General features: G+C 33.6%; 4 protein-coding genes and 2 long non-coding RNA genes across 8 annotated transcripts; 3 read left to right on the forward strand and 3 right to left on the reverse strand.

Annotated features, from left to right (window-relative positions):
* Positions 1-19,222: 19,222 nt before the first annotated feature.
* LOC145330143 (uncharacterized) lies at positions 19,223-29,774 on the forward strand. 2 transcript variants are annotated; one of them, XM_080174728.1, is made up of 5 exons: positions 19,223-19,507; positions 20,925-21,027; positions 28,290-28,348; positions 28,945-29,065; positions 29,413-29,774. In XM_080174728.1, the coding sequence occupies exons 1-5, from the start codon at positions 19,437-19,439 to the stop codon at positions 29,527-29,529; spliced, it is 471 nt and encodes a 156-aa protein (XP_080030854.1). In that variant the 5' UTR covers positions 19,223-19,436; the 3' UTR covers positions 29,530-29,774. The 2 variants fall into 2 exon arrangements, with proteins under 2 accessions (XP_080030854.1, XP_080030853.1); XM_080174727.1 differs by lacking the exon at positions 19,223-19,507 and adding an exon at positions 20,380-20,614 and having other exon boundaries at positions 20,930-21,027.
* On the reverse strand, positions 22,242-23,972 carry LOC145329266 (uncharacterized). The gene is made up of 2 exons (XM_080173323.1): positions 23,642-23,972; positions 22,242-23,562 (listed from the first exon to the last, which is right to left on the reverse strand). Exon 2 carries the CDS (start codon positions 23,409-23,411, stop codon positions 22,839-22,841), a length of 573 nt encoding a protein of 190 aa, XP_080029449.1. The 5' UTR covers positions 23,412-23,562; positions 23,642-23,972; the 3' UTR covers positions 22,242-22,838.
* Positions 29,775-42,229: 12,455 nt separating the features above from the next.
* On the reverse strand, positions 42,230-47,244 carry LOC145329267 (uncharacterized). The gene is made up of 4 exons (XR_013882832.1): positions 47,192-47,244; positions 46,607-46,642; positions 45,220-45,315; positions 42,230-43,330 (listed from the first exon to the last, which is right to left on the reverse strand). It is a non-coding gene; the product is annotated as an uncharacterized LOC145329267 (long non-coding RNA).
* Positions 47,245-48,021: 777 nt separating this feature from the next.
* Positions 48,022-113,142, reverse strand: LOC145330834 (chymotrypsin A-like). The gene is made up of 10 exons (XM_080175497.1): positions 112,922-113,142; positions 99,466-99,542; positions 53,837-53,929; positions 53,303-53,342; positions 52,505-52,571; positions 50,677-50,736; positions 49,507-49,592; positions 48,890-48,983; positions 48,312-48,375; positions 48,022-48,117 (listed from the first exon to the last, which is right to left on the reverse strand). The coding sequence occupies exons 1-10, from the start codon at positions 112,977-112,979 to the stop codon at positions 48,022-48,024; spliced, it is 735 nt and encodes a 244-aa protein (XP_080031623.1). The 5' UTR covers positions 112,980-113,142.
* Positions 65,358-97,755, forward strand: LOC145330141 (uncharacterized). 2 transcript variants are annotated; one of them, XM_080174725.1, is made up of 25 exons: positions 65,358-65,494; positions 69,224-69,282; positions 69,695-69,755; positions 70,634-70,687; positions 72,246-72,383; positions 72,735-72,796; positions 73,403-73,445; positions 74,034-74,094; positions 74,651-74,710; positions 75,239-75,320; positions 75,800-75,866; positions 76,299-76,404; positions 77,046-77,139; positions 78,195-78,312; positions 80,874-80,951; positions 81,731-81,807; positions 88,019-88,078; positions 90,691-90,754; positions 90,994-91,098; positions 92,016-92,108; positions 92,657-92,740; positions 93,170-93,257; positions 93,645-93,723; positions 94,615-94,678; positions 96,478-97,755. In XM_080174725.1, exons 1-25 carry the CDS (start codon positions 65,462-65,464, stop codon positions 96,574-96,576), a joined length of 1,929 nt encoding a protein of 642 aa, XP_080030851.1. In that variant the 5' UTR covers positions 65,358-65,461; the 3' UTR covers positions 96,577-97,755. The 2 variants fall into 2 exon arrangements, with proteins under 2 accessions (XP_080030851.1, XP_080030852.1); XM_080174726.1 differs by having other exon boundaries at positions 74,654-74,710.
* On the forward strand, positions 97,861-98,830 carry LOC145330142 (uncharacterized). The gene is made up of 2 exons (XR_013883273.1): positions 97,861-98,124; positions 98,696-98,830. It is a non-coding gene; the product is annotated as an uncharacterized LOC145330142 (long non-coding RNA).
* Positions 113,143-123,875: the final 10,733 nt, after the last annotated feature.

Below are 123,875 nucleotides of genomic sequence, written 5' to 3' on the forward strand. Positions count from 1 at the left end.
ATATAATTGGTTGTTGGACCTTTCGATATAGTATTACTTGAATTTTGAACCTGATTTGCATTCCCTATGATAAAGTGATGCTTTAAGCTGGTTTAAATAACGATACCCCAATCACCACCTTTACTTAACCACTCTGCGTAAATGATCAAACATCATGTAAAGATAGGGTTGCCATAGAGTAATGGGAAAGAGGAGAAAAACTCATAAAATTTATAAACATTTAAGTTATTAACGAGCCTATAATAAAAATTGTAGTTGAACAAAGTGTTTAAAAAAATCATCCTTGTGACGTCATAAAAATGAGAGATTATCCATCTTTAGTGGTTTTCTTTCCCACTTCTCCTCTCATCTCCCTCATTTTTATGACGTCACAGGGCAATTTTCTTAAACACTTTTTCCAGCTACATTCGGACAAGTTTGAAATTAATAGAACAATTCTAACATGCTTAAATTAACGACAATAGTTTACTTTCCCTATCTTTTCTCTTTTTCTGCGCATAAAAGACAAAGAAATTAAAATAGTATCCCCAATTACCTTCATGTGTGGTGTCTCCATAATAATGCCGATATTGTTAAAACAAATTAGCGCAACATTTATAATCACATTTCCAAAGTTTTCTACCCATGTCCTCTTATGTTATTAAAAGCTATTGGATCATGGAAAGAAAACAAAGTAGCTGGTTTCGTTGTATAGCTTTTGATAGGCTAATTTAAGTAAATGTTAATGATTGCCCCCAAAAGGTTAAATAAAGGTTAAAGCCCCTTACAGGAACTAGAAATAGAAGAATAGCTGCTGTGAAAATACGACGAAACTCACTACTTCATTTTCTTTCCATGAACCAAACTATTTGCTTTTAACATTCCCCTTAAATGTCAAATATCCTCACATTAAAGTAACAAGATGTCTAACTATCTATCTGTCTGTGTACCGAAGGATTTTGCTAACCGCTAAAGCGTTTTGGATCTTCTTTACAATGTAGCTTCTCATAGGTCCAGGGAAGATTTGAAATTTTTTTTGGAGAGGGTACCATCACAAGATAAATCGTCACTGAAAAATGCTAAAATTTGGGGGTGGGGATTGTGGTTAATCAGAAGTGCCATGAAGACCCGATTATCCGCTAGTTTTTAATACAGCTTAATTCTATTTCTAGTTCAATTATGATTATTTTACTTTTAGAAATTTGCTGTGTTGTGGGACCTCCCACTTTTATTTTCCAGTGCGCCATCCGTCCGTTCTCTACGGACCAATATCAATAAAACATTTCTTTCTAAAAGTTTTAGAAAAGGGTTGCTTTAACTTAATTGGAACTTTGTTGATAAAACAATGTGTATTGTGTATATAATGTTTAATACACTATTCCCCAAAGTTGTATAATACCGTGTTCTTATTCGTTGGCTCTTTGGAGACATTTGTTGAGTATTGATTAAACCCGTTTTAACAACTAATTTTAACATACAGATATGATAATTGGGGATTTACATCAATTGATCTGCCCTTGTCTTACCCCTTTAGATTCCTAAATAAAGATCCTGTTTTATAAAATATGGTTTTATGCTATTCTACTAAATAAAATTATTTGGATCGTTCTAAACCACTACCTCAAAGGCCTCTAGGGGCAATTTTAATATATATTTTTTTTGTGGGGAAGTGTGGTCATTATTTACACGGGATATACTCTGAAATTACCCTGAAATAGTTGTAAACCTTCCTGGGACCTATTGAAAGGTGCATTGTAAAGGAAAACCACATCGGTTCAGCGGTTAGCGAGATCCTTCACAGATCCTACTTTCATATAAGGATACAATCAAAATAAATTAGAATTAAATGTTCATTATTAATATGAATATCCACAAAATTTGATTGACTTACAAAGGGAGTTACTAAAAGGGTAGTTGCACGAAATGCATTTAAACTTAAATTTAGTGAACTCCATAGTTTTTCCTGATAAATGGTTGAAACTACATTTGAAAGAATTTTATTTTTCATTTGAAAGAATTTCATTTTTCTACCACTTAGTTTTTAAAAAATCAAGACTGGAAAATCGTAATCTTGTGCAGATATTTGCAATTTATATATCTGGCTTATTTTTCCAAAAACAGCATTTAATGATTTCTAATTGTTTGTTATTTATTGTAATACAAAATTATGTATATTTGATGGTATAATTGTAACTTTTGCTTGAAATCATTTTTTTCTAAAATGCACCTTTTGCTTCTAAAGAGATATAATTGTCCAATTATTTTTTTCTACAAAATGTTAAATCCTGTTTCCAAAAAAGATATATTTATAATAATAATACGTAAAATAAAATGATAAAAAAACATTCAGAAGTTCAAGATAAAATTTATATAAGGCTTCTTTTTTTTCTAATTATGCTAATAAACGTGATTTTTTAGAGGAAAAAAAGTAAAAATTAGAATAAAAATCTTGTTTTTTTATAAATAAGATTTACAATAATAAGTTTTCGTTAAAAGCTTATCATTCTATTAGTTAATATTGATGTAGTTTATTAAGTACTAGCGGCTTCGTCCCTAGCCTCTAGGGGCTTTCCCCCAAGAGGTTCGATCAAACCAATTTTTCGTGTTTTAGATTTAAAAGAATTTTTTTTTTAATTTTTTTTAAAACAAGAATACGCATTTTAGCGGCTTCGTTTTTTCATAGCGTGGCTTAGCGAGGGAGGCAGAGGAATTGGATTGTTTATTACACTAGTCCCCAATGTTTCATATCAGCGTTTTCTTTTTCATTGGCTAAACAACTTTGAGGAATTTTATTGAATTTTGATTGGTTGGTTGGTTAAGTTGAATGTTAAAACATTTCAAACACTAATTGTAATCTACAAAACGGGTAATTTTATGTATCATCATTTGGGATGTACGTTAATTTATCGGCCATTGTCTTATCTCTATAGATCCCAGGGCTTATATATATATAAGATATATTTGAAATTAAATTTTTCTGAAAATTATACCACTTTTTGTTTATCCGTTTAGGTGATATTAAGAAACAAAGAACACACACAAAATAGAACCGGTTCTCAGCCACACTGAAAAATCATATGTAGTATCAAATTACAGACAATTTTCGACGAATATTAATATAAAAATTAAAAAAATAATACCGATTTGCTAGCCAGAGCTGATCCCCTCGGGGCTTGCAATACTGGTTTTAATCATATACTTTTTATATTTTTCATTTTAATATCCACGGAAAGCTGTTTATAATACGATGCGAAAAATAACTATAATGGAATACTTTTATGATGAAACATAAAATTGAAACAAAGAAATGACGCCGCAAAATTTTGTTGAAGCTAAATCCTATATAAAGTTTGCTCAAAAAAGGGGGTGAGCTGTGACAATATCCTCTTTAAGACAAGTTGAGCATACCCCCAGAGATAAGACAATGGATGATAAATTGATGCACATCCCCAATGATGATACACAAAATTACATCTATTATAATTAGTGGATGAAACGTTTGGACAATCAACTTATTGAACCAACCAATCAAAATTTAATTAAAGTAACCCAGTTATTCAGTCAACTAATATGATAAGTTAATTATTCTATCTAGATTAATGAAAACAGATTTATAATGTAGTTGTATATACAATAACTACCTCCCTCCCTTTTCCAATGATCTGTTTTCTGCTACTTTTGTGTTTATATTCCCGAAACCATTGGTTGATTTTCAAAGACCCAGTTGAAAGACAAGCACAAGGTCATTGGTATAGGGAAATCCAGTTATTTAACCCCTTCCTCCTCCAGTATTTTACTCTTATTTTACGAATAAGGGAAGGTGTTTATAAAACTGACATAAAAAATAAAAGAAGTACGTACAGCAAAAAAAAGCTAACAAAGCTTTTTACTATAAATTGGTAAAATTTGACAATAAGATACTGCATATGTCATATTTTCTTTTAAAATCCGCCAAGAAATAAAGGTTGAAACTTAATGAATTACGACAAATGAACAAATTCAACAACAAAAATTATAATTATATGGGTCCAAATGAAAAATACTGGAAAATGTTTGTAGAGTTCCGTCTTTGTGCTTTGTGATAGAAATTGGTATTACATTAGTTGAAAAAGTAAAAAGAGTCAGGGAGAGAGGATTCTTTGGACTGGACATTGAAATGGTATCCAAAGTTTTATGAATACACTCTCTAATTCGTTAGCACAAAAACCTTGGGTACTCTTATTGAACTGAAAGTAGTTGGTTCCAAACTAGAAGAGTCTAAAGTATAGAAACAATAATTTAAATCTACATAAGGGAAATAGTATTTTCCATCATGGGGGGTTGTACATATATTTATCGTTCATTGTCTTATCCCTTAATATCCCTGAAAAAGAGGGGTAGCTTTTTATAGGAGGGGTTGATAAAGAATGCCATTGAAGGGCATAAAGAACATTTAAACTGTTGAATTTTCGGGTATAGTCCCTTTCCTGGCAACGCCTCTTTAGGGGCGATTCTTCGTATTTTCATAGTAGCTTTTGAGAGATTATTTTAGGTTAGGGTAGGTTAATTTGGGTTAGGTGATTGCCCTGTAGGGTTAGCGCCCCCGCAGAGGCTAGAAATATGAAAAAGGCTACTGTTAAAATACGACGAAACGCTCCTTAAGAGGCGTTGCCACGAAAGGGACTATACCTGAATTTTCTATTTAGGTTAAGTTTGAGAAAGGAATAGACATAGAATACGTGGATATTGTGTGAGATTCTTGCAAACACTGATAATGTTTCTCCCAGCTGACAATAAATAACAATGCTTTACACCCCCCCCCCCTCCTTGTTAATTTACCTTATGGAGAAACATTTGACCAATATCTAAGGACTATGTTTTTAACCTAAATTGACAACAAAAATTCCCCTGTTACAATATCCACGTATTCTATATCTATTCGGGAAGGACAGTACAATGGTAGACAAATTAAAGAAGTCCTGATTAATAAAAACATCTAATGCATGCACAGTGTGGCCAAATATTGTTTTTTTTAAAAATTTCCTTGCTAATTTTAAGGTTTAAATTTTAGATTTAGAATACAGGCTATCAGGTTATTTCTATTATAGTTTGTTTAAAAAGCTTTTCTAAAATTAGAGTCTGTACGTCCGTTCGTCAAGGTTAGCTCTATTTGTTGATAAAGGCATATTATAATTATCCTATCGTTTTCGAACTTTGCAAGATAATTCCTATAACGGTAAGGTATGATTTAGGAAGTGAAGCAACTCTATAATAGAAATGAGCCATCTGAATTTTATACTTATTTTTATTCAATTTGACCAATTATTCTGATCTATTATCTAACACCCAACCCAACAAACTTTTTAAAAATTTAGTATAACATGAAAATATTTATGAATTTAAAAAAATACATATTTAATATTAATTTCTTTGTAATATTACGTTGGGAGTCAAGGTTTAATATTTTTAAACACTTATCAAATTAAATCCGACCTAGTATCAGGGAGGTAGGGGACACTAGTCCCCAAAGTTTGATAATGACGTTATCTTATTCGTTGGCTTAACAACTTTGGAGACTTTAGCGAATTTTAATTGGTTGATTCATTAAGTTGAGTTTTCAAACGTTTCAACCATTACAGAAGGAGTAATTTTGTTTATTATCATTGGGGATGTACATCAATATATGCGCATTGTCTTATCTCTTTAGATTTCTGCGTAGTATACAGTTAGGAGGTTGAAACCATTTTTATGAAAGCAGAAATATGATCTATGATTTCTGTTTTGTCCCTCTTAAAAAGTTAATGTAGAATTCCATTTTTCCCTCTCTACATAATGATATCATCTTGGCCAATATGGTTTTTGTAATCCCCATTACCTTTTTACGAGGGACAAAACTACAATCATAGATTAAATCTCTGCTTTTTAAAAAGTGGTTTCAACTGATATATATTTAAGCGAAGAAAGCCAAAAAAAAATATTTTCAATAAATTTTTTTTTTTTAATTTTAAAAGCCTTAGACATTAGACAACAATATACGGCCAAACGTCCCCTATAGACAACCAACTCTTTAACTGGACAACCTTTGTCTGTTAGTCCTAACCCGGAGCATGGTAATTTGTTGCGCCTGTTTTTGTCCATGGTATTTACCCTACTCTAACTATTTATGTTGTAGAGGATCTGACATAGCTCATATTCACGTTTTTGGCCGAGATTCGAACCTACCACCTACCAGACAGCAAGCAGATGAGCTACGTTTTTTTTTGCGATAGTCGCAGATCTTTCAGGAAACTAAACTTTTTAGAATAAGATGTGCGTTTTAAAAGTATGAATTTGATAGTTAACCAAAAATTATAGCATTGATAAGTTATTAATATTGCAATATCTGATAAAAAAAAAGTTGTACTTTTAAAGTACAAACAATCAAATATAGTTATTTTGGATTATGTAGATATTTTAGGACAAAAGCCATTTTTAAACTGAGATGGAAACACATAATTTTTAGATATTGTATTCTTGGCCGTATATGAAAATATCTTAATGCTCAATATACATAAATGTAAAGGGATAAGACAATGGCCCATAAAATAATGTCCATCCCTAATGAAGATGCACAAATTATACCCTCTATAGATTGCATTTATTGTTTGAAACGGTTGGAGACTAAACTTAATAATTCAATTAATCAAAATTCGATAAAAAGTCCCAAAAAATGTTGAGCCATCCAAGAAGAAAACTTTATTATAAAACTTTGGGGACTAGTGTTATAAAGAGTTTAATTTTATCTCCCTTACTGTCAATATAGCAAACAAAGGCAAAGCTGAAGAGATAAGACATAACTTTATGTACATCCCCAATATTGATGAACAAAATCATCCCTCCTCAAGATTACATTTAGGTTTATTGTAGGATTTGTGATCTTTCTAGATTTTCCAAACCCAAAGAAGATTGGAGAACCATTGTGCGTGGCCTATTCTCTGGAAATAAGTGAAAACCGGCTGCTATGATAGGATTTGTCATATGCTTCACATTATACGAGGAAAGAAATTTTTACATGATATAATTTATCCTAAAAAAATGCCCATTTTACTAAAATCTGTACATATTATAACCAATAGCATTGTAGATTGTTCTTCCATTGTTATACTATTGGCTGATTTAGAGTGTGTATCTCTAGATTATCTCTATTGCTGCACTAAAATACATAAAAACTTTAAAATTTGTTTAATGTATCCCAAAAACAAAGTGTATAAAACCTAGTATGAGTAAGAGGTAGTAAAACTCAGATATATAAAGGGATAAGACAATGGCCGATAAATTGATGCACATTCTCAATGATGCCACACGAAATTACTCTTTCTGTAGACTACAATTACTGCTTGAAATGTTTGGAAACGCGTCAAAATTTAATAAAGTTGTTAATCCAACAAATAAGAAATCGTTGTTGTAAAACTTTGGGGGCTAGTTTATTAAACAGCCCAATGTCCCCTTCCTGACTGAGTAAAACCTCGTCTTGTATGTATAAACTATGCAATTTATAACGTTCTGGATATTTCTCTCATTTTTCTATAGGGGAGTATTTACAACCCCCCACCCCATTTTACTTTTCTTAATACTTAAAAAATTTAATTGTTAGTAGGTGGATGCCCCCACTCCCCCCAGGGTTCTAGGGGGGGGGGGTTCAAGAAGGGATGGTACATTTGGCTATAGATTATACTAGTACCCAAAGTTTACAAAAAAACTTTTCCAGTTTCCAGGCTTCGAAACCGATCTGGTGGATTAGTTCTCAGCCATACTGAAAAATCATGTGTACCATTGTAGTTTATCATTTTCCAAGAATATTAAAAATACGAAAATCATGAAATTAATACCAATTTTGTTATCCCAGGCCTTCTGCCCCTCATTTAATTTTGATATCCACGGAAAGCTATCTGTAATACGATGCGATGAATATATATTCTTGATCAGTGGCTAAAATACTTTTGGCACTTTCAGTAAATCTTGATTGGTCAGTACAAACTCCAAGTTATAAATAGTTGTAGTACTAAGGATGTCTGCTTGTGTGTTACAAAAGAGCTTGCAAACCGCTGCAGGACCGATCTGAGTCTCCTTAACAGTGAAGCTTTCTTTTTTTTTCTCAAAAGTGTATAACTTCTTTAGGGAGGTTAACTCTAAGCTACAGAGAGACAACCCCCCACAAAAAAAGTAAAAGTGTTAATTCTTATTTTCAATATTTCTACATTAAAAGGGGGGGGGGGGTTCGCTCCCGCCCCGCTCTACAGTACTTTTAGAGGCCTCTAATGTTGATTATATAGGTTACGTTTTAAAATACACGCAGAGTTGATTCAAATGATCCATTTTCAAAATAAAGGAAACAGCCCAGATGCTTTACAGCACCTTTTATGCAGATTATTCATCAACTTTACATCAAAAAAACTTTATGATACAGTTAAAAAATACAATAAAGAAAAGAAAATACTCGGCAGCCGCGCCCCATCAGCCTGTAAGCCTCAGGGAAATCATCTTCCTGCAATTTTAAAAATCAGTTCAGTAAGTCTTGATATGGCATATCATCCAAATGGCAATAAATTTGAGGCTTCGGTGCGGCTGACGCGCAGCTGTCGAGCCCTGAGGAAATATGTATATAAAAGTAAAGTTTATTATTATGGTGTATAATGTTCGAGTTATTTTAAAAGCGAAACTTCATTAAATTTAGGGTATTTACGCATGCAACGAATATCTAGCTTTGTTAGTTAATTTAGGCAGATTATAATCGTCCTATCAACCTAAAACCCATAATGAAAATAATAACAGTACGCATGCGGGTCCATTTCATTTATACTAATTTTCGTTATGGTTATTTTTTCATTAAATTTTATTTAGATTAAATTAATCACGCATTCCTATGGCGATTAGACACAACTTTTTATATACACGACTTGAAAAATAATTTTATTGAAATCAATCTTAGATTTTTATGTTCAAAATGCTAATAATTATTGTTTCACTCTATATTTGTACATGTAAATGATTGTTTATATAATCATTAATAAAAACTTATTTTCCATGGACATTGTCATCCTTGTTTAATGTAAATTTTAAAATACTGTTTATGGTTTTTAAATACCTTATTGCATGATTTTCACGGAAATTCTTTTTAACAGTATTCAGGGAAAGCAGTAAGGTATCTTAAGGGATAAGACAATGGCTGATAAATTGATCTATATACTGCCCAATGTCCCCTCCCTCCATGAAAAGAACTGCAAATTAAAGTTGTTAGAGATAAATTGTAGTATTTGTTGTTGATTATTAAGATAAGCTTTTCTATAATTATGGTCTGTGCGTCAGTCTGTTCGCACTTAACGGTTAGCTCTTTCCGTTGACTCAGACATGTTAGAATTGTCCTATAGATATCAAACTTTGGATGCTTATTAATGTTGTATATAGGTACGATTTAAAAAGCATAACAACTCTATAATCTTCCATTTTAAACATTTTTTAACAACATCTTTACGTATTATAAAATCATCTTATGCATCTGACTTTTGCGACATTGATTCCTAGAACAACAAGGTTCAATATTTTAAGCAAAGCATCTCTATAATCCAGTTCTAAAAATGTAAGTATGTCAATAAACAGAATCCCGTATTAAAAGTCTGCTTTCAGTTTCTAGACTTTAAGTGTTCATGTGCATTTGTTTTACTGTTTGATTTCAGGAGCTTCGCTTTAAAAAATGTTGTCAACCTTGGTTATTAATGAAGACTTCAAGAGAAATATAACTTAATATATTATTTTCATGGAAACTCTAAAATATATTCATTTTTAAAAACATCTACGCAAGAAAAAAAAACCATGAATATTAAAAGAAAGAATGACAAAGTCCATATAAACGAAGCAAGCTTAACAAATCAGATGGAGAGACAAACGAACATTAACAAAAATGGAATTACAAGGCATTTAATATTCAAAGTTTAATTATAAGTATAAACTAAAAACGCGTATGACATTGTCATAGATTATGTTAAAGGGCAAATATTCAGTTGTCATAAACAGCGACTGTATAGATAATATAAAATCACGAAACCTTTATGTACAGATATACATATATATTTATCTATTGTAGCATGGCCAACAAAACAACGGGCCAAGTATATTTATTTATTGTTATATAGAAAATTCACAAAAATTTAAGCCTTGTATCTTGAACAGCAGCCAAGGACGTCAAAACTTTTTCTTTAGGTGGAATGGGGGTTTCAATGGTTATAGGGGGGTAAAATTGTGGGTTTCAAAGTTTTAAGGGAGAAACACCCTTTTAACCCCCTCTCTTCAATCTTGGACCAGTTGATACCAGTCGTTCAAGTTTTTCTCTTACCGTTTCTGACAGACAGACGGACGGACATTTATTGAATTATAAAGAAGCTTCGCTTCTCTAAAGTACAATAATTACATAATTTTCCATTACAAACGACCAGACCATTAAAACAATTTAGTTAAGCCTGTCTAAAATTACTTGAATCAGTTTGAAAAATGTTGCGGTTTTTCGCCGCGGTTTTTGCCTAGTGACCGCAAACACAGATCATGTTGTGCGAATAAGATACATAGAAAAACATGGATAACAACATCCATATGTAGCGAAGTACCAAAAATCATGTAGTGTACGGTATTGACATAAATCAAGAATCTAGTTATAGAAAAAATAACGAAACCTTTTGCATATGCAAATTTTTTGTTTTTATTATTCTTATCTGTAATACAAAGTAGAACGATGTATGTCCGTCTGTCTGAAGCTTAAGATCTTGGTAACCGTTGAACCGATTGGATTCTACTCTTTAGAGTGTATACATACTGCTCCTGTTGTGGTTTTAAGCTATCTACAATATAAAGCATAACAATGTATATCCATCCGTGTGTTCGTCTGTCTGTCTGAAGCTTAAGAACTTGGTAACCGCTCTACTAGAAATTGAATTAGAGAAAATCACATAGTGTTAAGAACTGTCAGACGGACAGACAGTCAAAGGGAATTATAGAATACTCTCTCAGTCTAAACTGCATTCAACCACTAAAATCATCAATTTAAATAATTTCATTAGGTCTCGAGTTAAAAAGTATCCATATATAGTAGCTTTATAAGTTTTTTTCAATTCCCTTTGTCTGAATGTTCGTTCATCTGTCTTTATGTAAATTTAGGGGGGGGGGGGGATATGATTTTCTCGGCTGCTATACAAGAAACACGACTGAAATTATTTTTGTTAAGAAATATGACTTATACATAATCAGTCGTCGGTCAGTCATATACAATAAATATAAATATACAAAAATAAATGTTAAAGGTTTTGTGATTTTTTTTCAATAAAATTATTCTTTACTAGCGGCTACGCCCCTAGAGGCCTCTAGGGGCACTTGAGGAGAGTCGAATTTTATAACCCAATTTTATTATTTTAGATTTTAAAAGGAAAATTTTTTGGGGGGGAATTTTTTTTTTTTTTTGGAGGGGGGGGTGTCCCCCCCGCCATTTTTTATTTTTGTTATAAAAAAATTGGGGGGGGGGGGAATTTTTTCTAGGGGCGATTTCTCTTGGGAGGGTGGTGGTACCCTCCCCCAAAATAGTTATAACCTTCCCGGGACCTATGAGAAGCTACCCTGTTAAGGAGAACCCGATCGGTTAAGTGGTTAGCGAGATCCTTCGGTACAAACACACAGACAAACACACAAACACACAGACAAACACACAGACATCCTGTTACTTTAGTATAAGGATTTAGATTTGCTGATTTAATTCTAACTTTTAAAACCGAATTTGTTACAGTAACATGATGTATGTGTTTCTTTACCGTGTGTGTGTGTGTATGTGTCACTAGCCGCTGAACCGAAATGGTTCTCCATTACAAAGTAGCCCATCTTTGGATTTGAGAATGTTTACATATAACTATTGCTGGCGTTATCCTCTAATGCCGCCAATGAATGTAAAGTATAAAACAATTATAATTTTTTTTTCATATTTATAAGAAGCTAAAATTTATCGTGAAATGTTTGTTGAATAAAATTACATAAATCGGGGAGGTAGTGACTCTATATTACAATTGTTCAAAAAGTTTTATAATAACGTTTTCTTATTCGTTGGCTTAACAATTTTGGGCACTTTTATCGAATTTTGACTGGTTGTTTCTTTAGGCTGAGTATCAAAACTCATCTAAGGAAGGAGAAATTGTGTGTATCATCATTGGTGATGTAATCTATTTATTGGCCTTGTCTTATCACTTTAGTTCCATGAGATTGCCACTACGAGTGTGTGAGTATGTACGTCTGACTTTCTTTAATTTCGGGGAATCCCCTTATTAGTCGGAAAGCTACTCTATAATTTGTCCGTATGTCTGTATGACTGTAAGAAACGTTTTGGGGGAAAAGTGATTTTCTCAGCTCCTATAAAAGATAGACAGCTAAAATTTTTAGTGAAGATTCCCATTATATATGCCCATCTAATATATACATTGTTTTGTCATTCTCTTTGTTATTTGGGGTGCTAGATCGATTCCTAGATTTTTACGTTTTCATGATTTTCTCAACTCCTTTTCAAGTTAGAGGGCTTAAATTTTTAGGAATTAATCAATTTTACATTTTACATGTTTTCACCAAGTTTCATTAAGATTTGTCTATAAGTTGGACTGCTAAATCGATTCCTAGATTTTTTATATTTTCGTGATTTTTGCATTTTTAATCGATACAAATACAGTCTCGATGTTGTTTTCGCCTTAGATGCGCTCAACTTTTTAAAAATGTATAATTAGTATCCAAATGGACTTAAAGGATATAAGACAATGACAGATAAATTTATTTACATCCCCCGTTGATGATCCACAAAGATTACCCCTTTTGTAGATTACAATTATTGGTTTGGAACGTTTAGACACTTTACTTAATTAACCAACTTATAAAAACTTAACAAAAATTTCCAAAGTTGTGTGGCCAGTGAATAAGAAAACGTCTTTGGGGTCTAAAGTAATAAACACCTCAATGTCCCCTCCCTCCCTGCACTAATAGAGTGACTTACACATAGAATATTTTAGATAAGCATCGCTATTCAAAACAAGTTTGGTATCCAACTTTTTGATTTTGTAAATTACAAAATATATACAGGGTGCGTCACATAAATCGGGACATTTTTTAAACAGCCATAGTCCGAAAACTACTTGACCAATCAGGACGTTTGACCCCACTATAGAAAGCTTAGGTAATGACCTTTTAGAACAAAAATTTTTTTTGACGAAGATGGACGTGTACACCGAGCAGGCCGCGCATATGTTCAACAAGGCAGATTCCAAATGCGCCGGTGTTTTAATCTGGATTCTCGACTAGGGCCCACTAAATCTTACCTCAGCCCATCTGTAGGTGAGGTAGAGTTATGAAACTTGCTGGGGATACTGTTAGATACATAAGTAAGACACTAAAAAAGACTAGAGCTTTCTATCTGAAATGGCTTGGCCGTAGTACTCCAGCAAAGTGGAACATGGCAGATTTTGAGATGTCAAAAACGTCAAAAATCGTAAACATTCATGAAAATTTCTCAGTTCTCGATTTCAGGGACCCATATGGAACTTTAAAACTCATTTGACTATGGGTTGCGTTGACAACCCTAGCTAAAACTTCATGCCATTTCCAAAAAGGTAAATAACGTCGTTCTAGCTCAACTGTAGTCCTAAAGAGAGCCTCCGTGTCTAAGGGCAGCTTGAAAGTTAGGTGAAATTGGATTCTGCGATTACTCATGATTTTAAGGAAATGTGGCCTTCAAGCAGCCCGATCTTAATTCAATGGACTTTTGGGCCTGGGGCTACTTTGAAGCATGCACCAATAGACGTGCCCATACCACAAAGACCTCCCTCATTGACACTATCAAGGAGAACTACGCCAGCTTGGACAGGTACTTTTTGACCTGGACCTGCCGGCGGTTGAGGAGGCGGGTAGAGGCAGTGATTGAGGCTGGCAGTGATTTTATTGAATAATCTACTAGTCATACACCTATTTTGCTTCCCAGTTTTTAAAATTCAATAAAATCTTTAAAATTGACGATTTTATGTTCATTTCTTTAAAAATTACAAAATGTCCTGATTTATGTGACGTACCCTGTAGACTAGCGGATGAAAGCCCCAAGCATCTGATGTTAAGGGATTAACAAGGTCACAAAAATAGCCTAAAACCATCCTAGGGCCTATTTGAAGCTTTCTAAAATGAAGAACTCAATTATTAAACTTCAGACAAAAAACTTGATACTTTATATTATACTAGCGGCTACGCCAATAAAGGCCTGTAGAGGGCCAAGGGCGGGATCGGGGGTAAGTTGACCCCCCCCCCCCACATTCATGTGTAGTTTTTAAAAAAAATACCCCCAAAATAGTTATAAACACTGTAAAGGAGAAGCATATCAGTTTAGCGGTTAGCTAGACCCTTCGGTACAGACAAACAGACATACAGACATAAAAGATCCTGTTGCTTTGTTATTTACACACAGAGATAATTGATAATAAATCAATCTTCCCCCACTTGTAATAATATTCCCCTTTAGTAACTAGCATTAGTCATTAAGATAAGAGGGATAAAGGGTTGTAGACTAAATATTGTTATTGTTTTTGCTCTTTTTACATCTATAATACAAAGTAGAATGATGTGTGTCCGCCGTCTGTCTGTCCCTTAAGATCTCGGAAACCACTGAACCGATCGGATTCTACTTTTCAGGGAATATACCTACGGTTCCTGTGGTCGTTTAATGCTATTTTCTTGGGGCCTGGGACACCCTCACCCCCCCCCCCCTCCCAATAAAAAAATCCCCCAACTCATTTTTTTCAGGCAGTACCAGGGGTACTTAATCTTTTTTTAAATTCTAATCTAAGCGAAGCCGCTAGTGTTTTTTATGATGGATATAGAATACGGGGATATATTGACAATTTATTATATGTTGCTAATTTCTAATATGGACTTCATTTATTGGTCATTGTTCATCAGTAGGAGGGGGGTATCATTATTTAAGACGGCTACTACGAGCATAACTTCATCAGAGAAAATTAAAATATGGTGCAACATCCAAGTGCTAATATATCCATTAATTTTATATAAAAAATTGTAATTTACCAAAAGAAATATTTGTACATAGATTAGTAAGATTTCAAGATCTTTTTAAAGAACGTTGTTTTTAATGAAATGAGTGTATATTATAGTTAAAGAAAAACTATTTTGTTCTTGATTATTTGATTTATTGTTATCAGCAAAGAAAATTTAAATTTAAAATATATTTTAGGTTTGTTTCATATTCGGTGATAAAATTTGCTAAGTATGATTGTAGAAATAAATATGATAATAGTTATTTATCGCATCGTACTAGCTATAGTCGGTTTTCCACGGATAGTAAAAGAAAAATTAACCTTAATTCTAGTTTTTTTGGCGGTTGGTCTTCGTGAACAAAATTAATATTATGATTTTATTTAATTTCTCGTGAAAAATTGTCTACAAGACAAAACGACACATAATTTTTCAGTATGGCTCAGAACCAGTTCCAATCCAGCTTAGCGGTTTCGTTGTATTTTTACAGTAGCGTTTCTCCTATTTCTAGCCCCCGCGTGGGAGGGGGCTTTACCCTCCGGAGAATTCATTAACATTTACCTAACCCAACCTAGCCAATCAAAAGCTACTCTTAAAATACGACGAAACCCGCTACTTCGTTTTCTTTCCATGATCCAACATTTTTGTTGACAGAAAAAGCTAAAATAAAATTTATTTAATTCAGGTAAAAATTCCTCTACTGGATATATACTAGAAAATGAATGAATTTGTATATTGTGTGACCGGACTTGCCTTGGGATGGATTCTGTTTATCTGTTCACCGTTCCTAATGCAAGTTTTACCTCCAAGTCTTATAATTGCAGGCAGGGCTCGATACCAGCATTTTCATTACGGTGGCGGTTTCCTTTCAAGTGCCTAGAAGAGCACAAAACCTCCTCCCCCCCCCCTTATATCCTGAAATAAATTGAAAAGAAGGGTGGGGACTATTTTTTTATTATTCATAGGCCGAGTTAAGTTAGGTTAAATTGGCCTAGAGTGCTTCCCCGCAGGGTTATAGGGCATATTAAAAAATAAGTGCCTTTTAGTACCAAAATATGTGCACGTTTTAACTAATATTATGCCCGGATTGTTCCTAAAATGTATTATTTCTATTAATTACGATTTTTATACCATGCAATGGATAATAAAGGATGGAAAACTAGTTTTTATAGGTCCAATTTACCAAAGAAATCGATATGTAATTACTTGGATGATGCATCATTCTTTTTGACTACTTTAATTAAATGGTCTTTCTCGTATTCATTCGAATCCGGTGGATAAGAACCGGTTCTCATCCATACGAAAAAACTATGTCTAGCATCGTATTATATCCAGCTTTCTACGAATATAAAAATGTGCAATCATAAGATTAAAACTGGTTTTAATCTTATAATTGTACATTCTATATCCGCGGAAAGCCGTTTATAATACGAGGCGAGAAATAACTATTCCAGCTGTTTAATATAACGATATACCCAATTACCCTTTTACATGAAGGAAAGTACTGACCAATAAATGGGAACTAAAGTAGTAAGTAATCTAAAATGACGACAATATTTCCCCTGTCTAATCATCCCCGTATGTATATAAAATCCATTACCAAAGATGTTGTTACCGAGCTCTGACTTCTTTAGGTTTTGTACTCTACTTTTTCTTGTTTTTCCTGATTGGAATACTAGCTTTTGATAAGCAAGGTAACAGCAAGGTAATTTTTTTTGGCAACCAGGATGACAATATCCAAAAGTAGCAAAGCATAACAAAAAAGGATTGACACAAAATTCTAAACCAAAATTTAGTGAGAAATTAGAGTAGAACACTAAAGTGAGAAGGGGTAAAATAACTGTCTCAATTGGGTCTTTGAAGATCAACTAATTTTGTCGGGAATATTAACACAGCCAAGCTTCAGAAAATAATTTGCTAGCAGACGAAAGGGTCATTGGAAAGGGGGGGGAGGTAGTTATCTGTATATACATTTAAACCACAGATCTGTTAGTGAAAAAAAAGAAAAAAAGAGAAAAAGGCTATAAGAATAAAGTTATAGGAATAAAAAAATCACGACTCATTCGAATAAGATAATAATTATACGGTATCTGTATATAGTGCCCAAGGAAAATAGGTATAGGTGTCACCGCTTTTTGCCTACCTATTCTATTGACGTCATATTTGAGGGAAAGAGAAAGGGAATGGGGAAAGAAATCCAATAGAAAAGACATCTATCCCCATTTTTCTAGGGCACTATAGACAACTACATTATATGTCTTTTGTTACATAAAAAGTTTCGTCCTGTGATTTATAAGATATTTATAAACTGAACACCTTCTATGTAATTAACTTTGTCCGTTTGTTCTTCCATGATTTTTTGTTTTTTGCTACTTATGAATGTTTACAATGGATGTAGAATATACGTGGAAATTAGGACAAGGGAAAAATTGTCTTCAATTTAGGTTGCTATCATGGACATCATTTATTGGTCAGTTTGTTCATCCTGTAGGAGGAGAGGTGATGGGGTAGAGCTAATAGCTTTTAACAACAACAGCAAAGTATTTTTTTGTTTTTTTTTGTGTTTTTTTAGCAGCTAGGTTGTCATCATCCATAAATACGAAGCTCTGAAAGGTTAGGACAATCTAACATTAACACTTGTAGAATGTCATAGCGGAATAGGCAAAATATAAATATATAAGACTAAACAAAATTGTATCTAAATTTGTTGCAAAACTGCATAAATACAGTATACTGTTTATGGGCATACTTACATTTTAGAGATGCTTCGTTTATAACTTTGTTGACCTAGGAATCAGTATTCCAAAAATTTGATGAATTGGATAAATATATCACAGAAAAAAAATGTTGTCAAAAAAATAAAAACCAACAAATTTCAAATGGAGATATGGTCATTAAGGTAACAATTACAGAGTTGCTACGCTTATTAAATCATATCTAAGGCAAACATGCGGTTGGGCCGACCCTAATTTATAGAAAAGCTTCACTTTTATAAATATATCAAAAGAAAAATAATTTTTTTTGTCTTGTTTGTCTTTTTTTTAGTAGCGAAGCTACTCTATAATTAACTTTTTAGTAGCAAAGATATTAAATAATTCACGGTTTTGTCCGTTCGTCCGTCCATCAGTCCATCCGTAGCGGTGTGAGAAAACTATTTGGCTGCTATTGAAGATACCCGGCTAAAAATTTTAGTGAAGAATCTCTGTAAAAATACATTCACAGGATATTTATAATACAAAGTATAACGATGTCTGTTTAAGTTTGAAGTTTAAAATGTAACGTTTTCTTTTTCGTTGGCTTAACTACTGTTGGGGCTTTAGTTAATTTTAGTTGGTTTCGACCTCTAATTTAATCTACAGAAAGAGTAATTTTGTGAATCATCATTTGGGATATACATTAATTTATCGGCCATTGTCTTATCCCTTTAGATCCTTGATATTTGCCACCATGGCATAAACCATGTGTGTATGTGTATATGTACGTTTGACTTTCTTTAATTTCGGGGATTCCCCTTTTTATATTTTTAAAACAGGTTTTGATATTTTGCACTTACCATTTTCTTTTTCTCATGGATCTAAAGGGATAAGACAATGGCCGATAAATTGATGTACGTATCCAATAATAAAACACCCCTACTATAGATTACAATTAGTGGTTGAAACGTTTAGACATTCAACTTAATAAACCAACCAATTAAAATTCAATAAAAGTCAACACAGTTGTTAAGCCAACGTAAAAGCAATTGATATTATAAAACTTTGGGTACTAGTGTAATAGTATAGCCTAATGTCCCCCTCCCTCCCTGATAAAACCTGTTCTGAATACACCAGTAAATATGACTTTAAGCGCAACCACTCTCTGAGATCCAAGTATGTCCGACTTTATGTGTAAAGTATTCTAAAGATTAGAGATGTAGCTTTCTTTTATTACCAGGCCTTAAAACACAAAATATAAGAGCTTATAATTGGATGGATTAAATTTTGTTTGATTATACGCAAGTTTTAAAAGAAAAAAAATTACTAAAATACTGCTTTTAAAGATTATTGTTTTGTTTTAAGAATCTTTTTTTAATCCTTTTTTCGACCACCCATCCCATCGAAATAGTATTTAATAGGTTTCTTTCTATTTAGACAATTGCTTTTTTTGTTATAATTTATTCCGCTAAGAAAGAAACAGCATCTATTTTTATACTACGTCTGCTTAGGTTTTTTTTATGTGGTTTGCTTTGCTTCTTATGTATAATTTCATCCTTGTGCGTTTCTCTTTTGCACCCATTCCGCGCGGTTATTAGAAATTTTGTAAATCCCCTCAAAAATTATATAGAAATTGGCCGTGCATGTCACTATGTGGAAGGATCAGTTCACTTTAGATCCTGAAAGAAGTGCTGTATAATAATGCGTGATATATTTAGCTGTGCCACGGGATTTGCCCTTGTCTGCTTTTTTGAAGCTTTTATCGCTCTTTCTATAGGAATGCCAATTGCATCTGCTTTATATGCTACGCCGCAAGAGGCCTATAAGAGTGCTTGCAGTTTGGGGAGGGGGGGTGGTAGGAGGAGGTTGACCTCTGCCCATTTAAAATTTTAGTTTTAAAGAAAATAAAAAAAAAATTGGTGGGGGCTTATTTTTTTCTAGAGGCGATTATTCTTTAGAGGTTGTTTATTAGGGTCTTTTATGTTTTATTTCATGTTTATGTGGTTTCATATGTTTATTGTCATTATTGCTGAAGCATAAAAAATGACGTCATATAATATTGACCTATGACAGGCCAGTATAGTTTTTACAATTGGTTAATTAAAATACATACTGGCCTATCATTGGTCATTTATTTTGTATGGCGTCATTTTTATTAGGCACTATAAGCTGCTGTATCATTGTGTCCCCTATCACTTTAAAACTTTTTGTAACTCCCCATTGAGAATTCAGTTAACTTGAGAGTCTGTAAGAAATGCTGAAACTAGCGGCTATTCCCTTAGGCCTCCAGAGGCACTTAAGGTCTGGGGGGAGGGCGGGTTAAGAGTTAGACTTCTGTCTATTTTTTTATTTTAGTTTTAAAAAAGAAAATTATTTGGTTTCTTATGTATTTTGTCATTTTTTTTGTACAAGTAGCCTTACAGCAACCACTTACGCTCATTTGAAAATTTTGTAATTCCCCTAAATGAGAATGTAAACTTCCTTAAAATATTGAGAATTCGGTTAACTTTGGATCTTATGAGAGAAATGCTTCATATAAATGTAAATTTTCATCCTTGTGCGTTTCCTATTTAGCAGTTTAACCCCTTTGGGCATCAAAATTTTTGTTGAAAAAATGAAAAAATTGAGAATTTTAAGCTGCATGTCACTATGTGAGATCAGTTAACTCAGTATTTTGCAGCGCAACCCGTTTCGATCATTAGAATTTTTTGTAATTCCCGGGATGAAAAAAATTTACAACTGTAAACATTCTAATTGAGAATTCAGTTAACTATATACCTTGTGAGAGGAATGCTTTATAATGTGTGATATTTTGTACTGTGCCTCGGGATTAGCCGTAGTCTGCGTTTTTGCATGTTTAATCTCTCTTACTGAATTAGGCATGCCAATTTTATCTGATTTATTTGTAGTTTGCTATGTAAAGTTATAGTTTCTTTCAAAATAACGAGGATGACAAAACATATCCTACTATTATTAAGCTTTTATTGTCTGTATTGTATTGTTTTATCTTGCTAACCGCTGAACCGCCAGTAAATAAATAAAGAAACAAATTTAGATTTTACCCAATAGATTTTCAGATTCATGATATCAAAAAGTTTTAACCATTTAACCTCCCCCCCCCCCCCCAACATAACAGTTAAATTCAGGAGTGCTGTCGTAAATAAAGCAGATATAATTGGGCAACCGTGATATAGGAGCTTACACAGGAGTCATTATTATCATATCAGTGTCATATCTAGCCTTCTATATCATGATGTGGATAGCTTTTTGCATCTATGGAAAATTTTGTAAGGTACAATGTTTTTTTTTACAATTTAGATGTTATTTTTCAAGCAAAAAAGCTTTGAAATATAAAAAAAATCAACTATGTGACGTCATAAAAATAAGGGGATAAGAGGAGTGGGAAAGAATTCCCCTAAAAAGAGATGAATAACCCTTAATTTTTATGACGTCACATGGCTGATTTTTGAGACATTTGTCCAGTTACCATAAAAGCGATATTCAGCATAAAAAAAGTTTGACAAATGAACACAAACACTAGGTAAATCTCCTTTTAATTTTTTTTTTCTTACAATATTGTGCCTAATTGTGCTAGGAATCTTCGGCATCATGATTTTAAATGGCAGTACAGACTTTCTTGCAGTTAATACTAAATGTCTAAATTGTACTTTAGTCCATTTTTTACCTTGTTTTAATAACTAGTGTCATTTGTAATTAGGGTCGGTCCGTACGTCCGTCCGTAACGGATAGCTCTTTTCATTAATTCAGGCATGTTAGAATTGACCTATCGATTTCAAACTTTGCATGATTGATTCCTAAAATTCTATAGGTACGAGTTAGAAAGCGAATCAACTCTATTATCGTTACCAGAAAGTCCGTACGTCTATTTTAAACATGTTGCTTATTAACTTTTTTAACAACAAATTTTTAGGTGATAAAATTATACTGATTTCTAGGACAACAAATATATATTGTTATAAGCGAAGCATCTCTATAATCAAGTCCTACAAATGATTCAACAGATTTACTTACAATTTTGTTTTGTTCGACTTTTATGATGCTGTACGTATTGGTGCAAAAAATGGGGACAATTTTTAAATTGATTTGACGGGGCTGTTTATTTACGTCACAAGTGAGGGGAAAGAAAAGGGAAGGAGGAAAGAAACCCCCTAGAAAAGAGATGGAGGTATGACGTCACACGCCAAAACAATTTGAAATTTGTCCCCATTTTTTGCACCAATACGTACAGCATCGACTTTTATACATTTATATTCTGATTACTCTACAAGTGTTAATGCTCGTTTGTCCTACCGTTTCAGAGCTCTGCTTTTACGGATGCTATCATCCTTGTCGTAAAACAAATCCACCTGTTTATTGTTTGAAAAGGAATTGTCAATAAATCATTGAAAAATGTCAAAATATTTTTTTTAAACAACTGTTTTATTTTCTATTGAATGGCGTAATTTAAGTACATATAATTATACTCTATTTATCAAAAGCGACTGTGTGGTATCCGCCTAGGATAAATGGCAGACACCAGAGTTCAAAATGACTACGGCAGTGTGAACAGACGTGGACACCTATACTATAGAGAAGCTACGCTTCTCTAGCAATCACTAAATAATAAACAGCATCTATTCAGTTGTTCCTTTATTGAAGGTCTAAGGATTACTAAAGTTATATACAACAAACAATAGCTACACAGATAGGAATAAATAATCATAAATAAAAGCAATATAATACATATACAATAGTCAGTTTGGGCAATAATGATCCCCAATCCCTGGGAAGGGTGGGGGGAATTAACAATACAGCTTAACCATAATAAGGCTGTCAGATTCAATCATTAATTTTAGGCATATGGAGGGGGTCGGCAGACCCCTTCCCCAGGACTCGGGGGAGGGCCTTTGGCCCTTCCCCGAACCCCGGTCAGGGGTGCCATAGGCATGGCTCACGGTTGCCGAATACCACAACTCTCCCCTCGGAAGGCTGGGAGGGGGTCTCCCTGCCAGACTTCCGACAGTGGTTGAGGCCTTCGGCCCGCTCCTTAGGGCTAAGATATATACAAATGATAATGATTCAATGGAATCCTAGTGGTGATGTTCAGGGCTGATGGGCTCCCAACGTGGGATAGAAAGTAGAGGCTGGCTTTGGTTGGACACGTAGCTCGGCGCCGGCAGGTGTCAGGTTGGCGTGGGGCACAGCTGCTGCGGGGCCAGTCAGCAGTGGGGCATTCTGGTTGTTGTTGGCAGCGGCTGGGGCACTGGCTGCCAAGTTGACCGTCTGAGCGGCAGCCTGGCCTCCCGAGGGGCCGCGGGGTCTTCCAGAGGGCGGTCCAGGCCTGCCTGGGCGGTCATGCCCGCTATCAGCTGATTGCATGGACACCATTTCCTCGGCGGCTTCCCGGCCGAAGGGGATGGCATCCCAGTCTACTGAAAAGTCCCGGGACTTGGCATGGGTGAGCCGGGCTCTGGCCAAGGCCTTCCTGTACAAGGTTGGATGGTACAGGAACACTTGTGACATCGCATTCATGGCGGCCCGGACACCTCCTTGTGCGGCTGCCAGGGAAATGATGGTCAGATCCCCCAGCAGTTTGAGGATCAACAACAGCAAACACAGTATTGCTTTCACGGACAACATATTTGTTGCGTTGGCAGGTAAGCTGGAGCAGGACATCTCCCCTCAGCACAGAGAACGTGCTCCCCTGGACACGCACCGGGTGGGCCGGGTCTAGTTGCTGGAGCTTCCAGCAATTGGCCGCTACTTCTTCTGCCGCTGTGCTTTTCATGCGTGTCTCCAGGGTAAATCCAATGTAGCCTGCATGTATCTGGGCCTGCAGGGGGACATCCACATCCCTGGCCGATACTCTGGGCAGCGCTGCCGCGGCCGGGTCAGCTGCCACGAACAATGCTGGGTGGTTGGTGGCATGGGCCTCAAAGTCGCAGTTCACTATTGAGGTGGGGGTGGTCATGTTGATGAAGAACTGGGCTTGATGGTCAACCAGGAACGCATCCATCACTAGGCTAGGCTGGAGGTTGCGGATCAGCCTCAAGGGGCAATCTCTCCCCAGGTGGTCCCACACGTAGGTTGCTTCCCCAGTGATGCAAGACAGCTCAGAATGGGGACATTCTAGGGTCAGGTGGTCAGATTGGGACTCCACCCGTCCATCCTCTACTACGTAGGTCTCTTCCTTGACCAGCAGCCGTCGTTCCTGGAGCACTAATTCATTGCGGTACAGCTGGCGCTTAAAGTGGACGTCCTCCCCTTCACAACCCACCCCCTCGGGGCTGTTGACCAAGGCGCCCACCATGTCGAGGGTGAAGAACAGGGGATGGTTCAGCTGGAACGTCAGTGGCTGGGTCTTGCCTGGCAGCGTGTAGACGCGGTTCCTGGCCAGGTCTCGGCACGTTTCTGGATCAATCTTGGTTGGCCTCATGAGGGTGGGGACCGAGGTCACCTTGAGGTGACCCCATACCCCACACCTGAATGTCCACTGGGACACAGTGAGCTGACAACTGTAACCTGTTGTTTCCCTAATCCTGACTTGCTGCAGGACATGTACTTCATGGCCCAGGGGCACCTCCTGGTGTAGCGGTTCCGTGCTACACATCTTCTCCTTATTGTAGGCTGTGATGTGGGTGGGGTTGGCGCAGTCCCACCCTACCAGGACGTAGCTAGTTGTAGGCCACACGGCTGCCAGCAGTAGTCCCCACAGAACCATCCACCAGTGTGAGAAGCTACCAGACAGCCATCTACCTCGCGCACGCGGCTGGGGATCTTCGGCTCGGGTCACGGCTGCTTCTTGGGGCTGGACACGGCTGGGCTGCTCCTGGCTAGATACAAATTTCCATTGAGCGTTATCTTTGTGTGTCCGGGGCACCCCGATACCCTCCCCAATGACAGACTGACAGGCTACTGGCCCCTGCCTGGGTGTCGGCTCCCCTAGCCCCAAGGGGTCCCTTCCCTTGTCCATGGCATGCCCAGTGGCATGGGGCTGAAGTGCGTGTGGCACAGGCTCGCCCTGACTCACGTCCCTCCCCTGCCCTAGGAACTCAGGTGCATGTGGCACAGGCAAGTCCTTATATCCCCAAATTTCAATCACGCTCGCACTTGGCAGGACGGTCACGGCGTGGCTGGGTGCGTCTCTCCTCTAGGCTGACTTCCATAGGCGTCGGACAGTCTCGGGCTCGGTGGCCTTTCCCTTGGCAGCGGTAACAGCGGCCTGAAGTCTTGTCATCTGGGGCGACCTTCCCCATCTGGTGGAGACCCGGAGCCAAGGCACCAATCTCCATTGGCTCCGACTCGTCGTAGTTGGGCAACTGGACGCTGGCTGATCCCGTGAGCCCGTCGGTGGCGTCCACTAGGCACACACCCTCCTTCAGCTGCTTGGTAATCATTGTGACGGTGAACATGGCTCGCCTCGTGTACTCAGGTACAGAGGCGATCTCATGACTCATCATTTCACGTTTCACATTAGCGTTACGAATGCCACGATTTAATTCATCGATTAATAACTCGAGATCCTCATGGCTGTAGGCCTCCCTATACAAGGCACACTTTGTGGATATGTATGCTTGTATAGGTTCTGTCGAGTGTTGCCTGTAATCCCTGAAGGCTTGCTTCAAAGTCTGGGATTCAAAGGCTGGACGAAATAACATTTCACACTCGGCCTTGACTTGTTCGTATGTCAAGGCTTGGCCTGCCTCGCCAAACAGATGAGAAGCCATTTCTGCCGCTTGCCCTACCAGTGACAGTAAAAGGGCGTTGCGGCGGTTGAGGGTGTCATGGGGCGGCATGTGGTAAGCCGCCCATGACATCTCGAGTCTGCGGATGTGGGAACTCCAGGATTGCTTGGGCGGTCCTCTAAACTCCGGCAGGTTACTCAGCATCAGCTTGCGGTACTCGGCTGGAGCCGGCTGGGGGTCATCGTGGAGCCATCCTTGGGCTTGGTCGCCTCCTGGCGCTTGCGGCTGCTCCATCGGGTCAACGGTTCAGCGGCGGGACACAAAGTTATAAGTCAATATTATAAATGGGTTACACTTGAGGCTTTCTAGCCTAGCAGCCAACACTGTTTATCACTAGGTTGGTAGTTTAACTACAAAGATATAACTTAGATGTACTTGTCACTAGTTTTTTTCTGAGTTTGTAGAGTAGGCTGGTAGGGGTAGATAGCTGTTGAGGGTCTGAACTGCTGTCAGGAACTGATTGGGTTTTCCTTTATCACACTATAGATAGGAGGGAGAAGCTTGTAATTCTTATTTTCTAAAAATATCTCTGTTAGATGCTATGGAGTAGCTCCGCTCCTGTGTGTGTGTGTGTGCGTGAAATATCCTTTCCTTGCAGCGCGCTTACGCACCGTCAAATCCGCGCACACAGGTAAAACGCGCACTTATCCCTCAACTCGCTCTCTCATTGGTCCGCTTTGTCCGTTGAATTTTGTGATATGTCCCGAACTCTGTTGCGCGACCCGTAAATGGCGCTCTGTTCTCCCGGTCGCTAGCTCCACACCATGGGCGGACTTAGTCAAGTGTGGGTAGGAGGGGGGAAGCGCGTGAGGGGACGGGGTAAAACCGTCCGTTCCCCCTGTGGGGAAGGGGGAGTGCTGTGGGTTTGAGGTAACTATGTGGTGAGGTAATGGTGCCCTTTCTCCTTAATCCTGGGCTTATTGTTATGTCACCTTGATTGTATTTTCTTCAATGGATGGTGGGCCCCTCCCTTTCCTCTGGAATAAGGGGTGTATTTGTTGTGCTGGAGGCTTGGGTGGTTAGATTGTTTATCAATGCATTGTTATATTACATCTAGATTCTATTTTTGGCCTTATCACAATACATAACAGATTTGCTTACCAAGCCTGTTCTATTTTTAGTTTTATCACAATACACAACAAATTGTTTACCAATCCTTGCTCATAAATCTATTGTTCAGCCATCACACTAGGGTGGTAATCCCTACAATGTGATATAATATCTGCTTTTCTAGATGGGTGGCTGCGCTGTAGCCTCTCAGGATACTTGGAGTTGACGTAGTTTCCTCTGCTTGGTACACTACACTCGTATGTTGGCTCGCAGCTCGCAGCTATTTGGCATGTTTCAGCGGCAGGGAATGTCCCGTCCTGCAGCGCCGTATATCCGAATCCGGCTGGTGGCGGCAGGGAATGTCCCGTCCTGCGGCGCCGCTGGTTCAAATCCTTGGCTTGTTTCAGTCTGTCGGCGGCAGGGAATGTCCCGTCCTGCAGCGCCGTGTATCCGAATCCGGCTGATGGCGGCAGGGAATGTTCCGTCCTGCAGCGCCGCTGGTTCGAATCCTGCTATCTCTTGCAGTAAATGTTGGCCTATTTTCAGCCGTTTGCACTTAGTTGGCCTGTTTCAGCCCGTCCGCAGGCCTGTTTCAGCCCTTGAGCGCTCAATTCTCCGTTAGATGTTGGTGCTTCTCGCGGTTCTCCGTCAAGTTTCGCTGTTTCGCTTCCACAACTGCCGGATGCAGAGTTAGACCTTGCTATCCAGGGTGGGTAATTCAGGTTGCTTGTGTCAGTTTTGCCAGTTTCACTGCTGGGAGTACCTTAGCCTCAGCTGCGCGTCTGCTCTACACTTGTGGTTTGCCGTAATCTCACACAGCTGTCACCAAAAGTTGTGGTATCCGCCTAGGATAAATGGCAGACACCAGAGTTCAAAATGACTACGGCAGTGTGAACAGACGTGGACACCTATACTATAGAGAAGCTACGCTTCTCTAGCAATCACTAAATAATAAACAGCATCTATTCAGTTGTTCCTTTATTGAAGGTCTAAGGATTACTAAAGTTATATACAACAAACAATAGCTACACAGATAGGAATAAATAATCATAAATAAAAGCAATATAATACATATACAATAGTCAGTTTGGGCAATAATGATCCCCCATCCCTGGGAAGGGTGGGGGGAATTAACAATACAGCTTAACCATAATAAGGCTGTCAGATTCAATCATTAATTTTAGGCATAGGGAGGGGGTCGGCAGACCCCTTCCCCAGGACTCGGGGGAGGGCCTTTGGCCCTTCCCCGAACCCCGGTCAGGGGTGCCATAGGCATGGCTCACGGTTGCCGAATACCACAACTGCACCCCGGCCCTGTTTAAAAATGAACATAAGAGACATATATCAATATGTAACTTTACAAAGTGTCTAAAAAATCAGCCATGTGACGTCATAAAAATGAGGGATTTTCCATTTCTTCATAAAAAAGTTATCATAAACACGATTTTAAAAATTCCAATTAAAAAAATTTCTAACATTTACGTATGTATGGATTTTGTGCTGTAAATTTCCATTTGCGTCAAAATTTAATTGTTTTATTCAGCGTAGCCAGGCAAAAAATAGGGTGTTTCTGCGCGTTTAACCGACGTTCCTTACTTATCGTTGAGTTCTATAGTGTAAAATATTGTTTAAACATACAAATAATGTGCTGCTTATTAAGTTCTGATATTCTCAAAGTATCAATGTTCGTTTGACCTACATTTAGAGCTTTACTTTTATGGATTGTTGTCATCCTTGTTAATTCTTTATTTTTTTTCAGGGCTCCTTTGATCTTCCGGTAGTTTTAACTGATAAAAAAAAGAAGAAGACAGAAAAACCCAGGAATCAAATTATAAAATAAAATTATGAGGATCTTATGAAGAAACGTTGGTACCCTCCCCCAAAACAGTTGTATACATTCCCTGAATATATAAGAAGCGTTATTGTAAAGGAGAACCATATTGGCCAAGCAGTTTGCGTCTTAACAACGGACATACAGACATTCTGTTACTTTTGTATAAGGTAAACAAGAACCGTCCAAAAGGGAGTGTTTTGGAAGTGTCTAAACCCTATTTGCAAAAAAATTAGTAGGCCTATCTTCATTTTTGTCTTATTGAGAAGTCTTCATTCCAGTGCAGTGGCTACAAATGCGATTGTTATTATACTTTTTAACCCGCTCGTCGTGGGGAAGATTATGTTCGAAACTCTGATCAACCACGCGTCATAACTTAAGACGTTAAAAACGGTTCCTTGGCCCAAAAAAAGCGCAACGTATTACCATGCACAGTTAGGACTTCAAAACAAGGGTCGTGCAATCAAAGAGTTAGTTGGTTGTTACCAAACCAAATATTTAAGGTATTTAGACAGAAAAGGAGCGATTGTCTCCCCTTAAACTTACATTGCAAACATGTAATAAATAATTTGATATAAATAATCAGATCTACTATGACGGATACCAATGAAAATAAACAAACTATTCCCACAATATCTTCTGAAATTTCAACAAAATCCGCAGTTGATGACTCACCTCCCACATATGATGATTTAGTTGTTCAGGCAGGCGTTGAGATAATTAGATTTAGGAGAAACAAACAAGTAGAACATCACCCATGAGTAGCGCAGCTTATAATTATATAAAAGTAACAGTAACAGATATGGATCTCCTTTACAGTGTAGCTTTTCATAGGTTCTGAGAAGGTTTATATCTAGTTTGGAGGAGGATACCAACACCCTTCTAAAAAAATATTTTTTACTTTTTCTTTTTTAAAGTAAAATTGAAAGTTTAAAAATGAAACTATGTATGTTTTAAGCATCCTTAAGCTATATTTACTTAATTTTAAGAGAAAAAAAAACATTTCTGGATATTGTCATGTTTCTTAATTATCTCAAAAGGCTGAATTTAGGGAACTTGTGCCAATGGGGCGGAGAGTGGTAAAAACTCTGCAGGGAATCTTCTTGTTTATCCACCATCTTACAAAGAAGCTGTCTTCTGGATACAACAAGAACATCGTTACCAGTAGCGGATTATTATTAAATGCAAGGCTCGGCAGCAGCGACTAAGCCCTAAATCTAATCCCGTTTGGATGTTTGAATTAGGATAATGTCCTAATTGGGTCAGGTTTTGACTTCCAGTTTGTTTTTAAAATTGCAAGAGATTGGTTTACAGGCGGCTGCCGAGCCCTGGTTAAATGTACGATAAATTTGTTTATTTTCTTGCAATGTAACAATACAATGTACATATTGTAAATATACATGAATAATCGTTTTTGATATTGTATTTCTTGTTTTTTTTAAATATGTCAGAAAAACAAACACTTTTTACTAAATATTTTATATAAAACTAGTGGATACATCCCATTTTTCTTTGGAGGAGTGGTGGGATGTCTTTTAAATTTAAAAATAATAATAAACCTTCCTGGGACTTATTAGACGCTACCCTGTGAAGAAGAGGTTCAGTGGGTAGCAAGCAAGGTCGATACAGACTGACAGACAGACAGATATCATTTTACTCTATAAGGATTTGCATGAATATAAAATAACTGTGTCTTTATCCTAATATTATCGTAAAATATATAAAAAAAAAATTCTCAAATTGTTTCAGCTATTGCAGAGATATAAATGTATAAGATGGTTGTAGCAGAAGTATATCTGACATGAAAAATATATCTTCTAACCGGTTTGTGGCCATTTCCCTCTCCCCCTTTATGGCCTGAAAATGGGGAACACTTTCGCTTTCATGAAAAATCTTAAAAATGGTTTCAATAAGTGGGCTCGTATTAACCCCTTAGCTGACGATAACGTGAACAGTCTGAAATAATTTATATTAAAAATGTTTTTTATTTTCATTTGGTTTATGGTTTTTAGTGTCGTTTTTTACGATTGTAATAAGTTTTTTTGTATTCATGTGATATTAATGAAATTTTATACTGAGACTACCAACTACTTTCACTAGCTATGTTTAAAATTTCATCGATCTACATTGAAAGGCTAACGAGTTAACGACACTCAAAGACATTCAACATTTTTTATTTAATAGTAAAAAAAAAGACTTTTTTAAACGTAGTACCTACGGACAAAGATTGCATAATTAAAGGGATTTAAACGTAAAAATCGATCATGAAGCATAAAAAAACTGCGATTCTCATTTGGCTAAAGAATCTACACAAAAAATTTCAGACTCCTATCTTTACTTTAAGTGGTTTTTTTTGCACGAAAAGTTAACGTTAATTTTGTGAAAGGAAAAAAATAATTGATCCGAAATTTAAACCTAGTAAATGAAAACTAGCATAAATCCTAACTAAATAACTATTCCAGTATGGCTTCAAACCAATTTATATCCGTGGATTAGAACTGGCTCTAAGCAATACTGAAAAATCATGTTTAGCTTCGTATTACAGTCAAATTTCCACGATTATTAAAATAAAAATCATAAAATTAATGTTATTTTTTTACCACGGGCCTTAGGCACATCAGGGTCCACAAAACTGGTTTTATTTGTATATTTTTTCATTATAAATAACTGTGGAAAGCTGTCTATAATACAATGCGATAAATATATATTCCAGTATGGCTTCAAACCGATTTATATCCGATGGATTAGAACTGGCTCTAAGCAATACTGAAAAATCATGTTTAGCTTCATTTTACAGTCAAATTTCCAAATTTAATAGAAATCAAATTAAAATAGAAATCATAAAATAATGTTTAATCTTTTAGCATGGGTCTTAGGCACCTCAGGGCCCACAAAACTGGTTTTATTTGTATATTTTTTTATTCTAAATAACTGCGGAAAGCTGTCTATAATACAATACAATAAAAATCTATTCCAGTATGGCTTCCAAACCGATTTATATCCGCTTGATTAGAACCAGCTCTATGCAATACTGAAAAATAATGTTTAGCTTGGTATTACAGTCAAATTTCCACAATTATTAAAATAAAAATCATAAAATTAATGTTAAATTTTAAGCATGGGCCTTAGGCACCTCAGGTCCCACAAAACTGATTTTATTTGTATATTTTTTCATTCTAAATAACCGCGGAAAGCTGGCTATAATACAATGCGATAAATACCTATTCCAGTATGGCTTCCAAACCGATTTATATCCGTTGGATTAGAACCGGCTCTATGCAATACTGAAAAAAAAAGTTTAGCTTGGTATAACAATCAAATTTCCACAATTAATAAAATAAAAATCATAAAATTAATGCTAAATTTTTTTAGCACGGGACTTAGGCACCTCAGGGCCCATAAAACTGGTTTTATTTTCATTCTAAATAACCGTGGAAAGCTGTCTAGGTTAAAAAGTTAATGAGTTAACAACAACCAACATTTGTTATTTAATAGTATAAATAAAGACTTTTTTATACATAGTACCTACGGACAAATATTGCATAATTAAAGGGTTTTAAACATAAAAATCGAGCACAAAGCATAAAAGAATGGCGATTCTCATTTGGCTAAGGAATCCACACAAGTTGTTTTTTTTGCACGAAAAGTTTAATGCACTATACAACAAGTTCTACCTTGTCAATATATCCATTACTAGCGGCTACGCCCCTAGAGGCCTCTAGGTGCACTTTAAATGTTTTTTTTTGTTAAAGTTAATTTTTTTATGTACGATACCACCTTATTTGACGCTGAAGTTTCCCAGATTTTAAGAAAATTTTCAATTTTTTTGTCATTTCTTTTGGGAGGGTGGTAGTACCCTCCCCCAAAATAGTTAAAACCTTCCCAGGACATATGAGAATCTACCCTGTTAAGGAGAACCCGATCGGTTTAGCGAGATCCTTCGGTACACACAGACAGACAAACATCCTGTTACTTTAGTATAAGGATATGAGGGATCTTTAAGTTTTTCCAGTATGGCTTGGCAACCGATAAATATCCACTAGATTATTATTGGTTTTCAGCCATACTGAAATGCAACATATTACAGACAATTTTCTCTCAATTAATAAACCTAAAATGAATAAGGCAAATGATATTAACGAGACTAATTGGTACCCAAACTTTTATAACCATTAGTAAACATTGGACTGCAAGTTATATTTGGTACCCAAAGTTTTATAACCATTTGTAAACATTGGACTGTAAATTACATTTGGTACCCAAAGTTTTATAAACTATATATGGCTATATCCGCTAGATTAGAGTCGGTCCTCAGCAATTCTGAAATGCATCATATTACAGACAATTTTGCACAAATATTGTTAGTGATTTAATGGCTATAGAATAGCGGTTTTTAAATCGTAATTTACGTTGTGTTTACGTTTAAAATCGTTCAATTTAATGATACTTCTCAACAAATATTTAGTAATTAATTTCATAAAAATTAGTAATTTAATGGCTTTAGAATAATGGTTATTTTAATCGTTTTTATGCCATTTTTACGTTGAAAACCGTCCAATTTAACAATATCTTTTAACAAATATTATTAGTAATTTAATGGCTATAGAAAAACGGTTTTTTAAACCTTTTTTATTTACGCCATTTTTACGTTAAAAGCAATCCAATTTCATGATACTTTTTTACAAATATTGTTAGCAATTTAATGGCTATAGAATATCAAGTATTTTAATGGTTTTTTACGTCGTTTTTACGTTACAAACCGTCCAATATAAAAATACTTTTAAACAAATATTGTTAGTAATTTAAAGCTATAGAATAACGTTTTTTACGCCGTTTTTAAGTTAAAAATGATGCTTTTTGACTTATTAAAAAACAGTTTTTAAAGCTGTTATTTTGATATCTTTTAACTTAATTAGAATCAGTTCTCAGCCATACTGAAATGCATCATATTGGATATAATTAAATATCTAGGTTTACATTTCGAATATAATGCTAATTTTATTATAATGGGGGATAAAATCTTTTTATCATTTTTTTTAGTCTTTTAAAATCGCTAGGATTTGTAGTTGCACCTAAAAAAGAGCGAATAATGAGATTTTCCTTTTATTATTGTTATTATCATAAACCGGTTAGAAAATATATTTTTCATGTCAGATATACTTCTGCTACAACCGTATAAGATAATTAAATTGATGTACATCCCAAATGATGATACACACAATTACCCCTTGTGTAGATTACAATAAGTAGTTGAAACATTTAAACACTCATCTTAATGAACAAACCAATCAAAATTTAATGTCTCTAAAGTCATGCAACATATAGACAAAGAAACACACAAACAGAAAGATTAAACAAAAAATTAAACAAACAAAAAGACCGACGATCAGAGGGATAAACAGACACAGAGACAGACAAATGGGCAGAAAATAAAAAAGTCAGACAGACAAATAAACAAACTAATTGGCTTTTTATCATCAAATGACTAGAAAATTGACAAAGAGACAGACAGACAAGTGAATTATCTAAAAAAAATATTTTTCTCTAAAATTTTCTGTGGACGAACACTTAAAATGTCGTCGTTTGTATAAAATAAATTTGAGATGGGTACACAAAAGGTACAAATCAATTTTCGGAGGATACAATTTTAATCTCCCAAATGTGAAACTCATCTTTAGTATGTAGTTATCTCTCAAAGGTGATTAGTTAATTTATTCTCATAATAGAAAAAAGATTAATATCCTCATATATAAAGTAGAAATGTTTTTTTGGGGGTAAAGCTTTAGAGAATAGCCACTGAACCGATTGGATTCTCTATTTTAGGTAATTTCACATAGGTCATGCAATGGTTCTAAGCTACTTCATTTTCAGATTTAAGTCTTGGGTTTGTCTGAAGCTTTTAATTCATACCAAGCGAAGTGTTTTTCTCTTTTGATTTTTAAGAGGGCTTTTTGGGGGAGAAATTTTGTTGACTAATGCACGTCTACTCTAAAAATTGTCTGTAGGTCTATCAGTAATGCTCTAAAATATACCTCTTAAGCTCTATTTTCCTTTAGTTATAAGGACTTTATTTTTACATTCAAGAGCTTCGCTACTTAAGGATCATGTCATCCTTGTTAAGAATACGGTTTTTTTTATATTTTATAGATATCCTATTTTCTTGATTTTTGGAATAATAATATAAGGCACACTAAAAATAAGCAAACCATCTCTATAATGAAGTTTTTGAAAGGTAACAATGTTCAATTCAAACCAAGCATAGTGTAGTAAAGTAATTTTAGTAAATATTTATACTTTTTTCTTTTTTTATTGTGGATTCGTAAGACGGGTGAACATACACATGTTATTTATAGAGTAGCTGTAATATTATAAAGTATTTTACGATTTTTTGTTAATTTAAGTGTGTTAGAATTGTCATATCAATTTTTTACTTGGAATCATGATTACTATGAAAATAAGACACAGTTATGGAGCATAGAAATTCTAGAATCATTACCAGGAAATCTGTTTGTCCATTTTATATAAAATGAATTTTTTGCTTTTTGCCAATTTTTTTACGTGACAGAGTTTTCCTATTCTTTTGATTCTTAAAATATTGATTTTTTAGACAATCGTGCGCTTTGTTATAAGCGAAGAATATCGATGTCTTAACTTGTAAGTATGTCCATATGAGGGATTCTGTAATTAAGTAATTTTTGGATAGATTTATACAATTTAGTTAACACTTCATAATTATATTAAACTATTGGCTTCGCTTCTAGGTCCCCCTTAAAACAGTTTGGATGAAATATTTTTAAAAGCAGAATGTTGCAATGATTTTTTTTTTTTGGGGGGGGGGGGCTAGGCATTTTTATAAGGGGGAATGGGGATGTACCATAAAATAGCTTGGGACCATCGCAGGACCAGTATATATATTCCCTGAATAGTAGAGCCCAATGGCTTCAGCGGTTAATGAGATCTTAAGCTTTAGACGAACACTAGGACAGACAGACATCGTTCTACTTTGTATTATAGAATTATTAAATGTGTTGATTCTCTACATTTGTTAATGTTCGTTTGGCTGACTGTCTAATTTGTTGAGCTTTGATTTTATGGATATTGTCATTCTTGTTCTTTTTACAAGGATGTAAGTTACAGGGATCTAAAGGGATAAGACAGTGATCGATAGAATTGATTTACAATCCCAATGATGCAACACAAATATACCCCTTCTGTAGGGTAAAAGTAGTGGTTGAAACGTTTGAACGAATTAACCAACAGATCTATAGTATAGATGTCTATACAGACAACTACCTCCCTTCCTTTTTCAAAGACCTCTTTCGTCTGCTTCTAAATTATTTTCTGCAACTTGGATGTGACATCATTGGTTGATTTTCAATGACCCAATAGAAAGGTGGCACAAGATGGTTGCGATGGGGAGATCCAGTTATTTCTCCCTCTAGTGTTTTACTCTAATAACTAACCAATAAAAATCAATAAAGTACCCAAAATTGTTAAGCCGACAAATAAAATAAAAATATAAAACTTTGGGGACAAGTATAATGAACAGCACATTGTCCCCTTTTACCCTGTGTATTTGTAAGTTGTCTAATTAAAAAAATATAATTAAAGTTAATCTAAAATCATTACTTCTAAAATCGATAGAAAATTTAAACTTTTATAACAATCGTAGGAATTAATTTGAATAAATTATTTTTGTGGATTAATTAAAAATTAACAAGTTCTATCGTATTTCAACAAGGACATCTACGTTATAAACAGCAAGAGATCTTAAGAAACAAAACAATGGACAGGGCTCGGCAGCCGCGCCTTAGCCTCAAATTTAAACCCGCTTGTGTGCAAAAAAAAGTCTGAAAAGATGGATTGTTTAAAGTTATGATATGACAATTTCACTGAGGCTTACAAGGGGCTGACGTACGGCTGCTGAGCTATTTATAATCTTTTGTATACGCTTTTATTTTTGTTTTTATCCTTGTTTTGCCTGGAGGAGTGCAACTTTATTGCACCTGCCCTTTATTAGTTTTTCCTTGTATTCCACTAGGTATATTTTCTTTAGGGGGGGGGGGGGAGGGGACATTCGGTTGTTTGTTACACTAGTGCCCAAAGTTTTATAATAACGTTTTCTTGTTTGTTGGATCAACAAATTTGGGGTCTTTTGTTGAATTTTGATTGGTTGGTTCATTAAGATGAGTGTTTAAACGTTTCAATCACCAATTGTAATCAACGGGTTCGGTTAAGTAAGTTTAGAAATGATTAGATAGTGATTTCCCTTAAAGTACAAAGCAAGCACAACCCCCCCCCCCCCTCCTCCTCTCCTATAAATTAAAAATACGGTTACAATTAGTTTTTTTATAAGAGGCTTTTAAGATTTTTAAACAATAAGAAAACTAACCAAATATAAATATTGTCATAAAGCTTTGCAGCATAAAGAATCCAAAACTCATTTAATATAACAATCTGTTTTCCTATTATAATAAAATTATAGAAATACCTTTCCAGTATGGCTTAGAAACCGATTAATATCCGCTGGATTAGAATCGGTTCTCAACCATACTGAAAAAAACATGTATAGCATCGTATAACCTACAATTTTCCATGAATATTAAAATGAAAAAAATAAAAATTAAAACCCGTTTTCTTACTTAGGTTATTCGGCCTCTCAGGGCTTTCAAAACCTGGTTATATCTTCTAGTTTTTTTTATTTAAGTATCCGTGAAAAGCTGTTTATAATACAATCCGATAATTAACTATTTTTTCAATTTAAAAATTCTCCATTTAAATTAGGTAATTAAAATGTTTCATTAAATTTTATTCCTTTTTTAAAAAGTTGCTCAAGTAGAAAATGTCAAAGTAATCAATATTGATTTTTATTACCAAATTTAAATAATATTCTATTGTTCTTTATTAAAATTTAACGATTAACTTTAAATTTAAAGAAAATTTATCTGAAAACGTAGCTATTCTAAAATTGTTAGTGTATATAAACAGCATAACGGAAAAGAAGACATCAATTAAAGGAAGGGAGGAGACGTTGGACTGTAAATTATTATGGAACCCTAAGTTTCATAATTACGCACTCTCATTTATTAGATTTGTATTTTATATTTTTTTAGAAGATCAAAGTCTTTTGGTCCGTTCGTTCGTCTCTTATTATCTTGTAAACCACTGAACCGCTTAGGTGCTTAGGTTGTCCATTTTATTTTAGTTCTTTTATCCTGTTATTTATTATTACCTTCGTGCAATAAAACGTTACAATTAAAAATAAACAAGTATATGTAAAATTTAACAAAAGAATTATAGTACTATGAAAATGGTTGTAGAATGATTGTAAATATGAAATATTTCACTTTACAGCAAAGTTATACACAAACTATAATGCAATTTGTTTTATGCATTTTATTATCAGCGAGTCTACTCTTCAATTAATAAATCCGTTTATATTTCCTTCAATCTGTCAAGAATTGTCCTTAACAAAACGCTCGAGTCTCTATTCAAAATCAGGGCTAAGAAACCGCGACTAAGCATAAAATTTAACCCACCTGATTTTTAAAACTGCAAAAGGTTGATATCACATTGGCGTACAAGCGGCTGCTGAGCTCGGATTTACATGAACGACATTGGACTGTAAACTATCCTGGTACCCAAAGTTTAAAATTCATGTAATGAACGACATTGGACTGTAAACTATCCTGGTACCCAAAGTTTTAAATTCACTTCATCTTTTGGTTTAGCTTAAAACTTTTATTTAATCTGCATTTAATGTTCAAACGTGCACTGTCCAAACTTTTCAACCAATAATTTTAATCTATTGAAGAGTTAGTGCTGTTTCTCATAATCGGGATAAATTTAAATTTGTTGTAAATTATCATTCCCATATAAACAACCCCTTAAATAGTGGATGTAAATATTCATTTATTTCCCTGGTATCTCATTTATATCCCTGGTATGATTTTAGAAGATTTTAAATTTTTTTTGGAAGATTTTATAATTTTTATTAATTACTAAAAGAAAGAAAAATGAAATAAAAGGAAATAAATGAAAATTAAAAACCAAAATTAAACCACATTTTAGCATAAAAAATGAGTTTTTTGTTTAAATGAGAATGATATTCCTGTCCAGTTTTTTGTTTAGGAATGAATATTTCTTACCCTCGTGAATAAATGATGACCTATCGGTCCATCATTTATTCCCTCGGGTAAGAAATATTCATTCCTAAACAAAAAAACTGGACAGGAATACCCCATTGTTTATTGTACATCCCTTAGGATCAACTTGTTATTTTGGTGTTAAATCATTTGTGTGTTTTGGACTGTGTCAAAATGTTTGACAGTAGTAATATACCCTTACCTAAACTGATCTCTAGTATAAAAGTAGAAGGTTGAGTGCTCAATAAGGTACTTTGTGTGAAATCGCTGAAAACTTTATTATCTACTTTATGATCAACTAGCAGCTGTGCTCTTAGAGGCTTTTAGGGGCACAGTGAATGTTTACCTTTCGGTGTATGTTAAGATCCGCTAGGCGGTGCTAGTTTTGGTGCTATTTTTGTTATTTATGATTTATTGTGATTTCTTTTGGGAGGGTGGTGGTACTCTCAACCAAAATAGCCATAAACCTTCTCAGAACCTACAAGCTACACTGTAAAGTGTAACACTAACCCTATAGGCTAATTAGTTTGTGATATCTTTCAATACAGACAGGCAGATACACAGAGATGCTTTTACTTTATTATAATGATTTTAAAATGGTATGTCAAAACTCATCAAAATTAAGATTACATACCCTTACTGCTTCGAAACCAATGAACAATATCATGCTTGGTTTTACAACATATAATGTTTACAACAATGTTTCCTTGTTCAATTTAAACTATTCTATATTTGGGGTGCGTCTGTCTGTATGTCTAAATATTAACATACTTTAATTTCAAGACGTGATTATAAAGATGCTTCGCTTATAATATTATAGATAATCATCCTAAGAATCATTTTTTTCTCAAAAAATTAAGGAATTGGATAATTATATCACACACAAAAAAAATTGGACTTACTTTCTGGCAATGATGCCGTGTTTTAACACAATAGGACAATTCTTATATGCTTAATAATATGAACTATCCGTTATTGACCTATATGTAGAAAAGAATTCTTTTCCTATAATGTTGATTTTTTAGATGATTAAGAAATTAAAAGCGTGACATCCTTATAATGTTTCCTAAAAGCCAAGTAAATCTGTTTTAAACATCCTATTTTAAACATTTACCAATTTGCTTAAATGATTGTTGCAGTGATCTAAAGGGCCGATATATTTATGTACATCCCCAATGATGATACATAAAATTACACCTTTTTAAAATTACAATACGTTTGGACACTCTACTTAAATCAAATTCAATAAAAATCCCAAAAGTTGGTAACGAATAAGAAAGAGGAATAATAAAACTTTGGGGACTATTGTAAAAAATGACCAATTCCTTCCTGAAATGTTGTCATCCTTGTTTTTATATTTTATACCCTTTCCTGTAAACAAATATACAAGCATTCAAATCCATTATACTTGCTTTATTCCTTTCTGTAATGTCAGGTATACTAGTTAGATACAGGAATTGTTTATTATGTGTTAACTCAGGTATACTAGTTAGATACATAAATATACAAGCATTCATATACATTATACATGCTTTATTCCTTTATATAATGTCATGTATACTAGTTAGATACATGAATTGTTTTTTTTTATTTACTAGTGGTTACGCCCCTAGAGGCCTCTAAGGGCAATTAAGAGGGGGGGGGGGTGTAAGTAAATTTTTTCCTTTTAAAATTTATCTTTTTTAATAATTAATTTGGTAGTTTATTTGAGATTTTTGTCTTTTAAGATCTCAGTTACCAAGCAAGGAAATCAATTTTTATAGAATCTTCTTTTGTTCCTTGACAGGTCTTAGACCATTTTACAGAGGAAATATTGGAATACCCAAAGCTATAAAAAGGGGGGGGGGGGGTAAACCCTTAAGTGGCCAGGAACAAAGCAACCAGATTCTAGGTAAAAGTTGTAAAATTCTCATTCTTTCAAATACCAGTTAAATTTTACAAAGATTGTAATATGTTGGCAACACAAATCTTACATTTTTCAATGCTCTATTGTAAATAATACTGGATATATTATTACTTGGATCTTACAACAGATTTTCATGTTTTCTATTAAAATGAACCACGCAACGGGCTAAATTAACGATTTCCCCCCATTAGCCAATTCCCTCCCCTTATACAGAATAAACGAACTGCCCAAAAATGACAGAGGAGCAGCAACATAAATTGACGAAAAAATTTCCCCTGTCAATATATCCACGAGTTCTATATATCCATTGTTATATGCTGTAGTTGAATATATGTTTTAGGTTAATTGTTTATGTAGTTTACTACAATTGTGAATAATTTCGTAGAAAATATTTATTTAAACTACTTAAACTTTTACAATTTGATTCTCTGTTACAAAAGCTAGACATATACAATTTTCTTTGATAAAAGACGACTTTTAGAGACGTTTTTCTTAAAACAAAGATCTTGCAATATAAATAGAAGAATAGAAGCATATTCTGAACCCCTTTTTCGTCAAATCTAAGGAGAAACATTTCTAGCAGACAAAAGTATTGTTTACTTTCGACTCAAGCTGAAGTGGATTCTTAAGAAATTATAGACTCGCTACTCGATAGTGAGGCAAAATTATTTTTGTGAAAAATCATCCAAAAGAACATTAAAAATCTACAAAAATTAAGCAAAATCATATGTTAATAACCCTTTTAAGATTTCATTTAATTTTTGTAAATTTTTTTATTCGATTTTGGAGGATTTTTCACAAAAATAATTTTGCCTCACCAGCGAGTAGCCAGCCTAACTTTTTTTTTAAGAATCCACCTCGTTACTAAGCTTTCAAATTTAAACGAAATTTTTGGGCAATAAATTCTGATTCCGCAAAGCTTTCTACTAAGAAAATATACTGTTTACAGCTGACTTTTAACTATGTATGAAATGAGAAAAAAAACATGCATTCGTAACAAGATGTGTACAAAATTTTAACCAATGAAATTAAATGTATGTACCGATGCGATTCTCCTATTGGCTCAATCAGACATTCCTTCTCTTTCTTAGTACCTTTATTGATCTTGCTTTAATTAAGAATTTAAGCAAAGAAATAGGTTTTTTAGCAAATGAGGTGATGTACTTTAGCCTATAGAAGTATCTAAAATAACCGAAAATCTTTGCAGAACTTTAAGAGAGCTTCCCAAAATAGAGAAATTAATCGATATAGAGGTTTGTGAGATCTTACTACAAAATCTTTACCCCTTTTTAAAAAGGATTGTTGTATTACTATTGTTTTACAGCCATTTAACAATATTTCTAACGCTTCTTTAGCCTATTTTTAAATTGTAAAAGAATGATGAGTCTTTCAGGTAGCTGCCGAGCCCTAATCTTTAGCTATATAGGATGAACTGAATATCAATTTCCGAATGTGTACACAGTTTCCTCGGTGTTTCCTCATCCTATCTCAATATTTACTACTAGCCTAAAATACTTCAAACGTAAAAAAATCTAAACTTAAAAAAATTAAAATTTTGAATGTATAATGTGTAAATCGTTTATGCATTCAAATTTAGATTTTATTTGGAAGTTTTAATTTTTTTAGCTTGTAGTAAATATTGAGATAGGATGAGGAAACACCGAGGAAACTGTGTACACATTCGGAAATTCAAATTCAGTTCATCCTATATAGGGATGTTGTTATATTGTTAACAATAGTATTAAAATTAGAAAAATACAATTTTTATGATAAATTTATTTTGAAATATAACAATATACATAGATAATAGATTATAAAAATGTTATTGGATTTGTACAGATAAAGCACCTTTAGGAAAATAAGTAATGCCCAAAATTTCTTTTTATTTTTCAATTATTTCAGTCGTTTTATTATGGCATATTATAAATTTATTAGAAAAAAATATATTAAAATTGTATTTAAAATAGATATTGAATAATGTTTATTGCTTTCTAAATCAATATCTGTTTTTTTTGGTTTTGTAGAATGTTAAAAATTAAATCTGAATAGGAATAGTTTATATTGTAATTCATTTTTTTTTATATACACATAATTAAATCTTTTGAATTTGATATTTTAAAAACAAAGCTTTTTTCGTTAATTTAGTCATGTTATAATTGTCCCACTGAAGTACTGATTTCAAATTTTGTATGTTGATTCCTGTAGTAGTTTAGTACGATTAAGAAAGCGAAGCAACTCTATAATCGTTACCAGAAAGTCCGTACGTACATTTTCAACAGGTTGATTTTAACTTTTTTAATAACAAATTTTTATGTGATACAATTATCCGACTGATCTGATTTTTGGAATACTGATTCCTAGGACATCCAAGTACAATGTTATAAGCGGAGCATCTCTAAAAGTCCTAAAAATGTAAGTTTGTCCTGAAAAATCCTGTATTTAAGCAGTGTTTCAACAAACTTACTTATAATTTTGTTTCGATGTTTATACATTCATATTCTGATTATTAAGTTTTGATACTCTACAAGTGTTAATGTTCGTTTTTTCTACCGTTTCAGAGCTGCGCTTTTATGGATGTTGTCATCCTTGTTGTATATATAAGAGTTACAATTGTATTAAATGAAAGACTATTAAACAATTTTCCAGTATGGCTTTGAAACCGATTAACGTCAACCATACCGAAAAATAATGTATAGCATCGTATTAGAGACAACTATCTACGAATATTAAAATGATAATCTTAAAATTTTTGCTCCTCGGTCTAACAAAACTGGTGTTAATCTTTTTTCTTTTTAATATCAGTAGAAAGCTGTTCATAATACGTTGCTATAAAAAAAACTATTCTAAAATGTATTGATTTCTATTTATTTTGGTAGATGATTTTTCTCTGATTTACTTATGATTTCATCGATCCAATCCTAAATTTAAAAATGTAAAAAAAAATGCTACTGCTCTATAATTAAACTAGCGGTTACGCCCCTAAAGGCCTCTAGGAAAACTTGAGGGAAGAGAGGGGGTGTAGTTTTAAAAGAAAAGTAAAATTGGAATTTTGGGGGGAGGAGAGATAATTTTTTTTTGCGCCATAAGAAGCTTCAGTGTAAGGGACAGATGAATCATTTGGGTCCAAAAGATTAGCGAGATCACACAAATAAAAAACATCCAGTTACTTTTATATAAAGGATATATTCTACATCCGACCCATTACTACGCTAGTGAGTGCAATTCTTCCAGATTTTCCAAAGAAGTTGTATCAACTTTTTTTTTTATAGCTAGCCGGTTCTTTTAGTAAGTAGTAGATGTAAAATTTTTCATAGAATTCAAATATGCAATCGGTTTTTTTGTAGACCTCTTATTTTTTAAGTAATTTAAGTTTTTAAAAAAAATAATTAAGTCGGTTTTAAGGTACTAAAACGCAACAAAATAAAAGAAGAAAATGGCCAGTAAGAACAAAAATAGTAAGATCTTTAATTTGACACCTTACTTTTAAAATTCTGTTGAGTAATTATTGAAAAAATCTATTTTTTTAACCTCGGTATAATAAAAACTTTAGACCTAAATATTTTCTCAAACAGACATAAAAAACATGGGTTCATATATACCATTAGAATCAGAAAAATATTACGAATCCATTGTAAGCAAAATTGAAAAAAATTAAAAAATTAAAAAATTACAGAAATGGCCAATTATTTTTTTTGTTCAGACAACACTATTGTCTTCCCTTTTTTACCCCCTCTTTACCCCCTTCCCATTTTTATACTCAATTGAAGAATTAAGACGTTGCCTGTACAACATAATATGATATTTTCATATAATTCCTTTTATTGTAGTTTATATACTATATTGTAAACTTTTTTTTTCAATTTTGCTTACAATGGATTCGTAATATTTTTCTGATTCTAATGGTATATATGAACCCATATTTTTTTATTTGTGAAATAATAAAATTAAGTTCAAAGTTTTTATTCTCGTGGGTTTAAAAAAATCGATTTTTTCAATAATTACCTGACAGAATTGAAAAAGTAAGGTGTCAAATTAAAGATCTTACTATTTTTGTTCATAATGACCATTTTCTTTCTTTTTTTTGTTGCATTTTAGTACCTTAAAATCGACTTAATTTTTTTTTTTTAAACTTAAATTACTTAAAAAATAAGAGGTCTACAAAAAAACCGATTGCATATCTGAATTCTATGAAAAATTTTACATCTACTACTTACTAAAAGAACCGGCTAGCTATAAAAAAAATAGTTGATACACCTTCTTTGTTAAAAATTATAAAATTAAATCAGTTATTTTTCAGTCTTTTTTTGCTCTTCTTGTATAATATAATTTGCATACATTATATAAAAACTTTATACTTTATACCAACAATAAACATAATAGCAGTAATAAAACTTGTAGAGTAGACGTGCTACTTAACTTCAAAAACCTTGGGATCTAGTGCAGTTCACGGTAAAATGTTCCTGGGAACGAGTATCTCCAAAATCTATGAACTTTAAAGGCTACTAGCTGCCAAACGACTGAACGTACATGTTATTCCCTAACATCGTTTTGAGCGGCATGAGAAGGCCGTTTGATGAAGCTCTTTATAGTATCAATAAAAACATAACGTCATAAAATACAAATGACCAATGACAGGCCAATACAAAGACTAAATTACCAATGATAGGCCAGTGTACATTTTAATTGACCAATGACGTCATTTTTATAAGCACTATAAAAAGTTTGTTTGGTTGCTAGGTAGCCTTTAAAGTTCATAGATAATAATGTTTTTGTAGAAAATCGTTCCCAGGCACATTTTACTACAAACCTTATAATGAGCAATGTTGATGAAAACATCAGGAAATCCAGGTTTAGCACAACCAGATCCAAAGCTGGTAAGTCCAACCATGTACCATAAGCCATCCTGCAATCAAAGATAGATCAACATAAAACAAGGATGGCAACACCCATATGTAGCAAAGCCAGAGAATAGTTATTTCTCGCATCGTATTATTAACGGCTTTCCGCAGATATAGAATGTACAATGTGACGAAGGCACCGGCTAAAAAAACTGGTTTTAATCTTTTGATTGTACATTTTTATATTCGTAGAAAGCTGGATATAATACGATGCTAGACATAGTTTTTTCGTATCCTATCCACCGGATTCGAATGAATACGAGAAAAAACATTAAACAATGAATTTATACACAATGATAATGATATATTACACTTTTCTCTAGTATAGAATTAATGGTTGTTTAGTTTGGACACTAATGGCTTGAAAACAACCAATAAAAATTAACTATAAGTACCCATTTAGTACCTTTGAGAACCAGTCTACTTTACAGTCAAATGTTCCTGTGTCCCTATGCAATGGCAAAAGATTTATAAAATTCTAGTACATTTATTTATACATTCATTGATAAAAGAAGTGTTAATTCCTCCAGAGCTTTACAGACAGACCAACGGAACACAAGTAGATTTATGGATGGTGAAAAATATCAGCTGTTTATCTCTAAAAACAGCCAGGAAAATTATGTTTTCCGCTTATAATTTTTCTTTTAGAGCATGATAGACAGACTAACAGACAAAGTAAGTTGTAAGCTGAATGAGCACAAGTAGGAAGAATCTAAACAGAAATAAATAGATATTTATTGGTTGTAATATTATGTTTAAATCAACCTGCACTTTACAAATAAAATAAATAAGAAATATTTTATAATTTGATAATTGTACGCATAAGACGACTTTTAAATCTACTGCAAATTATATTTTTGAAATGTTAGATTCTTAGTAGGAATGAAGGGTAATTATAATATTTTTATAGACTTTTTCTCTCATTGCAGGTTAGCTTTAAAACTATGCATGCTTTGCAAATCCTTTTTTTTTCATGTCTTAAAACTCTTATAGCATTAATAAGAGTCTAGAATTGGGTTAATTTGGAGTATTCTATTTCAAGTATATAGGGGGTGTCAAAAATAATTTTTCAAACTTTTGAGAAGGTGGTTGACCATTTGGGGGTGGATACACCCTCCTTACATTAAAATACACTTCTCTTGTATGTAATTTACCCCCTGAAGCTAACTCCACCCATGATTTTGGTTTAAGGGGGATGTAAAAAATCGTAAGGGGCATGTCAGACCTTTTTGGTTCGTTTCGTGCACCACCCTGGCAAAATCCTGTGCACGCCAATGATAATAACTTTGTGCTTACCTTAAAGTTACACTGAAGAGGGCCACCACTGTCACCCTAAATAATATTTATATTAAGATAATGAACATACATTGTTAAAAGCATAACTTTTCTATAATTAAGGTAGGTCCTTTAATCTGTAATGATTGGCTCTTGACGTTCAGAGGACATATTAGAATTGTCCTACCGATTTCAAATTTATCATGATGATACCTACAACAGTTGGATACGATTCTTAGGAAAACAAGGTACAATATTATAAGCGAGGCATCTCTATATTTAAATAATATAATAATTTCCGGCTAAACTTTTACGTAAATATATTTAATGGTTGTTCAAGTAGCAGAAAAGAGTTTGCTAGCACACGAAAAAGGTTATTGAAAAAGTGAGGGAGGTAAATATCTGTTTATACATCTAGTCTTTAGATCTATTCCCCACTCAACCCTTTAAAACACCTGTTATAACCCTCCTCAATAAAAGCTTGGACGTCCATGCTGTAAGACATACTACATGCTACAAAAAAAATATTGACAGCCGCGAAACTGCAGCTTTGGTAGCGGCTGAAAAACCATGTTAAACCAAAAAAACAAGTTAATATATTCCTACCACACAAGCGCCAGCGGCTTCGCCATACCTAGCGCTTCCAGCACACACGTGTCCCTCCTAGTCAACATATTTGTATCATATTCATATTTTATTTAACAAGGACAATTACGTCAGATATATGCATTGTTATTTTATAGGTCCTAGGACAAACGCAGGAGTGACAATCGTCGGACCTCACCTATTTTACCTCTTTTTGTAGGTTTTTAAAAATGCATAAAACCTACGTTTGTCCACTCCGACGTTTGTCATTCCTGTGTTTGTCCTGGAACACTTTTATACTTTTTTTTAATCAACTGATAGATTCGCCTCTAGCTTTTCTGTAATCCAAAGGGGATGTAGGGTGGCGATAAATTGCTTAAAGATTTTCAAGTTTTAAATTAGAATTTTTGTAGAGCTGCCCAAGAAGGGAGGGAATATTTCACTGTAAATTACACTGATACTGAAAGTTTAATTACAATGTTAGCTCATTTGTTGGCTCAAAAACTTTAGTTACTTTTTGAAAAAAAAATAATAGGTCGTTTCCCAACTAAGAGTGTTCAAACTTTATTAGAAGGGGTAATTTTGTTTATCATTATTGGGGATGTTTAACAATCTATTACTAATTGTCTAATAAGATATATCTTAAAGGACAGAAAAAAAATAACCTTATTACTTTATAGAGTAGTAAAGAGTAGTAAAGAAAATCAAAACGATATTTTAAATATCAAAAAAGCCAAGCAATATGCGACTAACAAAAATTTGATATTTTTTGCAAATAGCCTTTAAAGACTCATAACACACTTAAACTGAGACACAGACACATACACGCGTCTATAGATTCAAAAGTACTTTTAATTAGATATAAAAATATGTTCCTTGATATTTAATCCATATTTGATTTTGTAAAGTTCAGCACATTGAGAAGTAGGCAAAACTTGTAAAGTTGCCTGAAAAAATAATATTTTTAGAAGTAAAGATACGCTTTCATTCTGTCTGACGGTTTTTCTGTAATATTCGGTACATTTTATCTCTCTCTCTCTCTCTCTTTTTCTCTATCTTTCTGTTTATCTATCTATCACTATTTCTCCCTCACTCTCTTTCTGCTAGGCATGTCACCTCAGAGATGACGGGAACAGGTTACCTGGTGTAATTTTTGTTCCAGAGTACCATTTCTAACTGTCTGGCCCCAACCAGTTGCAACACATCTTAAAATATAGATATAAGAAACAAGGATAACAGCATCATTAGGAAAATTTATGGATGGGAATATTGACAATGAGATAATGCTCGATTAAATGAGCATTTGATAATTTGTTAAAATCAAGAATTGAAATATATTGGAGAAAATAATTATGAAACCTTTCTCACTTATTTCTATGTTCTCTAATATTTAAGTTTTGTAGCATGACTGACAGACCTACAATCAAAGCAAATTACATACTGTAATAAGGAATTTTCACACACAAAAAATAAGCTGTCTATCCTGAATAGTGGATGAGAATATCATAACTGACAGACATAAGGACAGACTATATAGAGAACTTCTAAAGTAAATTTCATTCTGTAATAAAGAATTTTTACACACAAAAAACAAGCTGTCTATCCTGAATAGTTGCTGAGAATATCATAAAGCCTCCTCAATTGGGTCAGTTAGGCCAAAGGTTGTAACAATTGTTTACATTTTTTGAAGACACTATAATCAGCTTGTAATAAACTTACTTGAGACCAATAACTTGTTCCGGACCAGGGAGACAGATTGGTGTGAGATGGTGAGGAGTTGTGACATCATTGTCCTCTGCCAGACGCAGCAAAGCTTAGGCAAAAAAAATTTTAGATTTTGTAATTTTATGCGGAGGGAAAGGATATATGGTACTGTGAGAAGTTGTGACGTCATCGTCGTCCGCCAGAGGCAGCAAAGCTTAGGCAAACAAAATATTAGATTTTCTATTTTTATCCAGGGAGAGAGGGTATATTGGACTGTGAAGAGTCATGACGTCATCCTCCTCCGCCATACGCAGCAAAGCTTAGGCAAACAAAAACAAAATTTTATATTTTGACATTTTATGGCAAAAGAGAGGGAACATTGGACACTTTAGCACACTACTCGTCCAAAGTTTTTTTAGTACCTTTTTCTAATTTATTGCTGAGGGGTTTTGTTTTGAGTTGAGTGCACAAACGTTTCAACCACTAATTGTGATCTACTTTCAACAATATGTTTATAATATGGTAACAGCGATTACAATAAAGTTATCTTGTTATTGTTGCGCTATTTGTTCTATATACACTCAAAAAAAAAGATTCAAGTGAATCCCAAGTTGAAAGTAAATGTTTATCACCAAGATCATTTTGATAATCTGTAAAGTTTGGATGGACCACCACTTCATCTATCACCAGCCTGACTTCATCTCCAGTTAATGTTGACCTAAACACAGCATTTGATTAAATTAAAAACTTTTTTTTTGTTTGATTATTTTTGATACAATTTTATTTTAATTATCAATTGCACCATAGCGTCTAGGGTAGAGAGAGGTCAGTATATATAATATTAGCCTAAACCACCCCAATACTTGAATGAAAAAATATAATGACCTAAAACCATTCTTGGACCTTTGTGAATCTTTCCTAAAGTTGATAACTCATTCGGTTCATTGGTTAGCAAGAATTTAACGGACAAACCAAAAAGAAAACTTTCTACTTTATATAAAGGGAACACATTTCTTATTTTTAATGGTGATTTAAGATTTTTGACATAAACAAAGCGTTTGATACTGTTTTGAATGACCTTTCCAATAATAGAACTGAGACACCTAGAATTAATGCAATTAAAATAACCAAACCTTACCTAAACTGACAAACTATTCCACCACAACCTTATTTTCAATATGTTTAAAAATAATGGATGGAGGTTTTGTATTCGACTAGACACTTTGGGGAAAATTGGTACGTATTTTGATAGTTATTAATCACATCATATTATAGACAGCTTTCCGTGGATATTATAATGAAAAAAATTAAGATTAAAACTTAAAGGCTCGATAATGCAATATCTAGTTTACTTGTCATAATTACCTAGAACAACATACCATATCATACCTGTCATAATCACCAAGAACAACATGCCATACCATGCCTGTCATATTCACCACGAACATTATATCATATCATACATGTCATAATCACCAAGAACAACATACCATATCATACCTGTCATAATCAACAAGAACAACATACCATAGCATACCTGTCATAATCACCAAGAACAACATACCATATCATACCTGTCATAATCAAAAAGAACAATATACAATATCATACCTGTCATAATCACAAAGAACAACATGCCATATCATACCTGTCATTATCACCAAGAACAACAACCATATCTAGTTTACCTGTCATAATCACAAAGAACAACAACCATATCTAGTTTATCTGTCATAATCACCAAAAACAATATACCATATCATACCTGTCATAATCACCAAGAACAACATACCATATCATACCTGTCATAATCACCAAGAACAACATGCCATATTGCACCTCCCAATAAATCTACCAACTTACTAAAACATAGAATATATATTAATGATTGAGTTAAAGAATAATGACACTGGCAGATAAATTGATGTACATCCTTTATTCGTCTAGGGGAACAAGAGGGGAGAGTAGAAATCGACCCCATCCCCAATTTCTAGAAAAAATAAGTTTATCCAAAGTCATGGTTAAATATCAGGGAGGAACGGACATTGGACTGATTATCACAAAAGTCACCAAAGTTTTATAATAACATTATTTCCAGGCAGGGAAGGACATTGGGTTGATTATCACAAAAGTCCCCAAAGTTTTATAATAACATTATTTCCTATTTATTGGCTTAATAACTTTGCGTACATTTATCGAATTTTGATTGGTTGGTTCATTAAGTAGAGTGTCAAAATGAATCAACAACTTACTGTTATCTACAGTAGGGGTAATTTTGTGTAACCGCATTGGAGATGTACACCAATTCATTGACCAATGGCTTATATCTTTAAATCTAAATCAATGCTGAATAAACGGACAAAGTGAATTTTTATGTCTTCTGTAGCATAACCAACAAACCAACCAGTAAGTAAATTACATACTGGATATTTATATTGGTATAGGGAATCTTCACAAAAAATGTCAATCGTTCTGTCTCAAATGTCTCAGACATACTAACGAACATTTCAAATTCTAGAGTGGATTCCCTTTTAAAAAGTGCTTTTGCAATGAATAGATTTCAGATTATATAATATGGTTTAAACTTGCATTTTAATCATTATCTGATAAATGTAGAATTGATTTACAATATTTTTAAAAATCCATAATTCGGCACCTTTTACAAAGCTAAAGACAGGAAAAAATAAAATAAGACTTTTACAGTATGTCTTCGAAACCGATAAATACACGCTGGATTAAAATCAGTTGTCGGTCATACTGAAAAATGTAATGCATCGTAATATAGACAATTTTTACTATATAATAAAATGGGCATCTTAAAAGTGCTAATAAAACTGGTGTTAATCTTATATTTTTAATTCTATTATCAGCGGAAATCTGTCTATAATACGATGCGATATATAACTTTCAAAAAACATTTGTAGACAAAATATATTATGGTATTCTTTCTGCCACCTCCCTTCCCCTTTCGATAAAAAACTCCTGGATGCTAGGAGCTCAGCTACTAATATGTTATCTTTTATTCTTTTATTTTTTTAATTTTCATATTATCGTTAGCTGCCAAATGCTAATCGACTAATTGGCAGATGAACAAACTACATACATATCTATATCAATCCTTATAATAAAGTAACAGGATGTGTGTTTGTCTGTCTGTCTGTGTGTCTGTACCAAAGGATCTCGATAACCGATCGGGTTCTCCTTAACAGGGTAGCTCCTAATAAGTCCCTGGTTTATAACTATTTTGGGGGAGCGTACCACCACCCTCCTAAGAGAAATCAAAAGAAATCGAGAAGAAAAAAATATTTGAGATACTTGCACGCAACATAAAGAGGTGACGTAGAAACTTGAACGCAACATGAAGAGGTATCGTAGAGACTTGAACAAAAAATACTTTTAAAGTGCCACTAGAGGCCTCTAGGGGCGTAGCCGCTAGTCAATATAAAAATGGTACTTCCAACTGGCTAATATAACGATACTTCCTACCCCATAATCCACCCCCTTCTCCCCATTCCCTCTTCTCCTACTTGAGGAACGAACTGACCATTAAATGAGTACTATTGTAACAAATCAAATTAAAGACAACATTTTCCTATTGGTTTTCGCTAATTGATAAATTACTAATCTTACTTTTTAACACAGTGCGCGGCAGTAATGACCCAGTTCTTGTGGATTAGAGTTCCCCCACACCAATGCCCTGAAAACAAGTATTAAAATCAGGGCTCGGCAGCTGCGCGTCAGCCGCATGTAAGCCTCAAGGAAATCGATATTTCATAATTTTAAAAATTAATGTGGAAGTCTAAAACATGACCCAAACATGGCATTTTTAAAAAAAAGTTTCAAAGCATCCAAACGGGCTTAGATTTGAGGATCAGTCGCGGCTGACGTGCGGATGCCGAATCTGATTAAATCAAGTATATCAAACAATTTAATTCAATTATAGATATGTTTGTCTGTTTGTCAGTCATGATAAAACTTAAGATATTTCTAAATAAAGCTGGATGAAAAGTGCTCTGCTTTTACAGAATACTAGCGGTAGCGCCCCTAGCATTTAGTGGTCCAATTTTTTTTTTGGAGGAGGGGGAAATCTTTATTTCATAGAGGCATTTTTTTTATTAGGGAGGGGGGGGGGGTAAAAAATTGAAAATCCAAAATTTTGGGGGTGCCGACAGCACGTCTAAGTTAGTGATACTGCCTTCTTAGGACAAAAAAATAGCATGAAGCTACCCTAAGGCTTAAACCTGAAAATAGAACAGCTTAAAACCATCCCGGGACTTTCATAAATGGAAAAGCAGTTTAACCCTACTCTGGTTACTCCATGGTTTTTGGCTATTTTCCTAGGACAACCCTATTCCCCCTTCACTTACCCCTGACGAAATAATGATACGAGTGATAAATTATTTGGTCCAGCATATCAAAGAACTTTACCTATAAAACCAAGTTTTGGATTTGTAAGCTGTAAGGAAACCTAAATTAACAGATCATTATTATCTTTAAAACTAGCGGTTACGCCCCCAGAGGCCTCTATGCGCCCTTTAGGGAAGGGGGGTTGACCCAACTTTTTATTTTAGATTTTAAAAGAAAAAGTAAACGTAAAGGAGATGCTTTTTACAAAAAGTTATTTTCAAAAAAGTTAAAAATCAGCATGTCTTAAATAAATGTACGGACTTTCTGGTAGCGATTATAGAGTTGCTACCCTTTCTAAATCGTACCTACCTGTTATAGGAATCATTATGCAAAGTTTGATATCGATTAGACAATTCTAACATGTCTACAAGACTGAATAGTTACTTATCGCATCTTATTATAAACAGCTTTCCACGGATATTAAGTGTATAATTATAGATTAAAACCAGTTTCTGTAGCCCCGAGATAAGAATTCTGGATACAATACGATGCTAGACATAGTTTTTTTCGTATGGACGAGAGCCGGTTCTTATCCACCCACCGGATATTACTCACCTGCCACTGCCAGCTGCCTGGAGAGGAGGGGATACCATTAATAATTCTGGCACTGTTGGAATCTGGCAGCCCAAAGTCTATGTTTAATGCCTCCTGAAATAAAATAGTTAATTATCGCATCGTATCATAGACAGCTTTCCGCAGATATCAAAATTGAATATTGTAAGGTTAAGATAAGTTTTTTTAAGCCCCGAGGAGGATGATTTTATTTATTTTAGTATTCGTAGACAACTGTCTGTAATTCTATGCTATACATGATGTTTCAGTATGACTGAGAACCGGTTTAATTCCAGCGGATACCAATCGGTTTCGAAGCCATATATGCATTATGAAGCGCAGCAATAATAGAATAAATTATTTTAAAGATAACAAGAAAGGATGATAACATCCATAAGTAGCGGAGAACAAAAGTCATTGGTGGGTATACCGTATACGGACAAGGAGACTTAAGGAGAATTTGTTAAAATCCATAAACATGAAAAATTTCTTGGTAAAAGAATTTTCATACAGAAATCAGCTGTCTATCTTGAATGACAACTGAGAAAATTACTTTTTCCAATTGGGGTATGGAGTGATGGATGAACGGACAGACAAAATTAAAATAGAGTAGCCTCGCTACTAAAAATAAAAGTACACTTAGTTTTAAACCTAGAGTAATTTCCGAAGCTTAAGGTAGATAACTAATCATTCAGTTTTTCATTTTAAGGAAGCTTCAAAGATAGTACAGAATGGTTCTAAACTTTTTAAAAGCGAAGCTTTTCTATAATTAGGTTCGGTCCGTCCGTCCGTACGTCCGTCCGTCCGTCCGTCCGTTACGGATAGCTTTTTTCGTTAATTTATGCATGTTAGAATTGTCAATATCAAATTTTGCATGGTGATTCCTTTAGTAGTTAGGTACGATTTAGAAAGCATAGCAACTCTATAATCATCACTAAAATGTCCGTACGTCCATTTTAAACATGTTGATATTTTACTTTTTAACAACAAATTTTTATGTGATCTAATCATTCGATTGATCTGATTTTTAGTATAGTGATTCCTGGGACAACAAAAAACAATATTGTAAGCGAAGCAACTCTATAATCAAGTCCTAAGAGTGTAAGTATGTCCATAAACATTATCCTGTATCAAGCAGTTTTTCAACAAATTTACTTACAATTTTGCTTCGACTATTATACTTTTATATTCTGATTATTCAGCTCAGACACTATACAAGTGTTAATATCCGTTTGTCCTACCGTTTCAGTGCTTCGCTTTTATGGATGTTGTCATCCTTGTTAAACTTTAGTTTTGAGTTGGTTTTAAACTGTTTCACTACCCTCCCTAAATGCAAGGGGCGTAGTCACTAGATAACATTAACAAAGATAAAAAAAATGAAACTATTACTCATTGGATACATTTTTATTATTAGCAAAACTATGAAATGGAAACAAAACTTTATCAGGAATGTAAAGGGATAGGCCAATGGCTGATAAATTGATGAGCATCTCCATTGATGATACACAAAATTAACGCAAAAGTAGTGTTTAAAACATTTAAACACTCAACTCAATGAACCAACCAATCAAAACTCAATAAAAGGTTGTTAAGCCAACGAATAAGATTATAAGAAACGTTATTATAAGACTTTGGGGACTTATATAATAAAGAGCCCAATGTCCCCTCCCTCTCTGAAGTTTTATTGATCAAAAACTCACAGGAAATCCCAATTTGTGAAAGTTTTTTTTCCACTAAACAAGTAAGAGCATTTACAGTATGGCTTTGAACCCGATTAATATCCGCTGGATTAGAACTGATTCTCAGCCATAATGAAAAATCATGCATAGCATCGTATCATAAACAATTTCCCACATATATTTAAATAAAAATGATAAAATCAATACCAGTTTTGTTTTTACTAGTTAATACCTGGACCCTCACTTTCATTTTTCATTTTAATATCCGCGGAAAGCTGTCTATAATACGATGAGATAATTAAATAACTGTTACAACCATACAAGTGTAACAAAGATTAAAGTTTTTTTCAGTCTGTCTTCATTTAAAAAAAAACAAAGGGATCTTAAGGGATAAGACAAAGGACGATAAATTGATGTAAATTACATCACCTATAAATGTAAAAGAAATTACCCACATTTTAAAACCCATTTAATGTGAAAACTTTAAGTACCAGATACTTTAACATCCAACATCCCTCCCTGGTATGCTTGACATTAGAAATAAAATAACTAGACACTAGACGTTCGACTAACCGTCATTGTAGAATTGTAGCTCTGCTTTGCTTCTAAAATTTCAGGGCTCGACAGCCGCCTTTAAATCTCAGGGAAATTAACTTACAAAATTTTTAAAATCTGCTGGAAGTCTAAACTTGTCCCAAATATGGCAATTCCCCTTTTTTACATGAAGTTCTAAGCATCCAAACGGGTTTTAAGTTGGGGCTTAATCGCGGCTGACGCGCGGGTGCCGAGCCCTGGTAAAATCAATGATGTGGTCTTGGTTCAGTGAGTAAAAAGAAACAAAGAGCTTTCATTCGGAACTAGAAATCTTAAGTGTCACCTTTTAAAGTAAACAAATTTTACATTTTGGTTGGTAAAAGCGAAGCATTCCTAAAATTTTTAAAAGTAAAGCTTTTCTAAAATTAGTGCATGTACGTCCTTGCTATTTTCGTTACTTTGGGCATGTTATAATTCTCCCATCAATTTCAATCTTAGGGAGAGTGTTCCTGTACTATTTTAGTTTTATTTAAAAAGCGTAGCCATCATCATAGTTTATTAGGAAATGTAAAAAAAATTGGGGGGGGGGGGGGGGGTATTTTTTGTTTTGTGTTGAATTCATAGCACAGCCATTAATTTATGTCTTGAGTTTGTTAGATGAGTATAATTTTTCTTATCATCTAAAACGCAGGGAGTTTAAGGGATAAGACATTTAATTAAAAGTTTATGTACACTCTCAAATATGATTAACAAAAGTATCCCTTTTGTAGATAAAAAATAATGGTAAAAAAATAAGGAACCGCGAGTTTATACCACTTAATCAAGATTTTAAAAATGTACCCAAAGTTTATAAGCAAATATACAAGAAAACGTATTTTGAAAAAATACTTTGGGTACAAGTATTATTTACATTCAAATGTCTCCTCCCTCCATGTTTCAAAGCTAAATGGTGCAGAACGTTAATAAACCCCATGTTTCATTTTAAATTTCTTTTTTGCAAAATTTTAAATTACTTGCAAACATTACCAGTTTATTAAAGCAAAGTTTCTTTTCATTTTTTCATATTTCGAGTGCTTTTGAGAAAATGTATAAAAATCTTTTTACTGTTATGATTATTTTAAAAGAAAATATGAAAAGAGAAATTTTAGATCCATTGCCCCGTCCCTATACCCCTGCTGTAAAGGAGAACCATATAAGTATAGCAATTAGCAAGATCTTTCAATACAATGCAGACCGAAGGACACAAGGACAGTAAGACATCCTGTTACTTTTATATAAAAAAAATCATTTGCTACAAACAAAATTAATGCGCACATTTATATAAGTTTTGCCTCAGTTTTGGATGTGCTGATCTTTAATTTCCAAATGTGTACGTGTAAAATAGCTTCAAGATTCCAAACTTTAAAAATTTTGAACGCATAAAACGATAATTTTTTTTTGGAAGTTTGAATCTTTTTCAGCTAGTAGTAAATATTGAGATAGGATGAGTTAACACCGCGGAAACTGGAAATTAATATTCAGCACATCCAGTTTTGTGATTTCTAATAGTTTTATCAGGGACTAGGAACCAGGATTCTAATTTCTTACGGACCATTTTAAGTTAAAAATTTCGCCACAACCAACTTCCTTCTCTCCCTCCCCCCTTCTTACCAACTCTTATTAGCAATTTCAAATGGAATTAATTAACTAAATCACAGCCCCTGTTTTTTTTACTTTTTTTATCCAAACTACACAAATATGCCACTCCCTACCCCCTGACAATTAACAAACTACACTAATATGCCACCCCCTACAACCTGACAAATAACTAACAACGCAAATCTGCCATTCCCTACCCCCTGACAAATAACTAACAACACAAATATGCCACTCCCTACCCCCTGACAATTAACAAACTACACAAATATGAGCTTAAAGTCGGAAAAGCAGTCAGCCGTAAAGATTTCATTTCTTTTCACTAATCAATATGATTTTCAGGGATCTAAAGAGATAAGACAATGGCTGGTAAATTGTTGTACATCCCCAATGATTATACACAAAAATCATAACTTATGTAGATAGATTTTAAATATTGGTTGAATAAAAAGTTTGAACAATCAACTTATTGAAACAACTATTCAAAATTCAGTAAAAGTCCTCAAAGTTATTGAGCCAACGAATAAGAAAATATTATTATAAAACTTTCATATGTCCCATTCCTCCCTGATCATTTATTAAACTTAACGTGGGGGAGTAGAGAAGGAGAGGGGGGAGATTGATAGCAAAAAGGGCATTTGCAGGGTGGAGTTCTTCTTTTTTTATTCAATGGGGTGGTAGGGGGGTGGGGGCTAGAAAAAGGAAATCAAATTATGATCACTGTAATTTCTTTTTTTTTATTTTAGGATGTAATGCTTAATTTATATTAGCGTCTGTGCCTTAGGCATCAAGGGGCCCTGTATTCAAAAAAATATATAAGGAGAGTAGAAGTAGCCTAAAACCACCAAAAGGCCTAGATCTAAAACTAAGATAGTCTAAAACCATTCAGTGACCTATGTGAAGCTTCAACAAAAAGGAGAGCTCATCGAGTCAGGGATTTATGACATTTTAAGCTAAGACAAAAAACCTTACTACTTTAGGATTATTTATTAAGCGCTTTCTAATATTAAGAAAAAAAAAGGTAGAAAAACAATAATTGCAATCTATCTAAGTTATGGATAGATTTTAGTTATTATCTATTTGTAAATAAAGTTGACTTTAAGAAAAACTAGTACATAGTTTCACCTCTAGCATATACATATAAATCCCCGTAACCCCCTATCCTCTTTAGCTTTGAAAAATAAATCAAAATCTTCTAAGAAACCAAAAAAACTAGCTTGAAAATTTGAATTTAATTGGATCTAATTGAAAAGTATATCCTTCTAAGTAAAAACTGAAAAGATCTCTGTCAGTGTGTTTGTTGTATGTGCAATCCTCTAACCTCTGAACTTATATGGTTCTCTTTTACTGGGTAGCTTCTCATAGTATTTATCAAATTTAATGAATGAATATTTACAATTTTCTTACGGATATTTTATTTTGACTTGTTGTCTGCAAAGTTTAAAAACAATAAGACTATTCTATCAAGGAAGTGTGGCCATTGGCCCATCCTTAGGTTTTAAATTTGGAAGCCTTGGGCTGTTTATTACACTAGTCCCCAAAGTTTTACGATAGCCTTTTCTTATTCGTTGGCATAACAACGGGTTTTACTGAATTTTAAATGGTTGGTTTAATAAGTTGAGTGTTCAAACGTTTCAACCACTAATTTTAACTACAGAAGGGATAATTCTGTGTGATATCATTAGGAATGTACATCCTTTTATCTGCCATTGTCTTATACCTTTAAATCACTGCTGCCTTTCCCTTTTTACTCCCCTTAATGGTTTTCTGTTTTACTCAGAGATATCGCTAGTTCAAAACTAATATAATATTTGAAGACGTTGGACTCAAATTTTTACTTAAAAGTTGAAAGAACTCTGTTATATTAGAATAAAAAGTATCCTTGTCTTATAAGATTTTGAAATGACATAAATTTCCCAGGGATCCAAAGAGATAAGACAATGACCGATAAATTGATGTACAACCCCAATGATAATACACAAAATTACCTCCTCTGTAGATTACAATTTGTGGTTTAAACGTTTGAACTCTCAACTTATTTAATCAACATTATGACATAAATTTCCAGTTACTTCTAGTAAATAATAATTATATATCTATAACAAATCAAATTTATAATTTATTTTTGTTTTTCTTTCATTTTTAATTCAGCGTAAATAATTTTAGACAGGCCTAGCTATTGTAACAATCAATTCTAAAAAAAAATCACGAAATCTTTGGAAGTTAGCTGGGGGTATATCTTGCTTGTTTTTTCCTATAACTGAAGAGGGGTGGGTAAGAATGGGAGGAAAAGGGGAAGGGGAATGTGGAGAAATTTTTCTTTAGAATTGTTTGTCAGAATATCATTACCTTTTCCCTGAATCTTAGAGCTTTGAGAGCCAAAAAACAAGGATGACAACATCCATAGAAAGAAAATATAGCTGAATATATATAATAATCTTTTTGATGAATATAAAACCTAAATATAAAACCAGAATTTTGTACTTTTATAAAAGAGGGAAAATTGTCTTTTTTTTATTTAAAAATGCAAAGACATATATAGTTTTATCATACGATCTTACTAATCGATATTATTACTTGGATGGAAGTGGGACAAAGTGACTCAAAAATCAGCCATGTAACGTCATAAAAATAAGGGAGATAAGAGGAGAAGTGGGAAAGAAAACCCTTAAAAAAGATTTTTTAGATTTAAAATCATTGTCAAGTTTTGCAACTGCTGGTTAAACCAATCAATCAAGAACTTTAGGTTGGGGTCAGAGGAAATTGGTAACTCCCCAACTTTCAATTTTAGTTTTTAAAAAGTATTTTTTTTGGGGGGGGGGTTGTCATTTTGTTCTAGGGGCGATTTCTCATGGTAGGTTGGTCATACCCTCCTACAAAATAATTATAAACCTTCCCGGGACCAATTGAAAGCTTCGCTTTAAAGGAGAACCATATCGTTCCAGCGGTTAGTGAGATTTTTTGGTACACACAGACAGACTAAATCTTGTTACTTTTGCATTTTAAAGAACTATCTATACATCTTTCGAAAAAACTTGTTCATAAATAATCTCTCTCAAGATAAGAGTTGCATATAAGACTCAGAGAAAAATGAATAGGTAATCTGTGTAATTATGTTTATCATCATTGGGGATGAATTTCAATTTATAGTCCATTGTTTTATCCCAATATCTTTCCTATCCTATTATATAAAGTGGTGTAAGATATTTGTTAAAATCTCTCTAACCTGAATTGCATGCATGGGTTGTCCATTTTTAAGAAAGCTTTACTTAGGTTCCAGGGTGGTTTACAACTACAATTAGGGTTTTATAGATAGCCCTGCTAGGGGTGCAGCGTTTATATAATTACTATTAAACGAGTAAATTTTAAATTTATTAATAATGCAAAAATTTCGTTTTTCAGCTTATTACATTATCATTTAACCCTTGATGTATTAAATGTAATCAATTTTCTACGAGTATGAAGATATTTGAAGGAAAAACTTTAGTTCTTACAAATTATTTTTACCGATGCGGGTTTTTATCCCATCTAAAAAATTAACCATCAACCCCCCCCCCCCAAAAAAAAAAAAAATATTAAGTTTTTACACTTACCCATGATAAAAATTTTAACCCTATAATCAAAACAAGCGGCTACACTAGATTTTAAAGAAAAAGTAAAAAAATATATTTTTTTAAAGGGGGGGGGGGGTAACTTATTTCAGGGGCGATTTCTCTTAGGAGGGTGGCGGTGGCATTCCCCAAAATAGTTATAAACCTATACAGGACCTATGAGACGCTACCCTGTAAAGGAGAACCACATCGGTTCAGCGGTTAGCGAGATTTTTCGGTACAAACAAAGAAACAGACAGATAGATATCCCCATACTTTATAATAAAGACTAGCGGCTTCGCCCCTAGCCTCTAGGGGCTTTGCCCCAAGAGGTTATTTAAAAAAAGCAAGTAGTTTATGTGAACTAACTTCCCCATAAGAAAAAAAAAATTGGGGAAAAATAGGTACCTACGCAAGAAAAGAAAAAAAAATTGGGAGGGGGGATTTTATTTTTTTTTGGGGGGGGGGTGGGGGGGTGTCCCACCCCCCAAGAAAATAACCTAAAACCACCACAGGACCAGTAGGTATATTCCCTGAAGCGTAGAATCTGATCAGTTCAGTGGTTACCGAGATCTTAAGGGACGGACAGACGGACGGACGGACGGTCAGACAGACATCATTCTACTTTGTATTATAGATATTATAATTTACAAACTTAGAATCATTATAAAAATCAAATTAAATCCACATTTTAAGTTCTATTATTTTATGAATAAACTTCTTTTATGCGGACTTAAATGCTTAAAGAGGCGCTACGATCATTTTCTCAATTTAATAAAAATAAACTTGCTTTCTCTAGCAAGCTACTCAAAAAATTCTTTACCACCCGTCCCCCTCCCTATTACCATTTCTTCCCCTTTAATTAAACACAGCTGGCTGACCACTTCCCCTTTTTAAAAAGAAGTTCAAGATTTGTACAATAGATATAATACTATAGATAGTCAAACAAAAACAATAATACGTCCAACTAAAAAGGAATTTCTAGCAAACGAAGTTTTTTGTTTATATTTATTTTTTATATGAATCAATCCCATTATACTAGAGACAATATAATTTATCTAAATTAAACAACTAATAAAATCAGCTTATTCGAGCTGATTTATTATATTTAAGGAAAAAACTCTATTATTTTGTATCAAAATAATAAAACTCTATAAGAAATGAACTCCTAACATCTAATTATCTAATAGATCTAATATTCAAGTTTAATCAATTTCGGGTGGAGGCCGATAAACAGCTTAAAACCTTACTGGGACTAAAAAGGAGAACTTTATGAGTTTAGTAGTTGTTGAAATCTTAAGCTTTCAAAAAAAAACTTTACTATTTTATATAATAGAATGAGATTGTTTTTTTTTCTAAATTGGGTTTTGATTAGTCCCATTATTGAATTGGGGGTCTATACTTACTATATTTATTATTTCAATACCCCTTTCCCTTTTTTACGCTCCCCCCGCCCTTTCAAGTTTTTCTTTCTCGCTTCAGTAGTACTAGTACTAAGTAGTAGTGCAACTTTGGTTGGTGATTTCAACGAGCAAGAACGTTGCGTAATCATTTTAGATAAAAAAAAATGGAGGGATGGGACATTGGACTGTAAATTACACTGGTATTTACAGTTTTTTAAAGATACATTCTCTTATTTGATGGCTTAAACTTCTTTGGTACATTTATCAAACTAGATCAGCTTTTAATTTTAAGCTTTATGAATAGTACCTAATTTTGTATATCATCATTGGGATGTATATTAACTTACCGTCAATTGTCTTATCCCTTAAGATCTCTGATAAAAAGTTAGTTTTGAAGCTGTTGTGAATTTTAGTGATTTTATTGTTAAAAATAAACTATTTTGTGATATTTAAGTTAAAATATAGAAAATTAGTGATATTTTAGTTACCAAATTTTATTTTTACGGCTACGCCCTAGCATATCTAGGGGCTCTGTATTCAAAGAGAGAGGGCTATAAATAGCTTAAAACTATCCCAAGAAAATGACTACTTACATTCATAAATGGAAAGCTTAGGAAACACTATAATCAGTCAAACGTAAATTACTTTAAAACATAATTCGTACTTTTAGATTATTATAAATTTTATAATTGTTCCCTGTTGTCCTAGGAATAACAATCAAAACAACAGGGAGGGGGGGGGGGTAGGGAGTCATTTTCATTTTCTTGGCTACACCCGGGGTTGTATACACCCCTCCCTCTCTTTGCAATATATAAAATTACATCAACCATGGGTTTACACCCCCACCCACTCATGCGGGTGTCAAAAATCTTGTGAGGCTTTCAAAATTTTCGGCTGCGCTTCACGCACCTCAGTAAACCCAGTAAACGCCACTCAATACATACAGATTTTGATATTTCAGCTATTTTATTAAATTACAATTAAGTAAACGATAAAATTTAACCATATAAAACTTAATCATTTGAATATAGTTTTGGTCTTTCAGAGATCATATAAGATAAATATGCAGACAAACGGACATTCTGTTACTTCTTTTAAAAGATAAACTTATTTGATTAAAAATTAAGAGGAAAAAACTGGATAAATATTAATTTGTGTTTATTCACTGAGAAAACAGGGACAGTTGTATTCAAGGAGGGAGAGGACAATGGGCTTTTTATTACACCAGTCCCCAAAGTTTTACAATAGGTAACTTTTTCGTAGTTGTTGGGGACTTGGGGACGATAATATTCACTAAATTATGTATTTCTTAATGAAAAGAACTACCTATAGACAACAAATTTTTTAAAAGTTAACATAAATTTTTATCGTATCTACTACTATTTTTAACTTAAAACACACAACCTTTGCCCGGATTTTACCCGCAACCTACCTTTCCCTTATACCTATACAACGATAATTAGGTTGGCATATTTGTTTTAGAGAAGCTGCAATAGTTAAATATTTGCTTGATGAATTTGCTTGCGTCATTTTCAATTTGGGAATCTTAAGGGATAAGACAATGGACGTCAAAATGTTATGTATCCCCATTAATGATAAACAACACCCTACTGTAGATTTTAATTATTGGTTGAAAAGTTTGGACACTTGTAGTTTTTAACCAACCAATCAAAATTCAAACTTTTCGATCCGACGACAGATATGAAACTTTGAGTACCAGTAAACAAATTCCAAAAAATGGAAAAACGGACAGACTGACACACAATCTAACTTAAGAAAAGCTAAAAGTGGTAAATGCACGAAGTGCATTTAAACTTTAATTTAGTGAACTGCATATGTTTTGTTTGTTCAATAGCTTAAACTACACCTATGTATAGGACATTTATTGGAAAGAATTTCTATTTTCTACCAGGTAGTTTTAAAATATCAATTCCAAAAAATAATATCTTTTGAAACATAATACAACATAAATGTCTGTCCTATTTCCACAAAAACAGAATGATGACTATTTTGGTTTACCAATTTGAATGTTATTTATTGTAATACAAAATGGGGGGGGGGAGGGGGTTAATGCAACCATCTCGTAATCAATGTATAAATGGCACTTAGAATTCGAATTTCGATCTGAAATTTGGCATGAGTAATCCTTGGTAGGTCTATTTTCCCTAAATCGAACAAAAAATTGGAAAAGTAACGGCTAACGGCTGGCGGCTCAGCCGTCTAGCCATTTTCAAGCTATTTTGAAGGTAAATTCATCACGAAACCTATCTCCACATAATACTCTTTCCCGCTCTATAACGTTTTCAAACGGTTCTAGCCGGAAGTTGCTGGTACTAGAAATCTAAAAAATGATTGTTTTGAATCATTTCACATGATATAAAGCAAAAATATGTTTCAAAAGTTGATTCCTACGTAATTTATGACAGTTTTGCCCTAAAAATAGCCAAAAAAAACGGCTAAACGGCTGAGCCGGTAGCCGCTACTTTTTTAACTTTTGGTTTGATTTAGGGAAAAAAGACTTTAGGGAAAAGGATTACTCATGCAAGATTTCAGATGGAAATTCGAATTCTAAGTGCCATTTATACATTGATAACGAGATGGTTGCATTAACCCCCCCCCCCCATATATAGGCACCTATGTTAGATGGTGTTCTTTCTTGTAACTTAAGCTTGCAATGAAACTTGTTAAATGCACTTCATGCAACTATCCCTTTAATCTATGACTCACTTCAACAATTTCAGAAATATTAAATGTCTATGAAGATTGTTAGTTGTATTGAGTTGAAGTATGGATAGAGAACCTTATCTACAAGTTTTTCAGGTTTTTAACTACCTTATCAAACAAACAAGGATGACTACATCCACAAAATCAAAGCTCTAAAACGGTAAGACAAACGAACATTAACATTTAAAGAGTGTCAGAACTGAATAAGCAGAATATATTTATAGACAAGTCTATACAAAACTAAATTAAGTTCAAATGCATTTCGTGAAACTACCCCTTTGTTGCAAAACTGCATTAATACAGATACTGGTTAAGGACATACTTACATTGTAAGGCCTTGATTATAGAGATGCTTTGCTCATTACATTGTACTTTTTGTCCTAGGAATATTTCAGAAAAGGATAATTTTATCACATAAAAAATCGTTGTCAAAAAGTTAAAAATCAGCTTTTTAAAATGAACGTTGGACTTTCTGGTAACTAATTATTGAGTTGCTACACTTTCTAGATCTTACCTAATTGTTAGAGGAATCATCATCTAAAGTTTGAAATATAACAGTGTTTCATGTTTACAGTTATATTATTAATGAAAAAAATAAATATTTTTTTTCACCAATGCAGTAAAATGTTAGCTATTTGCCAATGTATGCTTAACAAGTATTTATCATGTCCAAACATTTTAGAGGGATACTCTCTTAGATTGTTTTTTTTCTCAATAATTTAAAAGGGGACTATCCATGAACAAGAGCAAGTGATTCAAAGCACCTTCCAGCAGTGATTCTAAATGTTTTTTTTGGTGAATATATTAGGGTTATGTTTATATTGTTATATCGACTAAAAAAATTTAGTTTAACCATGGTTTTCTAAAACAAAACTTTGTAATGTAAAGCATTATTTGACAAAATATCATCAAATGTTTTGTTGAGGTCAAAAGTTCAAATAAAATAATATGCCAAAACATAATCAAATGCTATAAAGTACGAAAGTACACAATAAAACTGTTCACAATATTACAAATTACCATCCCTTTTTCTAAATTAACATTTTTCATCAAAAAAGTTTACTTTTGTGCCATAGCAGTTTGAACTCAACAAACATTTGATGATATTTAGGTAGTCACAATGTCTAACATTTCAAAGTTTTTTTCATGTAAAACCATAGTGAAGCTAAACTTTTAAAATCGAGATAACGATATTAAATAGGTATAACCCTAGTATATTCACCAAAAATACATTTAAATCACTGCTGCTTAGAATCACTTGCTCTTGTTCGTGGATAGTACCCTTTTGTTTTAGAAGGAAGGGGATATTTATTAAATTTTAATTGGTTGGTTCAAGCTGTCAGAGTCCAAACTTTTCAACCAATAATATCATTTGGGATGTACATTAATTTTTCGGCCATTTTCTTATCCCCTTAGATCTTTGGATTTGTGTTAGACTTTTGGAATTTCCCTTTTTCTAGGTGTAAACATACATTTCTGCGATAAAACGTTATTATTTCAAATTGCATTTCTAGGCTCTTTTTGATGATTTATTATATCTACACTAGTCGCTTTTAAATTTTGTGGGCTAAAGTTGATATTTTAGATAAATATTTCAGCATTCGTGGCCACCAAATAAAGTGATGGTCCACACTGCGTCATTCCACAGACGCTTAAAATGGTTCCAACTACTGTTAAACCGGGCACGTGACACTTATAGTGTGAGTAGGGGTAATACCTTGATCCTTAATCAGGCGCAACCCATTACTATGTAAAGCTAGGACTTCAAGTCAAAGGTCGAGATATCAAAGGGTTGGATGGATATTACTTAACCTAATATCCTATAGTAGGAGTTAGAGTATCGCATCCCATTGCATCGCTAAATTTTAATATGCCTTTTCAGCTAAATAAAAAACTTTGAATAGTGCAGCGACTAGTGCAAAATTATTTAAATTGTTTACAATTAAAGCATCAAAACTATGCGGCTAAATCCTTTATTTTGACAATTAAGTTTCTTTGAAGGTTTATAAATATTTTGGGGGAGAATAACACAACCCTCTGTAGAGAAATCGCTCATAGAAAGAAACGCCCCCCCCCCCCACTCCCAAAAAATGTTTTTTTAAAACTAAATTTAAATGGGAGGATCAACTACACATCTAAAATGCTCTAGGGGGCTTTTCCGCTAATATACGTATAAATAATAACTGCTCTAAAAGCAGTCAATCTGTCCTAGAATATTAATTCTTGATGTTTATTATGAATTTCAGATTTAAGTACTTATCTTTACATAAAATATTAATAAGTCTATCTTGAATAGGAGCAGATAACCTTACAAAAGACCTATAGTAAATATGCTCCTTTAAAGATTTAAATATTAGGGGGGGGGGGGTTATTGGTGCCCCATACATATAAAGTGATTCTGATATCTGCATTTATTTTGATAATATTCTGTGAATGCAAATTTTAATAACAAAGCAACTCTATATGTAATAAAATTACTCAACTTGGTTAAGCCAACGAATGAGAGAACTTGTTTATATAACTTTAGGTGCCAGTGTAATTTTCAATCCAATATCCTCTCCCTGCCTGATATATAATATATGTACATACAAGGAAGTGATGCAGACTGATTTCGCGGTTTTTACCAATCTTTCAGAGCCAGTAGTAAATAATAAAAACAAGTGTAAACACGTGCATAAATAGTTGGCATCTAAAGGGATAAGGCAATGGCAAAAAAATCATTGTTCATCCCCAATGATCATGCACACAATTACCCCTTCTGTAGATTGTTGAAACTTCTGGACACTTTACTTAATGAACAAACCAATCAAATTCAATAAAACCCCAAAGTTGACAAACCAACGAATAAGAAAGCATTATTATAAAGCTTTGTGGGCTAATATAATTTCCCCTCGGTGATAAATAGCCCCCAAAAAATTGAGGATATAAAATTTTTTTCTTCCCTTAATTCTATTTCTACCCCTTGCGGGGGGGCTTTTTCACCTTTACTTAACCTAACCTAACCAACAATAGCATTAAATATACGTTTTATTCCTTAGAAAGTAAAGAAATAGGTAATTTTATTACTACTTTGCGATCAAGTAAAAACTTCTTTAAAGCAAGAACCATTTAGGATTCTGATAATTTGGATATTTTTGTGGCCGTGGCGTAATGTTGGTGTAAAACTTGTTTTGTTCTATAACTATAGGGAAGTGGATAAGAAAGGGGTAGGAGAAGGAAACTGTTTGTCGGAAATTGTTTGTCATAATCCTGGTCTCTTGCACCTTATTAACAAAAAAAACCCAAATATTTCATTTAGGTATTTAATCTTAATCAGAGATAAAGGAATATGAAAAAATGGATGTTTTTTAAGGTAGCGGCTGCGCCCCTGGCATCTTGGGAGAGGACAAAGATATCATAAAGCCATTTATTAGATTAAGCAGAATACTATATATACGCAATTTTTGCACATCCTTGTTTTATACATATATATGTACATTACACTATGATTTTCTGGCTTTATTTATGATGTAGCTTGCTTCTATATGGTTTTGTTTTATTTAGGCACTAGCCATAGCGGCCTCTAGGGGCACTTGAGGGAGAGAAAGTTAAATCACAAAACCTCCTTTTAAAAAAATGTTTTTTTTTGGGAGGGAGGATAATCTTTTTCTAGGGGCTATATCTCATGGGAGAGTAGTGGTACCCTCCACCAAAAAAGTTATAAACCTTCCCGGTACCTACCTTGGTAAGGAGAACCCAATCGGTTCAGCGGTTGGCGAGATCCTTTGGTACAAACAAACATACACACATTATTATACAAACATCCTTTCACTTTATTTTATTTAGGCATGTGAACCGGATGAAGATGGATTTATAAGCTTGAAAAATCTAGCAAATATCAGCAGGTGAAAATAAATTTTGTAAGTTTTTTTGATAAACAGACTAAGTGAGTTAAAAAACAGGTGTTTAGTTTTCATAAAAAGGGAGGGAGAAACGGTAGAACGTTTGTCTGTTTGTATCTTTGAAAGATCTTGCTGACCACAAAACAGGTATGGTTCTCCTTTACAATGTAGCTTTCATTGGTCCTGATCAGATTAACAACTATTTTGGGGTAGGGTACCACCAACCTCCGGAAAAAAATCACCCCCCCGTAAATAATTGTTACTACACATTTTTTTTAAAAATTAATTTTCTCTTAGAAATAAAATTTAAATTAGGGGTTGGTCGACTACTCTCCTTTCCTCCTTCCCAACCTCAAGTGCCCCTTTAGGCCTCTAGGGACGTAGCCGCTATTGATAAATATTGTTTAATTGTTAGATCTCATGTTGAAACTGGTGACGTTGATAAAATCCTCCAGATATTTGATAATGCTGAACAGGTGTTTTTTTTAGTAGGTAGCGTATTCTACTCTACAACTAGGGTAGTTCAGTCCAAGTAGACACTACATTTTTTTTTAAAGTAAAGGTCTATAATTAGGGACGGTCTGCTTTGGACAGAAAGCCTATAACCTATACTAATTATGATTTATTATGCTTGTTTTTTATATTTATGTTTGTTGGAATATATAAATTGATGAGATTGATTACTAAACGTTGCAACGTTAAATGTTTGCACATAACAATCAGGGATAAGACAATGGCCGACAAATTGATGTACATCCCCAACGATGATACATAAAGGGGGGGGGGGGCGAAAGTGACACTTTTTGAAACCAAAACTAAAAGTCAACAAAGGAACTCAACTAAAAAAAAGAGTTACAGGTCTGAGATTTTGCATGACAGTTGCTTTATAGGGGTACAATATGGAACTGTGAAGAAACGGCGGCACAACCGCCGTTTCCCGCCGAATTTTTTTTGTCTTTTCTCGGTGGTTTTCGGCGGTTGCGCCGCCGTTTCTTCATAGTTCCATATTGTACCCCTATAAAGCAACTGCCATGCAAAATGTCAGACCTGTAACTCTTTTAAGAGTTGAGTTCCTTTGACTTTTAGTTTTGGTTTCAAAAAGTGTCACTTTCGCCCCCCCCCCCCCCCCCCCTACTCCTTCTGTAGATTACAATTAGTAGTTGAAATGTTTGGACACTCAACTTAATGAACCGACCAACCTGAAATTAATAAAAGTCCACCCCTGCTCCACTTATTTAATGTTATTTCTCTTTATTAAGCTTCGTTATCTCCTTTATTAAGCTTCGCTTTTATTGATGTTGTCATCCTTTTTTATTAAACAAATTAATAGTATAATAATTCTTTTATTTTGTAGGACCGATTGAATTTTGATGAATTTTGTGATTATATTGATAATTTTATGAAAAAGGTAAATTCTTAATCATTACAATAAAGTAATAAGATGTCTAAGTGACCCTCTGTCTGTTTAATTTCCAAGGGATCCTGCTAATCGCTTAACCGACATGTTTCTCTTCAAGAGGCTCTAACCCTGTGGGGACTAAATCTGCGGTGCCTTAACTCTTCTGGGCACTTAGTACCCAATTGACCTTACCTAAACTTATAAACAAACAAGGATGACAACATCCATAAGTAGCGATGCACAAAAAATCGTCAATGGGTCTACGTAAAAGTAGATTTAAAGTGTATTTATTTAAATCAAGAATACTTATTGGAGAAAATAAACACGAAACCTTGTTTCATTTTGTATGATGACGACGGTCAAAGTAAATTACATAAAAGATGCTCATAACAATGGGTAAAATTATTTTGATACTGATATCTCAAAAAAAGTTTTAAAATTGGACCAAAAACACCAAAGATATGGGGAAATATGTAAAACATATAAAAATAGACAAAAACCTGATATAAGGCTGTCAGACCGCCATGGTTGTTTTCTTAAGACGACAGAAAATTTAATTTTTATATTCTTAACTTTAAAAATTTGGAAAATCGTACCATATACATCAGAGATGGAAAAATACGTGAACAATTTTAAAATAGCCAAAAACCTGCAAAAAGGCAGTCTGGCCGTCATGGTTGTTTTCTCTAAACGGCGGGAAATTTAATTTTGATATCTATAACTGAAAAAGTTTTGAAAATCGGACCATAAACAATGAAGATATGGAGAAAAATGTGAAAAATATAAAAATAGCCTAAAAACTGCTCAAAATCGGTCCTACCGCCATTGATGTTTTATTCTCAATTGTGCTCCTTAATGATGGGAATGTTGTCAAAAATTTCAGCATTCTATCTTTTATAGGAGCAGAGTAAATCCCATTTTCCCCATAGCGTTACGGACTGACCGACTGACGGACGGACAAAGTGATTTATAGAGTAGCTTCGCTACTAAAAAAGAGAACTTTCCCCATCCTCTTATTTTTAAAGGCGAAGCTTTTCTATAACTAGGGTCAGTCCGTCCGTCCGTAACGGATAGCTTTTTTCGTTATTTTAGGCATGTTAGAATTTTCCTATCGATTTCAAACTTTGCATGGTGATTCCTGCAGAAGTTACGTACGAGTTAGAAAGCGTAGCAACTCTAATCATTACCAGAATGTCCGTACGTCCATTTTAAACATGTTGATTTTTTTACATTTTTAACAACGAATTTGTATGTGACCTAATTATCTGATTGGTCTGATTTTTGGTATACTGATTCCTGAGACAACAAAGTATAATGTAATAAGCGAAGCAACTCTATAATCAAGTCCTATAAATGTAAGTATGTCCATAAACATGATCCTGAATCAAGCAGTACTTAAAATTTTGCTTTGACTCTTATACATTTACATTATGATTATTAAGTTCTGACATTATACAAGTGTTAATGTCCGTTTGTCTTACCGTTTCAGAGCTTCGCTTTTATGGATGTTGTCATCCTTGTTAAATATACTTTTAAAATAAGGGGGGTAATATATATTTTTTCCCAGGCTAAAGATAAAGAGAATTTAACCCCAGAGATATCCCCAACCCGGGACAAAGAAGCCATGTACACCACTAGCCCGAGAAAATCCTCCAATATGAATATGAGAACCCCATACATTGGGGAGGGGGGCAACCCCCAAATTCAGGATTGTTCATTTTAATTAATAAAAAAATCTTTACATGTTTGTATGTTTTAGATATTATTTCATATAGGCACTTAAAAGTATTTTAGTAGGTTTGATTTTAGAGATAAAAAATTAGTTAAAAAATCAGCATGTTTTAGATAAACGTACGGACTAGGTATCTGGTAACAATTATAAAGTTGCTTTCTAAATTCTACCTAACTGTTAAAGGAATCAACATCCAAATTGATAGGACATTTCAAACATGCCTTACACTATTTTTATGAGCTAACCGTTACGGTTGGACATATATATACGTACAGACCCTAATAATCGAAAAGTTACGCTTTTATGAATAAATGAATCTAAAAACAGATCTCGAACTCTCCAACATCTGGTGAGAACCGGCAGATAGGTGCTAACATAACTAACAAGTAAGTAATATTATATTGGTAGGTACCCAATTATCAATTCAAAACTTTGAATATTTTATTATATCGAATTAACAACTAACAATGATTTTAGGAGGGGTTATTTTGTTTAGTATCATGGGGGACTTTTTAAAGATTATAATCAATCTCTTATGAGTCCATGAGAATAGATTATTATCCGCTGAATTTGAACCGGTTCTTGGTAATACTAAATAATAATGTATTGCATCGTATTATAGACAATTTTCCACGAATAATAGAATGAAAAAATCATAATAGTAATACCAGTTTAGTTGTCGACCCGGGCCTTAAGCTCACTCTGGGCTAACTAAAACTGGAATTAATCATTTTATTTTACTAACCTCAGAAAACTGTCCAAAATACTGCCATGCAAGAAAAAACTATTCCCTGTAAAGTCCTAAATTTTAAAAATTTCTTTACCTTTATATTTTTACATCATTCAATTTATTTTTTAAAATGCAGCCTCTCGGGGCATACCCACCAAAAGGGAAATAATATTATAATAATTTTTCATTTTACCACCCGCGGAAAATTGTCCAAAATACAATGCGATTAATAACAAATATTCTAATAATAATTTTATTTCAGGAGGAAAATGACAAGAAAGAATTCTAAAACCAGAACTTCTCAGGTTTTATTTTTATTTTCAATTGATAATTATTCTTTACTATCAGCTACGCCCCTAGAGGCCTCCAGGGGCAATTGAAGGAAGGGGGGCACTTTTAATTATAATTTTTAAAAGAAAAAGTAAATATCATTTAGGTGGGCCATTTTTAAAAGCCATTAAATGGGTTTAAAATTGAGGCATAATTGAGTCTGACGCGTGGCTGCTGAGCCCTGCAATTTTCAATCGCTATATCATATGGTCAAATGCTTTAATTATGTCAAAGTGCTTTTAATTATAGTGAAATTATAGGGGGATGTGGATTTTATACCTTTCATAATCAAAAAAAGTGAGTTTTATGGGTGAAGATAATTTCTATTTAATCTTTGATAAACCCTTAACGTGTTCGTTCGGTTTTTTTTTCTATCACATTTTCTGTATGTGAAATATAGAGGGCTATAACTGAGAGACTTTTTAAATATGACAATACCTAATTTGAAAAATAAAATTTTTGAATACTTAAAACTCTTCACGACGGGTTTGTTGTAAGTGTTGAGGCTAACTAGGGTGGACTAAGCTACCTGTTCCTGTATTTATTATTAATCTATTATTAAGACTCGCTTGACCGGTCAGATTCCTCTGGTCAACACCTCCAGTGAAGACGAACAAGATCTTGGTACATATTTTTTTTCTATGGTTTCGAAACCGGTTAAAACTTAGATTAAAACAGGTTCTAAGCGAAACTGAAAAAAACATGTTTTTCGTATCGATTATATCAAGTTTTAAAATATCATAATTTAAAACCAGTTTTGTTAGCCCGTGCCTTCGGCATCTCGGGGCTAACAAAACTGGTTTTATTACGCGGAAAGCTGTTTATAATACGATGCGATAAATAACTTTTTCAGAGTGGCTTCGAAACAGATTTTTTTCTGCTGGATTTGAACCAGTTCTTAAAAATCATGTATCGTATTATAGATAATTTTTCCAGAATCTACAATAAATACCTAAACAGTTAGCCTGAGCATTTGGCCCCTCTTAGCGAACAAAACTTGTATAATTTTTCATTTTTCTATCACAAGACAAAGCTTAATAACCACTTCCCGTATGTGCAGTGCATCATTACGAAAATGTTTTCCTTATTTTGTTAATTTAAAAAGGCTAATTTGCGTTTTTATTAAAATTTTGATATTTAAATTTTTATTTAAATAATGTAATTATTAATATTTTGTAAGAAGAAGACAGCTTTGATAGAAAGATAGCCGAAGAGCTGGAGTTCGCTGGCAAACAGCTGGGTGAGTTGCATAGGATGTCTTTAGATAAAAGTAGCAGGATATCTGTCTGTGTGGTTCTCCTTTACTATGTAGCTTCTTATAGGTCCAGGAAAGTTTTTTTGACTATTTTGGGGGGAGGGTAACTCCACCCCCGTAAGAGAAATCGTCCATGGAAAAAATGTCCCTCATTCCCCCAAAAAATAATTTAACTTTTTCATTTAGAACTAAAATGTTAAGTTGAAATGCGTAGCTGCTAGTCTATATAAAAGTAACATTATGTCTGTCGTCAGTCCATTTTTATCTAAGGATCTCTTTATCCTCTAAACCGACATGGTTCTTCTTTACAATGTAGCTCCTCATAGGTCCTAGGAAGGTTTATGACTATTTTTGGGGAGGTTATCACTACCCCGTAAGAAAAAGCGAACCTAATTTTTTTTATTTTCTCTTAATGAAATAAAATTAAAGTGTGGGGGTTACTCCCCCCTCTCCCCTCCTCAAGTGCACCCTAGAGGCCTCTAAGGCGATATCCATTAATTAAAATTAATTTAGAATCTGCTGCCCGAATTCCTCAAGTGAGAGCCTCCCCACCCAGATATCTTGTACGAGGCTCTAACAGTAGAAGTACCCTTAGGTAAACAATGAACATAACTTAGCCTCGGATAGCCTTTGAGGACGGGAATACGCCTTGAGGTCTTATTCTGATCCATACATTGCTTAATGATGTGTATGGTTATATGGTCAAACGTCCTTCAGACAACCAACCCTTTAATTGCACGGACTTTGTCTGGAATTGGTAGGTAATTGATTAGCGTAGTTTTTTTTGCAAAGGAATTTGCCCTGCTCTAAATATTCATGTCGCGCTCCTGACATAGGCGTAGTACCTTTTTTAGTATGAAACAGACTCGAACCCTATGCGTTTCCGCCAGCAAGGAAGATTATATATTTATGCTTCCTATTGTCTAATTATAGGAAGCTAAATACAAATTTTATGCATATATGTATAGTATATAATTATATGTGTGTTTTAAACACTGACACATTTTGCTGACTGTATAATACTTAACTGTTCTTTTTCACTATAAAAACAAATTATTTTATTAATTTTTTTAGAAGTAAATCCTCGGGACGTCTTCCATTTGCGCCATTAGTTATTACTGAATCTCCAAAGATGAAATTGGTAAGACATTAACAATAGAGAGGGAAGGGGTTATATCCCAACCCTGTAAACCCTGTACTGACTTTCAATTGGGTCTTTGAATATCAGCCAATAGCGTCGAAAATATTAAAACAGCCAAGTTGCTAAAGAGCAGTAAGTTTTCCAGTGATCCTTAATATTTGACGAATTTTTATCGTTTTAAAGAATTAGGTTTCACTTTTATTCAACCATGTAAAAAAATGTCATGAATTTATCGTCTTTTTTTATTGGTTTAGGTTGCGTGCTTTTTTAGTAAAAATATTAATCTTATTCTTGTAAAAATTTAACTAAAGTCCCAAAAGTTATGAAGCCAACGAACAAAAAAACGTTATTATAAAACTTTGGGGACTAGTGAAATAAAAACCCAATGTCCCCTTCCTCCCTGGATGTTGCTAAAAATTTTAATTGTTCTAGTTGTCTCCAATAGTATCAGCAGAAACAAGTATAGACACATTTGATGATTCCATGGCCAAACCACCAACCATGAATTCTAAACTTGCTCTACAAAGCCCTGCTATAGGTAAATAAATAGAACTTTGAACCAGGAATAAGTTATAGCCAACAAACGAAATAAATCTAAATTAAATCTAAAGTGTTGCCCCCAAATGACAAATAAAAATAACGTATAGGTTTCGTGAATTTTTTTTGAATAAATTTTGTTTTTGGCATAAGCTGATTGGAATATTTTAATTCTAAATTATTCCGTACAGAAGAGTTTTATACTAATTATGGCTTCAAAACTGATTAATATCCACTGGATTAGAACTGATTCTTAGCAACATTAAAAAATCTTGTTATTTTTTAGTGGTAGTTGCACGAAGTGCATTTAAACTTGAATATTGTGAACTGCATATTTTTTCTGTTAACTAGTTTAATCTATAGGACATATATTTGAAAGAATAGGTAGATTAAAAAATATTATTACTTGAAAATCATGTGTTTTTGGATTTATGCAACTTATATGGCTGTCCTGTTTTCACAAAAATAGCATAATGACCATTTTGGTGGTGCCTAATTGATTGCTATTCATTGTAATACAAAATTATATATGTTATATTGTATTGTTGTAACTTATGCTCTTCATGCCACTATCCCTTTTAATATCCGCGGAAAACTGTCAATAATACGATGCAATAACTAACCACCTATTCATGCTTGTAGGGGATAAATGGAGTCGACATTCCAGCCCAATAATTCATGATCCTGACTCCCCCTCACCTGTTAGTCATTCGCCCTCAGATGCTGAAGAAGACAGGTAAAAATAACGAGGGAGGGAGGGGACATTGAACTGTAATTTACACAGGTACCCAAAGTTTTATGAATACATTATCATTTTTGTGGCTTATAATCATCGGGTGCTTTTGTTTAATTTTGATTAATTGTTTCTCATCATTGTAGCTGTATATCAATTTCTCTTCCATTGCATTATCCCTCAAGATCCCTTGAGAAAATAAAAAAAGATAATAAATGATTATGTGTCATTTGTACATTATCAGAATAGCTTTAATTAGTCTTGTTAGAAAGGCTTCTCTCGAATAATAAATGCATTTTAACATATCTTTATTGTTTAGAATTAATACCTGACATGTTATAGGGGGTGGATTGTATATATCCCCAAAGCAAAAGAGGACTATCCACGAACAAGAGCAAGTGATTCTAAGCATCTTCCAGCATTAACTCATAGTATTTTTTAGTAAATATACTAGGTTTATGTTTAATATTTGCTTTATCGACTAAAAAGTTAGGTTTTACCATGGTTTTATATGAAAAAAACTTTGAAATGTTAAGCATTGTTTAGTGCAATAACATTGAATGTTCTGATGAGTTCAAACTGTTGTTTAAAAGCTTTGACACAAAAGTATATTATTGTGATTAAAAATGTATATTTAGAAAAAGGGTTGGTAACTTTTAAACAGTTTAACTAATGTACTTTTGCAATTTACAACATTTGATGCTTTTCTGCAGTGTTATTTTATTTTGTCCCTTGAACTCAGCAAAGCATTTAATGATATTGCTTTAAAAATTAATTTACAATTCAAAGTTTTTTTCATGCTAAACCATGGTGAAACCTAACTTTTTAGTCGCTAAAGCAAAAATTAAACATAAACCTAGTATATTCACTAAAAAAATACTGTGGGTCAATGCTGGAAGATGCTTAGAATCACTTGCTCTGGTTCGTGGATAGTCCTCTTTAGAGAGGTGGCTTTACCCACTGCACTTAGTATCCTTTCCTCTACACTCCCTTCCATTTTTGTATAAAGGGGTGTCAAATTTTTGGGGAAAACCCTTTTGATTATCTTAATCGTTAAGATACGAGTATGACGTGGATTCTTTGGAGTATCCTGCCAAAAGTGTTCCTCCTTCAGCTAGAGTAGATCCAGTAAACATGGCGGCCACTAAAGACCTTGTGGATCATCTTGAACATAAGGTATGCTAATGAATATAATACAATGGATGTATAATTACTTGGATCTTACACCAGATTTTAATGTTCTATAATAAAGTAAACTCCGTAGCGGGCTAAAATAACGGTCTCCCCTATCCCCCTATTTACTACATCCTTTTTCTCCTACTGGATAAACGGCCCGACCAATAAATGCGGGGGGAAATTGCAACCTAAATTGGCGACAATTTTTCTCCTTTAATATAGTCTAACTAGTATTCTGCTAACCACTAGAATCTATACAAACTATATATATTGAGGTGTCAAGTCTAACTAGTATTCAGCTAACCAATATAATCTATACAAACTATATATATTAAGGTGTCAAGTCTAACTAGTATTCAGCTAACCATTAGAATCTATACCTACAAACTATACATATTAAGATGTCAAGTCTAACTAGTATTCAGCTAACCAATAGAATCTATACAAACTATATATATTAAGGTGTCTAGTCTAACTAGTATTCAGCTAACCACTAGAATCTATACAAACTATATATATTAAGTTGTCAATTCTAACTAGTATTCAGCTAACCACTAGAATCTATACAAACTATATATATTAAGGTGTCAAGTCTAACTAGTATTCAGCTAACCTCTGCACTAGAATCTATACAAACTATATATATTAAGGTGTCTAGTCTAACTAGTATTCAGCTAACCACTAGAATCTATACAAACTATATATATTAAGGTGTCTAGTCTAACTAGTATTCAGCTAACCACTAGAATCTATACAAACTATATATATTAAGGTGTCTAGTCTAACTAGTATTCAGCTAACCTCTAGAATCTATACAAACTATATATATTAAGGTGTCTAGTCTAACCAGTATTCAGCTAACCACTAGAATCTATACAAACTATATATTAAGGTGTCTAGTCTAACTAGTATTCAGCTAACCACTAGAATCTATACAAACTATATATATTAAGGTGTCTAGTCTAACTAGTATTCAGCTAACCAATATAATCTATACAAACTATATATATTAAGGTGTCAAGTCTAACTAGTATTCAGCTAACCAATAGAATCTATACCTACAAACTATACATATTAAGGTGTCAAGTCTAACTAGTATTCAGCTAACCAATAGAATCTCTACAAACTATATATATTAAGGTGTCTAGTCTAACTAGTATTCAGCTAACTACTAGAATCTATACAAACTATATATATTAAGTTGTCAATTCTAACTAGTATTCAGCTAACCACTAGAATCTATACAAACTATATATATTAAGGTGTCTAGTCTAACTAGTATTCAGCTAACCACTAGAATCTATACAAACTATATATATTAAGGTGTCTAGTCTAACTAGTATTCAGCTAACCACTAGAATCTATACAAACTATATATATTAAGGTGTCTAGTCTAACTAGTATTCAGCTAACCACTAGAATCTATACAAACTATATATATTAAGGTGTCTAGTCTAACTAGTATTCAGCTAACCTCTAGAATCTATACAAACTATATACATTAAGGTGTCTAGTCTAACCAGTATTCAGCTAACCACTAGAATCTATACAAACTATATATTAAGGTGTCTAGTCTAACTAGTATTCAGCTAACCACTAGAATCTATACAAACTATATATATTAAGGTGTCTAGTCTAACTAGTATTCAGCTAACCACTAGAATCTATACAAACTATATATATTAAGGTGTCTAGTCTAACTAGTATTCAGCTAACCACTAGAATCTATACAAACTATATATATTAAGGTGTCTAGTCTAACTAGTATTCAGCTAACCACTAGAATCTATACAAACTATATATATTAAGGTGTCTAGTCTAACTAGTATTCAGCTAACCACTAGAATCTATACAAACTATATATATTAAGGTGTCTAGTCTAACTAGTATTCAGCTAACCACTAGAATCTATACAAACTATATATATTAAGGTGTCTAGTCTAACTAGTATTCAGCTAACCAATAGAATCTATACAAACTATATATATTAAGGTGTCTAGTCTAACTAGTATTCAGCTAACCAATAGAATCTATACAAACTATATATATTAAGGTGTCTAGTCTAACTAGTATTCAGCTAACCTCTGCACTAGAATCTATACAAACTATATATATTAAGGTGTCAAGTCTAACTAGTATTCAGCTAACCTCTGCACTAGAATCTATACAAACTTTATATATTAAGGTGTCAAGTCTAACTAGTATTCAGCTAACCTCTACACTAGAATCTATACAAACTATATATATTAAGGTGTCTAGTCTAACTAGTATTCAGCTAACCACTAGAATCTATACAAACTTTATATATTAAGGTGTCAAGTCTAACTAGTATTCAGCTAACCTCTACACTAGAATCTATACAAACTATACATATTAAGGTGTCAAGTCTAACAAGTATTCAGCTAACCAATAGAATCTATACAAACTATATATATTAAGGTGTCTAGTCTAACTAGTATTCAGCTAACCACTAGAATCTATACAAACTATATATATTAAGGTGTCTAGTCTAACTAGTATTCAGCTAACCACTGGAATCTATACAAACTATATATATTAAGGTGTCAAGTCTAACAAGTATTCAGCTAACCTCTGCACCGGAATCTGTACAAAACTTTGATGATCTCTATAATAAGGAGGTAATATAAAAATATTGAGATTTTTCTAGTTAAATTGCATTTAATTTAACTTAAATTATTTCTATGCTTGTTTTATCTTACCAATTAAATGAGGTAATGTTTCCACTTAGGGATGGCAACCCGTCAAATTTTTGGACCGGATTCGGGTTCGGATTCTTACAAGAATCCGTCCAAAAAATGGCGGATTCCCGCGGATTCCGGATTCTTATTTTAAGCGGATTCTGGATTCTAGCAATATTTTAAAAGGCTTTTGTTAAAAATTTTAAAATTTAAGTGCTACATATGTCCTAAAAATTAATGTTCTTGGTGGTCTCTATAATTAACTTTCGATAATCGAACCAGATTTTAAAAGATATTATATATAATGATGACAATCTTTGCCTTTAAAAAGGGGGAATTGAAAGAAAAAACTCAAGACTCTAATTGTAGCCTACCAATTAAGAATCCGAATCCGCTATTAAAAAACGGATTCCGGATTCGGATTCCAAAATTGGCCAAAAATTGGGCGGATCCCGGATTCGGATACGGATTGCCAACCCTATTTCCACTACTAACAAAAACATTGAAAATGTTAAATCATAGGGTAAAAAATCGCAGCCACGTGAACAGTTTTGACCTATTTATCTTGGAAGTGTTCAGTTACTGCTATCCCATAAAATAGTTTTAATCCTTGCTGTAAAGGAGAACAAAACAGGTTAAACGGTTAGTGAGATCCTTTGCTACAGACAGACAAACATCTTATTAATTTTGTGAATAATAGGATTAAAATATGTTTTTAGTTTGATGTTGAAAGTGAGATAGAAAAAATTCGAAGACAAGCAAATGAAAATATCATGTTTGAAAGAGAGAACCACAGGTAATTTTATAGGAATAAGACAATGGAGGATAAAACTATGTTAATATTCAATTATAATAAACCAAATTACCCCTTATGATGTAGATTAAAATAGTTTGTTGAATATAAGAATCGTTTAGGGGGTGTATTTTCCTGCCCCCTGTGAATAGATGAATTGTTGTTTTTTTTTATACCATTCTTTACTACTTAAGAACAACCTATTCCTTGCTGTTTTATAATCGTTTTAAATGCCATTTCGCATTTTTTGATTACATAATTCATGTATCAAAGTTTAACAAATAAAAAATGGATAATGGATATATAACAAATTTGAATCATTACATTAGGCGCGTGCATTGGATTTTTATTCAAAGGAAAGCGTAAAGCACCCATAAAATTTTGTCACCTTGTCAAACAAAAATTTTAGGGGCATTAATAAAGACATGAAAAAGAGAGCATAATTTATTAGGTTAGACTCGTATTTTCACAGTATATTCAGATTTAACTTCAATAAGAACAATGAATTTATTATTACTTAGTTCTTGCACCATATTTTCATGTTCTTGAAAGTTGTAGCGGGATAAAATAACGATCTCTCCTCCACCATACCACCCACTCCTACTGGATTAACGAATTGACCAATACATGACGGGGGTAATACTAACCTATACTGACGATATGTTTTCCTTGTCATAATATCCACGTATATTCTATATCGAATGTAAGAACCATCAATAAATATAACTTTTATTAACGTGCCCCTTACACACGCCCCTATTACATAATAACATGATTTTACTTTTATTCTCGCATTTGTCATGTTTAATTTATTAAAACAAATTTAACGGCTACTCTATAATTTGAAATGTTAGTTTATCTGTCCAAATCGCTTAATGGGAAACGTTAATTTATTGGTAAATATTTAAGATAGGAAGCTAAAATTTTAACCACTTATTGTAATCTTCTGAAAGGATTTTTTGTGTATCTTGAATGGGTATGTTCAGAATTTTTTCCCTGATATTTTACTATTGTAAAGTAACCACTGTGTTAAAACTAAGGTTTTTAACTGTTTTGCTGAACAAAGTTATAGTTTGACCGGCGAGCAGTGAACTTCCGGTGTAAAGGTTAAACTACCACATATGTGTTAAAGGTTAGACTCAGATACAGCGAATATTTTTCAAGTGACAGCCAAAATGCCAGCTTTAAAAGTAACTATTAGTGAAGATCAATTAACTAGACTGTCAAATATTCTTCTAAAATTTGGTCTGAAAAAAGATATAAGTAATGGCAACCAAGCTTTTGAAGGAATCATTTGTGCCCTTGAAACCATCTTTGAGCAGCGTGAGAAGGACTTTCACCCAGACGAACAAGAAGACACAAAGCAACAAAAAAGAGGCCTGAAAGATGATAATGATACTCTCTGGCAAAGAAACCTTAAAAGTAATGTCATCCTGCACAGTCCAGACATCCCAACTAAAAATCTACAGACAATTATCAAATCGGACGAGACTCTGAAAAAAGAAAATAAAACCATCCAAGAGCATTCCAAGGAACTTATCCTAGAGCATTATGGCATCGAAATTCCAGACAGCGACTTAGCTGCCTGCCACAGACTGAAAGGGCCGGGTTCTATTCTGGTTAAATTCAACAACCGCTGCAATGATATTGCCTATAGCAGCCTGGTCAAGGCCATAAAACGAGGTGGGCTAAAAGGAGAAGAAAGGAGAAAAGCTAAATCCAAAGAAGAAAAGGCACACATCAAACTCCCCAACTTTTTTATCTGTTTCCATCTGACAAAGCGTAGGGGCATGCTGGTTCAACACCTGAAGAAGCTCAAGAGAAATGGAGATATCAACAACTTCAGCTCAGACCAGAACGGGACCATCTACATGCAGGTGAAGCGGGACGGTGCCTGGGAACCCATCACAAAGCAGTTTGGAGACGACGAAAGCAAATGCACCCTAACTGAAATAGAGGTAGATCAATTAGTAAAAAAAGTTAAAAAGGAAGAAATCAAAAACTAAAAAGTTAGTTGCACATTCAGAGAAAATATTTTTTTTAATGCCATTCAAATCTTATTAACACTGCTTCATATGTATAGCTTTAAATCAATTTTTTTTTGTTTAAGGTTCATTTCATTTACTTTCTTTTTCTATCAATATGGTTAAAATTATCTTTACTTTTAAAAGTATTAAATATCTGTCAACTGAAATAATTCGCCTGTATATATAACTTTACACATTAATCAGGACTATGATTCTCATATTTTCTTTAATTCTCGTAGCATTAAACTTAGCTTATTGGTCTCATATTGAAAATGATTGATAATTTTGTAGATGAAAATCTTTTTAAATGTTCTTACTTCAGCTTGGAAGAATTTAATGATCTGTATAAGGAAAAGACAGAAATTTGCTCCTTATTATCATATAATATAAGAAGTCTTACAAAAAATTGTAAAAGCCTAGAAAGTCTTTTAAAAAATTTAGCAAATGAAAAATTTAGTTTCTCTGTTATTTCACTTCAAGAATTGTGGGCCATAAAAAATAGTCAGGATGTTAATATTCACAAATATCAAACTATAGTATACAAAGGGAGGGAGGGGAAAAAAGGGGGCGGTGTCGGATTCTTAATAAGGGAGGGACTAAATTTTCAGGAGTTAAGGGATTTAAATGTCTTTAAAGAGGGGTTTCTTGAGAGCATGTTTATTAAAGTATTTACACAAAACGGCAGATATAAGATAATAGGAAACATTTATCGCCCACCAAATAGTAACATTGATATCTTTCTACAAGACTTAGAACTTATTCTCAAAAAGCTTGACTGTAAGGAATTTAAAAATGCAGAGGAAATTTTAATTTCTGGAGATTTCAACATTAATGTTTTATCACATTTAAATCATGCCCCTACAAATAGATTTTTATCATTGATGCTTACCCATTCCTTTATGCCTACTATAACTTTACCATCTAGAATAAGTGAAAACACAGCCACTTGTATTGACAATATATTTTCTAACAAACAAAATTTAAATTTTCAAAGTGGGTTAATACTAGAACATATTACAGACCATTTACCTGTCTTTTTAGCACACACATGTGAGGGGAAGGAGGAAAGGGATTGTATAAGTGAAGATAAAGTCAGAAGTATGTCTAAGAAAAATATTAATATTTTTAAAGAAAAATTAGCAAAATCAAATTGGGACAGTGTTATGAATGAAATTAGGCCGGAAGTAGCTTTTGAGTCATTCCAGAATAAAATAGAAAAGGAATTTAATGAAAGTTTTCCCTTCTCAAACAGAAGAAAAAATCGAAAAAAACACCCCCAAAATCCATGGATGACACAAGAACTACTTTCTATCAGAAAACAAAAAGATAAGTTATTTAAAAAACGCATAAAATGCCCTAATGAAACTAATTTTAACGATTGGAGGGACTTAAATCGGCTTTACCAAAATAAATTAAGGAAGGCAAAAAAAGATTATTATCACAATAAATTTCTAGAATTATCAAATGATATTAAGAAAACTTGGACTCTTATAAACTCAGTTATAAATGGAAGAAAGCATAAGGAAAGTCTACCTAACATCTTTTATGATGACATAAAATCATATTCAGGGGCAAAGTCAATAGCTGATGGTTTCAACGACTTTTTTTCAAGTATTGGGTCTAAAATTGCAGAAAATATACCAAATTCTGAATCCAATTTTCATAGCTTTCTTGGGGAGAAAAATGATACTAATTTCAATTTTGGTATTGTAACTAAAAAGAACTTGTTGTATGCTCTAAATAAACTTAAAAGCAAAAAGAGTTGTGGGGAGGATAACATCTCAATCTTTCTTATCAAAGAAGTTATAAATGAAATTATTGATCCGTTAGTATACCTATTTAATTTATCATTAAAAACAGGATTCATACCACAAAATTACAAAATTGCTCGTGTAGTACCTATTTTTAAAGCAGGAGAAAGAAATAAGTTTACTAATTATCGTCCAATTTCTATTCTTTCAGCATTTAGCAAAATTTTAGAAAAAGTTGTTGCATTACAAATGATCAAATTTTTATCAGATTGTAATATCCTATATAAATATCAATATGGGTTTCGTCCTAATCATAACACAACACAGCCTTTATTAAATTTACTTAAGCATATCTATGAAAATCTAAATAAAAAGAACCCTGAATATACAATAAACATTTTCTTAGATCTTTCAAAAGCCTTTGATGTCCTAAATATAAAAATTCTTTTAAACAAACTTGAACACTACGGTTTTAAAAATACCTTGAAATGGTTTGAAAACTATTTAATAGGACGGCAACAGTTTGTTACAATCAATGGTGTAAATTCAGCTAAAAAAATCATTCAAACAGGGGTTCCACAGGGAAGTATTTTAGGCCCCCTCTTATTCATTCTATACATAAATGATTTACCAAATGCAACATCCTTTTTAACAAAGGGAGAGGTCATTTTCTAGTAAATCCCGTAAAGGTGTGTGTTATAAGGCCTAAAAATAGTAGTAGAACGATAAGGTGCTCTAGATATATGTATTCCCTATTGAATAGAACAATAGGGAAATTTTTTTTTTTTTTTTGATAACCGTACCTGGATTATCTAAAAAAAATACGAAATTTCTATCAAACGCTTTGTTTGGCTCAAACTGACAAAAATTTAAAAAAAATATAATTATAATAATAATGTTTTCTATAGGTACAAGGTAAAGGTTAAGAACAATCTATACCATTAAACAAAGGAAGAAGTCATTCTTTACAGGTTGATTTATTATAATTATATTTTTTTTTTATTTGTGTCAGTTTGAGCCAAACAAAGCATTTGATAGAAATTTCAGATATTCCAGGTACGGTTATCAAAAAAAAAAAAAAAAATTTCTTCCCTATTGTTCTATTCAATAGGAAATACAAATATATAGAGCACCTTATCGTTCTACTACTATTTTTAGGCCTTATAACACACACCTTTACGGGATTTACTAGAAAATGACCTCTCCCTTTATTTGCTGATGATACTACTTTTAGCAAATCAAACAACAACTTAAATGACTTAATTGCAGATTCTAATTTAGAACTTGATAAAGCAAAAAATTGGTTTAGAGCAAATAAACTAGCCTTGAATGTATCAAAAACTAAATATATGATTTTTCGCCCACATAAAAAGCCATTTGATCCAGAGTTATGCACATTGAAAATAGGAGGGGAAAAAATTGAAAGAATTGGCAGAGATTGTAATACTAAATTTTTCAAGTTTGTTGGTGTTCTTATAGATGATGAACTTAAGTGGGACAAACATATAAATTATGTAGAAAATAAAATAGCAAGCTCAGTCTATGCCCTATCCCAAACAAAAAAGCTCTTTCCAACCACTACTTTAAAAACAATCTACAACAGCCTCGCTAAGCCCCACATAGAGTATGGCTTAATTGTTTGGGGGGCGGCAAAGGATGAGCATATCACAAAAATTCATAACCTACAGAAGAAAGCTGTAAGAAATGTTTTAAATGCTAAGTACAATGTGCATGCCGAGCCCCTGATGGGAAAACTAGATATTCTTAACATTTTTGACCTAAGGGATGCAAATGTAGTTGAATTTGTCTCTAAATATTTAGAAAACAAACTTCCCAAATGTATGCTTAATTTTCTAACACCATTGCAAAATACTAGATCAAAATGTCTTAGAGTAGAGAAGCCAAATTATAAAATCTATGAAACTTTTCCTTCAGTAAAAATCCCGAAAATTTGGAATAGTTGGGCAGGTGAGCTAAGATCATTAAATTCATCCAAAGCTGTTAAAAAATTTGTAGAAAATAAGTGTATATCAAAGTACAAAACATTTCAATGCAGGGAGAGAAAGTGTTATCCCTGTGGAAAAATATAAATATAATTTAAATATCGCAACCAGTAAGCTACTTTAATGCCATACCCTGTAAATAGCTAATATTATTTTATATTATTTGTGAAACTTGTAAATATTTTTAAAAAATTAAATGAAAAATGGGCCGAAGGACAGTCAAGATTGACTTTAAAGGCCCTGTAGTACAGTTACCCTAATTGTGTCAATATAAATAAATATATCTATAAAAATGATGTAATTTAAAATGTATTTAATTATTTGTAAAATTAATCTGTAATTTACTGCTAATAAATCATATCATAAACAAAAAGAGCCATTTATACATATATATACCTATATACTGTGTCACAATATTTTGTTATTTATTTAGGGAAGAAATCCGAGCTCTAAACAAAGAAAGAGAACTTGAAATAGCAAACTATAAACTAAGGTAATGTATAATGATATAGAATACCTATACGTAGGTAGATATTATAACAGGAGAAAATTGTCATCAATTTAGGTTGCTAACATGGAACTCTCGTGTTGGTCAGTTCGTTCATTTAGTAGTAGGTTAGGGGGGTGGAAGAAGGGAATCGTTAGTTTAGCCCTCTACGTGTTTCACTTAATTACCCAGAGAACATGAAAATTTGGTTTAAGATCAAGTATTAATACATCCATTACAAAGGTTAATATTTTTAAGAGCAAAGCTTTTCTATAATTAGGGTCGGTCAGCCCTTCCGTCCATACGTCCGTCCGAGATAGTTAGCTTTTATTCGTTAATTTAGGCATGTTAAAATTGTCCTATCGATTTCAAACTTTTCATGGTGATACCTGTAGTAGTTAGGTACGACTTAGAAAGCGTAGCAACTCTATAATCGTTACCAGAATGTCTGTACGTCCATTTTTAAACATGTTGATTTTTTTACTTTTTTAATAACAATTTTTTTATGTGATAAAATCATCCGATCGATCTGATTTTTTGATTACTGATTCCTATTATAATAAGGTACAATATTATGAGCGAAGCATCTTTATAATCAAGTATTAAAAATGTCAGTATGTCCTTAAACAGAATTTTGTATTTAAGATGTTTTACAACAAAACGTAGGGTAAGGGGGGGGAAGTTTCGGTAAGGGGCTATTTTCGGTAATTTCGACCTACCTTCATTAAATGACCTTTTTCTCCATGTTCCTTTCAAATGACAGAAAAAAACATAAAAGCAAATTTGTTCCTTATTAAATTGCCTACAGTATAAAATGAATTTTTTGTGAGATGAATATTAAGGGTACTTATTGGGTCTCAAAGTCGGACGAAAAATTTTTTTTTTTCAAAAATTTTTTAGTAGGTGTGTAAAGATCGACCTACACAAAAATTGGTAAGACCTAGAGCTGATCCAAAAAAACTTTTTGAACTAAGAATTGCCCGCTTTTTGCAAATCCGTTGAGAGCTTTAAAATCAAGTTAATATTTTTTTCAAAAATGACCAAAGTTGGCGCCGGGGGAAAAATCAGTGATTTCCAAAAATAATTTACTATATGTATTTCACTAACCTAACCTTAATTTTCTCAGGAACCATTTGACCAATAGAGATGATTTCTTAAACTTAAGCTTTTATGCTTATAAACTACCTTCTAGTTTAGAAGTCACCCCCTTGCCGCCAACCCCTAGCCCTCCGGGGCTCAAAAAAACCTAAAAATTAACCTAACCTTAATTTTCTCAGGAACCATTTGACCAATAGAGAAAATTTCTTAAACTTAGGCTTTTATGCTTATAAACTACTTTCTAGTTTAGAAATCACCCCCCTGCCACCAACCCCTAGCCCTCTGGGGCTAAAAAAAACCTAAAAATTAACCTAACCTTAATTTTCTCAGGAACCATTTGACCAATTGAGATGATTTCTTAAACTTAAGCTTTTATACTTATAAATTAAGTTTAAGTTTAGAAGTTGCCCCCCTGCCGCCAACCCCTAGCCCCCCGGGGCTCAAAAAACCCTTAAAATGAACCTAACCTTAATTTTTTTCAGAAACTATTTGACCAGTAGAGATGATTTCTTAAACTTTAGCTTTTATACTGGTCTTGGTTTCATTTGAAAATATTAATATTTACCCCATTTTTTTTTTCAAAAAAACCGAAAAAAAAACGAAATTCCCCCCCCCCCCCTTACCCTATAATTTTGTCAAACCTTCTATTTTCATATTTTGTATATTCAGTTCTGACACTCAACAAAAGTTAATGTTCGTCTGTCATATTGTTTCAGAGCTTCGCTTTTTTGGATGTCGTCATCCTTGTTTTACTTTTAAGTAGAAAAGAAAATACTTTAAACTCAGTATCAAATAGCTTTTTATTTCTAACTTTTTTATTTAGTACTTAAAACTTTTAAAGTTTGTTCGTTAAGATCTTGCAAAGTACCTCACTGATTTTTCAATATTGGGAAGCTTTACATTGTTTCTAGCAGCGTTTTGGAGCCGTTTGATTTTGAGCTCCCGGCTCCGAAACACTGGTTTCCAGTAATGTTTCAGTTTTTTTCCGCTAGTCTGTTAGAAATATCTTGATTACGCGAACTTTACAATTAATCCCTCCCTTTTCTTAACTTAAAAATTTATTGGTCTTTTCTATATTAAAGAAATTACACTTTCTATATATTCTAAAGAGAAATAATCTAGAGATACACTCTCTAATAAGATAAATGTGGAATAGCAATCCGACCATATCATTGGTTGAAATGTGTACATATAAAAAAATAAGATAAATGTGGAATAGCAATCCGACCATATCATTGGTTGAAATGTGTACATATAAAAAAATTTGTAACTTGTATGCCATAAATGGATCGTATATAATCAAAAATATTTAAAACTAGAGCTGGATCTTTATATCAATTTAGTGGTGAACCGGATCGGGGTGCGCTAGAGGTGGGCCGACGGTGCGCTACAGCCACTGCACCCCAACCTGCCGCACCACTAAATGATTTAAAGATCCAGCTCTAAGTGTTTATTTTATAAGTTGATGAATAATGGGGTCAGTTTGATCCTCTAGATAAACTATATCTATAATATTTTAGAATTGAACAGCTTCAAGGAGAGGTGGATAGGTTAGAGAAAGATAAAACAGATCTCAATGAAAAGGTAAACCATTAGGTACTGATAATAGTAAAATATTTTTTTGCCCATTTTTGTTTCACATTTTATTCAAATGCACTTTTTAAGTCATACTGTTCTGAATTTGGACAATTTTATATATAAATAATACAATATACATACATAAAATTAATAAAAGTTTGACCTAATAAGCGCATTTGACTAACCGCAAACACACAAATTCACGGAAAATACGCGAAAGAAATGAGCCTCTTACTGCTGTTTAGGTGCGGCTACTATACCTGGAGAAGGAGTCAGTGGACGACACAGTTTTAAAGCTACAAGAGGATATGATCAGGATGCAGGATGATCACAAATTCTTAGAGGACAAGGTACATATTATTTTATTATCCTTATATAAAAGTAAAATAATTTCTGTCTGTACCGAATGATCGCGTTAGCTGTTATGTCCTGGGAAGGTTTATAACTATTTTTAGGGAGGGTACCAAAAATACCCCCCCCTCAAATAAGTTTTTAAAAGTGTAATGTAATTGTATAGCAGCCTCACCTGTATGAGGTAATTGATGCATGTTATTACTTGTAGGCAATAGAAACTTTATTTGAACATTTGCTTCAAGTGGCCCAGGTACAACTGCACCACGGGGGCCAGGTACAACTGTACCAAGTGGCCCAGGTACAACTGCACCACGGGGGCCAGGTACAACTGTACCAAGTGGCCCAGGTACAACTGCACCACGGGGGCCAGGGGGGATATTGCACCATAATTATTAATCTGATTTATGTACCTAATAACGATGTTATTAGCAAGTCGTCATTATAATTAAATCCTTTAATGGAAGTCTGTCCTTTTACTATATTCAGTAATTACGTAAATTTGCATCTAATTTATGTACAATTTTGTTTAGACATGTAAATTGATATTATAATTCTGCTTATTATGTTCTGGCTTGTTCGTTTGTCCATCCTTATGCAATTTAGAGTTTCGCATTTTTGGATGCTGTCATCCTTATTTTTTATAGAAATTTGGAGAGTTACTAATTTTATTTATGTTAAGTTCAGCTGTTTACAAAGAAGAAGTCCTCTAGACGGCGCTAGTTACTTTTTAGATTTTTGGCAATTTCTATTGCAAAGGGTGGTGGTATCCCCTCTCAAAATATTTATAAACCTGCCAAGGACCTATTAGTAGCAGCATTGTAAAAAAGAACCCTATCGGTTTAGTTGTTTGAGAGATAATGCAGTACACACACACACACCGAGTTCATTTTACTTTATATAAGAATTTGTTCAGATGCGAGATACAGAAAGTAAAGATTCAACAAGAGAAAGAATTTCCGAAGTTTCTAAGATGTCATTAGGATCTGATCAACTATCTACTACAGAGGTAAATATGGCTTAGAAACCGATCAATTCCGCTGGATCAGAACCGGTTGTCAAACATACTAAATTATTATTTATAGTATATAGTTCAGACAATTTTCCACAAATATATATAAGTTTTGTTAGCCCGGACCTAGACACCTAAGGAATTACTGAATCTAATATTTGTTTATTTTAATATCAGTGGAAAGCTGATAGGTATTTACAGAGTTACAGATAGAGTTACAAGAATACAAAAGTTACTAAGTGTTGGGGGGGGGGGGGGGGGGGTGATATTCTAGCAGATATGACGTAATCACAGAGCTACAAGAATATAAAAGTTTACAAGGGGGGGGGGGGGGAGTAAATATTTGAGCAGATTTGAAAATAATAAGGTTACTATAAGGGAGGGGGATATTCAAGAAGATATGACGTAGCTGCAAGAACATAAAAGTTTACAAGGGGGAGGGGGAGGGGCTATTGATATTTAAGTAGATATGACGTAATCACTCATTTTAGAGGGGGGGGGGGGGGGTGATATTCTAGCATATATGACGTAATCACTGATTTTAGAGCTATGAGAATGAGTACCTGTTGAAGATCCAACAAATGGTGGCCAGAATTCAAGAACAGGATGATATCATACAAGAATTAAAGGTTTTTTTTATTCATTTTATTCAATGTTCCTGTGTTTTATGCCATATGATACTTTATTTGATTGCTTTTGCCTTTTACAAATAACCCCATCCACTTGAAGAGGGGGGAGGGGGTTAGGGTAAATATTATATACCTATATCCACCCTAGAGGTGGTATATCATTGCCCTCCTTCCCCATACAGGAAATGAGGTTTGGAAAGTAGCCGAGAAACAGAGATGTTTAAGGGGGGGTAAGGGGTTGTTAATCCCACCTCAGTCTTTTAAACCACGGATGTCATCTATATCATGATTTTTTAAAATACATTAGATTACCCCCCGCAAATCTTTAAAACCCCACATTCAACCCCTTTTAAAAAAGCTTGAACGTCCCTGCCTAGGTTATATAACTGATTTCCTGTTTTCAGACATGTTACACATGTTTCATTTTAGGAAGACAATTTGGTGTTAAGAAACCAAAAACGATCTCTACTAGACGCTTTCAACAACGAGAAAAATTGGAAACGCAGCTTTTTAGGAGGTAAATTAAATATTATTTAATTTAGTAAAATCACGAAACCTTTTAAAAGAAAAATCTTTATTTTCTACTAAATTTTACTGTAATTAACAAAATTACGTTGCATACTTCCAGGCATCTGAATATATAGAGAAGCTTAAACAGGGACGGAGGGACATTGGGCTGTTTATTAAACTAGTCCCCAAAGTTTTATATTAACGTTTTCTTATTCGTTGGCTTACCAAACTTTAATGAATTGAATTTTGTTTGTTTTGTTCATTAGATTAAGTGTCCAAACGTTTAAACCACTATTTTAAATCACAAGAAGGTGTAATTTTATGTATCATCAATTTATCAGCCATTGTCTTATCCCTTTAGATCCCTGATAGTTTTATATATTATTTGATTTAGGAACGAGAAATAGATCTTTGAGCAATGCAAATGATGTTACTTACATGAGACTCGACACTGACGATCCTCAGGATATAAGGTAAGTTCCTTACTTCATAACGAATATAACGCCCCCCCCCCCTCACCCACATATATTTTTTTAAACTCAGAATAAGGGGGGATAGTTTCTTTTCTAAGCTTAATTCCTGCATTATAAAGTGAACATGGGGGTTGGTCGACGCAAAGTTTTACAACTTTTCTAACATGTTGAATTAAAACTGGATTGGTTGGTACCAACTAGTAGTGCACTAACTATCCATCTATGATTTTACGGGGTAATTTTACATTTCATAGTTGGGGGTATGCCCAGGTATGTTAAAGGACAATGGCCGATAAATTGATGTACATTCCCAATGATTCACATAATTGCATTATCTTAAGAATTATTGGTTGAAACTTATGGACACTCGAACTTAATTAACCAACCAAACAAAATTCAATATTAAGTCCCAAAAGTTGGTATGCCAACGAATAAAAAATCATTATTATAAAATTGTTGAGACTTGTGTCCTAAACAGCCAAATGTCTCGTCACTCCCTGAAGTATACCTGAATTTATGTTCCTTTGTGATCCGAAGAGTTTTAAATAATAGTGAGAGTAGGCCTTGTATACCTTGGCCTGTATGCAGGCGCTACTCCTTGCCATACACAGTCTGTTAGGACTTCTTGACAAAGGTCGTTTAATTAAAGGGTTGGTTGACTGTTACTTAGCCTAATATTTTATAGTGTTTGTTGCATGCCTTACCCAATATAATCTAACCTAACCTGATCTAAAGTAATAAACAAATAAAATACTATTCATTCATGCAATATATTTATAAATTGAGGGGAAGATGTTTCTTTGTTCGACAAATTAATATAAGGTAGAATAGCGCCCTCTTTTGGTAAATAGAAGCCTAAGATCCCCTTAAGTCATAAAATATTTTTTTTAGAGTTCAAACTTCCAGCCTTCATAGCCAGCTAGCTGAACAAACAGAGATGAACAGAAAATTAAAGGTATTTTATTAGTTATTTATCGCATCGTATTATAGACAGCTTTACGCGGATATTGAAATGAAAAATTTTAAGATTAAAACCAGTTTTGTTAACTAAACTGGTAGGTATTAATATTATGGTTTAAATTAATTTTGATATTCGTGCAAAATTGTCTGTAATACGATGCTATATAGGATTTTTCACTGGCTGAGAACCGGTTCTAATCCAGTGGTTATTAATCGGTTTCGAAGCCATATAAAAAGAATTAATTTATATTAATGATGGTAAATTTTCGTTAAGTATGGCAATCTTAGTTAGTATGTTTTTGATTAGATTATAAAAATATGGGGTCATGTGAAGGAAACAAAGTTGTGGGTTTCGTCGTATTTTCGCAGTAGTTTTTGAAAGATTATTTTAGGTCAAGTTAGGTTATGTGATTGCCCCACAGGGTTAGAGACCCCTGCAGGGGTTAGAAATAAGAGAAAAGCTATCGTGAAAGTATGACGAAACCCGCAACTTCGTTTCCTTCACTTAACCCAAAATATGTTTCCATTGTACTAGTATTTAAATATATTAATAATTTAGTTACACAAAGTGAAAATTTCCAATCATGATAAAAAAAAACAATCTTACATGCTTTTTAAAAACACTTTTTTCATAAAATTTCTAAAACAATTTCTTCTATAAATTTTCTGATTTTAAGACTTTGAATTATTCTATGCCTTCAGTTCTCTCAAGTAAGTTAAAATAGTTGTAAATGCTTAATTGAAATCACTGCATGGCCTTACATTATTTTAACATAATATATTACTTGCAATTGTAAATATTAATGCACAAAATTTATAATTTAAAATTTATTATTTAATTGGTTTCTTTCAGTTTATTAATATATATAATTTATTACTTGGAATTGAGTCCCTGGAGTGCTCTAAGGACACGTTATATTTATCTAGAAGGGGTAGTAGAGGAGTATGATATATTACCTTTAAAGGGACTATGCAAGAGCAAGTGATGTTTAGCACCTTCCCGTAGTAAATCTTAACATAATTTGCATTTATTTTTTAGCAAAAATATTTTCACTATTTTTTTAAGAGAAACAATTGTATTATATGTAGCAAATCCTTTTCTCAAACAATTGACTTGCAGATATTTGATGATTAACATGAGAATACTTCTGTTATATGTGTTCCAATACCAATCTAAGTATATAACTAAAGTCAGGTATCTAAAGTGATAAGACAATGGCTGGTAAATTGATGTACGTCTACAATGATGATACACATAATTTCCCCTTCTGTAGATTAAAACGTTTTAACACTGAACTTAATGAATCAACCAATTAAAATTCATTAATGTCCCCAAAATTGTTAAGCCAATGAATAAAAAAAAACGTTATTATGAAACCTTGGGGAATAATGTAAACTAAAGAAATCTTGAACATAATGTTTGAAAGTTGGTAAAACATATTGTTTTGTTGATATAGCAATGTATACTATATTATGTAAAAAAAAAATACGTAGGTTCATACCTAGAAGGTACTAAAAATCACTTGCTCCCGTTCGTGCATAGTCCCCTTTTAGTATAACATGATTATTATTAAATAAAATATTTATGAAAAGGTTTGTAACAAGGCTCAGCAACTGCGACATTTGATTCTTTAAAAAAATGGAAAAGTTGAGGAATCTCCATATTTGAGTCAGGTTTTAACTTCCAGCTTTTTGAAATTGTAAAGGGTTGATTTCTCTGATATTTACAAATCTGCTGACGCGCGGCTGCCCATCCCTGAATTGAAACATTGATAGGTATCAACTTTTTTTTAGGCCTATTTAGACGAGGTACTGATGACAATAATGATTAAAAATCCAGACATTTTAGAGAAAAGTAACAATAACAAATCTGTTCTTAAAAGCTGTAAGTAATCATAGACAATAAAGAAATTTAAGGAGTAAAGGTAATAAATCAGTAAAAACTGGTATTTTACATTCTGATACAAAATATAAAGTTAAGATTTTCAATATTAAAATATGTAAAAAAAAATTATTTGTAATTTAAAAAAAAAAATACTCTTTTTCCTTTGATATGTGATAACTTTTTTCTTTTTGCTGTGATTAATGAGATTTTTAAGTAAAGAAGAATGAGGCTTAAAAAAAAATAATTAGTGATGAACAAAACAAAAAACCTTATATTAAGTGTCAAAATGATCTGAAATGATTAAAAACCACCTGCAATAATATAATGTGATAATCTTTATATAGAAGTAACAGGATCTCTAACTGTCTGTGAGTGTGTACTGAAGGATTTCATTAATCGTTGAACCGATATGGTTCTCCTTTACAATGTAGCCTCTCAGAGGTCCTGGGAAGATTTATGAATATTTTGGAGGAGGTTACCACCACTGCACCCCACTTCAGATAAACCCCTAGGATAAATACCCCCCCCCCCCCAAAAAAAAAAAATTTCTTTTTAAAAACCTCAAAAGATTTATATTTACTTTTTCTTTTCAAAACTGAAAGAAAATGAGTTGTCGAATTTAACCCTTCCCTACCCCACTTCAAACGCTCCTGTAAGCCTTTAAAGGTGCAGCCGCCAGTAATAAATAAACATTTGATATTAATAATATGAATTTATATTTTTCTTATGTTAAATATGCTTATATTTTTTTGTGTACCTGCTTATTATAAAATTAAAATTATGAATTTTGTTAAAAGGGGGAGGTAGGTTGTGCTAAAATTCCGTAAAGTCGTGAGTTTTAAGGCATAAAAAACAGTAGGTAGTAGAACGATAATATGTTTTTCTCGTATTCATTCGAATCCTGTGGATAGGAACCGGTTCTCATCCATACGAAAAAACTATGTCTATCATCGTATCATATCCAGCTTTCTACGAATATAAAAATGTACAATCATACGAATAAAACCAGTTTTTTAGCCGGTGCCTTATAATTGTACATTCTATATCCACGGAAAGCTGTTTATAATACGATGCGAGAAATAACTAATTCCTTATTTAATAGAACCATAGACACAAAAAAATTTCGTTCTACGTACTACCTACTGTTAAGCTTTAAAACTAACACCTTTACGGAATTTCAGCACAACCTACCCCCCGCCCCTCCCCCCTTTATTGAATATTTTATGGGGAAAAAAACAATATATTTTTTGGGGTCGTCATATAATTTTAATTCCCCCCATTTAAGATTAAAATGTACAAGAATTTCTGAAACATATCATTATTGTAATGTAATAGCTTATTCATAGAATTAAATTATGCTATATTATATTGTACCTGATAAAAAACTGGTTTTATTTTGTTGAATTAACTTTTCTGTGAAAATATTTTTCATGGATTATTTTTTATTACTAATTAAAATGTAAAATTGTTATTACAAATAAAATCCATATCTCTATACGCAATGTGATAAAAATTAAATGGCATTATTTTTAACACCTAGCTTGAACAATGTTTAGGTTTTATTCAGATTATACCAACCACAATATTAATTTTTTTTAAGTCAAGAAACCTATAACTGTTTTTAGCTGACATTCGGGGTCAATACATCCTTGATTTGATTACCATTACATCTGTTCCCCAAATATCATTTTAGATTTATTTCTCTTGTTGGTTTTACCGTATTTTTGGGTTTTATTTATGTTAAGTACATTTAACGAGTAGTTATCCTTATCCTGTTTTTGTAGTAAATTGAAAACCATAGGATTGTTGGAGGTGGAATGTTATTTATCAAATTATATGGTCCCGAGGAGCGGAAGGCCCATGCTAACAATACCAGTATTAATTTTTATTTTATTATGCTATACATGATGTTTCAGTATGGCTGAGAACTGGTACTAATCCAGTGGAAACTATTAATGCCCATACCAAAAGAGTATCTTTTAATTTTTAAAACTTCATTATAAATAAAAATTATTTTGTTTATACACTGCATATATTGTTGAAAAGAATAACTATTTGGGTCACTATTTTATGAGTAATTTTCCACCATTTAAAAAAATAAACATTATGTTACTTTTGTTTTTTTAGGGCATGTTCAGAAAAACCTAACCCTTGTTTAAGCCAGGTGTGTATTGATGCAATATTAATCTTATAAAGACAAATATATTTTATGTGATTAGATTTACAAATGTTTTTATCTAATAAATAAACTTGTTCATTTCATTAATTGTTTTTATAGAAATAAAACTGCAGCTTTACCATTAACGAAATAAATTCGAAAATAATCACAAAACCTATATATGATTTACAGCTGTCATTGGAGGGGGCACTACTTAGTCAATTTGACGACCTTTTTGTCTGATAAATGTTATTTAGAATGTTTTCGCTTGCTGGCTAAACCTGATGGCTAGCAAAGCTGCTATTTGATTAAGGTATATAAGTTCGTACGTCCGAGAACATTAACTAGTATTACTTTTGTTAATTAAATTGACTACTGTAAAAATTTTTAAACATGAATATAAAACTAGATTAAATAACAACGATATTTATTCGAAAAAAATACGAAACCTGTACGTGATTTTCAGCTGTCGTTTGGGATCAATAATCACCCCTTTACCCACCCTTCCTCCTTAGACGTCCCTGGGAAGAAGGGATGGGGATTAGAAGGTCCATAACAAGTGCCACCCCCCCCCCCCCCTTAAAACATCCTCCTTTAAAGTTTGATCTATATAATTAAAATGACCCCCCCCCCTAATGCAAAGTGTCTCCTTGGTTTAGGGGGGAGGGGTAAATTGTTAAAAATCTCCCCCACCCCTTCCATACAAAATGCTTCGCACGCCACTAAGAAAAATTCTTACCTCTTCTATAGATTGAAAGAGCTTGTGATTTTCTCTGGGACGTCGGAAGTTTGTAAATACTTTATTGTAGCCGCAGTCTGAAAAAAAAACTTATTTTAGATAGCAATAAATTGGAGAGAAAAAATGATTTTTGCCCATGTATCTAAAAATTTAGGATCACTAATTTTAAATTCGTCTTTAGAGAAGAATAAAAATAAAACATTGCTGGTTTAAAAACATCGATTCAGGCCTGCGAAATCCTAAAATAATTTTCATGCGAAGCTTTTCTATAATTAGGTTCGGTCCATCCTTGCGTCTGTCTGGAACGTAAACTTTTTTCGTTAATTTAGGCATGTTTCAATTGTCCTATCGATTCCAGATTTTGCATGGTGATTTCTGTAGTAGAAAAGTATGATTAAGAAAGCGTTACAACTCTATAATCATTACTAGAATGTCCGTACGTCCATTTTAAACATGTTGATTTTTAAGTTTTTTTGCAACAAATTTTTTTTTGATATAATTATCCGATTGATCTAATTTTTGAAATACTGTTTCCTGGACAACAAAGTACAATATAATAAGCGAGGCATCTCTATAATAAAGTCCTAAAATGTAAGTATTTAAGCAGTTTTTAACAAATTTACTTACAAATTTGTTTCGATTTTTTTTTACAATATTCTGATTATTCAGTTTTGACAATCTACAAGTGTTAATGTTCGTTTGTCCTACCGTTTCAGATCTTCGTTGTTATGGATGTTGTCATCCTTGTTTTTATTCTACTCTTCAAGGCAAATTCGGTAAGGTACATATGCTAGGGTCGATATAACTAGTAGAATTATAAAGTATTATCACAAGACCTTTCAAGACCAATCTATCCCATCCCATGTTATAAAGAAGTAAGATTTTTTTCTGACGCTTAAACTTTTCAGGGAAGCTTCATAAATGTATCATGATGGTTTTAGGCTATACTCATGACCTCCCCCCCCCCCTACTCAACTATAGGTTTCGGGGGAAGCCGCTACTAATACAAAATAGAATGATGCCTGTCCGTCCGTATAAATCTCCAGATATAGGTAACCGCTAAACTGATTTAGCTCCACTATTTACTAAGTATATTTGCGATTACTTTTATTTAATGAAATCTTCCAATTTTTAACATTTACAAAACAGCCTGCTTTATTGCATCAAGATCCATGACATATCTATATAGGAAATAAACGTCTATAAATGAGCTCGAGTCTTCCAATGGTAAAGTGTTTAAAACTCATAGTGCTCCAATAATCCTCATTAAACTCTCATTGACCAAAGCGATAAGACCTTTATCCTATTTGTTTATGGAATGAATTAAGTTTTTCACTTCATGTAGATATTTGAATTACATTGAAGTATTTCATCCTTATTTCATAGATAAAAAATATACGTTCATAATAGAGTAAATCTAAGAAAACTGTATTTTAAAAGAATTCGATTGTGGCGACACTTCCTTTGTGTTAAAATATTAAAACTAAAATTTTAATCATATTAACCCTTTGGTGATGGTAATGTGAAAAAAATATAATTGAAAAAATCTTTTTAAAATCATTTAAATTAATAAATATTTACTTCTTTCTTTTAGATAGTAATGGCGGGGGAGGAAAATTGATCTATTGAGAAATAGATAAATAGATATGTACTTATAGAAAACTAGCCAATAGCGATATAGATATATTGAGCCAACTCTAGTTTAAAAATAAGTGGAGTACTGGTACTGTGGTAGTTTTAAGGTATTTTCTTGGAAGGTATGACATAAGGACGTCCAAACTTTTTTGAGGCGGTTTAAATTCTCATGAGGGTTGGAAATTCCTTATTGAAAGGGGTAAAATAGCGCGCTGAAATTTATTTTCCCCCTCGAAATTTGCTCAAGGGGGTAATTATCCCCCCTAGAATCTGTCGACGGGGGTTAGTAATTCTGTAAATAGGTACATAAGCTTTAGTATATCATATATATACATGTCCTGGGATGGTTTCAGGCTATTTTCCTAATCCCCCATACGCCTGCATTGGAGGTTACTTATTTATATACATACAAACACTATAATCAATTTAAAATTTTCTAGCTAACCGCTAAACCAATATGATTATCCTTTAAGTGTACCTTGTCATTAGTCCTGGGTATATTGGGCATAAACATAAATTAGAATACCCCCCCCCCCCCCCCGATACAATAATGCATTACACATAAAACATGACACGGAGCTCAGGAATCTTAAGGGATAAGACAATTTAAAAAAATATTTATATGCACCCAACAATTAAATAAATCAAATTACCCCTTTTGAAGATTGAAATTGTACGTGAAGAAAGTCGATCAAAAAAAATTCTGACGTCATAAAAATGAGGGATGAGGAGAGGAGGAGTGGGATAGAGAGGCCCTAACAAAAGATGGATAATTCCTCATTTTTATGACGTCACATGCTGATTTTTGAGCGACTTTCTTCACGTACATTAAGATTAAAATGTATTATATGAATGAATGAGAGAAAATGTTTATAAAACTTTGGGGACCAAAAGTCCAAAATCCTTTCTGCAACAACTTTACAGTCTGTCCGTCTGTGTGAACATATAACAAATTAAAACACAAATTGGCTTAGCTCAAATGTGATATCATGTGAAGTTTTCATATTAAAAAGTAATCTAGTTAAAAAAAAACATATTATTTTTACTTTTACATGTTTCACTTAAATTATGTACACTGTTGTCATAGGAATTATTATTCCAAAAATTAGATAATTATATTTTAAGAAAATTTAAAATCATCATGTTAATACGGATGTGTGTGCTTTCTGATAACGATTAAATATAGAGTTGCTATGCTTTTTAATTCGTACATAACTAAGAAACCTCTTCTCACCATAAGACAACATCGTAATAAAAAATAATAGGGATCTACAGGGGTAAGACAATGGTTGAAACGTTTAGAAACTCAACTTAATGAACCAACTAATAAAAAGTCAATAAAAGTTCCTAAATTTGTTTAGTTAACGAATAAGAATAATCCCGATGTCTCTGTCCTCCCTGAAAAAAAACTAATTAGTTTTTAATGCTCCACATAGCTGTATCAAAAGATCTCAGAAAATGCAATGTTATAAATTTTACAAATTTACATAAACCGAAATTATCCCACAAACAAAAATTATTTTAGGTTCGGTTCTCTAAGGGTAAGTACATTCCAAAGCAAAATAAAAGGATGGGATTTTAGTGGTACGAGGGATTATAACTTTAGGGGAAGAGCCTTAAACTCGTAACCCCATACAAATAAATAAAGATGACAACATCCATAAAAGCGAAAATTAACATCTAAGAAAGGCAACAGTGAGGGAGGGGACATTTGGCAGTTTATTACACTAGTTCCCAAAGTTTTATGATAATGTTTTCTTATTGGTTGACTTTTGGGGATTTTTATTGAATTTTGACTTGTTGGTTCATGAAGTCGCCTGTCCAGACGTTTCAACCACCAATTTTATTCTAAAGACGGGATAATTTTATGTATCATCATTGGGAGTGTACATCACTTTATCAGGCGTTGTCTTTTCCCTTTAGAACCCTGGAAAGGCAGACAAAAGAACATTAACAATGCAATGTATTTAATATTCAACATTATTTTCCTACAAATTCTGTAAATCACAAATTTACTAAAATACTTTATGCTTAATTTTGAGATACTTGGCTTTTACCATAGTACCTAATAGTTTTAGGAATCAGTCTAAATTTCAAGGAGCGAAACTATTATATAATTAGGATCAGTCTGTCCGTCCGTATGTCCGTTACGGTTAGCTCTTATTGTTGATTTAGGTATGTTATAATTTTCTGATTCATTTCCAACTTCTTATCTTTTGTGTGATTTAATTATCCTATTCATGTGATTTTTGAAATGATGATTCCTATAACAACAAGTTACAATATTACAAGCGAAGCATCTCTATATGTTTTGCACACATTTTCTTACAATTCATTTAAGTTTTATACATTAATATATTCTGCTTTTTAAGTTCTGACACTCTACAAGTGTTAATGTTCGTCTGTCCTACCCTCTGATTTTAAAGCATACAGAAGGGGGGTTTATCTATCCATTTTATCAAGTGTCTACACCCCCTGATACAACCACATAAATCACCCAAGGGGTCAAGCGAAAAAAGTTACAAAACCCTTAAAGTTAAGGGGGGGGGGCCGGGGGTTGAAAAGAGATTTATAAACTTTTAAGATAAGATTTAGATAAGATTTATTTTCCTCAAAGGTACAACATATTTTATTAGATATATATCATACATTGTGTTACTATGCTTGATTTGTTTGATTCTTCTTGTTTGTTGTGTTTGATGCAGGTTTGATAATAATATACATAATAACTATTATTAAGTACCTAGCATGGAATTGGCCGAACTTCGTCTCCACCTAGTTACCAGGCCAGTTCGAATAAGATGAAGATAGCATTTTACAATAAAAATTCCATGCAACATTGTACCAGATAGTTGGCATAACCCTTTAAGGGTTGTGGAGCCACTGGTGTACTTTGACGCTTGCCAAGCCGATACAATGTTATATGTGCAAATAAATAATAATCTTAACAATGAAAGAATACAATATCTTGCTGTGTATTTCAGACATCCTCCTACTATCAGTTGCAACTTCTCCAAGCGTAAATTCGGAACAATTAAGGAACCAAAACCTCCACAAGGAGTCGCTATTCCCGTTGTGATCCCTTTTCAGCTCTACATAGACAGTTTCCTTTGTAACAAATTATTTTCATTATAGAGTGGAGTTATGTCCGGGTCTAAGGACATCTCCACACCAATGATTTCAGGATAACGGTAAATATCGCGATAACACTTGGTCCAATCCAAAAATCCAAAAAATGAATAAGATATCCTAATATATAATCGTATCATGTACTTAAGTGAACAAGGTGTAATGGTTGGTTTCGATTCCTACGGAATCTGATTTTTATTTCTTGAGAATGGATATAATAATCCTATGATGTACAATTTTACAATTGTACAAATAAAGAATATGTCGTATGCGATTCCTACGGAATCTGATTTTGGTATTTTGATAATGGGAGTGTGTCCCTAAATATGTAAAGTTCGATTCCTCCGGAATCTGATTTTTATGTTTTGAGAACTGGTCACAGCATGGCTGTGAATGGGGCAACAATATGGGGGAGGGAGGGGGAGAGGGGGGGGGGGGTTTTTTGAGGGAAGGTGAAAACGTTTCATTAATCCATTGATCTCACTCTTTTTGAAGGTAAAGGGTGAAAGTGGGTCATGTTAAAAAAGACTGTGGCGTGCTATTGCGCGCACAATTTGGTTATAGCTTTGCTTTAGTGGAGTTTAAATCTTACTGTTGTTTAGGCACAAAAATGTTCGGAGAGGAAGAATACCAACAATTGTGGCAGCCGTTACGCAATAGATTGACAATAACATATCAACGACTTCTCAATATAGTTAACGGTGACAATGTCAGTGAGGAAGTGCGTCGTGAGGTAGCCCGTCTTCTATACCAACAGGGTTATTTAGAAACCGAGTTGGCACTCACACTATACAACCCAAACAAGGACATGGAGTATCATGAAACTAAATTGGGTGAAATTGCTGAGCAGATAACTGCACAAGAGGGGGCTTGTCTCCAACTATAGCTCCAGAAGTTGGCCATTTCCGGTCTGGACCAGTTATGGTCAAGTTCTCTACGACTTTATATACAAGATATCCGCAAAATATCCGCAAAAACAACCGCGGAGATGTCCGCAAGACGTTCACAAAAATCAACAATGAATCAATGGGAAAAAAAAGCTGCAAAATGTTTCTGATATGGCTATTAAAAATAAAATTGTTTTGAGAAATGATATAGTTTAGTTTTTGAAAAAAAGTAGCTAAATATAATATTAAAAAGTAATTTACCATAATTAAATTCATTGATTTGTTTTTTAATAAATCCTAGATATCTTGCTATGACCTATTTATTTTTTATTTGAAGGATGTATAAAGTAATAGGATGTCTGTTAATATTTTGCTATGGATTAATTTAACATTAGCATAAAAAAAGTAAGGATAAGAAATGTAAGTTGGTGAAGTGATAAACTAGTTAAAATAAGGGAGATGGGTCAAGGAATTAAACAGGTATGGGGGAGGGGGGGAGGAAAAACGAGGGGGAGAAAAAGGGACGTGGTGAGTGGTTTGTGCGCGGTCGTGGCTACCAGCCAGACAAACGGAGCGGCGCTTTTCGTTTGGTATATACTGGGGGGGAGAAAAAATAGGGGGTGGGGGGAAGAGTGGTTTTCCGGTAAAGCACAGTAGAATAAATGAAAAAGGGGCGGGAGGGAGACAATTGGTTGTAAAGCATAGGGGAAATACGCGGGAAATCGGAAGTGGGGAAAGTTATTTACTAATTAATTAATAAGTTAAATTAAGATTGCATAATGCATGGTATTAAAACACAAGGGGGGTATAAATATGGGGTAGGTAAGGTCAAAGTTCAATTGTCTCAAAGATGTCAGATCAAGAAGAGGAAGTAGGACAAGGCCAAGGTGCTTTACCAGATGGGGCGCCGGAAGTTCCGGAGGAGGCTGGAGGTGAGGAAAATGTTCCCCTCCATGACCAGGTGCAGGAGCTCATCGCTATGCTTAATTCTAGCGATGAAGTCGATGATCCTGTACCCGTGCACGGCGTTCAGCAGCTGTTGAACCTCGCGGCAGTGCCTGATCTACTCCCATTTCCGGGGGTAGACAGGCGCTGTCTGGACCTCTGGTTTATGGTCAAGAGGAGGTTGTTGGGCGTTGTGCACGAGGGCGACATGCTGATGTGGAGGAGATTCCGCAACGACGCCATCGATGAGGAAATCCTCCGCATGATGTATTCCAACTATGGGTTAGTCGTGAGGTTAATATCAGTAATGCCTACGTACGCCCGCTCCTTCCAGGCTAATATGGATTCCATCGCCGCCATGGACCGCTTGGTCACCGTCCAGCAGGACCTTGTGGAGGAGCTCCTCCAACAGGAACCCGACGACGTCTACGACTCCAGCGACTACGACGAGTAGATGGCTATGCCCACTACAGAGCTTAACCAGTCAGCGATAGTCATCACAAAATTTTCGATATCTAAATTTAAATAAATAAATATATTTTCGGTCAAAATTCAAAAAACTTTGTTATTTTTTTTATTAGATAGATAGAGGTAGAGGTTGCGCGGTTCGTTAGCTGCTTGATAAAAATATATAATATAAAGGAAAAAGTCAAAGTCAAAATATAAAAATGTAAAATGAATAAAATGGATAAGAAACAAACTATGCCAAGCTACTCTATACATAGGTATGTGTGTCGGTTCCTACGGAACCTATTCGTTGAGATTTGAGGTTAAAGAAATGCTGTTTTATTGATTTTTAATAAAGATGTTTAATGCTTACAGAAAAACGAGGGCTAAAAATACGGATAGAAACTTAGTTACAACAAAAAATGTTAAGTAAAAGGAAGAAAAACATAAAATATTTTGCATTTTTTAAAACTCAATTTTATTAAGGTAATAAGTAAAACATTTTTTCTTGAAAATATTCCTATTATCAATTAGTTTAATTTCAAGTGGAAGGTTGTTGAAGATAGTTGGGAAAGAGTTAAGAGGGGCGTGCAGGAGAAAGTTTCTATTGGTGCCCGGTTCGTAAGCAAAGTTGTTCCTGTTCCTAGTGCCATACGTATGTCTGTCTTGAACAAAATTCCAGGTGTTTTCAAAGATTTTGGGAAAAATGCCTAATTTATAGGCGTGCATGAATTTACAAACATTGAATTCGATTAACAGGTTAAACGGAAGTATGCCATTGGATTTAAAAAATTCAGCTGTGTGAGCTCTGCTTGGCAAATTTTCGATTATTCTAATGGCCTGCTTCTGCAACTTAATGATTGGTGCTAACAGATACATAGGACAGGCAGTGAACAGGAGACAACAATATTCGATATTCGACTTAATATAAGAAGAATAGAGTAGCTTTAGGTGTTTCTTGTCCAACAAATGACGCATTACTTTCATACTATAAATTATTTTAGAGACTTTACTATAGACTTTCTCAAGATGATAAGAAAACTTCATTTTCTCGTCTAATTGAATTCCCAAGTGTTTGATACTACCCTCATTGGTACCGCTCACAAGATCCAACTTAGTGATTTTTGACTCATCATTTTCATTATGATTGTTCATGTTTACATAGACTTCAAAGTTGGTCTTAGCAGCGAGCTCAGCGGGGGTGAGTATCTCACGGGGGGAGGAAAAGACCATACATTTGGTCTTGCGGGGGTGAATGAGAAGCTTATTGGCATTGTACCATTGGGTCAGTCTGGGGACAAGCTCCCTTGCAAGGTTAATTAATTGAATAATATTCTGCTTTTCAATGAAGCCCACTGCGTCATCAGCAAAGAGATTAATTAAGATCTCTTCACTGCATGAAACAAGGTCATTGATAAAAATCAAAAAAAGAATTGGTCCCAGGACTGACCCCTGGAGTACACCAATGATAATGAATTCAATTGTAGAGGAGAAAAGGCCCTTAAAAAATACACGCTGTTTTCTATTTGCATAGTAACTACGGAACCACTCAAGTGCAACCCCCCTTATCCCTGAATTCTCCAGTTTGCTAAAAAGGATGTCCCTATTTATCATGTCGAAACACTTCCTTATGTCCAAAAATATGGCCATACAGGAAGCGTCTCGACTGAGTGCTTGGGTGATCAATGTGCTTAAGTTCAATACATTGTGAAAGGTTGAGATCCCTTTCATGAAGCCAAACTGACGATTGCTAAAAAAAGACCGATCCTCTAAGAACTTAACCAGCGTATCACAGACATATTTTTCAATGGGTTTGGAAAAGTTGTCAATGAGTGAAATTCCTCGATGATTATCTGCCTCGCTGAGTGAACCTGATTTGTGAAGGACAACTATTTTGGAAGTTTTCATTTTTTCAGGAAAAGTGCCATTTTGAAGTGATAAATTATAAACATGTGTTAGGGGAGTGGCAATGGTATCAGCACAGCGAGACAGAACATACATCGAGACATCATTTATGTCTGTGGAACGCTTTGGTTTAATACTACGAATGATATTAATAACCTTGAAGGGGTACAATGGCTCAAAGAAGAGGGAATCTTGACATGGGGGTGGTAAATATTCAAAGAAGTTTTTGGGAGTGGAAGGAATTTCAGGCCTTAGGGAAGACCCAATCTGACTAAAATAACGATTAAATTCGTTAGCTATTTCTTGGTCATTTTCAATTTTGTTTGGGCCTACTTGAAGGTATGTGCACTCAGGGGAAGATTTACTAAACCCAATGACTTCCTTTAGAGTTTTCCAAAGTTTTTTCCCATCCCCGTTTGCATCCCTTATTTGTTTTCTGTAATAATCAATCTTTGCTCTTCTCACTTGCCTATTATAATTATTCCTATAGACATTGTAAATACTTTCATTTTCAATTGTTTTGTCTTTTAAAAAGTTGCTGTACAAAATATCTCTATGCAATCTACAACGCAATAAGTAATCTGACATGAAAGGCTGCTGGGGCTGGGTACGTTTGTTTTTTCGTTTTTTTCTAACTGGACACTTTTCATTATAAAGTCTCAAAAAGGTTGAAATAAAGCTATCATAAGCAATGTTTGTATTGTCTTGACTTAAAACGTGATTCCAGTTAGTGTGGTAGAGTGCATAGTTTAAGGCATCAAAGTTTTCATCATTCAATTCTCTTTTTTCAAAGAAATCTGGAAGTTTGGGTTTATTTACTTTGTCTATTCGGAATGAATTAATAATTGGCAAGTGATCGGAAATTTTTGATGTTAAAACAAAGGAAGACATTAGGTTTTGAATAAAGTTACCTACCCCGAATAAATCAAGAAGGGTTGCTGTGGTTCTAGTTACTCTAGTAGCTCTGGTAACAGTATTTATGATACCGTTAAAAGAAAAAGACTCAATAATTCTCATGGAGTTGCTATTTATATTATTTATTTTGAAAAGGTCAAAATTGAAATCTCCCACAATGAAGTATGGTATGTTTAAAGCTGCTATTCTATCAATCAAGTCTAAAAAAAGTTCAAAAAATTCTTCTATTTCAGCATTATTCTGATTGGGTGGCCGGTAGCAGTTTAATAAACAAAACTTTAGTCCATTGTGGGAAATTTTTAAGCAAATAGATTCAAGAATATTTTCTTTAAATGAAAACCTATCAAATAGCTTATCTACTTTATAATATTTGCTTACTAGAATACCCACCCCTCCCCCCCTATTTTTTGTGCGGAGTTTAACATGCCAATCGTAATTATTAATCCCATAGCAATCCATATTTACATCCTTATTTAGCCATAATTCTTGAAAACACAGAACATTTAAGTGGATATCATGTTGCCTAAAGAAGTCTACAGTGGAGACAATATCATTGTATTTAGAATGTAATGACTGACAATTAATACTAAAAATATTGAGAAGGTTTTCATTGAATGTTTTCAGTTTTTGTACGATACCTTGTTCACTTGAAAAAACGCAATTTATTCCGAATTCATTCTCAAAATCGTTAAAGTAGTCGCCGTAAATCGGATTCATAAGATTTAGACCAATGTTATCGTTTAAGTTACCGTAATCCTGGTTAATCTGGTCATTAGGGAGGTTTGTCATAGCAGAGCTGGTCCAGGAGCACCGCAGGAGGAATCGTCTTAACATCAAGTATGGACATCTGAAACACAGTAGATATTAGTGGACAAATAAAAATAGTTAATATACAATATATTATCGTTGAAGCGAAAAAAATTACCATATTTACTATAGTTATTCCGATAGCGTTTAGTTTATGTGTGTGTTGGGGGTGGCAACACATTAAAGCTAGTTTAGTTCCCCCTACTCATTTTCATACAAGTTCCATGTATTTTATATGCTAATCAGCAGAAAAGATAAGAAAAAATAGATTAAAATTAATATGCGATGTGGGCTTTCTAACAACTTAGGAATATATAATAATAATATTATAATTTTATAAAGTTCGCGTGGATATAAATCATTCAATTTTTTGAAATAAATCATTTTGAAAATGATAATAATAATAACTAAGCTGAGTGTTTTTTTATTTTGTTAGGTACCTTTTTTTCCGTCGTATAAGATACTTAACTTCATGTTGTGATTACCGCCTTTGTTGCTTTGCTTTGCTTAGCTTTGTTGGCGGTGTCTCTAGCTTTGGCCCTCGTGGCCACAGGATCAGAAGGTGCTGAGTCAACGGTAAATGCCTTCATGGCAACAGGATCAGAAGGTGCTGAGTCAACGACAGGTGTAGATGCGGCAGATGCGGCAGGTGCAGCGGCAGACGTGGCGGCAAGTGCGGCGGTGTGTGTGGCGGTAGGTGGGGCAATAGATGCTGCAGGTACGGCGACAGACACGGCGGCAAGTGCGGCAGACGTGGCGGCAGATGCGGCGGCGGTCACGGCGGCAGGTGCGGCGGTGAGCGCGGCGGCAGGTGCGGCAGTGAATTCAGCGGCAGCGGCGGCGGCGGGTGCGACGGCTGTATGTGCGGCACTAGGTGCGGCGGTTGCGACGGTTGCGGCAGAGACTATGGGAGGAAACACAGCCAGGTCCCCGAGAACTGGGGCAGGGGCAGACGTTAAATTATGTTGAATCGTGCTGGTAGGGTGGGCTGTGATCGTACTAAACTGCCTTGGGAAGTCATCCTCTGTCAAATCAGCCTGATTCGAGAAGAATGTTTTCCTTTCCTCAGGCGTTAGCTTGTTGAAACGAAGGATAGGCGGTGCCTCCGACAGAAAAAAATCCTCGCTTCCAGGTATGGGTTGGGCCATTTCCTTCAGGTCTTTGCCAAATGGGTTAAGGCAGCGTATCCAGCGGCTGCCGTTCTTGAGCTGGAATTGGACATGTTGGCCAGCGACTTTGGCCCTCGAAATCTGGTTTGTGGCATATACAAAGGTCATGGTCTTCCTGTTGAGGTCGGACATATCTTGTTTCGCCTGGACTAACCTATTGGGGAAGAACGGGACCGGTGACGCGTTGTTCCTGGGGTTGAACCTCTTGATCTCGGCGTTGTAACGGTCAAGCACAGCCTTCTTATTGTTCATCCACGCGTCGAGGTAGGATCTAGACATAAAACGAAAAATAAAAACGGGGATCTGGCCCTTTGTATATGGGAGCATATGGGCACGCTCGACGATATCACAAAAATGTGAGGGAATATATTCTAATTCCCCACGTTTAAGAGCGGCTTCAAGGGTGGGCCTTATAATGTTTCTAAATATGATAAACTCTGTAATATTTTCACGGCTCCACGGCTGCTGAAAGTTCACTATTCTACAACTCCAATCGCGGCACCTTTGCTCTCTTATCGAGTTTTGTAGAAGTTGAAATTTGACGAAATTTTCTCTCGACGATTCGACAGAGTTTAGATAGTCTTTTTGTTGTGTAATCGTGGTCCTAATCGCTTTTTGTTCACTTGCAACAGATTTAGCAACGACGAAATTTTCTATACCTTCGATAGATTGAATTTTAACATTTAAATCTGAGACTCTCAATTTAATATCGTTTATTTCGGTTTTATGACTGGCAAAAGTACTATGAATAAGCTCATCCCTTACCTTAGCTATATTCGCATCGTATTCACTAAACTTAACATCCAAAGCAGCGTCCAAATTTGTTTTAAATTTTGACCAATATTCTGGGTTGTCACACGTACTACAGGCCATGATGAAGTGAAGATGGCGGATCCGAAGGTGCTGAGTGAGTGTGGGTCAGCTGACCAATGGTGGGACGCGAAAAAATGTTAGCCAATGGGAGAGCTTATTTGTCGGGAGTACTTTGCGCCGGTAAAATGTTGCCAGACCGATAAATTATCAAAAAATTTTGAGAGTGTTTTCACCAAAAATTGTTCATTAAATTAAAGCGATTAGGTTACACATAAGTTAAAAAAAAAAAAATTCTTTAATTCATAAATGTTTTATTTTCACTTTTTTGTGCTAACAATTGACCGATACGTTAACACATACACATTGCCAGGCCTAAATACGAGGTGCCCTCTGGCTACAGTGTCTTCCCTTTCCTCCAACTGCGGAGTGACCACGGGCAGTGGGGAGAGGGGAACTAGTTGAGAGAGAGGGGGAAGGTAGAACTGAGCTTAACACATGGGGTAGGGCGGGGGAGAGCTTGCAAAATGCGTGTTCTCAGCCCGACTCTCTGAACTAAAACTAAAAAAAAGTATATTGATTAAATAGAGGGTGGATACCTAGGGGGTGGGGTGGGGGGAGGTGTATCCAATCTTCTAATACACCTTTTGTTGTCTGAATTACACCCCCTTAAAACTCACACCCTCTTAGACCCCTCGATTTTTGTTTTCGGAGGTGTCACAAATCACAAGGAGTTTCACCATTTTCCCCCCTGACAAAACCCTTCGCTTTTATGAATGTTGTCATACTTGTATTTTTTCTACATACCTTTATAAGCATTTGAAGTTTGCATAACGACCAAACATGACAATAACCTACAGAGCATCTTCACGTTTTAATATCACAAATATTCACTTTATCACATTAGCTTACAACATTTATTTTACTGTTACATATAGTTGAGATTTTCTGAATGTATTATTTTTTAACAAAGTTATGTGAACAATGCATTAACAGTAATTTTGTGGTTGCTCTTGATTCCTCTCAAGAGTTTATTTTCAACTACAGTAATAAAAAAAGGAGGAAAAAAATAGTTTGAACTAAAATGTCCGTAGTATCAGTGGTTTGTGGGGTGGGGGATGGGGTTGTTCACGGTTGTTGGATGGCTGTTGTAAAGAGCAAGTGCTCAACAACCAAGTCACTTACAACCACCACCGCCGTCTTACACCCCAACCCACACCCACCCACACACACACACACCAACAGCAATCAACAGCTTTTGAACCATACACTACACTTCTTAATTGAGTCAAAAATAATTCAAACTTTTTTATATGCATGGGGGGGGGGGGAGAAGACATTAGGCTGTTTATTACTAGTCCCCAAAGTTTTATGATAACATTTTCTTAGTTGTTGGCTTAACAAATATGGGGGACTTTGATTGGTTATTTCATTGTATTGAGTGTCTAAACGTTTCAACCACTAATTGTAATCTACATAAGTGGTAATTTTGTGTGTAATAATTGAGATATACATGAATTTATCGGCCATTGTAGTATCCCTATGGATCCCTGTGTTAAATTTGACAAAAAAAATTTAATTGTATATGTTGACATAATTTCGACTTTTAAAAAGTAGCAATAGCTGACATGATATCATCACATATTATAAATGTACGTACGGACTTTCTGGTAACGATTATAGAATTGCTTTGCTTTCTAAATCATACCTTACTGTTATGGGAATCATCATACAAAGTTATAAAAGATAGAAAAATTCTAACAGGCCTTAGTAAACAAAAAGAGCTAACCGTTACGGAAGTATTGACGTACGGACGTACGGACGGATCATAGAAAAGCTTCGCTTTTAAAAACTAGTAACTACATACTTTTTAGACAGTCAGTTTTGAGAAACCTATGAGAAGAAGGGTTAACCCTTCAAAGTTCATATTCTAGTTTTAAAATGATAAAAAGAGGGGAGGGGGTAGCAGACAGACATCCAAATCATACTGTATAAGGACAGTAGTAATTATTTAGCTGATATAATTTAATATTTAGTACCTTCTGAAATTTTAACTGATTATTTGAAACTGATTAAGGAGTATTTTTGAAGGCCCAGGAGGAATGATTTAGGCCTGAAAAAGTCACTTCACTCAGGCATTAAAGGATGGACTTTTTTTTATAAAAATAAATTTAAATTTATTTTTTTTGGTAACCGCTTACTAACAAAAAAAATGGATTTATTGACAGGGGAAAATTTGTCATCATTTAGGTTGCTAATATGGACCTCAGATATTAGTCATTTCGTTTATCTAGTAGGAAAAAAGGGGTTGGGGTAAGATGGGTTGGAGAAGGTATGGTTATAGTGCGCACCTAGCATCTAGCGGCTAGGCCCCTTAGAACCTCTAGCGACACTTAAGGTGGGATTCTGGAAAAATTAAACCCCCTCTCCCTGTTTTCAATGTGAGTTTTAATAGAAAAGTTAAAAATATATTTTTTTGTGGGGAGGGTAATTTAATTTTGAAAGATGGAGATACAATTCAGGACCTATGAGAAGCTACCCTGTAAAGGAGAAACATATCGTTTCAGCGGTTAGCAAGATCCTTCGGTACAAACAGACAAAGAACATCCTGTTACTTTATTATAAGGATATAGATATAATAAAATAAATATATTTATTGATTATAGCTTTGATTAGACAACCCTTTATGCCTGGGTTTTTATCTCTCCATCCCTTTTTAGTTACTTCCTCTTTTCTGGACGTAATTTAACTCTACTGAGTACAGTGCACTTCAAGGGACAGTGGAACAAAAAATTCACAAGATTTATCAAAGTAACAGGATGTTTGTGAGTGTTTCTGTCTGTTCTAATAGATCTTGCTAACCAATGAACTGATATGGTTCTTCTTTTAAACCTAGCTTAGCTCCTAATAGGCAAGATAAAGGTTAAAACTATCTTGGGAGGGAAAGGGGGGGGGGGGTAAGACACCATAACCCTACTTATAGAAATCGGTTCTAGAAAAAAAATGAATTAACGGAAGTCATCTATTTTTTGTTAGTCCCGAGGGGCCGAAGGCCCGGACTGACAAAAATGATTTTACGGTTTTTATTTTAATTTTCATGGAAAATTATCTCTGATACAATGTTATTCATGATTTTTTTCTTCTTTATGTCTGAAAACCATTTATAATACCAGCGGAAATTAATTGGTCCCGAAGCCATAATGCAAAATCCCTACTCTTTCTTATGGCTAATCATAACTAGTCGTTAATCAAGTTTTATAAAATTTATTTGTGTGCTGTCCCTTTTATTGGTTATTGCGGAACCTAGCAACTCTCCTTACTTAACTAATAGTACATAGTAACCTATATCAATAATTATTCTTATATAAAAGAAACAGGATATAACAATATTTTGGGAGGGTAAAAATCGCCACTAAAAAAAACCTTCCCCAAAATATTCCAATATAAAACATTTATAAATTGTCAAATGATCAGCCCAACCATTTGTGAGATCTTACTATTTATCTGTAAAATGCTGGGACACTGCTAGCAAATGTAAAAAATCTAGAAATATTTTAGCCTTCCTGTTATCTGAACAAGTTTATTTGCAAGTCCATTTTTCATAATCTGGCATTTCATGAGTTTTAATACATTAATAACAAGGATGACAACATCCATCAAAATGAAGCCCTAAAACAGTAGGAAATAGAACATTAAAACTTGTAGAGCTTCAAAACTTAATAAGCAGGATATACTATGATAATACGTAGTAAGCTTTTTTTGACTGTAGCAAAGTATCCCACTAACCACTGAACCAATTTGGTTTACAAAGAAGCTTCTTATAGGTAAAAGAAAAGGTTTTTAACTATTTTGAGGGCGGGCACCTTCACCCTTTGAATAAAAATTGACCCTTCTCCTAAAATATATTTTTTGCTACTTTTTCTTATCAAAACTAAAATCTTAAAGGAAGGGGGAGTGGTCATTCCCCCTACCCCCTCCCACAGTAATTTCATCAATCGCATCACTTTTAACAATCAATGGTGTTGTTATAATGAAAAAATGTGCTTTTTTTAGATCTGACGTGGATGCATGATGCAGTAAGTAATTTTGTTAAAATTCAAAATTTAAGTTCGTGTTTAATAAAAGTTTTCGTAAATATAGGTATTTAATAATTAGAATTATAGACCAACCAATATAATTTTATAGCAACTTCGCAACCCTGAAAGTGGTCTTTAATTAAATATATCTTACTTCCTACAGATTAGACAAGTCTGTCATTTTCAGGGATAAAAGGATGGGACAATGGGAAATAAATTAACCCCCCCCCCCTAAAAAAATACATATTCTGTCTTTGGTTGCATGTTGATATTTAGGGAAAGAAAGAGAAATAAATTATCTACTATTGGCCCCTCCTTCCCTGGCAAGTAGACTTTTTATTTCTTAATTAATCTTACTGTCTTATACAAGAATTAAAAGGGATATGTCATTTAAAAAAAAATAAAGTAATTCACATTGCATGATAAATGTTTTAAATTCTATCCAGTTTTACAATTTAATGATGTAAGTTTTTTTTTACTTTATCTTGGACCGAACTAGTAAAAATGTAAAAAAAATAATATTAAAAAATATTTTAAACACATTTTTTTTATATTTCATCATTTGAATAGTGGCATGTGGACAATATGTCAATCATGACCCTTTTTCTCAATCCCACAAAGTCGACATAAAATATGATTTGCTGATTGTTTAAAAGCTAAGGACGACTAATGAATTCAGTATATACGTGGATGTTATTAATCATGACGGGGTAAAAATTGTCGTCAATTTAGGTTGCTATTTCCCATTTATTGGTCAGTTAATTCATCCAGTAAGAGGGGAGGGGATGAGGTAAAGAGGGTGGAGAGGGGATCGTTATTTTAGCCCGCTACAAGTTTCAATTTATTAGAGTACCTAATAATCTAATGTAAGATCCAAGTAATAAATAATCCATTAGGCGACTGAATATGATTGCAGAGTAGTTGGCAGAATTTTTAAAAGCATAGCTTTCTATAATTAGGGTAGGTCCGTGCGTCCGTCCGTTACAGTTAGCTCTTTTCGTTAATTTAAATAGGTTAGAATTGTCCTTTCGATTTAAAACTTTATATGCTGATTCCTGTAAAAGTTAGGTGCGACTTAAAATGCGCAGCAACTCTATAATTGCAACCAGAAAGGTCGTACGTCCATTTAAAACAAGCTGATTTTTATTACTTTTTTGATAACAAATTTTTGTATGTTAAAATTATCCTATTCATCTGACTCTTTGAATACTGATTTCTATTACAACAAGGTACAATGTGATAAGCGAAGCATTTTTACAATCAAGTCCTAAGAACGTCAGTATGTCCTTGAAGAGTATCATGTATTTAATCAGTTTTGCAACAAATTTACTTACAATTTTGTATATATAAACTCATTCAATAATATTCAGTTCTGACACTCTACAAGTGTTAATGTTCGTTTGTCCTTCCATTTCAGAGCTTTGCTTTTATGGATGTTGTCATCCTTGTTTTTTGATAATCCCCTCTCACTTATTTTACAATGAATTGAAATTAAGTAGGAGAGGTCCTTTTTTCTAACTCTAGGGGCCCTCCCTAAACTGACAGTGCTCTAACAATTTGCCCAATATAACCTAACCTAACCCTAGCCCCTAATTTACAATTCATTGAAAAAATATGAGGGGGGGAATCAGTGCTCAACAAGGTATTTTGTGTGAAAGCCAATTTTTTACTAAAATGCCCAATCCTTAAATGTATGTATTGTATATAATATGTGTACAACAATTTAAGTGCCTAAGGCCCATAGCTACAAAGAAGCACGGTAAAATATCATTTCCTTGAATAATGTTTTAGAAACTTGTTCTCTCATTAGTTGACTTTAAAATTATGGTATAATTCTTAGATATTGATTAATGGGTTCAAACTAGCATTGTATAAACCTTTGAAACAATTATTTCAATTGTGTACAAACATTTGAAATTTTGTTTTTGGGATGTCCATACAAAATCCTTATACATATCCTTAGATAAAAGTAATATGATGTGTGTTTGTCTATTTGGCCCTGTGTACCGAAGGATCTCGCTAACCACAGAACCGATATGGCGCTCCTTTACAGTGTAGCTTTCCTGGGAAGGTTTATAGCTAATTGGGGGGGATGGTACCACCACTATCCCATTTGAAATCGCCCCTAGTGAAATACCCCCTCCCCTAATTTTTTTTTACTTTTTCTTTTTAAAACTAAAATTTAAAGTAGGGGGTCGACTTTCCCCCTCACCTTAAGTGCTCCTGAGGCCTCTAGAGAATTGCCTTTGAATCTATTTTTTTTTTACAGTGTATTGGTTTATATCCCTAATATTAAAGTTACAAACTCTTATTATGGTTTTAAATTGTTTAATATTTTTTTTCTTCTAAAAATTGTCCATAAGCAAAATTATTAACATGTATAGAAGTAGGAAGTCTATCTGTCTGTGTTTGTACCACAAGATCTTGCTAACTGCGGACAGTTGAACTATTCAGGTGTCTTAAGTGACAATACATAACCAATTTTTGTTTACCCATCAAGCAGATTAAATATTCTCAATTGTAAATAATGAAAGTTTAACCCAACCAATCATGATTTGATTTAATAATCTAACTAACGGCAGAATTTCTTGAACACTTTGGGTACACGTTTATATAAATTTGGGTTCAAGTTCCAATTATACTCCCTCTAGATAAAAGTTATAAACTTAATAGTTAAATTTTCTTTTTCTTTGGTTTTAAGTTTTAACTAAGAATTTCAGGAAGGGAGGGGATAAAGTAAATTATAATAGTACCCGCTGCTTTATAATCACAAATCTAATTCGTTGGCTTGAGGCTTAAATACTTTGGGTACTTCTAAAATACCTTGCTTGGTTTATATAAACTAGCCAATCTTTAATCTACAAGAGAGGTAATTTTGTTTATCATCATTGAGGATTTACATGAATTTATCTTCCATTGTCTTATCTTTTAAGATCCCCGAAATAATATACACTTTTTACTGCCACGCATTGACGCAGAAAGAATGACGCAAAAATTGTTAAAACTAATCTCCTTCTGGGTTTAATGACAGATTGGTAATAAAGTTATATTTGCACATCATGCAGGAAACTAGGAAACTAGAGCACCTACCACACAAAGATGACAACATACATAAGAAGCGAAACTCTGAAATCAAACGGTAGAACAAACGAACATAAACACTTTGATAAACAGAATATACATCAAATTGTATTAACATGCTGCAAAATTGAGTAAATACAGTATTGTGTTTAAGGAAAAACATACATGTTTAGTTCTTGATTATAGAGATGCTTTGCTTAAAATAATGTATATTGTTGTCCTAGGAAGTAATGTTCCAAAAATAAGGTAAATAGTTATATTATATCATACAAAAAGTTGTTGTCAAGTTTTCTGATATCGATTATAAAGTAGTTTTGCTATTAATAGAAGTAGCCTTAACACGGATCACAACTCACATAGATAATATCCAATTATTATAGGAATCATTATGTAATATAAAGGAAAAAATGAACATACGAAATTTCTGAAAGCTGCAATAGAGTTGCCCTGCTGTTTACATGTACCTAGCATGCTAAATTAAAGGTAAAGTCCTATCTTTTACGGAGATACGTACGGATAGACCTTAAATGTAGAAAAAACTGTGCTTTTAGAAAGCAAAGCTTTTCTGTAGTTAGGGTCGGTCCGTCCGTTCATAACGGTTAGCTTCTTAAGTGAAACGGTTCGATCTTTTCGTTAATTTTGTTAGAATTGTCCTATTGGTTTCAAGCTTAACAAGGTGATTCCTGTAGTATTTAGGTACGATTTAGAAAGCGTAGTAATTGTATAATCGTTACCACAGTTTCCGTTCGCCCATTTTAAGCATGTTGATTTTTAACTTTCTTTTTTTAACAACTAATTTTTATGTGATAAAATTATCCAATTGAACTGATTTTTGGAATACTGATTCCTAGAACAACAAAGTACAATGTTATAAGCGAAGCACCTCTATAATAAAGTCCTAAAAATGTTTAAGTAAGTCCTTAAACATTATCCTATTTAAGCAGTTTTAACAAATGAACTTACAATTTTGTTTTAATTTATATTCTGATTATTCAGTTATGAAACTCTACAAGTGATAAAGTTTGTTTGTCCTACCGTTTCATAGCTTCGCTTTTGTGGATGTTGTTATCCTTGTTAAAAAAATGTAGTAAAGCTTTGGTTTGTAAAAATGTATGTAATGTAAAAATGTATATAATGTATGTTATGTACTGTGAATTGTGACAAGCTGTATCTGTTTTTTTAGGAGTCAAGCTACTCTACAGTTGTTTTTTTTATGAGTCAAGCTACTCTACAGTTGTTTTTTTATGAGTCAAGCTACTCTACAGTTGTTTTTTTATGAGTCAACCTACTCTACAGTTGTTTTTTTTATGAGTCAAGCTACTCTACAGTTTTTTTTTATGAGTCAAGCTACTCTACAGTTTTTTTTTATGAGTCAAGCTACTCTACAGTTTTTTTTATGAGTCAAGCTACTCTACAGTTGTTTTTTTATGAGTCAAGCTACTCTACAGTTGTTTTTCAATTAACGTAAAATTAAGAGAAAATTTTCTATACACAGGGTTGGCGTGTCCTTCCGTCAATTTAGAACTATTAGAATTCTCCTATGGATGCTGTTACAATTTATTGAAAATATCTTTAAGTCCACGTAAATGAAAACATAATTTATGTGGCTTAGCTCTTTTCGTTAATTAACACATGTTTTAAAACTGTCCTGTCGTTTTCAAACTTTGCATGATGATTTCTACAACAGTTAGATACGATTTAAAAAGCGTAGGAACTCTATATCAGAAAGTCCGTACGTCCATTAAAAACATGCTGATTTTTTTATGATATAATTAATCTATTCATCTGATTTTTCGAATGACAACAGGTTTAAATTTTATAAGCGAAGCATCTCTATAAATAAAAAAGAAAGGGCGTACTATCACAATTTTATGACAAAATTTGAAAATTCTGTACAACTTTTTAGACTTCAAACTTAATCTTCTGCACATTAAGTTTTTGGTCCTTCCTTTCCTTTTTTGTAATTCGCTTTCATGTATTTTGTCATACTTGCTTCCAAATCTCCTGGATATAAAATTAACACATAAGACATATGATTAAGTGTAGCGAATTTGTTACCCAGAGGCATTTTTTGTTTCATGTTATACAAGACATCATGGGCAAGGAGGGGTAACTGTAAATTATACTGGTACCCAAAGTTTTATTAACACTTTATATCATTGGAAACTTAAAAACATGAAAATAATTATTATCTTTTTCTTGATTGGTTGGTTTATTTTCTAAGCTTTTTAACCAAAAGGGTTTCCGACATTAATTTATCACCATTGTCTTATCCCCTGAGATCCCTGACAAGACTTTTTTTAACTATTTGGTTAAAAAAGATGACTACATCCAAAAAGCGAAGCTCCATATATCAGACAAACGGACAAACTAACATTAACAATTAAAGAGTGATTTTGAAATTGCTTGAAAGGAAAGTGCTTTCTGTTTTATAATTGACTAACGAGATGATTTGCTTAGTACGTTTTTTTTACTTGTACCTAATTGGTTAGTTTTGCTTTTAAAAACAAAAAAATATGGAATGATCACAGTAGCTTTTTTCCTGTTTCTAGCACCTGTGTGGCCAATTTCCTAACCCTGCGGGGAAATCATTAAAATTTAAATTTTTCTAACCCCCAATAACGTTTAAAAAGGTATTGTGAAATTACGACGAAACCCATTACTTCGTTTTCTTTCCATGATCCCAAAAATCTTAAGCAACAGTTAGAAAATTAAGAAGGAAAAAATCAAATTCTGTTTTTAATATTAAATAATTTTTTTATATAGTTTTAATGCTAAAAAAGTCCTTAATTGTTATATTGAGATAGCGGAAGCATAATGTGAAATATAAAGTTTCATTTAAAACAGCCAATTTAGCTAAAGTAAACAAAATAATCTATTTTGTTTCATTTGATAAATCTTAAATTATATTTTTAAGAGAGAGAGAGAGAGAGAGAGAGAGAGAGAATGAAAGGAGAGAGAGAGAGAGAGAGAGATAGATAGATAGAGAGAGAGAGAGAGAGAGAGAGAGAGAGAGAGAGAGAGAGAGAGAGAGAGAGAGAGAGAGAGAGAGAGAGAGAGAGAGAGAGAGAGAGAGAGAGAGAGAGAGAGAGAGAGAGAGAGAGAGAGAGAGAGAGAGAGAGAGAGAGAGAGAAAGAGAGAAAGGGAGAAAGAGAGAAAGAGAGAGAGAGAGAGAGAAAAAGAAAGGAAAGGAAAAGCGACTAGGAGAGAAATAGAGGAATTGAATTATGATTTTATATTTGTATAAGTGACTTCGCCCTTAGCAACTAGGGGCTTTCTTTACAATAGAACAGAAAGGAGTTAGAAAATAGCTTAAAACCACCACAAGACTTAAATCTGTGGATAAAATAGCCTAAAACCATCATGGGATTTAAGTGAAGCCCACCTAAAATAGAGAACCCAATCAGTTCAGTAGTCGGTGAAATCTTAAGATTCAGACAAAAAATCCTTACTACTTTATATAATAAAATCAGCTTCGCCCATAGCCTCTAGGGGATTTGCCCAAAGAGGTAATTTAGAAATGAAAAAAATATTTTTTTTAGCCGAAGGCTCCCAAAAAACTATTTTTTAAGCCAAAAGGCTCAAAAAAAATTATGGGAATTTTTTTTTGGTTGGTTGGGGGTGTCCCACCTCCCAAGACAATAGCCTAAAACCACCGCAGGACCAGTATTTATATTCCCTGGAGAGTATAATCCAATCGGTTCAGTGGTTACCGAGATCTTAAGGGACAGACTGGCAGACTGATGGACAAACATCATTCTACTTTGTATTATAGAGAAATTATAGAGATAGAACCTAACAGAAGACAGCACCATTACAAAAGGCAGAGCAGACAAACCGACCCAATATTTTTTTAAAAAAAAAATATGGGTTCATATATACCTTTAGAATCAGAAAAATATTACGAATCCATTGTAAGCAAAATTGAAAAAAAGTAAAAAATTAAAAAATAAACAAATGGCCAATTATATTTTTTGTTCAGGCAACACTTTCGTCTTCCCTTTTTTACCCCCTCTTTACCCCCTCTTTACCCCCTTCCCATTTTTATACTCAATTCAAGAATTAAGACGTTGCCTGTATAATATAATATGATATTTTCATATAATTCCTTTTATTGTAGTTTATATACTATATTGTAAACTTTTTTTTTCAATTTTGCTTACAATGGATTTGTAATATTTTTCTGATTCTAAAGGTATATATGAACCCATATTTTTTTACCTGTGAAATGATAAAATTAAGTTCAAAGTTTTTATTCTCAATAATTACCTGACAGAATTGAAAAAGTAAGGTGTCAAATTAAAGATCTTACTATTTTTGTTCATAATGGCCATTTTCTTTCTTTTTTTTGTTGCATTTTAGTACCTTAAAATCGACTTATTTTTTTTTTTTAAACTTAAATTACTTAAAAAATAAGAGGTCAACAAAAAAACTGATTGCATATCTGAATTCTATGAAAAATTTTACATCTACTACTTACTAAAAGAACCGGCTAGCTATAAAAAAAAGTTAATACACCTTCTTTAGCTATTAGGCAAAACTGGTTATAATATGAGAACACTGAAGTATACACATGTTATAAAAATAGATATTAAGCCTAAATA

The sequence above is a fragment of the Acartia tonsa genome, chromosome 10 (genome assembly GCF_053477335.1).
Source record: "Acartia tonsa isolate MP-2025a chromosome 10, ASM5347733v1, whole genome shotgun sequence".
Taxonomy (NCBI): Eukaryota; Metazoa; Arthropoda; class Copepoda; order Calanoida; family Acartiidae; genus Acartia; species Acartia tonsa.

What these genes read in the sequence shown, in the direction of transcription:
- LOC145330143 (XM_080174727.1), top strand. Translation starts at nt 20,536, where the DNA reads ATGTGTGATATTTTGTACTGTGCCTCGGGATTAGCCGTAGTCTGCGTT. An exon ending in TCTATGGAAAATTTTGTAAG is followed by an intron (nt 21,028 to 28,289) that starts GTACAATGTTTT and finishes ATTTTTTTTCAG; the next exon opens with GGCTCCTTTGATCTTCCGGT. An exon ending in AAGAAGAAGACAGAAAAACC is followed by an intron (nt 28,349 to 28,944) that starts CAGGAATCAAAT and finishes GATATAAATAAT; the next exon opens with CAGATCTACTATGACGGATA.
- LOC145329266 (XM_080173323.1), bottom strand. Translation starts at nt 23,411, where the DNA reads ATGTCCTGCTCCAGCTTACCTGCCAACGCAACAAATATGTTGTCCGTG.
- LOC145330141 (XM_080174725.1), top strand. Translation starts at nt 65,462, where the DNA reads ATGGATAGAGAACCTTATCTACAAGTTTTTCAG. An exon ending in ATCAACTATCTACTACAGAG is followed by an intron (nt 92,109 to 92,656) that starts GTAAATATGGCT and finishes CACTGATTTTAG; the next exon opens with AGCTATGAGAATGAGTACCT. An exon ending in GAAACGCAGCTTTTTAGGAG is followed by an intron (nt 93,258 to 93,644) that starts GTAAATTAAATA and finishes TATTTGATTTAG; the next exon opens with GAACGAGAAATAGATCTTTG.
- LOC145330834 (XM_080175497.1), bottom strand. Translation starts at nt 112,979, where the DNA reads ATGCTCTGTAGGTTATTGTCATGTTTGGTCGTTATGCAAACTTCAAAT. An exon ending in GCCGCGCACTGTGTTAAAAA is followed by an intron (nt 50,737 to 52,504) that starts GTAAGATTAGTA and finishes TCTATGTTTTAG; the next exon opens with TAAGTTGGTAGATTTATTGG. An exon ending in GTTCTTGGTGATTATGACAG is followed by an intron (nt 49,593 to 50,676) that starts GTATGATATGGT and finishes TGCTGTGTTTAG; the next exon opens with GTCAACATTAACTGGAGATG.